Here is a 144,179-nt window from a genome sequence, read left to right as displayed (position 1 = left end):
CTGTATGTATCAGTGTCAATTTCTCCACTTTACATCTACTTCCGACCTGAGGACAGGTACTTGCTGCAATATGCTTCAATAAATAGTGAAATAGGTGGTAAAACCTATGTTCCTTTTGCCACTTATTCTACATATTTGATTATCTAAAATAGATGGGCCCATAAATTCTGCTGGGATACTTCTAGTCTCTCCTATTTCCCTTGGGTTTTGCCAGTCTTCCACTGGAGTTATGGTAGGAGAATCCCTGTGGAGTTTCAGGGCCATTATGTATTACTAGAAAAAGTGGAGCTAGGCAGATAGATGACTTCTGAAGTGTTGCTTGATCATTGGGTATCGTGGAGAATTTATGGAGAACATTTCTTTGGGAGATTAAATGGATTGGGGTAGAGTCCATATTAGGGTGGATTGTATTGTGGAAGGAACTAGCTTGATGTATGGTATGGACTTTCCTAATTCCATGCTTTTTAAAGTTATCCTGCGCTTATTTTAAACTTTTCATGTCTTAGTTAGGTGTGAAAATATTAAGGAAAATTAAAAATTTCCACCTAAAATATATTTTTTTAAAAATCAATTTGATTCTCTAGACTGCTGTTACTCTTTGTAAAATGAGGGTTGCTTATGCGATCTGGTGCACTGGGAGTCTTGGTGCTGATCAGTTGAGGAGGGATATCATCAGTTTGGCAGGATTTAGGATTATTTCTTGCCTGAAGCACATAGAGCACCAATCTACGGAGGGGCCATGATTTTGGAGCCTTTGCGATATATGCTAATTGAGTCTGGGGGCGACAAATGGATGAATAAGGGTTTCAGCTGCAGTGGGGTAAGGTGGGGTGGAAGCAGGCAGTGTTGTGGAGGTGGAAGTAAGCTGTCTTCGTGATGGTTAAGATATGGAGTTTGAAGCTTCACTCTGAGTCAAGCAGGGCACCAAGTTTGCAGACCACCTGGTGCAGCCTGAGTGGGCAGTCGGGAAGGGGAATGAAATTAATGGTATGAAGTTTTGGGTTGGGGTTAAATATGATGGCATCAGTTTTCCCAATATTCAATTGGAGGAAATTCACTTACAACTTGATCTGAGACAGGCAGTCTGGCAGCATGGAGGTAGTTGTGACGTCAAGGCAAATGATGGAAAGGTAGCACTTGGGAATTGTCAGCACACATGTAGAAAGCAGCCCTTTGCCTACTGATGACATCACAAAGGGACAACATGTAAATAAGGAAAAGGGATTAGCCGAGGGCGGAACTTTGAGGTAAATCAGAGATGACCATGTGGCAGTGGGAGGTGAGGCCAATGCTGGAGGTTCACTGGATGTGTTGGGACAGGTAGCAGTGGAACCATACAAGGGGCACTCCAGTCACTGGGAGCTGGAAGTCTCTTCAAACCAATGATCTAAAGGGTAGGACAAGCAGCAGAAAGTGTATTGGTATTATATGCTGGTAGGTGGTGAAGTTTTAGTTGGTTAGACTTTAGCAATGCACACTTGAGGTCCCTAAGCCTTAGTTCTTGGCAACTTGTGTTTAAGCTCTCTGGACTTGGGTAAATGTGACGTATCCCCACAGGGACAGAATGTCCACTCCAAACTAGGCAAACTTGTGTGGATTTCTTAGTAGCTTGGATTGTTTTTTAAAAATGGTGATGAGTTTCCTTGTGTGTCAGACTCCGGGTTATCAAAAAAAATCTGCTTTTCTCCTGCTATTTCTTTCTTTGCTTCTCTTAGTCAACCATTCTTTCTTCATTGGGAAAATTCAGCAAGGCTGTCCTTTGGCACCTTGTTAGTTGGAGCATGTGTCAGAGAATCGGGGCTATATAGGCCTAACTTCAACATGCTCCGCTCTGAGAACAGTTTCTCACTGAATTTGCCTTATATCTAATCTCTCTCTTATACTCCCACCTGATATTATCTCACCTTCTACCAGCATGAACTGATTCCATAAATGCTTGCTTGCTTCTACTATCACAGCCAGAGTCAGGGAATACTACTGGGAGGCAGAGCTATCCCAGCACTGTGAAAATCACGTTGACACCAGCCATTTATGGAGGTAGATTGGATGGGAGGACAGTTGTAGTGACACTGACTGACTAAACAAATGATAAGGAAGTCTCTCTGGCAGCTGTTGCGGGTTCTACATGAAGTGAGTTTGGCAGTCTCATTTCTGAGTGATTTGATATGTTCATCTTTCTATACAGACGACCAATTGGTGTGCTACATGGACACAATTCACCCATCATCTTCCTCATTATTGCTGCAGGAGACAGCAGGATATTTTCTATCTCCGTAGACAAGACAATTAAGGTCTGAAAAGTGACATTGTCTTCATCTTTTTTTTAATAAATATATAATTTCATTTAACCCTTCCTGAAAGCATCCTATAAAAATATAGAAAGTATACATGTAACATATTTGTCACCGGGAGGGAGAAGAGCTGGAGTCTTTCTGCATCATTTTCATCATGATGTCATATGCCAGTGATGTGATGACATTTTCATTATGTAATGAAAAGCTATAATATGATTTATCAAGTTGTGTATTTGGCAAACAAAACAAGAAGTTTGTCAAACATTCTTTTTGTGAAAATGGTTTGTTTTGAAACCTGCTCCATTCTTCTGTGAAAGTTCTGATGACTCCTTTGCAGCACTAAATAAAAGACTAGGTCTTGATGTTTACCTCTGGGCGGGAATGCAACAAAGCGAGCAGCGTGCCCGTCAGCGAGTGGGCAGGCTCGACTAATTTTAATGGCTGGGCCTCATTTGCATGTCAATTGCCGGGAAGTCAGCGAGAAGCAGCTGCCAAAAGATGGGCCTAGAGGAGCTTCTGGACTCATGATTGATTCAATAACTTTAGATCATAACCACTACTCCCATTTTTTCAGACAGCAGGTGCTGGAAATGGCTCTGATGTTGCCATTTACAGCTCCTCTAGACCCATCTTTTGTTTCTTTACTTGTCCCATTGCCACCCTTTTTGCCTTGGACCATCATCCCTTTTGTCATTTAATCATTCCTGCCCTCCACCCTATCACAGACCCTCCCTTTTGTTCTTTCCTCTCCTACCCTTCCTCCCCCCCCCCCCCCCCGCACTCCATTCCCTGGCTCTGTAGTTGCTTAAAAACTGTTTAATCTTTAACTTCTTCCAGTTCTAACAAAGGGTCATTGACCTGAAACAATAACTCTGTTTCTTTCTCCACAGATATTGCCTGACTTGCTGAGTATTTCCAGCATTTTCTGTTTTTATTTCAGATTTCCAGCATCCGCAACATTTTGCTTTTGTTTGTGACATAATGGTGGTTCAGCCATGTCAATTAATGATATTGTGACAGACTACAGTAAATGTACTTCATCCAGGCAGCTTCTTACACCTCAGATTAAAGGCAGACATCAGAATGGGCAAATCACTTTGAAGAAACCCAAACACTTACTGAGCAGCCAGGAATCAAGAATTTTTTCTATCATTCCTGATGATGAGGATGTGAAAGACAGTCTCATTGCTTTCTGATTATTTGTTTATTATATCAAAGACAAGATAAAGCCCATTGTAATTTTATATGGGGATAAATTGGGCTGGCTCAGATATAAAGGTGTTTGCTGAAACTGGATTGAAAAAATCTTCTGAACAGTTTGGTTGTTTTTCTAATATTTACTGGTTACTGATTGGTAGCTGAAGACATGATTTTAGATATATATGTGAGTCTGTTTGGTTGCAAAAGGATGATGCCATTATATTCAATATTTATGTTCTTCCTATCAGACAACAACTTAAACAACTAACGGGAGGAGGTGGCACTGTAAACATCCCCATCCTCAATGATGGTGGAGTCCAGCACGTGAGTGCAAGAGACAAGGCTGAAGCGTTTGCAACCATCTTCAGCCAGAAGTGACGAGTGGATGATCCATCTCGGCCTCCTCCCGATATCCCCACTATCACAGAAGCCAGTCTTCAGCCAATTCGATTCACTCCACATGATATCAAGAAATGGCTGCGTGCACTGGATACAGCAAAGGCTATGAGCCCCGACAACATCTCGGCTGTAGTGCTGAAGACTTGTGCTCCAGAACTAGCCGTGCCTCTAGCCAAACTGTTCCAGTACAGCTACAATACTGGCATCTACCTGACAATGTGGAAAATTGCCCAGAAATGTCCTGTCCACAAAAAGCAGGACAAATCCGATCCGGCCAATTACCGCCCCATCAGTCTATTCTCAATCATCAGCAAAGTGATGGAAGGTGTCGTTGACAAGCTACACTTACTCACCAATAACCTGCTCACCGATGCTCAGTTTGGGTTCCGCCAGGACCACTTGGCTCCAGACCTCATTCCAGCCTGGGTTCAAACATGGACAAAAGAGTTGAATTCCAGAGGTGAGGTGAGAGTGACTGCCCTTGACATCAAGGCAGCATTTGACCAAGTGTGGCACCAAGGAGCTCTAGTAAAATTGAAGTCAATGGGAATCAGGGGGAAAACTCTTCAGTGGCTGGAGTCATACCTAGCGCAAAGGAAGATGGTCGTGGTTGTTGGAGGCCAATCATCTCAGCCCCAGGACATTGCTGCAGGAGTTCCTCAGGGCAGTGTCCTCGGCCCAACCATCTTCAGCTGCTTCATCAATGACCTTCCCTCCATCATAAGGTCAGAAATGGGGATGTTCGCTGATGATTGAACAGTGTTCCGTTCCATTCGCAACACCTCAGATAATGAAGCAGTCCGTGCCTGCATGCAACAAGACCTGGACAACATCCAGGCTTGGGCTGATAAGTGGCAAGTAACATTTGCGCCAGACAGGTGCCAGGCAATGACCATCTCCAACAAGAGAGAGTCGAACCACCTCCCCTTGACAATCAACAGCATTGCCATCGCCAAACCCCCCACTATCAATATCCTGGGGGTCACCATTGACCAAAAACTTAACTGGACCAGTCATATAAATACAGTGGCTACAAAAGCAGGTCAGAGGCTGGGTATTCTGCGGCGAGTGACTCACCTCCTGACTCCCCAAAGCCTTTCCACCATCTACAAGGTACAAGTCAGGAGTGTGATGGAATACTCTCCACTTGCCTGGATGAGTGCAGCTCCAACAACACTCAAGAAGCTCGACACCATCCAGGACAAAGCAGCCCGCTCGATTGCCACCCCATCCACCACCCTAAACATTCACTCCCTTCATCATCGGTGCACTGTGGCTGCAGTGTGTACCATCCACAGGATGCACTTCAGCAATTCACCAAAGCTTCTTCGACAGCACCTCCCAAACCCATGATCCCTACCACCTGGAAGGACAAGAGCATTTAGTATTATATAGATAAAAAAGTACTTTACACTGAAACTATTCTCCTGCATATTGTTCTCTCTTATAAATCGTCATGTCACATGTCTTCACAGCAATCATATTTCATCAGTGTTATCATATCGTTTCATACTGATGACTGTGTTTTAGGTTTGGGATATTGAAGATCAAACATGTCTTATCACTGTGAATCCTAAAGCTAGTCAGATCAATGGAGATTTGGCTGCTTGTTATTATTCTCAGGAACTGAGGGCACTCTGCATTGCAACTGATTCACTGGCACTGCTACAGCTTCAGGGCAGGTAAGCAGTGAAAAGTCTCCTGGTGAACTAGTGTGGACATTATTAAGGGCACCAATTACAGCCACATGAAATTTATGGATGTAAGAAACTGAAATAGATTTATCTAAGTGATACTAAGAAGAAGTATAATAAAACTTCTGAAAGTGTCATGTGAGGGGTTGGAACAGAATATTTTTGTAAGATCTAGCATATTGATTTTGGTGATTTGGGACAATGGCCCAGAAATTGCTTCTAAAATGGTGAGCTCAACAGTGCTCACCGTTGTTAGTGGGGAAATTGAAGAGCAAGCGTCCGCACATGAGCAGTTAAACTAGGAAATCTGGAACTTACTCTTTCTGGTTCGCCAGCGCTATGACAAACTCATGTTAAAGGGATATCGCCGGCTGGAATCTCTGGAATCAATGGACTAGCGCCAACTTGCTCTCCTGCCCAGCTGGAAACTAAGTAATATCGCCTCATAAATATCAACTCTAAATAAAGATTTAACGGCATGGTAATTCTTAATGACTGCCAAACAACCTCTCTGGCACTGAAAATTAAATTTAAAAAATGTGATTTTAAGAGTTGGACATTTAAAAAAAAAATTTTTTTACTTTTTCTTTTTATCTGTTTTACCTCAATCTTTTAATTCGATATTTCTTACCCTATCTTTATTTCACTGTCTCTAACTGTTTTTACAAGGTTTTTTATTTTTTACCTTTCACTTCCTGGTTTTAATTCACTGACTCTTCGTGGCGTCAAAAATGCTGCAATCTGATTTGTCAAGGTAGGAGAGCGCTCTTCTTGTCACTCGCATGGTCCTAGCTCTACTGGAGTTACCACGGGACTCTTCAGCTTTGAATTAGAGGAACTTCACGCAGTAAAGACCATGGTAAGTTTGTGGGTGAGTGTAAATCTATTGAGTGGCGAGTGCCGTTCATTCGCTACTCAGCAATTTCTGGGCCATTGTGTTTTTCTATAATTTTACCAGAAAAGCATAAATATGTTTTATGTTTGAAGTAAGATTGGGTCAGGTAATATTGATTAAAGTTAATTAATCCAATGGCATTTTATCTACAGAGAGGAGCTGAATAAAAGTATGTCACACAAGGAACCTGTTCTGTGCTGTCAATACAATAAGTTAATGAGACAAGTCATTACTTGCTGCGAAGGATCTGTAAGTAAACAAACTGTTTAAAGAAGAAATGTTTTGTTGGGAATGTGGTGATCCAACAGAGCTTGTAATTAGAAATAGATTCAAGGGCTTTTTGTTTTTTTTAAGTATTTATTATTATTAGTTTTCCCTATTGCTTCATTCCTTATCCCAGTCATGACTGTACTTCCCACATTTATGTGATCTCCCCCATCAGGAGTATTGAGCAGTTTGGCCTTCTCATTAGTCTTGGCAGTGCTACTTTTGCTCCTGCTACTAGGATGCCCTTTGTCAGTGCATGAGGTCCCTCCTTTGTGATTTTCCCACTCCTTGTTTGCCCTGATGGCTTATCTTCACTTGATCCTGCGCTTGATGATCTGACCAAGATTGACTGAGAGCAGGATTAAAAATGGATCTCCTACACCTTCAACCACAGATTCTAGTATGCTCTTGATCACTTGTTTTTCCTTGACAGTAATTTCTGTGATGCCGTTTGATTTTGGATAAAGTACTTCTGATGAGTAACATCGTTGTTTAAATTTAATTTCTTTTTGAGTGGGGTGTGGGGGCTGATGGGATGCTCCAGCCCCGCAATTGCAGGTAGAGATTCAGGTCCAGGTCTAAGATTCCTCAAATGGTGAATTCCTGATCTTGACCTTGTCATCAAGAGAGGAGACGTGCCCAGTGACAAAAAAAGGTGAAGAATGAGATAAGAATTGTACCCAGGACTGGAGGGTGGCAGGTGTTCCACATCTCTTCAAAAAAGTAGTCTCATCTTGGTTATGGGTAAACCTCTACGTTCATAATATGGAATGAAATTAGTGAACACTTAGAAAGTGGGCTAATCAGACATGGTTTTGTAAAGATCAGGTCATAGTTGACTAGGAAATCATAGACAGTATAAATAAAGAGAGTGCAGTGGATATTGTGTCTATATAGATACAACATAAGAGACTTGTTATGAAAATTAAAGCATATGGTATTTAAGGGAATAAAGTTGCATGGAAAAAGGGGTAGCTAAGGGATACAAAACAAAGAGTAGAGGTAAGTGGATGTCTTTCAGATTGGTTGGCTGTAGATAGTTGTGTTTTTAAAAATTCATTCTCGGGATGTGGGCATCGCTGGCAAGGCCAGCATTTATTGCCCATCCTTAGTTGCCCTTCAGAAGATTGTGGTGAGCCACCTTCTTGAATCGCTGTCCCTGAAGGTACTCCCACAATGTAGTTAGGTAGGGAGTTTCAGGATTTTGACCCAGCGACGATGAAGGAATGACGATATATGTCCACATGGTGATGGTGTACGACTTGGAGGAGAACCTGGAGGTGATGGTGTTCCCATGCACCCGCTGCCCCTGTCCTTTTAGGTGATTGAGGCTGTAGGTTTGGAAGGTGCTGTCGAAGAAGCCTTGGTGAGTTGTTGCAGTGTGTCCTATAGGTAGTACATACTGCAGCCATGGTGCACCAATGATGGAGAGGGTGGATGTTTGAGGTGGTGAATGGGCTGCCAATCAAGAGGACTGCTTTTTCCTGGATGGTGTCTAGCTTCTTGAGTGTTGTTGCAGCTGTACCTATCTAGAGAAGCAGAGAGTATTCCATCAAACTCCTGACTTGTGCTTTGCAGGTTAGGGAGTCAGGAGGTGAGTCATTCACCAAAGGATACCCAGCCTCTGGTGTGCCCCAGGGATCTATGCAACGTCCTGTCTTGACAGACTAACTGTGAGGTAGAATGCAGGAGATTGAAGAGCCACATGGACAGGTGAACAGGTTACTGGAATGTACAGATAGATGGCAGATGCAGTTAAATGTAGAGGAATGTGAAGTCGTTCATTTTGAGGAAAAAGAACAGTGAAAGAGTGTATACTCTGAGCAGTGAAGCTGGTAACCAAGTTGAGGAAGAAAGAGATCTAGGGATGCAGAAATATAACCTTTAAAGGTTTAAGTGCAGATAAAAAAAGCAAATGAGATTCTGTGTTTTGTACATATGGACATTGAATATAAAATCAAGGAAGTAATGTTGAATTTGTGTAAGATATTGCTTAGGCAACAGTTGGAATATTGTGTGCAGTTCTGGGAATCCCAATATAGGAAAGACATTAAACCTATGGAATCAGAAAGGCAAATATTCATTAGGATGATATCCAGGAATGAGGGGTTATAGTTATTAAGAAAGGCTTGAAAAATTGGGACTTTTTCACTGGGACAGAGAAGATTAAAAGGGGATCTAATAGAAGATTTCAAAATTATGAAAAGTTTTAAGAGGGTAACTAGTGATAGATTATTTTCACTGGTTAGTGATTTGATAACAACGGGGCACTGATTTAGGACTATCACTAGAAGAACAAAGGAGGAAATGTTTTCCCACAAAGGGTTATATTTCTTAAATTAAACCTGCCATTCATTTTGAAAGATGGTTTCACTGAACATCAGTAGTTCAAGCCACTTCACCCATCTTGCTTCATCCATCCAGAGATATCCTAAAGTTACCACATTTCAGCACAAATTTTTCCCTAAAAGGATCCTGGGTTTTCACCTCCATTGCTGTTCCTGGAAGTCTATTCCATATGTTGATCACTTTTTGTGTAAAGTTTCCTGACATCAATCCTAAATTTACCTTTCACCAGTTTGAACCTGTGACCCTTGTCCTAATCTCGCAATTTAATTTAAAGTAATATTCTGGATTACCTTTTCCATTCCCTTAACTATCTTGTATATCTCAATAAGATCACCTCTCAGATTACTCCTTTGCAGACCTAAAAGCCCAGGTTTCACCATTTTTTCCTCCTAACTCAGCCCTTTGACAGAAGATCAGCCTTGTGGCTGTCTTGAATGTCTCCCTTGTGTCTCGGCAACTAATACTGGACATAGTATTCAAGATGTCGTCTGACCAGAGCACTGTACTACCTTGTATTCTACTGTTTTGGCTATGTCATTCAATATTCTATTGGTTTTGTTGATTTGTTTTTCTGATTCTAAATCTGAGATTGATAGATTTCTGTGAACCAAGGGTATTAAGGGATATGGGGCTAAGGCCGGTATATGGAATGAGGCCACAAGTCCACCATGATCTCATTGAATGGCGGAACAGGCTCAAGGGGCTAAATGCCACTGCCACTTGCTGCCTCCTAATATGTGCCACCTTCTCCTGCAAGAAAGCGGGATGTGTGTCTGGGTGATGTGCCTGTCATGGTTGAATAGCTGCCAGTGTGTGTGGTCTGTGAGTTGTGGGTGGGCGGCTTGCAACAGTGGTAATGTGTAAGGGTGAGAGGAAGCATCTGATTGGAAGAGTTGAGTACTGATGGAAAGAGTTTGTTGGTATGTGGGGGAGTATGTGGAGCAGTGGATGCGGCTAGTGGTGTAGTTGGTAAGAGATGCCACTTGACAGTTGACCTCACTCACCTTGACCACTCATGTCAAAGCATTGAACTTCTTCCTGCACTGCATCCGTGTTCGTGGTGCTATGTACCTGGCATTGACTCCATCCGCCGCTGCCTCACACTGCCTTTTGGGTATATGTCTGGAGGGCCTCTTGCCCCCCCCCCCCCCACCCCGTGGATATAGGATGTTCCTCCTTCTGTCCACCTCTTGCACCAAGGCCTCTAGTGCATCAGCAGAGAATCTTGGTGCACTCACTCTCGCAGGCCTGGTACAAACTCAGATCGGCAGATTGGTGAGGTCTGGCATGCAGATGTGGGATTTAGTAGTGCGCAACCTTTATTCAACGTTTTAACATAACTCATCAGTTTGTAAACATAGGGACGGGAGCTTTTCTGTGTGCGATGTCTGATCTCCGTTCAGTCTCCGTGTAGGCAGCAGACTGTTATTTTCATCAAATAATAGGTAACAGCTACCTTTAAGAGATTTTTTAAGAGACAGCCTGCCTTTAAGAGATTGGGGCTCTCCCTGCTGGTGGAAAGTGCAAATTGCATTGAATCCTTGTATCAGCGCTGATTCGGAACGCTGCTTGTAGGTAAGTCCTCAGGCCTCATGAAAGTCTCGTCCTGCCTGTGCAGTGACCAATGGGCATCGGGTAATAGCGGACCACGCCATCCGGGCCCAATAATAGGCCCTACCGAATTTTTTTTTCCCCCTTTATGTTTTGGAAGTCTAGGTACACCATTCCTGTAGGATTTTCCACAGTCCACTTATAATCAAGTTTACTTGTGATAATCAATTCCATTTTTTACACAGAATGGACATAAGACTAATTGGTCTGTAGCTGCCTATGTCTGTTTAGTCACCTTTTATTGAATATGGGTACCACATTACTCTGTTTCCAATCTATGGTACCTCTCCAGTGTCCAGTGACTCCCTCATAATGATTGTCAGTGGCTCTGTAGTGTCTTCAGCACTGTGAAATAAATACTGCTTGTCTCTGGGCATTTATTTGTTTTGAGCCCTTTAAGCCCGTCCAGGACTTCATATAGTAGTTGCAGCACAGGAGCTGGCCATCAATCCAGTTACTAGACAAGTTACAATTAATTGCTCCTCAAAGTGCTCCTTGTAATATATTAATATTCTGCACCTAACTGGAACCCCTGTAATTATTTTTTTAAAAGAATAACCCAGAATTCATGGATTGCAATGCCTTTTTAAAAAACATTTTTAAAATCAGGACTCAAATTAATCATAGAATCATAGAATGGTACAGCACAGAAGGAGGTCATTCGGCCCATCATGAAAGAGCTACCCAATTAGCCCCACTCCCCTGCTCTTTCCCCCTGTAATTTTTTCCCCTTCCAAGTATTTATCTAATTTCATTTTGAAAGTAACTATTGCATCTGTTTCCACCACCCTTTCAGGCAGTGCAATCCATATCATTACAACTCACTGCGTAAAAAAATGTTTCCTCATGTGCCTCTGGCCCTTTTGCCGATCAGCTTAAATCTGTGTCCTCTGGTTATCGACCCTTCTGTCACAGGAAACAGTTTCTCTTTATTTACTCTATCAAAACTGTTCAAAATTGAACACCTCTATTAAATCTCCCCTTAACATTCTCTATTCTAAGGAGAACGACCCCAGCTTCTCCAGTCTCTCCACATAATTTAAGTCCCTCATCCCTGGTAGCATTCTAGTAAATCTCTTCTGCACCCTCTCTATGACCTTGACATCCTTCCTAAAGTTTGATGCCCAGAATTGAACACAATACTCCAGCTGAGGCCTAACCAGTGTTTTATAAAGATTTAGCATAACACAGGAACATAGGAACAGGAGTAGGCCATTTAGCCCCTCGAGCCTGTTCTGCCGTTCAATGCGATTTTAGCTGATCTGTGACCTAACCCGCCTTAGTCCCATATTCCTTGATACCTTTGGTTAACAAAAATCTATCAATCTCAGATTTAAAATTAGCAATTGAGCTAGCATCAACTGCCATTTGCAGAGGAGAGCTCCAAACTTCTACCACCCTTTGTGTGTAGAAGTGTTTCCTAATGTCACTCCTGAAAGTCCTGGCTCTAGTTTTTATGCTATCCTCTAGGACTAGGGGACATCAGCGGAAATAGTTCCTCTCTATCTACCCAATTAAATCTTGAAAACTTCGATCAAATCACCCCTTATTCTTCTAAATTCCAGGGAATACAACCCGAGTTTGTGTAATCTCTCCTTGTAATTTATCCCTTGGAGTCCAGATATCATTCTAGTAAATCTAAGCTGCACTCCCTCCAAGGCCAATATATCCTTCCTAAGGTACGGTGCCCAAACTGAACACAGTACTCCAGGTATGGTCCAACCAGGGCATTGTATAGCTGTGGCATAACTTCCAACCCCTTGTATTCTCGTCCTCTAGTTGTAAAGGCCAGCATTCCACTAGCCTTTTTGATTATTTTCTGTACCTGTCCATGACATTTTGGGATCCTAAGTCTCTTTGGACCTCCACTGTTTCGAGCTTTTCACCATTTAGAAAGTACTCTGATCTATCCTTTTTAGGTCCAAAGTGGATGATCTCACACTTGCTTACATTGAAATTCATTTGCCACAGTTTTGCCCATTCACTTAATCTATTAATATCCCTCTGTAATTTTAGGCTTCCACATATACTGCTTACAATGCTGCTATCTTTGTGTCATCGGCAAACTTGGATATGTAGCTCTCTATTCGGTCATCTAAGTCTTTAATAAATACAGTGAATAGTTGAGGCCCCAACACAGACCCGTGTGGGACATCACTAGTCACATCCTGCTAATTTGAATACCTGTCTATTATCCCTACTCTTTGTCTCCTGCAGCTTGTCCAATTTCCTAACCAGGTCAATAATTTGCCCTCAATTCCATGAGCTTCAACTTTAGCTAACAGTCTCTTATGAGAGACTTTACTGGATGCCTTCTGGAAGTCCATATAAACAAAATCCAATAGACATCCCCCTGTCCACTACTTTAGTTAGCTCTTCAAAAAATTCTATCTGGTTTGTTAGGCATGATCTACCCTTTACAAATCCATGCTGGCTCTCTCTGATCAGCTGAAAATTTTCAAGATGTTCAGTCACTCTATGCTTAATTATAGACTCTAGTAATTTCCCAACAACAGATGTTAGGCTAACTGGTCTATAATTCCTTGGTTTCTCTCTCTCACCTTTCTTAAACAGCAGAGTGACATGAGCAATTTTCCAATCTAAAGGAATGGTTCCTGAATTGAGAGAACTTTGGAAGATTATAGTTAGGGCATCTGCAATGTTCTCACCTACTTCCTTTAAATCCCTGGGATGGAAACCATCTGGTCTTGGGGGTTTGTTACTTTTTAGTGCCATTATTTTCTTCATTACTGTTAATTTGCTTACATTAATTATGGTGAGTCCCCATCCCTGAATCAAAATTAATTTCCTTGGGCTTCCTGTACTGTAAATACTGATGCAAAGTAAATATTTAACATGTCTGCCATTTCCCTACTTTCATTTACAATATCATCATTATCAGTTTTTAAGGGGCCCACATTGTTCTTGACCACCCTCTTTTTCCTAATATAATTGTAAAAAAAATTTGAGTTGATTTTGATATCCCTTGCAAGTTTCTTTTCATACTCCCTTTTTGTAACTCTTACCATCTGTTTTGTCACCCTTTTCTGTTCTTTGTATCTCTCCCGGTCACCTGGATCTGTGCTATTTTTTGCATTTTTGTATGCTTTTTCTTTTAGTTTTATGTTGTCCCTTACCTCTTGTTGTCCATGGCTTTTTTTGGGCAAGTAGAGCTCTTGCCACTTAGTGGTATAAACTGGTTCTGTATCAACGATAAATTCTTTTTTGAACGTCTCTCACTGATTTTCTGTCATTTTACCCATTAACAGATTTGCCCAGTTTACTGTGGACAGTATCTGTCTCAACCCTTGAAGTCAGCCTTACCTAAATTTAGAATCTTAGTAGCTGTTATCAGTTTCTCCCTTTCAAATACAACATTGAACTTGATCATATTATAATCGCTATTAGATAAATGTTCACGCACTGTTAGGCTGTTAACTAAATCTGGCTCTTTACTCATTATTAAATCTAATATGGCTGGCCCCCTTGTTTGTTCTAGGACATATTGTTGCAGAAAGCTGTCCTGGACACACTCAAGAAATTCACTACCTTTCTGACATGAGCTTGTCTGCTTATCCCAATCTATATGAAAGTTAAAATCCCCCACTAAAATCACTCTGCATTTGTTACATGCTTGTCTAATCCCTGCATTTATACATTCTGCCATTTCACAGCTGCTACCAGGGGGCATATACACAATTCCCCCTACAGTCTTAAATCCTTTTCTATTTCTTAATTCTACCCATAAAGTTTCCACAGCCTGTTTACCTCTCGTTATATCCTCTCTTATAATTGAAGTAATTTAATCCTTAATCACTAAGGCTACTCCTTTCCTTCTACTAGTTTCCCTATCCTCCCTGTAGACCTTATAATCTGGTATATTCAGTTCCCATCCCTGACCGTCTTGCAGTCATGTCTCAGTAATGGCACCCATGTCGTGCCTTCTAAGTCGAATTTAGAATAGAAATCATAGAAAGGTTACAGCACGGAAAGAGGCCATTTGGCTCATTGAGTCCGCTCCGGCTCTACGCAAGAGCAATCCAGCCGATCCCATTCCTGCACCCTTTCCCTGTAGCTCTGCAAATATTTTCCTTTCAAGTACTTATCCAGTTCCCTTTTGAAGGCCATAATTGAATCTGCCTCCACCACCCCCTCGGGTAGTGCATTGCAGATCCTAACCACTCGCTGTGTAAAAAAGTTTTTCCTCATGTCACCTTTGGTTCTTTTGCCAATCACCTTAAATCTATGTCTTCTGGTTCTGGACCCTTCCGCCAATGGGAACAGTTTCTCTCTATCTACTCTGTCTAGACCCTTCATGATTTTGAATACCTCTATCAAATCTCCTCGCAACCATCTCTGTTCCAAGGAGAACAACCCCAGCTTCTCCAGTCTATCCACTTAACTAAAGTCCCTCATCCCTGGAATCATTCTAGTAAATCTCTTCTGCACCCTCTCTAAGGCCTTCACATCTTTCCTGAAGTGCGGTGCCCAGAACCGGACACAATACTCCAGTTAACTCAGTGATAAAAGGAGGAGCGAGAGAGGAGAGAGAGAGAGAGAGTGGAGCACGGGATCAGCGATAAAAGGAGGAGCAGTCCATATCGGTACCAACGACATAGGTAGAAAGAGGGATGAGGTCCTGCAGGCAGAGTTTAAGGAGTTAGGAAAGGGATTAACAAGCAGGACCTCAAGGGTAGTAATCTCCGGATTACTCCCAGCACCACCTGCTAGTGAGTATAGAAATAGGAGGATAGAGCAGATGAATGCGTGGCTGGAGAGATGGTGCAGGAGGGAGAGCTTTAGATTCTTGGGGCATTGGGACCGGTTCTGGGTGAGGTGGGACTTGTACAAGCCGGACGGGTTGCAATTCAACAGGGCCGGGACCAATATCCTTGCAGGGAGGTTTGCTAGTGCTGTTGGGGAGGGTTTAAATTAACTTGGCAGGGGAATCTCCTCTTAGGATGGGAACCTGAGAGGAGATTCAGAAGAGAAAGTAACAAAGCTGGAAGTGGAAGGCAGAAAAGTAGTAAGTGTAATTGGAAGGCAGCAGATAGGAAGGCCAGCAGCAAATAAGGTCAAAATAGGAAAAAATGTTAAAAAGCAAAATTAAAGGCACTTTATCTGAATGCATGCAGCATTCGCAACAAGTTAGATGAATTGATGGTACAAATAGAAGTAAATGGGTATGATCTAATTGCCATTTCGGAGACGTGGCTGCAGGGTGACAAGGCTGGGAACTGAATATTCAAGGATATTCGACATTTAGGAAGGACAGGCAAAAAGGAAAAGAAGGTGGGGTAGCGCTGTTAATAAAGGATGAGATCAGTACAATAGTGAGAAAGGATCTTGGCTCAGAAGATCAAGATGTAGAATACGTTTGGGTGGAGCTAAGAAACAGCAAGGGGCAGAAAACATTGGTGGGAGTTGTTTATAGGCCACCAAACAGTAGTGGTAATGTAGTGCATGTAACAAGGGTAATACGGTAATCATGGGGGACTTTAATCTACATATAGATTGGGCAAACCAAATCAGCACTAATATTGTGGAGGACGAATTCCTGGAATGTATACGAGATGGTTTTCTAGATCAGTATGTTGAGGAACCAACTAGGGAACAGGCTATTTTAGATCTAGTATTGTGCAATGAGAAAGGGTTAATTAATAATCTTGTTGTAAAGGAGCCCTTAGGGAAGAGTGACCATAACATGATAGAATTCTTCATTAAGTTTGAAAGTGATGTAGTCCAATCTGGAACTAAGGTCTTAAATCTAAACAAAGGAAACAACGAAGGTATGAGGCGCAAGTTGGCTGTGGTTGATTGGGGAACTACATTAAAAGGTATGATGGTTGACAGGCAATGGCTAGCATTTAAAGAATTAATACATAATTTGCAACAATTACATATTCCTTTAAGGCACAAAAACCCAACAGGAAAAGTGGTCCAACCGTGGCTAAAAAGAGGAATTATAGATAATATAAGGAAGAGGCATATAAAGTTGCCAGAAAAAGCAGTGAGCCTCAGGATTGGGAGCATTTTAGAATTCAGCAAAGGGGGATCAAGAACATGGATTTATGAATGGGAAATCATGTTTGACAAACCTATTGGAGTTCTTTGAGGATGTAACTAGTAGAATAGATAAGGGGGAACCAGTGGATGTGGTGTATTTGGATTTTCAAAAGGCTTTCGATAAGGCCCCACACAGGAGGTTAGTGAACAAAGTTAGAGCACATGGAATTGGGGGTAATATACTGGCATGGGGGATTGAGAATTGGTTAACAGACAGAAAACAGAGAGTAGGAATAAACTGGTCTTTTTCAGGTTGGCAGACTGTGACTGGTGGGGTCAGTACTTGGGCCCCAGCTATTCACAATCTATATCAATGATTTGGATGAGGGGACCAAATGTAATATTTCCAAGTTTGCTGATGACACATAACTAGGTGGGAATGTGAGTTGTGAGGAGGATGCAAAGAGGCTTCAAGGGGATTATAGACAGGCTAAGTGAGTGGGCAAGAGCTTGGCAGATGGAATATAATGTGGAAAAATGTGAACTTATCCACTTTAGTAGGAAAAACAGAAATGCACAGTATTTTTTAAATGGTAAGAGATTGGGAAATGTTGATGTTCAAAGGGACCTGGGTGTCCTTGTACATGAGTCACTGAAAGCTAACATGCAGGTGCAGGAAGGCAAATAGTATGTTGGCCTTTATTACAAGAGGATTTGAGTACGGGAGTAAAGAGGTCTTCCTGCAATTATATAGGGCCTGGGTGAGACCGCACCCGGAGTATTGTGTACAATTTTGGTCTCCTTACCTAAGAAAGGAAATACTTGCTATAGAGGGAGTGCAACGAAGGTTCACCAGACTGATTCCTGGGATGGCGGGATTGTTGTATGAGAAGAGATTGAGTAGACCTGACCTGTATTCTCTAGAGTTTAGAAGAATGAGAGGTGATCTCATTGAAACATAGAAAATTCTTACAGGGCTCGACAGGGTAGATGCAGGGAGGATGTTTCCCCTGGCTGGGGAGTCTTGAACCAAGGGTCACAGCCTCAGATTAAGGGGTAGGCCATTTAGGACTGAGATGAGGAGAAATTTCTTCACTCAGAGGGTGGTGAATCTTTGGAATTCTCTACGCCAAAGGGCTGTGGAGGCTCAGTCATTGAGTACATTCAAAACCGAGATGAATAGATTTCTAGATAGTAAAGGCATCAAGGGATATGGGGATAGTGCAGGAAAATGAAGTTGAGGTAGAAGATCAGCCATGATCTTGTTGAATGGCAGAGCAGGCTTGAGGGACGGGATGGCCTACTCCTGCTCCTATTTCTTATGTTCTTATGTTGTGGCCGAACCAGTGTTTTGTAAAGGTTCATCATGATTTCCATATCTGTGTACTCTATGCCTCTATTTATAAAGCCCAGGATCCCGAATGCTTTTTTAACCGCTTTCTCAACCTGCCCTGCCACCTTCAACGATTTGTGCACATATACCCCCAGATCTCTCTGTTCCTGTACCCCTTTTAGAATTGTGCCCTCTAGTTTATATTGCCTCTCCTCGTTCTTCCTACCAAAATGTATCATTTAGGATTTTTCTGCGTTAAATTTCATCTGTCATGTGTCCGCCCATGCCACCAGCCTATCTATATCCTCACTGTTTACTACCCTTCCAAGTTTTGTGTCATCTGAAAATTTTGAAATTGTGCCCTGTACACCCAAGTCCAAGTCATTAATATATATCAAGAAAAGCAGTGGTCCCAGCACTTACCCCTGGGGAACACCACTGTACACCTCCCTCCAGTCCAACAAACAACTGTCTGCTGTCTGTCCCTTAGCCAATTCTGTATCCATGTTGCTACTGCCCCCTTTATTCCATGGGCCACAATCTTGATGTTAAGCCTACCATGCGGCACTTTATCAAACACCTTTTGAAAGTCCACATACACCACATCAACTGCATTGCCCTCATCTACCCTCTCAGTTACCCCATCAAAAAACTCTATCAGGTTAGTTAAACACGATTTGCCTTTAACAAATCCATGCTGGTTTTCCCTAATCAATCCACCCTCGTCCAAGCGACTGTTAATTCTGTCCTGGATTATCATTTCTAAAAGTTTCCCCACCACTGAGGTTAAACTGACTGGCCTATAGTTGCTGGGTTTATCCTTACACCCTTTTTTGAACAAGGGTGTAACATTTGCAGTTCTCCAGTCCTCTGGCACCACCCCTGTATCTACGGATTGCACCTGCAATTCATTCAATTTGTTCCTTATACTTTGTGCGTTTGTATAAAGAACGCTTATTTGGGCCACACACCCTAACTTGTCCTTCTACCCTAATATTGTTTTTCTTGCACATTTCCTATTTCTCTCTCCTGATTTACTTTACATCTTTTAATTTTGCCTTTACCTGTAGTGCCTTGCTTTTGTACTCTATGCTTCTATTAAAGCCCAGGATCCCATATGCTTTTTTAAAAGCCTTCTCAACTTGTCCTGCCACCTTCAAAGATTTGTGTATGTGCACCTCCAGGTCTCTCTGTTCCTGTACCCCCTTTAAAATTGTGGGGGTGACTTCCATTTCATTTATATTGAAGTAATTGATTTTATTTAAGTTATTTCTGTTTAGGCAGGTTGCGTGACTCATCTCTTCCCATGTGAATACTGGAGGAAATAATCATTCAGAATATTAACTCTCTTGTGTTTGTCTTCTGTTTCAAGTCCATTTATACCATTTTGGGTTCTCACTGCTTCTCTGACTGCCCTCTTACTGTTGTAGTACTGAACAGAATTTTTTAGTTTTGTGTTTAGCCTCTGCTGCTGTTTTTTCTAGGCCCCTCTTCATCCCTCTGAACACCTTTTTAATGTGCTTCTGCAATTTCCTTATATTCATCCCAACGAACTCCTTCTTAAAGGTCATTTTTCCTCATTATTTCACTTTTAATCTGTTGGTCAACCCACGTAGGATCACATTGGTTTAGTCTAAGCTTATTGGTTTTTGGAATCCTGTTTAGTATCAGACTGGATTATTATTACTACAGTGTGGTTAAAAAAGTGTACGGGGTCCTCGGCTTTATAAATAGAGGCATAGAGTACAAAAGCAAGGACATCATGGTGAACATTTATAAAACATTGGATCTACCACAACTGGAGTATTGTGTCCAGTTCTGGATACCGCACTTTAGGAAGGATGTGAAGGCCTTAGAGAGGGTGCAGAGGAAATTTACTAGAATGATTCCAGGGATGAGGGACTTAAATTACGTGGATAGACTGGAGAAGCTGGGATTGTTCTCCATGGAACAGTGAAGGTTGAGAGGAGATTTGAAAGAGGTATTCAAAATCATGAAGGGTCTAGACAGAGTAGATAGAGAGAAACTGTTCCCATTGGCGGAAGGGTCAAGAACCAGAGGTGTTAGGTGATTGGTTCTTTTGCCAAAGGTGACATGAGGAAAAACCTTTTTTATGCAGCAAGTGGTTGGGATCTGGAATGCACTGCCCGAGGGAGTGATGGAGGTAGATTCAATCATGGCCTTCAAAAGGGAACTGGATAAGTACTTGAAACGAAAAAATGTGCAGGGCTATGGGGCTAGGGCAGGGGAGTGGCACTAGCTGGATTGCTCATGCATAGAGCCGGCATGGACTCGATGGGTCGAATAGCTGCCTTCCGTGCTGTAACCGTTCTATGATTCTATAAACTGCTTCAAATAAAGCTGCTGTAGTCAAGGACATCAATCCATAATAAGCAGTTTTCGTCATTTCAGGTTTTGGTATTTTGACTGCTATAAACCATCTAAGCAATACTACTGCCTTAACTTATTTACCCAATGTTCCTATATCTCCCCACCCATCCACTTACATCCCTAATGTAGAGGAAGTTATCATTAACCAGCTGATGTACATAAAAAACACTAAATGTTAAGTAGAGTGCATGTTTAATATATAATATTTAGTTATTGTCCCAGCTGATAACTTCGTGTGGGCCTGTGGGGAAAGTAGTTGTACCTGATCAGTGAGTTAGAGGCAGAAAATTGGGTAGCAGTCCCACATTGCTTGATTATAAGAGGTTTTCTTGGTAAAGCAACAGATAAAAACTTTATATATTAAGCCAACGTTGATATAACAGATTGTAAGTTATTTGTTTTATAAATGGCTTTTACTGTACAATAAACAGATTAACTAATATTTAATGAATGCTGAAGTACTTTCCAAATTCCTATGATTTAAAATTTCCTCTATTTGTTCAATGAGGTTGTAAAAGTGTGGGATCTGGACACTGGCCGCCTTGTATTTGAATTCACCAGAGCTCATGGAGATGCTGCTATAACTTGCATGACCTTTGACACCAGTGAAAGAAGGTACAGTACCACAGATCTAAATGCCACAATAGTTGGACTTACTTATTATAAATTTGAGTACAGTGCAATTACATTTATATGAGAATTCTCATTGTAGCGATTCACTTATAACTGATGTGAATTGAATAACACTTTCGCTATAATTAAATTGCTGCCTATTTATAGAAAACTGGTCCATCTGGAAGAAGAATGCTTGTTCCTGAATTTTCTTGCTCTCTTTGGCCAGCTTCAGATTTTGTTTTTCTTTCCAAAATCAGTTCAATCTTTTATCAATTGTTCACTGGAGCTTTTCTTGAAGCATGGCATTTCCTGGATGATGTTCACTTGACTGTTCACAAAGTGTATTTAATCTATTCTGCTTTTCTCTTCAGCCGGCTTGAACAGCAAGTTGTCTTCACTCTGTAAATATTGACCCAGCTCTTCCTTTACTGTCTCTTTCTCTACTACCACCTTTATGTTCATAGATAGAATTTGGGTATAAGCATGCAGAGGCACTGCTCTTGTCGGTGAAATCATCTCGTTTATACTGTGGAGCGGTTTCAGCATAGAAAGAGAAAAAGATAATTATTTCAAATAGATATTAATGTGGAGAAGAAGGGAAACATGACAATGAATCCTGCTGAGAGCAAGGGCCAGTCAGTGGTGAGAGGGCTGGAGACAGCCTAGGTTTGCCAACCCTCCAGGATTGTCTTGAACTCTCCAGGAATTAAAGATTAATCTCCTGGACACTGCTGTAATCAACCCAGGAGAAAAATAATATGGGCCTTAAAAAAAAAAGTGTGTTTTTATGATTTTTTTTGAACACTTTAGTTTATTAGTTATCAAAATATTGGAGATAGGATAAAAGGCTCTTTGACTGGGCGGGGTGGTTGGAGTTGGGAGGTCATGTGATGAAACCACCAGGAATATGTCCAAACAGAGTTAGTAGCCCTAAGGCAGCCGAGTTTTTACACTGCCATAAATTCTTTTGTGTAATGCTGAAAGGCTTGGAATGCTCCAACCTCCCGTGAAAGTAGGAGTGAACAGCACTTTTTAATACAGAGACATGCTATAGCTGGGAAGATTGGGAAGTCGATTGAGCAAGAGTAGAACTCTTAATCCAGTATTATATTATCACAAAAGGAGGTGGGGAGCATAATTTTTTTTCATCCATTAAACCGATTACAAGTAAGGGAATTGTTATGCAGTTGGGAGGTGCCCTCATATCTATTAATCTCACCTGTCTACATCTATACACAATCTTTCAAATCAAGATTTCCAAAACTCAAAATTGTTCTTTATTTGTTTTTATTTGCAACCTTGCCCGTTTAGTACTTTGTGAGGTTAACTTTCATTTCAGTTTTCAGTATACGATTTTTGTTTAATTTTTGCTGTTAACCCTAACCCTAAGCTTTTTAAACAGGATTACATAACAGAACAAATTTATTTTTAACTGATTCTGAGGCCAGGGAGAGGGGTCACCTCGAGTGGTAATCAAAGCACTTATTTTACCTTCCAATTTAATTCTGATCATACTAATATATTTTGGGCCGGATTTTGCTGTGAACATAACAGTGAGGCTAATGGCGCTCACCATTATTAATTTGCAAATCGGATGGCAACTTCCAGCGAGTGCACATGCGCAGTTAAATGCAAAAATCCGGAAGTTGTTGCCCGAGATGCGCTGCCCCTTCGTAAGCTGCGTGAAAACGACATCTCACCGTCTGGCGCCCTAATCAAATGTATTGAATGGCATGAAGTTCCTGTACTGATGTAGAAACGGACTAAACTCACCACAAAAGGTTAGGGCTTGTCCATTCCAGTCTAAGTACCCTTTTAACGGCGTGGTAAGTCTTAATTACTGCCAAACAACCTCTCTGGCACTGAAAATTAGCTTTTACAAATGTGGAGTCTCATTCCTTCAGCTTTTAATTATTAAACATAGAAACATAGAAAATAGGAGCAGGAGTAGGCCATTCGACCCTTCGAGCCTGCTCTGCCATTTAATATGATCATGGCTGATCCTGTATCTCAATACCCATATTCCCGCTCTCTCCCCATACCCCTTGATGCCTTCTGTGTCTAGAAATCTATCTATCTGTCCTTCTTAAATATATTCAGTGACTTGGCCTCCACAGCCTTCTGTGGTAGAGAATTCCACAGGTTCACCACCCTCTGAGTGAAGAAATTTCTCCTCATCTCAATCCTAAATGTCCTACCCCCTATCCTGAGACTGTGACCCCTTATTCTAGACCCCCCAGCCAGGGGAAACATCCTCCCTGCATCCAGTCTGTCTAGCCCCTATTGTTGGCTGATTAAAAAAAAATTAAATACATTTTTAAAAAACTTTTTCTTTCTATCTCTCTCTTTTAATACAATCTTTCTTTCCCTCTCTTTATTTAGTTTTCTGTACCTGATTTGACATTGAATTCACTATTCTAACTTACACTTCCTGGTTCAGACTCTGTGCTACGCATTAATGATTCTTCAATCTGATTGGTTAAGGAGATACACAATTGCTTGCCCTGTTCACACAGGTCCCAGAAGCCCTGTAGAGGGCACCACGCCATTTGGCAGTCTCGTTGACAGCAACTTGCCATGCAAAACCCCATAGAAAATCTATGGGTAAGTGAAAGTCTAACGAACGGCGCTGCTCACAGCAAAATCCGGCCCATTAATACCAAAACCAAAGAGAGCAGGCCTAATCATTTCTGGCATTTGTGCTACTCAACCTTTCCTGAATATAATACATACAATCATTTAACTCATTCTAGGAGAAAACAGCGTGGTATTGCAGTTAATTGCTGGGATCCTGCTCTTCAGAGAGCTATACCTGAATGGCTGGTTCAGAGCTTGAGACACTGATCTTGCCATGTCTTCTCCCTAGCTCCCTAACATATGCAACAGCTCCTAATACAGTGAAACTTTTGATACTGTGAACATGTTTCATGCCATCAATATGTCACATGACCTCTTTTAACACACAAGGTTTTCAATTCCTGTTTAGATTTAATTGATTCCAGGGGAATTGTACAGAAAAATGTATATTGTTGGAAAATCATAAAACACAGTCCTTATCTAAAAACAATGTACAATAGATACCATCAAACATTATACACAGTACATGATTTTGATATGATCTGATAGAATCTTGTGAAATAGAAATGGCAATTCCTGTGGGATATTGCTAGGTACTGCAGTCACTTTCAAGTAATCTATTAAATCTTTCACTCACTGTTTGTACCTTGTTTGATGACTGGCTTCTAGGCTGATAACGGGTAGCAGAGATGGATGTGTGAAGAAGTGGAACTATCAGAATGGACAATGTATACAAACCCTGAAACAAGGTAAAGGCTAATGAGTGCTGGATTTCTTTATTTAATTTTACACATCAGGAAACCATGGAACTGATTTAATAACCTGACCTTTCAGCTGGGGACACAACTGAAGAAGTTAGTGACTGCATTTATGCTGAAATATATAAAAATGGGTAAGTGCATTATATATATATATTTAAGTTTGTTTGAGAAACATTGTGGGAAGTCAGCTTTTCCTAACTAGTATATCTCCCCTTCTCTCTCTCTCCCTGATTTTCAAAGATTTATCATATCTGTTGGCTGGGACAGAAGGATCAACATTTTCCCGGTGCGTGCAAACAAGAGTTGAAATTGTGTTTGTTAAAAAAATGTGTCTATACATTTGTACAGACAAGTCATATAAGAAAAATAAATTGTATGGTCAAGTAAAAAAGGAGACTGCAGCAGGATTGATATAAGCTTTATCATGCCTTCTGTTTACAAAGTTGTTTGAACCTTTTCTATTCTGACCCAATTGATGCTTTCTTTACAGGACATTCAGGATGACCTTTGTGATACTCAATACCCATCACTCCACTGGGCAGATGATGCAGTAAGAACTGGCTGAATGATTGCTCCATAAAACCCACTGCTTGTTACAGTGTTAACAGTTTTAATTTATTTTTGTCTTCTTGCACCAGTACTTGTAAAAGGTTTTGCAATATTAACAGGAATTTGTCCAGAAGCCAACATTGTGTAGCCAAATAAACTTCATTTAACTTGAGTTGTGATGCCAAATTTACAAAATAAACAATGCAACATATTCTGAGATACAGCACATCACTGCAATATTCTCTAAAATACCTGGTAATAAAATTTTATTACATATCACATTGACAGTCAAATTCTAAATCTCTGACACTAGGCTACAACAACCATGTTATAAATGTCTGACTAATACTACAATTCCAAAAATCTGCTATTGCATGCAACAGTCACATTATAAATCTCTATATGCTATACTAACAGTTACTTATAAATCATCTGTCACATTTTAAGATTTTTGATCATTTATTCTTCAGGGAAAGAATTTTGATATTGAATTATGCTTAAGTGTTGTCTTTTAGAAAACAAAATTAATTTGTACAAATTTAAAAAAATAAAACCACAGGCAGCAGACATTGAACATGTGTAGTAAAGGCATAGAATCATATAGAATGTATAGCACAGAAACAGGCTATTCGACCAAACAGGTCTCCTCCCTCCCTACTTCATCTAACCCTATCAGCATATCCTTCTATTCCTTTCTCAAGTGTTTATCTAGCTTCCCCTTAAATGCATCTATGCTAGTGACCTCAACTACTCCTTGTGGCAGCGAGTTCCACATTCTAACCATTCTCTGGATAAAGAAGTTTCTCCTGAATTCCCTATTGCATTTATTATTGACTGTCCTATATTTATGGCTCCTAGTTCTGGTCTCCCCTGCAAGTGGAAACATCTTTTCCACGTCTACCCTACCCTTTCATAATCTTAAAGACATCTATCAGTTCACCCCTCAGTTAAGTCTTTTCTAAGGAATAAAGCCCCAGCCTGTTCAATCTTTCCTGATAGGTATAACCTCTCAGTTCTGGTATCATTCTAGGCAATCTTTTTTGCACCTTCTCCAGTGCCTTTATATCCTTTTTATAATATGGAGACCAGAACTGTTCACAGTACTCCAAGTGTGTTGTGGTCTAACTAAGGTACTATACAAGTTTAACATATCTCCTTCTGCTTTTTAATTCTATCCCTCTAGAAATGAACCCCAGTGCTTATTTGCTTTTTTATAGCCTTATTAACCTGCATCACTACTTTTAGTGCTTTGTGTATCTGTACCCCAGATCCCTCTGCTCCTCTACCCCATTTAGACTCTTATTTTCCAAGGAGTAGGTGGCCTCCTTATTCGCCCTACCAAAGTGTACCACCTCACACTTACCTATATTGAAATTCATTTGCCAATTACATGTCCATTCTTCAAGTTTATTGATGTCTTCCTGTATTTTGTCGCAGTCCTCCTCAGTATTAACTATACCCCCCAATTTGGTGTCGTCTGCAAATTTGAAATTGTACTTCTGATTCCCGAGTCCAAATCATTAATGTAAATGGTGAACAACAGTGGTCTCAGCACCGATTCTTGTGGAACACCACTTCCCACCTTTGCCAGTCTGAGTAACTACCTTTTAGCCCCACTCTCCGTTTTCTGTTTTGTAGCCAGCTTGCTATCCATTCTGCTACTTGTCCCCCACTCCACATGCTCTGACCGTAGTCATGAATCTACTTATTGAAGGCCTTTTGAAAATCCAAATATATATACTATTGGATTACCCTTGTCTACTCTGTTACTTCTTCAAAGAATTTGATAAAGTTGGTCAAGCATGACCTTCCCTTTTGAAATCCATGCTAACTATTATATTTTTGGTTTCTAGTTGTTTTTCTATTACATTTTTGAGTAAAGGTTCCATTATCTTTCCTACCACCAACGTTAAGCTAATTGGTCTATAGTTCCTTGGACTTGTTCTATCTCCCTTTTTTAAATATAGGAATCACATTAGCTGCCTGCCAGTCCTCTGGTACTATTCCCTTTTCTAATGAATTTTTAGATGTATGTAATTGTGCCTCTGCTATCTTTTCCCTAACTTCTTTTAATATGCGCGAATGCAATCCATCTGGACCAGGGGTTTTATCCTCTCTAAGTTTGATTAGTTTATCAATTATCTCCCCCTTTCTATCTTAAATGTCTTTATATCTTTTTTGATCTCTTCTTTTAATGTCTTGCCCATGATGTTAGCCTCCCTGATAAATACTGAGGCAAAGTAATTATTTAATATTTCTGCCATTTCGCTGTCATTATGTGTGAGTTTATCCTATAGAGATAGGGCCCTTAGTGGCCCTATCTCTATCCTGATTTTTCTTTTGTTATTTATGTGTCTGTAGAATACTTTACTATTTATTTTTATATTCCTTGATAATTTAATTTCATAGTTTCTCTTTGTCTTCTTAATAGTTTTTTTGACATATTTTCTAACCTTTTCATATTCCCTTTTGTCATCCTCTTTGTTTACTTAGTGTATGCCTTAATTTTGCCCTTATTTCTTTATTCATCCATGGTGTGTCATTACTGGCCAGTTTGTTCTTGCTTTTTAGTGGGATATATTTCTCCTGGACTCTCCTGGTCACCATTTTAAATGTTTCTCACTGCTGTTCTATTTCTTTGTTTGTCAGTAAATTTTTCCAGTTTATTTTCCCTAGTTCCTTTCTCATCCCCTTAAAATCACCTTTTTTTCTATTTTATTACTTTGGTCTTTATCTTACTTATGTTCCTCTCAATCTTTATCTTAAACCTTATTATGTTGTGATTGCTATTGCCTAGATTTTCCCCTATGCTTACTTCTTTTATCTGTTCTGGTTAATTTCCCATTACTAGATCCAGCAGTGCTTCCTCTCTTGTTGGGCTTTTTACATACTGGGTAAGAAGGGAGTCCTGCGCACATTATAAAACTCTATTCCCTATATCCCTATACCTACCTCTTCTTGCCAGTTTATTTAGGGATAGTTAAAATCTCCCATGATTATTATTCTATGTCCTTTTCTCATTTTTCATAATTGCTTACACATTTCTTCCTCCACCTTCTTTTCACTGTTAGGTGGTCTGTAATAAAGCACCATTAGTGTGATTGATTCCTTGTCTTTTATTTCAATCCATACGGATTCTGTTTTTATCTTTTTATTAGCTATGTCCCTTTTTTATACTGCCATTATGTTATCTCTAATAAGTACAGCTATTCCACCTCCTTCTCTATCCTTTCTGATTATGTTATAACCTGCAATATTTAGTTGCCAGTCCTGTACTTTATGTAACCATGTTTAAGTTATTCCTACTGCACCTCGTTCCTTGCTATGGATTATTGTCTCCAGTCCCCTGTTTTATTTTGGACGCTATGTACATTGCTGCACAGGCAGTTTAATTCATCTTTAATAGTTGTTCCTTTTTCTTTATTTTAAAATCCTTTTATACTTCTGTTTTATAACTATATTTGTTCCTTGGCCATTTATGTTATCTTTATTCCTTACCTTGGTCTGATCTTTACACTCATCTCCTGTTTCTTTTATCTTTAGGCTTTTGTTATTGCTACCAGATCCCTCCCCCTATCTGGCTGGTTTAAAGCCATATGCACCTCCCTCTTTATCCTTTCTGCTAGGACTCTGGTCCCATTTCTGTTCAGGTGGAGCCTGTATCAACGTTACAGCTCCTTCCTGTCTCAGTACTGGTGCTAGTATCCTATGAAATGGAACCCTTCCTTCCACACATTCAACTTTCAGCCACACATTCACCTTTCTGATCTGCCTGTCCCTATGCCAATTAGCACATGGCTCCTGAGATTACTACCCATGAGGTCCTGCTTTTTAATTTAGTTCCTAGCTTCCGATATTCCCTTAGGAGGGCCTCCTCCTTGTTCTTCCTTATGTCATTGGCGCCGACATGGACCACGACAACTGTATCCTCCCCCTCCCTTTCCAAGTTCCTCTACAGTTGCTCCGCGATGTCCTTAACCCTTGCGTTAGGCAGGACACACCCTCCTGGACTCTAGGTTGCAACTGCAAAGGATACTATCTATTCCCCTGGTATAGACTCCCCTTTGACTACAACCTTTCTATTCTGATCCTCCCTCCCCGTGTTAACTCATCTCTTTTTTCTTTTATCTTTAGGCTTTTGTTATTGTTGACCTGATGCTCCAAGGTGCCATGGTTAGCATTCTGGGCATCCTCCCTGCGGCCTTCACCCTTATCCTCACAGATTTCATGTCCTACCCAACAGCTACGAGGTACCAGTGTCTGTGGGACCTCCTTCTCTACCTCCCCCTACCTTATATCTCTAACTCGCACTCCAGCTCAAAGTTTCTGAACCTGAGTGTCTCAAGCCAGGGACATTTATTGCAGGTGTGGCAATCCGAGATAGTCTCACTGTCCACAAACTCCCACATATTACAGTCCTGACACACAGCCTGCACTGCCATTTCTAGTTTTTATTTATTTATTTATCAGTGGTTTATTACGAGGACTAATAGAACCGCATAACATCTAGATTATATTTAGTAGATGGATTTAGCTTGATTTTGAAATAATTAGTAATTATTTAGTCTTATTTTTTTTTTAATTTAAGTTTTAAATGTTGATAGATTAGTTTATAGTCCCTTGGTTTAATTCACTTAGTATCTCCTTCCCCCTCGGCACCTAATTCCCACACTCACCATATTCCCAGTTGAAAGTCCTCAATCTGTTAGCACTTCACTCTGTTAGAAGTTCACTCTCTGTCTTTACCAACCTCTGTCCTCAAGCTCTCCAGATGGGCTAGTTTGTGGAATGTCATGAGGGGGTAATTGTCTCACCGAGGCCCTATTGCCTGGATGGCTCCCATTCATTTTTAGAGTAGTAGTTGTTCTTTTTAGAGTCACACGCCCAGGGGGAGGAAAGCTATCTGGTTTTATTGACGGCCTTCTGGTGAATTACTTACCGGGGAGAAGGTCAGCGACGCAGCCTTCCCCTTGACGGGACACACACAGGGACAAAGTGATACACTGGGGAGTTAGATTTTAAACAAGGGACTGCAAGGTGGAGGCCTGAGGTCCAGAGCTGAGAGCTAAAAATGCAGCAGTCAGTGTGTTGCAGTTAGAAGTAATCTGAAAGAAAGTTAGCATCAAAACTGAGTAAATAAGCCCACGCAAGGGACAGGGTACATGAATTATTATTTTTTTGAGGAGAGAAGTGGAATTTGCTTTGATCGTTACTCTGTATGCTCACTTCCAGCCTGTGGAATAAAGCAGCTTAATGATTCCTATCTGGCGCCTTCTCTAGTGCTTCTGAGTCTGCCTTTGAACAGATTGGAGAAGTGCATGTGCAAAAGACACAATATCCAGTTCACATCACAGGGGGGTGCTATTGTTACATCCCTGGGTTATGCTGTTGTATCATTAGATATTAAAAAATACTCCTGAGCATTAGATGCTCAGACCACTTATGGAGTAACCAGTATAACTTTACCCGAGAGAATATCTAAGCCAGACCCAAAATTTGAAACAATCACACTGCAATGGTCATATTCTTGTTAACAGTCACATTATAAATCTCTGATGTAATGCACTATAATGGTAACGTTATAAATACCTGATATACCACACTAAGTCACCGTAGCAGATTTTGACGCCACACTATATAAAGTCTTTGATAAACCATACTATAAATAGCCACATTATAAGTCCCTGATGTACTGCATTATAATTATTGGATATACAATACCTGTAATACACTGATACAACATAGTGTAGCACATGCAGTAATTTTTAATTTAATACTTTGTTTATGGCTCATTCAGTAATAGAGAAACCAAATGAACATCCTTTTAGTGGCATGGCTTATGCTGTAACACAATCTTGTTTGACAGCATATGAAGAGGGTCTCCTTTAGTGATTTATCATTAGTTTTATGTGGCTTTAATCTGCCTGTTTTAAATATGAAAAGCTGTAATTATGCTGCGCACAGTGATTAAATCTACCAAATATTTTCAACGAGGTATGAATTTGCTGCGAATTATACAGCTATAGGGAGTTATTGACTATCACTGGTGCTCCCTAAGATATTAGGATTTGAATTGTATTGAAATATATGATTTTTCAAAGTTACAACAATTACAATATATCCTATAGTTTATACAAGGTGGGACAAAATATTACACAAATGGAAATTTCATTCTGTCTAAATGTTTTTATGAATTGCCTGTCACTGGACAACCCACCTTTCGACTGCATGTGTTTGGGAAATATTGGCTCAAAGGCTAAACGGCTGCCATTTGTGCAGTATGTTAGAGCACCAACTTGCAATGCTGATGTGGAATGGTATGTTGTATTTTACTGTGTGGGTTAATATACCATTAGTGGTAATTAGCCTGTGGTAAATATGGATAATTTTTTTATGGTAACAATGGCAACACACTAACTACATTTGCCAAAAGGACCTTTACAATCCCACATTGGACAATTCAGCCTTAATGCAATAGATTTTTAACTGCTGTCATCATTTTTCCAGTCTGAGTATTTTAAATGGTTTTAATTTTTTGTTCAAATTTTTAAATAATTACAGAAAAATGGCCACAAGGATGACATTTTGTCCATAGACCTGTGCGCCCCTAATTTGCTGGCCACCTCAAGTTATGATGGTGAAATTATTATCTGGAACTTCATTTCGGGTTTCATCTTCTGTCACCTTCATTCTCTGACCAATGCAGAGCTTCAGGAATTGTCAGGTGCAGTATTGGTGGTGTTTGAATTACTTTATAATAATTTGGTAGGTCAGGTTTGGGTTTCTGGTTTGCTTTAATTTGTGAGAGGTGGGTATTTTACTCTTGTTTGGGCAGTCCAAAGGGTATTGACCTATTGGGGGAGTTAGACACAACTCCTTGAAAAGTTAGAAAAAATTATGCTTTGGAAAACACAAATATTTCCCCCCCCAAATTAATAAGAAATGTAAACATATGCAACCCATATGTTTCCAGAATGAACTGAAGAGAATAATAAACTCTTAATCTTGTTTTATTTGTGGATATGGTGCAAAAATACTACTTGTAAAGGAATGTAGCATTTTAGTTTAAGGCGCCACAGAAGATGGAGGCCATTTGGTCCATTGTGTCTGTGCTGGCTCTTTACCATAGCGAACCAAAACTAATCACACTGCTGACTTTCTCCCATATCTTCCTTCTTCTGCTTCAAATAGTTATTCAATTTTCCCTAAAAAGATACAATTGGACCAGAAATTGCTGCTATGTGTCCGTCCCAACCATCTCTTCTATCAACCCTGCATATAAAGAGATTTCTCCTAACTTATTTCCTCTTTTAGTTAGTGATAATTTTAATTATTAATTTTAATTGACGATCCCTCATCACTGACTTCATGACCAGAGAAAATAGACTTTCCACATTTAATCTACTAAAGATCTTCATAATTTTAAAACCTTTTATTAAACCTCCTCTTAGTCTTCTCTGCTCCCATGAAAAGTCTCTCCTCAAAACTGTAGCTTTCCATTCTTTGCCTCATCCTGGTGAATCTACACTGTATGTTCTCTATGGCTTTATTGTCCTTTTTATAACGAGGTGCCCAAAACTCTACCCAGTACTCTAACTGTGGACGAACCAATGTTTTATATAAATTCACATTACTTTTTTACTCTCTTACTCTATGGGCTCAATTTGAAATGGTGGTGGGCTGGCAGCGGCGGGGGGCAGGGGGGTGTGGCGACGAAGGTGCGCGTGGCAAACCCAAATAACAGAAACTTACCTTTTCCGATGTGATTGCGATGTAATTGATGGTGATTAAAGATCTTTCCGGGTTTCGTGCCCAGCAGCAGGCTGGCTGCCGACAGGAGTTGCAACACCGAGGCGGGGTGGGGTGGGGGGGGGCGGGGGAGAGAGAGAGAGACGTCATCCGGCGCTGGAACAGAGAGTGGAGGATGCTGAAGATCGGTGGGGGGAGAGTGGAAGATTCGGAGGGGGGAAGAGGGGAAGATCTGGGGGGGAGGGGAGGGGGGAGATCGGAGGGGGAGAGGGGGAGATCGGAGGGGGAGAGGGGGAGATCGGAGAGGGACATCTGGGGGGGGGGAGAGGGAGACATTGGGGGCGGAGAGGGAGACATCGGAGCAGGGTGGAAAGGTAGGTTTATTTTTTTTTAACTTTGTGCAGTTGTTTTTAATTTAACTTATTTTGTTTATTTTTGCCTGATGCGACCCTTCACACCTGGGGGTCAATTTTTGGATGGCCGAGTGGGTGTGTTCATGGCGGGGGGGCTCCTAAAATTGGGGATTCCCGGAGCGGGTCCAGAGCCCGGCTCCAACCCGCCCACATCCGGGTTCCCCAATGACGCGCATTGGTGCGCACGCAGCCCCCGCACGCGGGACTCCCACCGGCAATCAAAGCCGGCGGGATCCCACGTAAGATCATTACCTGGGTACTTGAGGTCGTTTACAGACCTCATTAGTTGGAGATTTTAGGAGGATTCGGATTTTGGACTACCCAGAGCATGTTTCCCATGCTGGGGAAAACACTCCCTGTTTAAACCTGTTGCAGCCAGTAGTCAGTGGCAGCTGCAAAGGTCCATTTAACAGGTGGGGGTAAACCCTCATTCATTACAGCAGGGCACTCTGTCACCTCAGACAAAGTTTTGCCTGCCACACCATTGTCTCCACACTCCAAATTATTAAATCATACCCCAAACTCTGCTGTCCAAACACATTTACCTACTTTGTGGACCCCCTCACACTCAGACCATCAGGATGGGGTGGGGGGGGGTTTCCATTGCTGCATTCATCACTCCAATGGAGGACGAGCAACATCACCAGCCTCCCCAGGCATGCCGTCCACCTCCGCCACGTGGAGCTACACAACACAGTGCTGCGCAACAGGCACCTGCACAAAGTAGTCGTACAAATACACATACACCCACAGTAGGGTGACCCAATGGGTGGCATCAAGGTTCATGGAGAACCTCGTGAAAGGGCATTACTGCACAAGCCAGTCAAGAATGGCCAAGACATAGCAGTAGTGGTGACAATATAATATGTAATGTGAGTTGATTAGAAATCAAATATAAGTAAAAACCACGACAAACCCTCAAACACCCTTGTGCATCCCCTTCATGCTCAGGACATGTTTGCCTTAAGCTTCCTATTACACACACGTGATGCTTGCTTTTGGCTGCAGCACAGGTAGTGGCAGGTTGGGTAAGGCTGACCGTGAAAGAGATGCATCAGAGGGTGAGTATGAGATAGAGCCATGAGATTGTATGAGGATTGGGTTGAGTGGTAGTGGTGGGATGAGTAGTGGCGAGGTGAGTAAGTGCAGGTAAGATGAGGATGAGTTTTGAGTGGGTGTGAGGAGTGATGTGACATAGTAGTGTTGGCAGTGCAGAAGGAGGTGTGGGGTGGGGGCGGTGATGTGACAGAGTGTAGGGGAATGAGTAAGTGTACTCACTTCGGCTGACCTACTTAGGTCATTGAAGCGCCTCCTGCACAGTATGCAGGTGCGTGATATGTTGGTGGTGCTGGTGACCTCCTCTGCCACCTCGAGCCAGGCCTTCGTGGTGGCAGAGGCAGGCCACTTCCTCCCATCCGCTGGAGAGAAGATCTCTATCCTCCCCCCTCCTCCTCAGCCCATCCAGTAGGACCTGGAGTGAGGCATCATTAAACCTGGGAGCAGCCTTTCCCCTGGGCTGCTCCATGCTGTAATTTTGGCTCCTTTCTGCAGCATCAGTCAGTGGAGGACTGCCCCTTTAAATAGGGCCCCTCCAGCTCACAGTCTACGATGCGGGTGCGCAGTCTGCCCGCTGCGTAGCTTTCCAGCGTGAAACCCGGAAGCCAAGGTAAGTGGCTTCAATTTACTTGCGATCGCGTGGGGAACCCACCAATTTTATCGGGCGGGTTACTCACGCGCCCAGTCGACCACCCGCTGGCAGCCCGCCTCCCTCCTAATATCGGGCCCCTGGTTTCACCAGGCGTGAATCGGATGCCATGGGAAAGCCACCCAGGTAGTTTTAAAATCGTTTTAACTATCTGCTACGTCAGAAATAAAGTACCTTAAGTACCTCAATGAGGTACATTTGGTTCTTTAACTATCATCCCGCCAACTTTAATTGCCGGCGGGACTTCCGGATTCGTGAAGAGCGCGCGCGTCTGTGGGGAACCCGGAAGTTGTGGGTTGGAGCCGGCTTCCGAAGCCGCTCGCGATTTTCACCATTTTCGCAGCCTTGCAGCCCCCCCACCCCTGACCCGCAATTTGATATTTAAAATTGAGTCCTATGCCTCTATTTATAAAACCCAAAATGTATTAGATTTTTATGGCTTTATCTGTCTGTTCTTGCATTTTCAAGGAATTATGTATTTGAACCTCTAGGGGTCTCTATTCATCCACACTTTTCATTCAGTGTATACTCCCATTTCTTTTTTTCTCCTAAAATGCATCATCTCACATGTAGTCACATCTGTTACCTTTCCATGTCTTCCTAAAGTCTTTTACAGTCCTCTGCACTATTTGCCAAACCTCCTACTTTTGTGTAATCAATATATTTTGAGATTGTGCAGCCTATACTCGAGTCCAATGCATCTGTATATACTGAGAACAAAAGTGGGCCCAGCACTGACTGCTATGGTACGTCACTTCCAACCCTTCTGCAATCTGAGCAACACCCAACACTTTGGCCTTGATATTAACCACTCCATGACGGGCGGGAGTGTGTCAGGGTGGGGGGGCGGGTTAAAGAGTTAAATACGGGGAACACATCCCCAACACGCCGTGCAGCATCCGCTGCCTCTTTTATGGCTCTCCTCCCTCCCAATTGCGACCGCTCTTCCCTCTCCCGATCACAGCTGCTCCCCCCCCCCCCCCCCCCCCCCCCGATCGCCGGGGACCCAAGGGTCTCCGGCTGCGGCCTCCTGTCACTACTTTTTTCTCCTGGTCACCGGCCAGGCTGTCCATTTCACCGGCTGCTGGGCGGGAAAGGGATCTAAAAAATGTTAATGAGGTCCTGCCATTAAGTTCGGCAGGACCTCTGCGTCCCTGGCCTTGCTGGTTTCTTTGGCCGTTTTTGACCTCCCGGCACCCTCCCCACCTCCCCATAAATATCGGGGCCTTTCTTTCCTCTCAGTCAACCAACTTTCTATGCCTGCTGCTACATTTCCTCTTATGCCATATGTATGAATTTTTCTAACATGCATCTTATGGGACACCTTATGAAATGCCTTCTGAAAAACCATATCCACCACATCTGCTACAATCGTTTTATCTATCCATGTAGTCACTTCTTCAAAAAACCCTATTAAATTTGTCAAACATAAATCGTCTTTAACAAATCTGTGCAGACAGCTCTTGATTAACCCATGCATTTCTAAATGCATACTAATTTTGTCTTGAATTATGGATTCTAAGAGTTTGCCCACAACTAATTTTAGAGTAACTGGTCTATAGTTATCCAATTTATCTTTGTCTCCCTTCTTGAACAGAGGTATTACATTAGCTACTGTCCAGTCCCATAGCACAATTTGCACATTAGAAAAATTGTGACCAGAGCCTCTGCTATTTCTTTTTTGACTTCTTTTAAGGAGTTAGGAGATAAATTAAAAAGCAGGACTTCAAAGGTAGTGATCTCAGGATTACTACCGGTGCCACGTGCTAGTGAGTATAGGAACAGGAGAATAGACAGGATGAATGCGTGGCTGCAGGGATGGTTTTGGAGGGAGGGATTTAGATTCCTGGGACATTGGGACCGGTTCTGGGGAAGGTGGGACCTGTACAAGCGTGACGGGTTACACCCGAGCAGGACCGGGACCAATGTCCTTGCGGGGGTGTTTGCTAGTGCTGCTGGGGAAGGTTTAAACTAGAGTGGCAGGGGGATGGGAACCTGAGCGGGGAGTCAGAAGAGAATAAAGTTGAGAGCAGCAAGAGAGGGGAAGACCCAGGGGAAATCTACAATACAAATAGTACAAACAGTTGTTCAAGAACAAGTGAAAGGGAAAAGCGTAGAGCAGCGGAAAGAAAGTGTACTTTAGGCACGACAGATAAAATAAAAACTAGAAGGCGTAAGGCGATTAACCCAGCATCAAAGCTGTGGCAGGGGATTGGGAACCTGAGCAGGGAGACAGAGGAAAGCGTGTCAGGAAGGACAGAAGGTATGGAGTAAAAGGTAAAGTGTTAAAAAAGGAAAAAGCAGGAACTAAGTGTCACAAAACATATTTGAAAGTTCTTTATCTGAATGCACGTAGCATTCGTAACAAAATGGACGAGTTAACGGCACAAATAACTACGTATGGGTATGATCTTGTGGCCATTACAGAAACATGGCTGCAGGGTGACAACGACTGGGAATTAAATATGCCTGGGTATTTAACAATCAGGAAGGACAGGCAGGAAGGAAGGGGAGGTGGGGTGGCTATGTTAATAAAGGAAGGAATCACTGTAATACAGAGAAATGATATTGGGACAAAGGATCAGGACAATGAAACAGTTTGGATAGAGATAAGGAATAATAAGGGGAAAAAAGCACGAGTCGGCGTAATATATAGGCCTCCTAATAGTTGCAACTCTGCTGGAAGAAGTATTAATCAGGAAATAGTCGGGGCATGTAATAAGGGAACAGCTATAATTATGGGGGATTTTAACTATCATATTAACTGGACAAATCAAATTGGGCAGGGCAGCCTTGAGGAAGAGTTTATTGAGTGTATTAGGGATGGATTTCTTGAGCAGTATGTAACTGATCCTACAAGGGGGCAGGCAGCCTTGGACCTGGTCCTGTGTAATGAGCCAGGATTAATTAATAATGTCCTAGTTAAGGATCCCCTTGGAATGAGTGACCATAACATGGTTACATTCCGTATCCAATTAGAGGGTGAGAAGGTTGGTTCTCAAACAAGCGTACTGAGCTTGAATAAAGGAGACTATGATGGTATGAGAGCGGAATTGATTAAAGTGGACTGGGAAAATAGATTAAAGGGTAAGATGGTACATGAGCAGTGGTGTTCATTTAAGGAGTTATTTTACAACTTCCAAAAAATATATATTCCACTGAGGAAAAAAGGGTGTAAAAGAAATGACAGCCATCCGTAGCTAAGTAAAGAAATTGAGGATAGTATCCGACTAAAAACAAGGACAGATAAGGTAGCCAAACTTAGTGGGAGGATAGAAGATTGGGAAGTCTTCAAAAGACAGCAAAAAGTAACTAAAGGATTGATTAAGAAAGGGAAGATAGATTATGAAAATAAATTAGCAAAAAATATAAAAACAGATAGCAAGAGTTTCTATAGTTATATAAAAAGAAAAAGGGTGGCTAAGGCAAACATAGGTCCCTTAGAGGATGAGACCGGGAAATTAATGGTGGGAAACATGGAGATGGCAAAAATGCTGAACAAATATTTTGTTTCAGTCTTTACGGTAGAGGACACTAAGAATATTCCAACACTGGACAAACAGGGGGCTGTGGGGGTCGGGAGGAGGAGCTAAATACGATTAAAATCACTAAGGAATTGGTACTCAGTAAATTAATGGGACTCAAGGCGGATAAATCCCCTGGACCTGATGGCTTACATCCTAGGGTATTGAGGGAAGTGGCAGTAGGGATTGTGGATGCTTTGGTAATAATTTTCCAAAATTCTCTGGACTCGGCAAAGGTCCTGGCAGATTGGAAAACTGCTAATGTAACACCTTTATTTAAAAAGGGTAGTAGGCAGAAGGCTGGAAATTATAGACCAGTTAGCTTAACATCTGTGGTGGGTAAAATTTGGGAGTCTATTATTAAGGAGACAGTAGCGGAACATTTGGATAAACATAATTTAATAGGACAAAGTCAGCATGGCTTTATGAAGGGGAAGTCATGTCTGACAAATTTGCTTGAGTTCTTTGAGGACATAACGTACAGGGTGGATAAAGGGGAACCAGTGGACGTAGTGTATTTAGACTTCCAGAAGGCATTCGACAAGGTGCCACATAAAAGATTATTGCTCAAGATAAAGAATCACTGGATTGGGGGTAATATTTTGCCATGGGTGGAGGATTGGTTATCTAACAGGAAGCAGAGAGTTGGGATAAATGGTTCATTCTCAGACTGGCAACCAGTAGCCAGTGGTGTTCCACAGGGGTCGGTGCTGGGTCCCCAACTCTTTACAATCTATATTAACGATTTGGAGGAGGGGACCGAGTGTAACATATCAAAGTTTGCAGATGATACAAAGATGGGAGGGAAAGTAGAGAGTGAGGAGGACATAAAAAACCTACAAGGGGATATAGACAGGCTGGGTGAGTGGACGGAGATTTGGCAGATGCAATACAATATTGGAAAATGTGAGGTTATGCACTTTGGCAGGAAAAATCAGAGAGCAAGTTATTATCTTAATGGCGAGAAACTGGAAAGTACTGCAGTACAAAGGGATCTGGGGGTCCTAGTGCAAGAAAATCAAAAAGTTAGTATGCAGGTGCAGCAGGTGATCGAGAAGGCCAACGGAATGTTGGCTTTTATTGCTAGGGGGATAGAATATAAAAACAGGGAGGTATTGCTGCAGTTATGTAAGGTATTGATGAGACCGCACCTGGAATACTGCATACAGTTTTGGTGTCCATACTTAAGAAAAGACATACTTGCTCTCGAGGCAGTACAAAGAAGGTTCACTCGGTTAATCCCGGGGATGAGGGGGCGGACATATGAGGAGAGGTTGAGTAGATTGGGACTCTACTCATTGGAGTTCAGAAGAATGAGAGGCGATCTTATTGAAACATATAAGATTGTGAAGGGGCTTGATCGGGTGGATGCGGTAAGGATGTTCCCAAGGATGGGTGAAACTAGAACTAGGGGGCATAATCTTAGAATGAGGGGCTGCTCTTTCAAAACTGAGATGAGGAGAAACTTCTTCACTCAGAGGGTAGTAGGTCTGTGGAATTTGCTGCCCCAGGAAGCTGTGGAAGCTACATCATTAAATAAATTTAAAACCGAAATAGACGGTTTCCTAGAAGTAAAGGGAATTAGGGGTTACGGGGAGCGGGCAGGAAATTGGACATGAATTTAAATTTGAGGTTAAGATCAGATCAGCCATGATCTTATTGAATGGCAGAGCAGGCTCGAGGGGCCGATTGGCCTACTCCTGCTCCTATTTCTTATGTTCTTATGTTCTTCCCACAGCTGAAAGGGCATACCGTAGGGCCTGGTGACTTCTTCACCTTGAGTTATGTTAATTTTTTCAGGACCAATTCCTTTACTACAGTTAATTATATCAATTTTCCATATTGTCCTGCAGGACACCTATATTCTCACTTCCACCACCATTTGTAAAAACTGATGCAAAATATTTATTTAATATCTCAGCCATACCTCCATAATTGGACTGCTTCCTTCGTACCTGAGTGGTCCTACCCTCTCTCTAAATATTATTTTACATTTAATACATGTAAAAGCCCTATTTCCTTTTATATTATCTGCTGGTCTTTTCTCATATACCCCTTTAGCTCTTCTAACTTCCCTTTTCACCTTCCTATCATACTTCTGTATTCTTCATCATTATCATTAGCCCTAATTTTATCATATGCCTCCCTTTTGAGTTTCAGTTTAGTTTTAACCTGTCTATTTATCCACAGAACTCTACATTTTGATGCACCCTCTTTTCGCCTAATGGGAATATATTTATTTTCTACTCTATGCATCTCATATTTCTCACTGCTGATCTTTCAATCCATTTGTTAACTTTTAAGTCCACTTAATTTGGGCCAGTTGACTTTTCATCTTACTGAACTTTTTCCAGTATGCTTATTTTTGACTCATCTTAATCCTTTTCTATTTTTACATTGAACCTAACCATGTTGTGGTCACTATTTCCTAATTATTGTCCTGCTCTCACATCAGTTATTTGCCCCATTTTATTTCCCAGAACTAAACCAAGAAATGCTTTTTCCCTTGTTGAACTAGAAACCTACTGATCTAGGAAGCTGTCCTGGAGGCATTCTAAAAAGCATTCCCCACTTTGACCACCTTTATTCCAGCCCATCTTTGGATATTGTTGCCATGATGTTCTAACATATCATGCTGAATTGTCGACAGATCTCCACCTTTATCCCATCTTCATTGTTTGATAGCCTATAATGCACACCAAGAATTGTACCATTCTCCGACTTATTTCTTAATTCTATCCATATGGATTTTATTTTAATGGAAGGCCAAGGATATCCTTACACTGCAATAGAATCCTTCACCAACACTGCCACCCCTCTCCCAATCTCTTCACTTCCTATCTCTCCTGAAAATATTAAGGAATATTAAGTTCCCAAACTTAAGCCACATCTCTGTTATAGCTACTATATCATAGTCATGAATGCTTCTAAGAAAGCTGAAAACAATTAAGAAGTAGAAAATGGACAATCACATAATGCATTGAATGAGAAGTGAAGTTCCCTTTACTGATCCATTTAATGTCATACTATTCTAAGACTCTCATTGTTCTTTCCCCTCCCCTTACCAAAATACATTGGCCTAAATGTTCAAGTGCAGAGTGATGTTTTCAGAAAAATAAATATTCCTGGTTTCTGCAACTAATAAAATCTTCATTTCAGCAAAGCAACCAAAAGTCAGACTTAACCATATCTTCAGATATTTAGGGGCTACTCTGAGAAGCAAGATACAGGGCTATGGGGAGAGCAGGGCTGTTGGATTAGTTTTACATTGCTCTAGCAAATAGCTGGCACAGACATGACGGGCCAAATTATCACTTTTAGTGCTTTAAACTTTGATGGTTCTACGAGTACCATTAAAGAGTAGTTACTAACAGCAACGAGTGGAATTGGCCAAATAATGATGACTGCTATTATTGCTATTTTGGAAATATAGCTAAATGCTGTGGAACCTTGCATAAACGATCAAGACAGCTTAAATGACACCGTGAAGAAGAAGGTTAAAGCCCCGAGGCCAGCAATCAAGAAGCAATGATACATGCAAATATTTTCATGTTTAGTTAAAACAATCCAGTTGAGGGATCTTCTGGATGTTATTACAAAATTCTGCCTTCAGAATCATTGAAAGTCAAGTCTTATTCCGTCTAAGCTCTAAATATCCTCAGTGTTAAAACTTGACTGCAAAACCTCCTATTCTAATATTCTTTCCCAGAACCTCAAAACTCCTTGGGCTCGATTTTACCGTCGGGTTTCCTGTGGGTTTCCAGCGGGGGGGCCCCGAAAATCCCGATATCCAGTCACGTGACCGGATCGCGCCACGATCCCGCCCACTTCCGAGTTCCCCGATGACGTGCGGGGGTGCGTGCGTGGCCCCTGCTGGTGGGAATCCCGCAGGCAATTAAAGCCAGCGGGATGCCACTTGAGGTTATTTATTTTGCTTGTTTAGGTCATTAACTGACCTGATTAAGGGACTGTGTGTGATTTTGGAGAAACATGGGACTGTTTCACACACTGGGGGAAACAGTCCTAGTTGAACTGGACGTGTTGCAGCCGTCAGCCTGTGGCAGCTGCAAAGGTCCATTTGACAGGTGGTGGGGGGGAGACCCTCACCCATTGCAGGAGGCCGCTCTGCCACTTGGGACAAAGTGTGGCCTCCACCACCCCCCTCCGGACGGTCACAATCACCAACCTGCACACTCACCCCGGGGTCCGGAGAGATGTGCCTACCTTGTGGACTCCCTCAGATGTACATATTGCGGATGGGGGCCGCCGTAGCTGCAGTCATGACCCCCTCGGAGGGCGAACAGCATCACCTGCCTCGCCATCCACGCCGTCCACCTCTGACACGTGGAGCTCCACAACAGAGTGCTGTGACACATCCACCTGTACAGCAGGAGGGAGGGCTACCGCAGAGAGAGACGCGTCGCAGAGGGCACTACCCTCGCCACAGGGTCCACAGACCGAGGCGCAGCTCCCCGGACCTCTCCGAGCAGCAGTGCACACGGAGGCGCAGATTCACTCGACATGTAGTCGTGGACATCTGCAGCCTCTTTCATGCCGAGCTGCTCCTGGCTGGCCCCAGCACCATCTGCTTACCTGTCGCTGTCAAAGTCACCAAGTCACCACTGCCCTCCACAACTTCTCCTCCGCATCCTTCCAGGGTGCAGCCGGGTACACCGCCGATGTCTCTCAGTCGTCTGCGCGGAAGAGCCCTGCAAATACACCTGCACCTACTCTGCAGTAACACAATGGGTGGCATCAGTGGTGGGTCCTCATAGTGATACCCAGGAGCGGGCATTATTGCACACAACAGACAGGATTCGGGGAGACATGGCAGTGGTGGTGCCGATATTATGTGTGATGTTTGTTGCTCCGAAATTCAATATAGGTAACACCCATGGCAATCCCTCAGACACCCTTGTGCATCCCCTTCATGCTCACGACACGTTTGCCGTACGCTGCCTACTGCACATATGCGATGCATGCCCTGTGGCTGCAGCACAGGTGGTGGCAGGTTGAGTGAGGCTGGCCGTGAGGGAGATGCACGAGAGGGTGAGTATGGGATAGAGCCATGAGATTGTATGAGGATTGGGTTGTGTGTTAGTGGCGGGTGAGTACTGGCGAGGTGAGTAGGTGCAGGTAAGATGAGGATAGGGTTTGAGTGGGTATGAGGGGTGATGTGACAGAGTAGTGTTGGCGGTGCCGAAGGAGATGTGGGGTGGGGGCAGTGTTGTGGCAGACGGAGTGTAGGGGAAAGACTACGTGTTCTCACTGTGGCTGACCTACTGCGGTCATTGGAGCGCCTCCTGCACTGTATGCAGGTGGGCGATATGTTGGTGGTGCAGGTGACCCCCTCTGCCACCTCAAGCCAGTCCTTCTTGGTGGCAGAGGCAGGCCGCTTCCTCCCGCCCGCCGGGGGGAAGATCTCTGTCCTCCCCCTCCTCCTCACCCCATCTGATGATACCTGGGGTGAGGCATCATTAAACTGGGAGCAGCCTTCCTCCTGGGCTGTAATTTGTTCCATTGGTTGCAGCATCTGTCAGTGGAGGACTGCCCCTTTAACTAGAGAGCCTCCAGATGACAGATCGTACTGCGCATGCGCAGCCCGCCCGACGCGCAGACCAGCAGCGCGGACCCCGGAGGAGCAGGTAAGTGATTCCAATTAGTGGATTGCCTGCTACGATCGCGCGGGCAACCCACAAATTTCACCGGGCGCGGAGGCCACGCACCCGAAACCCAACCCGCCGGAAACCCGCAGGCCTGCTAAAATTAGGCCCCTTATGTCCCTCAGTCTGTCTTTCCTCCTACATTTTTTAACTTCTTAAAACCCGAGTTTGGTGTCACCTAATAATTGCTTCCTGATTTTACCACCTCCTCTCCCCATTCATTTCTTCTTCAAACCTTGGTGTTGTCTCATGATGGGCTTGGCCCTTTATCTTGATTTTTCAATAATATATATGAAAAAACTGTGTGTAATCAATTTTCCTGTCTCCTGGCAGGTGAAGATTTGAGTATCAATAAAGTACTATGCATCAGATCCCGCGTTTCTTGTGAGAGAACATCAGCAACAGTAGTTGCTAGTGGACCTAGAGGTATAGTACATATTCTTCACAAAACTGCCGTGGCTATTCATTACTATTTCCTGTAATTAATTATTTCAGATGATGAAATCTCTATTTTTAATTCTATTAATTGAACATTATAATGTTTGTTTAAACAGTCATGGTTTATGATCCCTTAAAGAAATACTCCAGTTAAGGCCTTAACTGAAAATATCATTTTGAAAAATACAAGCCCATGGCCATTTAAATTTTTTTTATTTAGAACTGAAATTTTATTTTTAAAATCATGAAGTGAATGCTTTCCTGATAGTTGCCATCTTTATGTTTCTGAGGTTGAGAGCTGAAATGTGACATTTCTTTTCTCATACTTAATTCCAGCACCACCTACCCTTTCTCATTAAAAGTCATTTGCAGCAGAGACGAGATGGGAGATGAGGAAAATTGAACATAAAACAGCACTTTGCTCTGCAGCCTCAGAAATATGGTCAACTCAGATACCTCCAATTTTATTTCTTTCAAAATTTCATAGAATCATAAAATTTTACATCACAAAGGGAGGTCACTTGGGCCCATTACCCTTTGCCAACTCTCTGAAAGAGCTATTCACATAATCCCATTTCCCTGACCTTTCTCCTTGTCCTTTAACATTTTTATTTGAAAAAAAAGTTTCCACTTCCCTTTAAATGCTATTATGCATTCTGTTTTCGTCACTGAGCATTCCATGTTTGAACATCACTCCACATTAAAAAGAATTCTCTTAAACCCTCCCTTTGTTCTATGGGTGATAATTTTAAATTTATAGGGCCCGATTTTACCAGGGGTGCGGGTTGGCAGCGGGTGGTCGGGCGGGCTCGAGGAAAACGCGCCGGCCAAATTGAGTGCGTTGCGCACGCGATCGCGGGATGATTGATGTGATTCGCCGGCAGTTACGGGTTCCGCGCTTCTCAGCTGCGTGCCGGCGGCCTGCGCATGCGCATTGACGTCTGAGCGATGGTTGCGCTCTATTTAAAGGGGCAGTCCACCAAAGCCCCTCCAGCCACAAACTACACTCCATCAAGGATGGAGGAGCACAGGGGTAAGGCTGCTCCCCGTTTCACGGACCACGCCCTCCAGGTGCTGCTGGACGGGGTCCGCATGAGGAGGGAGACGCTGTTCCCCACGGATGGAAGGAGGTGCCCTGCCAGCGCCACCAAGAGGGCATGGGAGGAGGTGGCCGCGGAGGTCACAAGCAGGGGAAACACCACCCGCACTTGGATTCAGTGCCGCAAGAGATTCAATGACCTCACCAGGTCCGGAAAAGTGAGTACACTAACGCATTCTGCATCACTCCGTCTTCCACATCACCTCAAACACCTCACAACCCCATCTCCACTGACAGTACTGCGCTCCCGCACCAATCCTCACAGCCACCCAACTATCATCCTCACAGTGCCTGCACGTACCCACCGTCCCTGTCCCCACTCGACCACTACCACACACCCCAATGCCCATACAATGGGATGGCCATGTGGCACACGCATCCTCCCATCCATCTGGCACACGTTCAACCCAATCACACCAATGCTTGAAGCGTCTCACATTGTAATCATCACTCAATAACGTTTTTGTGTTTTGCCCTCACAGGAGAAGAGGGCCAGGAACGCACGCGATAGGGCATGCACCGGAGGGGGCCCGCCACACGAGATGGCCCTGACAGACGCCGAGGTCGAGGCACTGGAGATCAGCCGCACGCTGCATTGCCTGTCGATGGCGGATGGCGAGTCTGGTTCTGGCGAAACGGCCGGTAAGGGAAAGCTGGCACTCATCACTCATGATCGTGAATGATCGTAGCATCACATGGCATATGCCGCACCGCCACATTTGGTCACATGCCTGATATTTCCCTCTGTTCTCTTCCAGGACCGTCTGCGATCGACGTCTCGGTTGAGGGCGATTCCTCAGAGGACATGCCCGTCTCTGAGGGTGCATCGTCACACATGAGCCTTGCATCCACCAGCGCAGATACACACACCTCGGTGGGTCCCCCCCCTCAGCTAGTTGGGATTGCACATGGTGAGTCACCGCACACACATGAGCATGAGCAGACCCTGGTGGCAGGGTCAGCCGCGGAGGGTCCGCGTCGGTGGGAGCACTCTTCTCCAGGCTTTGCTCAGCCGGACCCAGATGCTGAACCCAGGGGGCCACCTGTCAAAAGGAGAGTCGTCGAGGGGCACCAGAACATTGCTGAGGTACTGGGAGAGGTGCCACGCGCACTCTCCACAATCGCACGGAGGATGGAGGAGTCCAACTCCTGCATGAGGGGAATGGTGGCTCAGGTGCAGGAGGGTATCGCCGAGATAGTGTCGCAGGGACGTGAAGGCATCTCTGAGATAGTGTCGCGGGTAGGTGTGGGAACGTCTGCGGTGGAGGACAGGCTAGCCTCCCTCGAGCGTCACGCACAGCTCACCAATGAGTCCATCCAGGCCCTCACAACGGCTGTTCGGATTCAGGGTGAACAACATTCTGCCGCCATCAACAGGTTGACAGATACATTGGAGGTGGCCTTGCAAGGTCTCACCCACGTCATCCAAACTGCCGTCCAGCAGGGTGGAAGGGGTGATGTGGGCCTTGGCCATGAGAGGGAAGATGGTGAACGGGGAAATGGAAGTGTGGACGCTACTCAAGGCGCCCCCAAGTCTCACCCGTTGCCCCCCTCTCAACCAGTGCCCGCAATAGTCCATCCTCTCCAGGTGGCCGAGTCTGCCCCTGCACAGGTGCAGGAGGAGCAGTCTGTGGAGGTGCCCTCACGGGCACCGAAACCCAGGGGGCGTCGGGCCAAAGCATCTACCCGGTCAGGGCACGAACAGGAGCAACCTGCCACCACCTCTGCTGGAGCCACAGGGGTAGCACCACGTAGGGGGTCCCGAAAACGAACGCCTAAAGTTCCGTGAGCACACAGGGATTGCAACAGGGTGTTTGTCGTTTTTTTTAAATTTTCTACTCTTTGAATGTCACCACAAAATAAACTCACTTTTTCTCACCAATGCTGCCACCTCTTGTCCATAATTCTGCGGCTTGTGCAATATGTCCCTTCCCTGCGCCTCATCATGACGACGACCACCCCGTCCCACCCATTGAGCATAATCCAGTGGGTGCAGGTGTACAGGCACCACTCTTCTGTGGAGGGAGCCTGTATGGACCCTCGTCTGTGCACGTTATGACATGTGAACGCCTCACACAGTGTGATGTTAGGAGAACCGTTGGCATATGAGTGCCTCCCTGGCCTGACGAGCACGCAGGTGAGCCGGTGTTCGGCGCATGGGTCGTTCCTCCTCCTCTCCCTCTTCCTCCTCCTCCTCTTCCTCCTCCACCTCCTCCTCATTGTCGTCCTCAATGTGGGTGGCGGGTGTGCATGGGGCCTCCTCCAGCGGCACCCCTCTCTGTAGTGCCATGTTATGCAGGGCACAGCAGACAACTATAATTCGTCCCACTCTGAATGGCGTGTATTGGAGCGCTCCCCCGGAACGATCAAGGCACCTGAAGCGCATCTTGAGCAGCCCTATAGCCTGCTCAATTGTAGACCTGGTAGCAATGTGGCTGTCATTATACCGACGCTGTGGCTCGGTAATGGGGTTCCTCAGAGGTGTCATAAGCCACGTGTGCAGGGGATATCCCTTGTCGCCGAGGAGCCAGCCGTTGCCGGCGTTGGGTGCGTGGAAGAGGGGCGGGACGGTGGACTCCCTGAGGACGAAGGCATCGTGGCAGCTGCCAGGGTATCTGGCGCACACGTGTAGGAATCTCTGGCGGTGGTCACAAATGAGCTGGGCGTTCATGGAGTGATACCCTTTCCTGTTGATAAACAGCCCTGGCTCATGTGGAGGTGCCCGTATTGCTATGTGGGTGCAATCGATTACACCCTGCACCCGTGGGAAGCCAGCCACAGCATGGAATCCAACCGCCCTCTCCGTCTGGCTGCGCTCATCCATGGCGAAGTTGATGTAGGTCGAGGCCCTGCGGAACAACCCATCGGTGACCTGCCTTATGCACTTGTGTGCAGACGACTGACAGACCCCGGTGATGTCCCCCGTGGCACCCTGGAAGGATCCGGAGGCGAAGAAGTTGAGGGCAGTGGTGACTTTGACGGCGACGGGTAAGAAGATGCTGCTTGGTCCATCCGGGAGCAGCTCGTCATTGAGGAGGCTGCAGATGTCGGCGACTACCTGGCGAGTGACTCTGAGCCTCCGTATGCACTGCTGCTCAGAGAGGTCCATGAAGCTGAGCCTCGGTCTGTAGACCCTGTGCGGAGGGTAGTGCCTCCTGCGACGCATCTCTCTCTGCGGATGCCCTCCATCCTGCTGTGCAGGTGGATGTGCCGCAGCACCGTGTTGTGGGGATGCATGTCTCTGAGGCGGACAGCGTGGACTGCGAGGCTGCTGAGGCTGGTCATCCTGTTCGTCCTCCGAGGATGTCAACGCAGCACCCATCTGGCAGGTTTAGGTTTGCGGGGTTGTGCACGCTAGAAAAGTGTGTCCTCGCACAGGGGTTGGACTTCCACGCCGGTGAATCTTCTTGCTTGGAGGAGGGTGGTGGAGGGCAGGCGTTGCCCAATGTTACGGAGTGTCCTCCTGCGTTGGTGAAGGCTCTCCCCCCCCCCACCTGTGGAATGCACCTTGGCAGCTGCCACAGGCTGCTGGCTGCAACACGTCCGTTGAGAGTGTGAGTGTTTCCCCCAGTATGGGAAACAGTCTCATTTCACTGTAAAATCCGACACCTGTTAAATAAACAGCTCAATCAGGTCATTTAATGACCTGAAATACCAAGATAAATACACTCAAGTGGAACCCCGCTGGCTTTAATTGCCTGCGGGATTCCCACCAGCGGGGCCAACGCACGCACCCCCGCACGTCATCGCGCAACCAGGAAGTGGGCGGGATCGAGGCGCGATCCGGTCCCGCTCCTCGAAACCGGGATTTTAGAGGCCCCCCCGCCGAGAACGCACCCGGAACCGGGTGCTAAAATCGGGCCCATACTCTCTAGCTACTGATTCAATGACCAGTGGAAATATTTTTTCCTGATTTATCTCATCAAAACCTTTAATAACTTTGGACACCTTTATCACATCTTCTCTTAACCTTTTCTACTCTAATGAAAAGAGCCCCAGTTTTTCTCATTTCTTCTCATAACTAAAGACTCCCATCCCTGGAACCTCTTCTGTACCCTTTTCATGGCTTAAAACTGGGCACAATATTGTAACTACAACCTAACCAATGATTTGTATAGGTTTAGCATTATCTCTTTGCTTTTGGAGTCTATGCTGATATTTATAAAATTTAGGGTACCAAACGCTATTTGTTTACAGCATTATTAACTTGTCCTCCTACTTTTAAAGATCTGTGTATCTGAACCCCTAAGTCTCTCTGCTCTTCTTTTCCTTTTAAAGTTTTACCATATTACTGTCTGTTTCCTCTTATTTTTTCTCCAAATATGTATCACCTCACATTGTTCTGTATTGAATTTCATCTGACATCTATTTGCCAAATCTGCTAATCTTTCTATGTTCTCTTGAAGTCACATAGATTCCCCTTCAGGTTTACATGCTTAAATTATTGTATTTTCTACAAACCTTGCTATTGTGTCACTTATATCCAGGCTCACGTCATATAGAAGTTTAGTGGGATTGGGATCGAGGTCTCATGGATGAGATGAGGTGGAAGAAGGTAAGGGAAGATAGGTTACAGAGAGAAACAGGGGTTTCAGGAGTGGGGACAGGACTGGGAGGAGATTTGGTTTAGTGGGCAAGGAAAAGGGGCAACACAGCACAGGCAACTGGTCTTTATCTCGAAGGCAAAGAAATTAATGAGCTCTTCGCATTTGTTGTTAGAGGTGAGGGTGGCAGGGACAGTGGAGTGGAATTTATAGCGATTGTTGGCAGTAGAAAAAAAGAGTCTTTGTTCTACAGCATGATCCTAGGTAGTGGACTATTTTAGCAAAGGAGATCATGGCACAGTAGAGCTTGATGTGATCACACCAGATCTGGCAATGGATGCGTAAGCCAGTTGTGCGATGGGTACCCTCAAATTTGTGCACCTTCGACTAAAGGGAGTGAAGATAGGGACTTTACCAAGGGAACAATTGTGATGGGAGATTATGAAGACTTTGCTGAGGGCAAGGTGGATGTGAGAGAGTGGTTGGACAAATCAACAGCTGCAGAGGTATTGTGGCAAATGGAAGGCCAGAGACTAGGCAGTTTGTCCACTGTCTTATCTGCCAATTTTCCCCCCAATTTTTCTTTCCAGTTTATCTGGGCTCATTCCCTTTTAATCTCATTGAAATTTGTTTTTTTCCAGTCAAGTACCTTTATCTTTGACTTTCTCTCTCTTCAGTTTTTACATTGAACCTAATTATTTATAATCTCTGTTTCCGAGATGTTCCTCTACCTTACATTACCTACTTACCCCACTTCATTTCCTAGAACTACTTCTTTCCATAGGGATGAGGTGCCTGTTATGTAGTGTGCTTAAAGGGAAGGGAGAAGAGTTGAAACAGCCCTGTGTCATTTTCATTGACATGATATCACATGCAAGCAATGCAGTGCTGAATTTGTGCTACAATAGTGTGCTTTGATGCAAATTGCATTGTTATATTTCCCACTCTTTAATTTAACGTAGCTTGACCATTGGCCTATAAATGCATTTTCTGATTATGGTGATATGTCTGTATCTTAGGTTACATTCATTTTTGGAACATATTTAATGGTGGAAAGCTACTGGCTCACTTTCTTTGTGTAAGTTTTTCTGAATTTATATTTATATTATCTGATTGTTCAGCTCTCTCCTGCTCTGATTTTCTACTTGGGAAAGCAGAAGGTGGGGGCTGGGGCTGGGGGCTGGGGGCTGCAGAGGTCTGACACACTGCAGATAGAATTTCTGTAGGGGTTCTACAAATCTCCCGATGTAACTTCAGCGGAAGGTCAGTAGAAACCCCGGAGAAATAGTATAGATGGCCATTTATGCCGTTTCTCCAGGGTTTCCGCCAAAGTTACGGCAGGAGATCAGGAGAACGCCACAGAAATTCTCCTCCACTGACTGCTGCTTCCAGAGCTTAGCAATTGGAGGCACACATTCAGCCCAAAGACAGACACATTTTTGTTACTATAGTTTTGAAGGTGTCAAAACCAACTTCTAAACACTACAGTTTTAATGTTATAACCTGGCTATCCTAGTGGTAAATCTCAGGTACCCTGTGCATTGCACACACACTTTAATGCTTAATAATTAGTGACAGAATAATTGGGGGCAACAGGTGTTGATGACTTAGTTGACAGATCGCTACTATGGGATTCTCAATGTTGGGATGCCTACACAGTTGACCTTTGGTGTTTAGGTTATTTCAAAGTACAAAGTTTTGTTAGCACAGTGCTCTTTCTCAGAGCTTTGTGGCATTCATTAGTATTTGCACTCTTCCCTCATTAGGACTTTCATTTGAGCCCACTATCTTCTGGTACCAAGCCAATAAAAATGTGTCAGGGATAAACCCATGTGTGTGTTCTGGGGATGCCCCTGCCAGTAGTATAGCTGAGATCCGATAACATTTCACATCTTGTATTGCAGGTGAGTCAGAACATTGATTGTCCCAAAAACTGAAACCTATAATCCTGCCTGTATTCATTTAGTAAGGGTTACAGTTGTGTTTATAAAATTCAGATGGATGTTTAATAGTCAAACTCTGTCACTAAACTAATTCTACAGTTTAATACATAGACGGAACCTCACTCACAGTGCATTCACATTGTAGGAAGAAAGCTGAGAGGTAATTACTCCCGAGTTTGCTTTGGGTTTATACTGGCTCTTCCAAAACCTGATCTTACTTCCTGGGTTTTATGGCTGTCGGGACTATTGACATTTTTGCTTCGGGCCACGTGTCTGATGATGTCACAATGCCTGTGTATAGGGCAATTAAATTTGTGAACAAGTAAAAAGATTTTCTGCATCATTCCTAGGAGGGACAACAAATTCTTCAAAACTTTTTCATTAAATTTCCACTTTTTTTCCTGCCTTGTTGGCAAAGTTTCAGCCATATCCTTGCTCAACTCTGCACTTTTGAACTTGAACTGCAGAAGAACTTGTTTATACAGCAGTCAGTGGTCAGCAGTTCAGGTGCTGGGAGTTGCAATTCTGGGTGTGTGGAGTTCAATGCAATCTCTAATATTGCTATTAGATTCCTGGGGCTTTGGGACAGGTTTGGGGGAGGTGGGACTTGTACAGGCCAGATGGGTTACACCTCAACAGAGCTGGGACCAATGTCCTTGCGGGGAGGTTCGCTAGTGCTGTGGGGGAGAGTTTAAACTAATTTGGTAGGGGGGGGTGGGCACGAGGATGTAGAATTGGAAAGGAGAAACAAGGCGCACAAAGAATTGGGAGAGACACACAGCACTAGAGTAAGAAATAGTACAGTATTAGGTGGGATCAGTCTAAGAGAGAATACAAGAAGGTCTATGCATGAAGCATAGTAAACAAGGTCAGTGAGCTGCAGGCACAAATAGCTACATGGGAACATGTTGTTGTGGCAATAACGGAGACCTGGCTCAAAAAATGGCAGGATTGGGTACTAAATATTCCTGGATACAAGGTGTTCAGGAAAGATAGGGAAGGAAAGAAAGGAGTGGGGGGGGGGGGCAGTGGCAGTATTGATTAAGGAGAATGTTGCAGTGCTGGAGAGAGAGGATGCCCTGGAGGGGTCAAGGGTAGAATCTATTTGGTTAGAGTTAAGAAACAATAGAGGTGCCATTACACTACTGGCTGTATTCTATAGGTCACCAACTAATGGGAAGGATATAGAGTTGCAAATTTGCAGGGAAATTACAAAGAGGTGCAAGAGCCATTGAGTGGTGATAATGGGGGACTTCAACTATCCTAATATAGACTGGGATAGTAATAATGTAAAGGGCAAAGAGGGGGAGGAATTTTTGAAGTGTGTTCAGGAGAACTTTCTTGACCAGTACATTTCCAGCCCAACGAGAAAGGAGGCATTGCTGGATTTAGTTCTGGGGAATGAAGGTGGGTCAAGTGGAGCAAGTGTCAGTGGGGAAACATTTAGGGAACAGTGATCGTAGTATCATAAGGTTTAGATTAGCTATGGAAAAGGACAAGGAGCAACCTAGAGTAAAAATACTCAATTGGAGGAGGGACAATTTCAGCAGGTTGAGAATGGATCTGGTCCGGGTAAATTGGAATCAAAGATTGGCAGGCAAAACTGTAATTGATCAATGGGCGGCCCTTAAAGAAAGTGATGGTTCAGGTACAGTCTAGGTACATTCCCACGAGGGGGAAAGGTAGAGCAACTAAAGCCAGAGTTCCCTGAATAATGAGAGAGATAGAGAGTAAGATGAAGCAGAAAAAAGGGGCGTATGACAGATGTCAGGTTGATAATACAAGTGTGAATCAGGCTGAATATAGAAAGTTCAGAGGGGAAGTGAAAAGGGAAATAAGAGTTGCAAAGAGAGAGTATGAGAATAGACTGGCGGCTAACGTAGAAAGGAATCTGAAAGTCTTCTATAGGCATGTAAATAGTAAATGGATAGTAAGAGGAGGAATGGGACTGATTAGGATCCAAAAAGGAGATCTACGCATGGAGGCAAAAGACATGGCTGAGGTACTAAATGAGTACTTTTCATCTGTCTTTACCAAGGAAGAAGATGCTGCCAAAATCACAGTAAAAGAAAAGATAGTTGAGATACTGGATGGGCTAAAAATTGATAAAGAGGAGATATTAGAAAGACTGACTGTACTTAAAGTAGATAAGTCACCCGGACCGGATGGGGCATCCTAGGTTGCTGAGGGAAGTAAGGGTGGAAATTGCAGAGGTGCTGGCCATAACCTTGCAATCCTCCTTAGATACGGGGGTGATGCCAGAGGACTGGAGAATTGCAAATGTTACACCCTTGTTCAAAAAAGCGTGTGAGGATAAACCCGGCAACTACAGGCCAGTCAGTTTAACCTCGGTGGTGGGGAAACTTTTAGAAACGATAATCCGGGACAAAGTTAATAGTCGCTTGGACAAGTGTGGATTAATTGAGGAAAGCCAGCACAGATTTGTTAAAGGCATATCGTGTTTAATGAACTTGATTCAGTTTTTTGATGACAGAGACGGTCGATGAGGGCAATGCGGTTGATGTGGACTATCTGGACTTCTAAAAGGCGTTTGATAAAGTGCCGCATAATCGGCTTGTCATCAAAGTTGAAGCCCATGGAATAAAAGGGGCAGTGGCAGCATAGATACGAAATCGTCTAAGTGACAGGAAACAGAGAGTAGTGGTAAACGGTTGTTTTTAGGACTGGAGGGCGGTACGCATTGGTGCTCCCCGGGGGTCGGTACTAGGACCACTGCTTTTCTTGATATATATTAATGACTTGGACTTGGGTGTACAGGACACAATTTCAAAATTTGCAGATGGCACAAAACTTGGAAGTGTAGTGAACAGTGAGTAGGATTGTGATAGACTTCAAGAGGACATGGACAGGCTGATGGAATGGGCAGACATCTGGCAAATGAAATTTAATGCATAAAAGTGCAAAGTGATACATTTTGGTAGGAAGAACGAGGAGAGGCAATATAAACTAAAGGGTACAATTCTAAAAGAGGTACAGTAACAGAGAAATCTGGGGGTATATGTGCACAAATCTTTGAAAGTGGCAGGTCAGGTTGAGAAAGCGGTTAAAAAAGCAAATGGGATCCTGGTCTTTATAAATAGAGGCATAGAGTACAAATGCAACAAAGTTATGATGAACCTTTATAAAACACTGGTTCGGCCACAACTGGAGTAGTGTGTCCAGTTCTGGGCACCGCACTTTCAGAAGGATGTGAAGACCTCAGAGAGGGTGCAGAAGAGATTTACTAGAATGGTTCCATGGATGAAAGACTTCAGTTACATGGATAGACTGGGGTTGTTCTCCTTAGGGCAGAGAAGGTTGAGAGGAGATTTTTTGGAGGTATTTAAAATCATGAAGGGTCTAGACAGAGTAGATAAAGAGAAACTGTTCCCATTGGTGGAAGGATCAAGAACCAGAGGACACAGATTTAAGGTGATTGGCAAAAGGACCAAAGGCGATATGAGGAAAAACTTTTTTACTCAGCGAGTGGTTGTGATCTGGAATGCACTGCCTGATGGGGTGGTGGAGGCAGATTCAATTGTGGCTTTCAAAAGGGAATTGGATAAGTACTTGAAGGGAAAAAAATTGCAGGACTACGGGGAAAGGGTGGCGGAATGGGACCAGCTCGATTGCTCTTGCAAAGAGTCGCCACGGACTTGACGGGCTGAATGGCCTCCTTCCGTGCTATAACCATTCTATGATTCTATGATTCTCGTCCCTGTTCACACAACTTTGGTGTCCAATGAAGTGCAAATCGCTTTACTGCAACATTAAAGTTGGTGTATGAGTGCACCCTTAATAGCATTTCTATCAAATGTTACATTTAATAATATTGCTAGTTGCTCAATGGGTAAATGCATGAACTGGTGCAGCACCAAGCCATACAAATCAGAAGGTTCTAGGCTCAATCACTGGTTTGTTAGTCTCAGCCAGTTAATGGTAAAGGTGCTGCAGATGGCATCAGCATTGCTAGGCTAGGGAGGTGGAAGTGAGCCAGGATCCCTCCAGCTGATCATTATGCAGCAACCATGCTAAAAATTAACATCTATAAGGATAGAGTCAGGGCCAAAAGTGATGGCCTTTGGGATAGCTCACAAACATTTATTGTCCAAGCTCACACACGAAGGATGGCTACTTGGGGTGAGAAATTGGTGGGTTCTTAATACCCATGCAATCATATCAATGCAGTTCAGTGGAAGGGATAAGTGGAGCGAATTGGGGGGCATAGAAAGAATCAAAACTACGATAGTTACTGGAATCTGGCATTTTATTTGTAATCTTTACTTAGTGCAAGATACATTCAAAATATTTTAACATATTGTATATTTTGATCAGTCTGCCTATAAAGCTACAGTAAATTGCATGACAATTAGTGAGGACTGCTCGCTGCTTTGTGCTGCTGACCACCGTGGGCACATCTACATCTTTCACATTCTTCAATATGCACTTTACGGACCTGAAACACACCCTCCAGAAAGTAAGGATGAAATTTAATCAGATATTTGCTGCATTTTGAACAAATTGCTGAAACTGAACGTGCTCTAACTAATCTTTTGAATAAATTAATTTTCTTGCAAAGCGTTGGAATGTTGGAGAGCTCACGAGTGCAGTGTTACGAGGTAAGATGGATGTATCAGAAGTGTCTTGTGATAATGAATGTACTGAAAATTGCACATGTTGTGCTTTCCCTAAAAGGAAATATTTTGTTTACTTCATAGCCTTTCTAAGTACCTGGATATATCACCAGAATCCTGATATAAACACCCATAACCTTGTTCATCATTTTTTGTGGCAATGTTTTCAGAAACAAAAAATGTTGTCTTCCATTTATTCCTCTTCTCTCCTGAGGGCATTGACTATTGCTGGGATAAGCTTCCTTGGGTGCTCTCCAATCTCGCACCCATATGACCAGTCTTCATGTCAGTCAGCTATTCAACGATGACAGTTAAACCCAATCTTGTTCTCGCCTGATATTCACACACTTGGGCTTTCTAGCAGGAGTTACTGAATAGGAATCATCAGCTCATTTTTTCCTTTTCTAGTTCAGGGGCACTGAGGTCAATTGTAATCCCCCAAATGCTATCTTTGCTGAACCCAAGTAACTCTTCACAGATGATGGATTGAATCTGGGATTTCCTGGTCTGCAGGGCACAGAATACTGCACCAGGTGCTGTATTTACCCAATAAACTATAGGAGAGCTCCACTCATGTGTTGTACTTCATAATTCAACTAAAAGATTGCAGCTGTTCATCTTGCAAAAATGATGTGTTAAACATTTTTAAAATTTCAAATGTTGCAAATTAAACTCTATTACAGAAGTCCTTGTGAGGGAAGATACAATTAGAAAGGTACCTAATTATGCAGTAGTACAAGAATGCTCTCAAAACTCAAGGTGCCACAATAATTATACTTTTCTACACACACAAATAGTATACAGGGAATAAACAAATACTAAATATGATGAAATACATCCTTTAAAATAATGTTGACATTCACTGTGGAGGAAGGATTCATGGAAGAAAGAAAATGAAAAGGATTTTACACAAGGTTAGAAGATGGAGGGAATATACTTTTGTATTTCATGTCCTTTTCTGCTCGATAAAAACTTTAAGCAAGCACTTAAATAACTCCTTGTGGTACTGTTCCCTGGCCTCCGACTCCATCCTTCTCCCTGGCCACTGTCTGAGGCTGAACCAGACCATTAGCAACCTTGGTGTCCTACTTGACCCCGAGATGAGCGTCTGACCACATATCCGTTCCATCACCAAGACAGCTGACTTCCATCTCCGTCACGTCGCCTGTATCCGCCCCTGCCTCAGCTCATCTGCTGCTGAAACCCTTTTGTACCTCTAGACTCGACTATTCCAGTGCTCTCCTGGCTGGCCTCCCATCTTCCACTCTCCATAAACTTAAGCTCATCCAAAACTCTGCTGCCCGTCTCCTTTTTTTCAAATCCCTCCATGGCCTTGTCCCTCCCTATCTCTGTAACCTGCTCCAGCCCTACAATCCTCCGAGATCTCTGTGCACCTCCAATTCTGGCTTCTCAGTGTCAAATTTTGTTTGATAATGCTCCTGTGAAACGCCTTGGGACGTTTTACTACATTAAAGGCTCTGTATGAATGCAAGTTGTTGTTGTTCCCGATTGACGCTCCTACCATTTTATGACTTTAAAGAAACACCAAACACTGAAAATGTGAGTATAGCAATTCCTTTTATTTGCTTCAGGAATGTTTCCCATACTCATTTGTTTTGTGGGATTTTGTGGATTTATTCAAAAGTGGGCTCTGACCAGATATTTTCTGAAAGAGGGTTAGTCATGTAGACTGTTCCTGTTCATTTCCTGGCACAACACCAGGAGATGATGCCCAACAGCTCTCTGCCACAGCATGCCTAGTGGTGTAGATGGTAAATATATTTCAACCCACCACACTCAACTTTTCTCTCTCATCGTGTTTACAGTATTAGGCTGGTGGAAGAGCATCAATTGCTGCTTACATCTTCTGTGGATTGTACTGTAAAACTTTGGAGTGTCAAAGGAGAGTTTATAGGTAGGTACCAGAATATCAGATGAACTGGATCTATTTTGCAGTACGCAGTAGTCCTTGCTTAACTTTTGTTGCATAGATGACACGTGTACTATCACCAAGACTGTCTACTTCTACCTCTGTAACATCTCTGCCCCTGCCTCAGCTCATCTGCTGCTGAAACACTCATCCATGCCTTCACCTCTAGACTCGACTATTCCAATGCTCTCCTGGCTGGCCTCCCACCTTGCACCCTCCGTAAACTTAAGCGCATCCAAAACTCTGCTGCCCATATCCTAACTTGCACCAAGTCCTGTTCACCCATCATTCCTGTGCTCGCTGACCTACATTGGCTCCTGGTCTGACAACGCCTTGATTTTAAAATTCTCATCCTGTATTCAAATCCCTCCATGGCCTCACCCCTCCATATCTCTGCAACCTCCTCCAGCCCTAAAATCCTCAGAGAACTCTGCGTTCCTCCAATTCCGGCCTCTTGCACATCCCCGATTTTCACTGCTGCACCATTGGTGGCTGTGCCTTCAGCTGCCTAGGCCCTAAGCTCTGGAATTCCCTCTCTAAACCACTCCACCTCTCTCTCCTTTAAGACACTCCTTATAACCTATCTCTTTGACCACGTTTTTGGTCATCTGCCCAATACCTCCTTATGTGGCTCGGTGTCAAATTTTGTTTGATAATGCTCCTGTGAAGCGCCGTGAGATGTTTTACTATGTTAAAGGTGCTATATACATGCAAGTCATTATACTGTTCCATGTAACATGGTGATGAACGGAGTGTGGAGGGCCAGTAGTTTGGATTTATCATATTTAAAGTGCAATTATTTGGTCAATTAACTGCATTTCCCACCCATATTTGGGTGTAACAGAAAAGTATTCATAAGTGTTTTGTTGTGCAGAGATCTATTTCATTTCATAAAACTTTATAATTTTAATATTTCTTTATGGGAGTTTGTCAGTGATCACTTTAATTTGGTTCCTTCTCCGACTCAGCATAGGTTGGTGTAACTCATTGCTATGCCTCTATGTGTTTATATCCAATAGGGTGTTTTTGTGTTCCTTTTCTGATGTCATTAATTTCTTGAGGAAATTTGTATGCAGGATCCCGCTTAACTAGATGGTGAAGAGCTCATACTTTGTGCTAACGGTGACAGATGGCCTGAGGTTGACACCTGGGCAGTTTCCTTTATGGATGTGAAATGTAATTTGAGAGGTTTTCTACTCAAGAATTATTTTACAGTCAGTTAGCTTTGATTAATTGTAAGCAATATTTATGTCTTCTTTTGCCTTAGTTTTTGACTAATTGTGAAAGAGACTTTTGATATCAAAGCAAAGATGGGGGTATACTGTTATCTTGTAACTTGGTCCTCCATAAATCTCCACATACACCAGGCACTTGAATGAGCACGGGTTGCAAAAAACACTCCATGAATGTCTGGTTTCACATACAAGTTTTTCCAGAGATATGTGTTCCAAGTAATGAGAATTGAAGCTGTGCAACATTTTTTTGAGAGGCATTTAAAGTTCTGTTGCAAAATCAAATATCAGAGTGAGTTTGAGTTTCCACTTTGGGCACAATTGGAAAATAGGCTTCAAGTTTCTGCTAAAATTTATTTGCATAATCAAACATAAAATCTTCCACAAACCAGCACAATTGGGTGGTGCAATAGAACATAATAGTTTCTTTTTTAAAATTTCCATTAAGTAGTATTTCTTGATGTATTTAAGAGTGGTAACCTGGTGCAGTTTTATTAATACAGCTGAAAATGGGTTTATCAGCAAAAATGAACATTTTTAATATGGGTGTCTAGTCCTCCACCTGTGAGTAACCTGATTTTAAAAATCACTGAAAATGACTTTACTGAACCATTTAATAGTTTCATTAGTATACACTAGTCAGTTTCTTAGTAAATTAAATGGGGTTGGGTTTCTGCTAATATCAGCACAATCCGGATGGAATCGGCCAGAGCAGCGCAAAAAAGATAGGGAAATTTTAAAAGAGAGTTATGCCCAAAGTTAGTGTTTTCCACAATCTTTTCCAACATTTAGTTTGCCCGAATCAGGTCCTGCCCACAAAACTGGCCACACCGCTAGGACAAAATTGCAAGATTCCGCTGATTCTTAGGCACACGATTTAAACATTTTTTCGTATCAAAAGATATTTAATTTAGTAAGGAATATTTTATTACATTAAAGGCACCACTTCTTATGGGACCCAAGACAAAATTGCCCAAAATGACAATTAATTGTCACTTAGAAAGGCCCATAAAAATGGGTGGTATTAGAAATGAAAATATTACTTTGTAGGGAGTAAAGGGAAATAATTCTTTGGAGAGAGAAGAAATACTAAAAAAAAACAATCTTTGAAGTTTATTTCACTTACCTGCAAGAAGAAATTGCAACATTTCAGAAACTGTCAACTAATCCCAGGCATACATCACCATTAAATGAAATCCAGTGCAGAGTGGCATCGTTCATACAGTGACAACGCTCATTGTGTTTTCACCAAAAGTATGTAATGGATTGAATGAGAGTTGGGGGTTTGGTAATACAACATATGCCAAGACAGTAGTTACATATTTATTTCTAGTTTATATTTTGTTGTATAAGCTATTTGCAAGTTCCATATTTGTATTCATCCACAGACAGCCTCATGTTCAGGGGTTCAAGTCCTCAATCTGCCAACTCATTTGTAATGATGAACAAAGGAAAAACTTGCATTTATGTAGTGGCTCTACACAATAAACTTAAGTGAAGTGATTGTTGTGACGTAAGTAAAACAGACAAGTGTGCAGAGTAAGAAACCATAAATAGCAATGAACTGACTGATGAGTGAATTTATTTTTGGTGGTGGGTGTTGAGGGAGGAGTTTTGGCCAGGCCACAAGAACTCTATTATTCAAAATAGTGCCATGAAATCTTAAATGTTCATCCAAACAGGACCTAAGTTTAAGCCAAAAGACAGTACTACACTAATGTCTACCTACATTATTTGTTTAAGTTATGATTCTAACTCAGAGGGCTACCAAGTGAGTTAAGCTGACACTTGCGGCTAGTAGGTTGTTAGACTGGCTTCTAAGCAGGAGACCTTACAATCATGGTGCATCACACATCCATATGAAGAAAAAGACCAATTTGTACACCTGCTGCTACCTGGACAGCAATGTCCACAACCCAATGAGGCCATAGCTTGGATTATGCTATCCTGGAAAATAAAAGTTGTATTTTTCTTGTAGGCATTTTTGGCCAAAGTGAACCATGGAATATTCACAGCATAAAATCAGAAAAAGATCAGGAACAGTCAGAAAAACAGCTTCCAGCTGTAGTAATCAACAGGGAGTCAAAGCAGAGTCTGCAATATGACATTGGAACAAATGAAAAGGTAAGTGTGAATGTTTTGAACAAAGTGATCAGATTTGCTGGCCCAGTAGCTACAGCAATAATATGGGCCTGAAAATTCATACCCTTTCTTCAAATTAGGGGAATGGTTCAGAAGTCATGGTCAGGTAGATGGGGAACAAAAGAAACAGGGTTTGATAAAAGGTAGAGAAAGAAGGGACATTCTGTTCAACTCAAATAAGGTACCTTGAAGTGAGCCATCACATGATCTTGATTGCAGCCTGGACCATTTTAGATCTAATATATTCTCTTGAGTAATTAAATGTAGCTTAAATATTACCCCTTCACATAATTAGAATGAGTACATGAAATAGAAAATGCCATAGGATGTTATCAAATATGACATCTACAATATACAATTGAAGCAGACCACATAACTTGTAAGTGGTGGAAAGAAGACAGCAAGATAATTCACTCATCAAACCAGTGAGCTTGGTGTGAAGGACTGAAGGAGTCTATTTGAGAAGGAACCAGGACAGTGAGGATCAGATGGTCATGCCATTTACTGGTACTGAACTATTTTGATTTTCTTATCTTTTCCTCTCCACCCCCCAATTCATTGTGTATATAGGTCAGTTTTGTTTTTAAAAAAGCAGGGTTGGTATGGGTTCTACAAAAAAAATTCTTTCTACAATATTGATAAATGTAGGAAATGTTGATACAACTACCAACATGATTCAATAATAAATTTTATATACAAATACCAAATTGTAAAAGTATGCTGAAACATACTGTAGGATAAAACAGCAACAAAATCACTCATCCATAATGAGATTTATCCAGCCCACAAAACATGCAAGTTAGGAGGTAATGTTGTCCCTGCAACTAAGCAACTTAAGTCTGGACCTCAGCCACTCAAACTGTTTATGTAGTGCATCCTTCACTTGCTCTGGAAATGTACCCCCCCCCCCCCCCACCCACAATGTGGCTAAGAAGAGCAACTTAAAGAGGAAGGTCAAATTAAACTTGCATCCAATGATTAAAATCTGATTGTGCATCAGTTAGTTGGAGGTATGTGTGAAGGTACAATTTATGGTACGCTGCCAAGTGTAGAAGTCTTTAATTTGATTTCAACATTTTAAAAAATCTAATCTAGGTTAAAAGTGAATCTGAAGATGCACTGTTCCTACTCAAAATGAAATATCAAGAAGTTGCAAGGGAATTAAAACAAGTGGATTCAGTTGTGAGAAGGAGGTAATTGTATACAAAACACTTTCTCTTCCTAGATGTAACACTAGAAATGTGGCCAATGTGGACCTCCTCCAGCATTAAAAAAATAGAAAAAGTGTGACCTTATCAATAACTGATTTTTCTGTCAGATTACATGAACAAAGGCTGAAGCACATTGAAAAACAAAAGATTTATGGAAGACTGACTGCTTATCAATCACTGTACTGTCATGACTTGGCTGACATCTCCATGAACATCCACAAGCCTGATCCAGCAGCAGAGCTCAACGACCCATTTGATAACAGCATTTAAGAGCTCTGAAACACCAAAACAAAAATGGGACATGCCAGCATTTATAAAATGCAAAAGTCCTCAATAGTAATTTTAAATAAAGTCCAACTGTAGTTAGGTTTCAAAGTTTACTGCTTGAATCATTTGGGTTTCCAGATGGAGTCTTATAAATCATTACAGATAAAACAAGGCAAAATTAATTCATCATTTTAAATCTTTTATAACAGTTGGGATTGTGACCAAATGCCAAGATAGTCATAATCACTTTAATGCTCACTGAAAGCAACTTGTACAACTTTAGACCAAATCAGAGTTTTAGCTTTAATGGTTTATCATTCCAAAATATCTTAACCTTTCCCTAGTTTGTAGTTTGACAAAATATTCATACTAAGTGTTACAAATTTCAGGGCTGTGCTAAATATTCTATCAAGTTCAGCATCACTAGTCACTCCTTTAAGCATACATTGCATTTCCTATGATCTAGAGTACCTTTACTGCCCAATATCTAGTTAAACAGTAGCATAATGAAGCAGTCCATGCCTGCATGCAGCAACACCTGGACAACATCCAGGCATGGGCTGATAAGTAGCAAGTAACATTTGTGCCAGACAAGTGCCAGGCAATGACCATTTCCAACAAGAGCTTAGAGTCTAACCACCTCCCCTTGACATTCAACAGCATTACCATCGCCAAATTCCCCACCATCATCATCCTGAGGGGGGGGGGGGGGTCACCATTGACCAGAAACTTAACTGGACCAGCCACATAATACTGTAGCTACAAGAGCAGGTCACAGGCTGGGTATTCTGTGGCAAGTGACTCACCTAACTCCCCCAAAGCCTTTCCACCATCTACAAGGCACAAGTCAGGAGTGTGATGGAATACTCTCCACTTGCATGGATAAGTGCAGCTCCAACAACACAAGCTCGACACCATCCAGGACAAAGCAGCCCGCCCGATTGGCACCCCAACCACCACCCTAAACATTCACTCCCTTCACCACCGGCTGCACTGCAGCAACTCACCAATGCTTCTTCGACAGCACCTCCCAAACTCGTGACCTTTACCACCTAGAAGGACAAGGTCAGCAGGCACACGGGAACAGCACCTGCACGTTCCTCAAGTCACACACCATCCCGACTTGGAAATATATCACCGTTCCTTCATCGTCGCTGGGTCAAAATCCTGGAAATCCCTAACAGCACTGTGGGAGAACCTTCACCACATGGACTGCAGCGGTTCAAGGTGGCGGCTCACCACCACCTTCTCAAGGGCAATTAGGGATGGATAATAAATGTGGGCCTTGCCAGCAACGCCCACAGCCCATGACCAAATTAAAAAAGTACCATAATAGATCCCTTGTTGTTTCTACTGGAAACTAATTTTGCATGGAACACCCCAGTGAGTCACCCAGTCTTCTCAAAAGGCAGACTGAAAAGCACAAGATGAAGCACAACTGCAATCCAATAAACTGGTATTATTTTACATGAAGCTGACTTTCTCTCTCCCCCCAGGGAGGGACAACTAACACCTCCCTTACAACTGGGATTTCTGTTCAAATCCCTCCTTGGCTTGGCCTTGTCCCTCCCTCTCTGACCATACAACCCTGCAAGATCATTGCAGACTTCCAATTCTGTGCATCCCTGATTTTCATACCTCTGTCATTGGTGGCTATGCCTTCAGCTGCCTAGGCTCTAAGCTCTGGAACGTCATCCCTAAACCTCTCCTTTAAGTCGCTCCTTAAAACCCTTGACCAAGCTTTTGGTCACCTGTCCTAATATCTTTATGTGGTTCGGTGTCAGATTTTGTCATAACGCTCCTGTGAAGTGCCTTGACGTTGTTTTTGCTAATTAAAGCTAACACCTAATTAAGAAATCTCCCCGAGGAGCTATGGCAACTACATTGTCTGTTTAACTAAACTCGCCCATCCCCACTGGGCATACTGAATGAAGATTCTTCTAACATTAAAAAAAGTGCAAATAGCTCAAATATGCTCAACTTTAATTCACTGTCTGAAAACTAATGTGGATAAGCGTTTTAATGGCAAATCCATGTTCAGCATCTACAGTGTTTTTAAATCAAGTTATAAAAGCATTCTGGAACTCTTGGCATCAATACCTATTCAAATCCAAACCTGACTATATCAAACACAACCTAAATTAAATCAAAAATCTCAATGTTAGACTTCAAATGGCACATACATCAAATCCACTCAGTAAAATTTTGCTTTTGTCCAAATTGAGATTTCAAATGTGTATTTTAAAAATACATGTTTAAATATCCATGCAACTCCCAGCAAGAGTTTTTGCATGTTTTTTTGTATATAATTTTTGAAGGCATCTCTGTTCTCACAGCAAGAAAATGATCTAACATGCGCCCAGGCCTCTGCTACAGTCATCACCATTTATCCCAGCAGCCACCTATAATCAGGCAAATATTTTAGGCTGCTCGCACCTTTTTAAAAGTGCGCTGCGTAGTTCAGAGTCCTTCAGCTTTCCCACAGGTGTAACTGACCAGATGGCTGTGTATTTCAGCTCCGTTCAGCTCTCCAACACCACAGGTGAAACTCTCCTGTTTGGATCATAATTGGGGCATTTAGACAGAAAAGGCAGTGCAGAGACAAAGGCTGACTATTCCTTCACTGCTTTAAAAAAAAATCTGGTTTACACAAGCCATCACATATAGCAGGCAAATTTCATTGACACCCATATGCCTGATATAAGTGTGTGTGTGTGGGGGGGGGGGTGAAAACAGAGACTCGCTATTACTGACTTGTGGCCATCAATAGGAAACATGCAAGAGCAGCTCTTCCTTGTGGAGTGCAACTCATGGGAATCGATTAGTTTTGCCACCCCTGTGGTACTGCCCTAATCAGGTTGCATTACCTCCCCTTGCATAAATGGCCTTAGCACCAGAGATTTAACAGATTTTACTCCTACTCTGTTTTAAAAAAAAAATCACACCCAAGTCCAAATCCTCTTGAGCTTCTACTATTTTAGGTCCTACTGTTCCACCCACCATTTCCCAGTGTGTCAGTTCCTAACCTAGTCCTTTGGTGATTGAGGTTATCCCATCTTCATTCATTTTTCCTCAACACTTCTAGTTAACAAAAATCACCAGCAAGAAGCAACATACCACAAATAAATTTCCACAACACCCACTTATACCTTTTTAATGTTAGTACTTTAAAGTTCTCCCTTGTTAGACCTGTGAAATACAAGAGAAGCTAATGGGTTTGTACCAGTTCCTTTCTTGGCTCTGCATTTTATACCAGCAAAATATGTAGAACATTCCTTTTTAAAAAAGGAGAATTTGGGTAATTTTCCACCATTATTTATGCATGACCTACAACACTGATGGTCTCTAGAGCTAGCCAGACTACCAGGCATGATATTTTATTTTCCCTGCCCACAGCCCTGCTTTGAGATGTTCCCCCCCCCCCCCCAATCACTTCAGATCAGACTGGAAAGTGAGGCAAGAAAACATTTAATTTTTTAAAAAACATATCCTTTATAGATTAAAACTTCTAGCTGAGTTTTAGTGCATATCATCCAAACAACAGTGTAAGTTTGGAAAAAATACCATGGTTAAATAGGAGAGATTGAACCAAAAATTCTCAGCCCTCACTACAATTACATGGATCTAATATGACTAATGCACCAAGCACTACTTTGCTGTGGTGTACATATTGAAATCCTTAAGTATTTACTGTATATTTTCTACTTTATCCCTTGTCTGTTAGTAGAAGGGGTCAGGATCTGGTTTGTGGCTATCCACCCCAGAATGCTGCTCCTTCACTACTTTACAGAACGTATGCTTCCTTGGTTCTCACTTCTACCCCTCCTGCAGTAGAGTCCAGCAGCTTTAGTGATTGAACATGTAGGGAGGAAAGGGAGGAAAAACGTTTAAACTATAAACCAAAATTATCTAGTGAAATTTCACTGTACAAGTACCAAATGGATTAAGTTGAACTTGTTTACTATGAGTAAATCATATGTTGATCAGATACAGAAACGAAAAGCTGGTCAAATAACTTTTTCCTCTAACAAACACTAAGTTTGTGTATAGTGTTTGTCTAGCACTTTTGCATTACAGACCAATAACACAGAAGTGCTGGACAAGAATGTGAAAATGCTGCAGACATACTCTATTGCATCCATCTTGCACTTTTACTATGTCTGTGATCATTTCAGAAAATATAGCTGTTCATTGCTTGCAAGATTAAATTAATGGGTTACATCTGCACACAAGCCCAATACAACTTGCATAGAATCAGCATGAACCCAATTGAACTAATTGATTGAAATGAACCACAAGGCTTTTGAGTTTTCAAAATAGATGTGCTTATACGAAACTAAAAACAAGCAAGCATTCTGCACATTTCTAAAATGAGATTATTATTCCATAGTATTCTGGGGACCCATTTAAAACTAGATTAAGTTAACTCTCAAGACAACAGCTGCATTCCTACTTAGTTGTCGAAGCTTGGATGCCACATCTATCTGTGCTCACTTCACAAAACAAGACCAACACAATTCAGTACATCGTTCTAAATCTTTAATACTCCATAGGTATTTCATTTTCATACCTGCTGAACTGAATTGTGGAATCTGAGGAATTCGTTTGGAGTGCTGTGGTTCCCGTCTTGGACACTGTCCATTAACATTACTTAATTATGCAGCCAGCCACATACACAGGATTAGCAAAACCAATCAATGCTTACCACATAGAATGGGCCTCACCTAGGATTTACATTCATGGGTAAATATTTGAACAGAACAATTACATTCCAGCAGAAGTGCTAAAGTATGACACAAACCTCAAAGCACAACCAATTTGCCGATAGTATCAAGCTTGTTAATAGATCAGGTCAATGTTTTCAGTCTGTTTGAAATTAACATCTACCAGTAAATTTCAAGGAGCAAAATATAATGTACAAAAGGTAACTTGTAAGCATCAACCCATGTCCTGAGCACAAGCAGCTTTTTTTTGTATCGTCTCTGCAGTTAATATACACATTTTACAACAGCATCATTTGAAAGAATGTTTGACCTCAATATCATCCTGCCTTTATCATTTGATAACCATTTGTTTGACAGAAGGTAAGGCTTTATACTAATCATCATTTAAAATGCTCCTGTTAATCTGCAATGTGATTTTCTGCCCATTTTAAACAGTATTGCTAACATCAGCTGGATATGACTCAGCTACATGTATCTTTCTTTACTACAGCTCAATATTTTATAGTTTTCAGGGGTGGGGGGGTATGGTTGTCCCAGTAGCTCTTCAGAAACACACTGACTTGTACATGAATATGTCGACTGGAGGATATAAAATAAAATTCAGACAGGATGATTGGTTGTATATTTACCTACATGTTGGATGGGGTGAGGTTATTAAATGAAACAATTCAAGTCATAGACCCATTTCAAAGTCCATTAGTGTTTTTGTAATATAAAAGAGCTATGGTCAAACACTACAACTGTCTTGGCTATATTTTTATTTTTAAACACTGTGCACATGACCTTGCATAAGAAGACAGCCAATTCAAAGAGGAAATAATTTAAGGCATGAAGTGGAGGGTCGCAGAAGAGCCAGTGACTGTTCAAGTGCTTGTAAATTGGATACAAAAACACCCTCCCCAGAAAGATTATAGAATATAGATCTGCAGCCAACAGCACCATTACATTTAAATCAATCTTGTAGGGTTCTTGTTTCCACATTTTAATACTAATGACACAACTAGGTACATTTGAGAATAACTGAATATGTGCCATGTAAGCTAGACATACAACAGAAACTGTAGTGTCAGAGACGATGGACACAAAAGGACTTTAATATAAAAGGAAAGAGGCTGTATTTAATCCACTTCCATTTCTGTGGCCTGGTTTTCTGCTGGCTTTTGCTGCTTGGTTTGTTTGGTATTGTCGCCAGCTGCAGCATTAGATTCAGACTTTGGATCAGTCCCACTTTCCCCATTAAATGGTCCATTGGCTTTCTCCTCCTTTTCTGGAAGTGGCTCCACTTTGGGCTTTGGTTGGTTAATGATAGGGTCACAAGTTGTCTCCAGTTCCTGGATGAATGATTAAATTGGGAATTTAAAAACAATTAAAACCCCTCAATCCAGTTACTGGACAAGTTACAATTAACTGCTCCTCAAAGTGCTCATTGTAATATTCTGTGCCTAGCTGGAACTCTTGTAATGATTTTTTTTTTAAAAATCAGAATTCATGGATTTCTATGCCTTTTTGAAGAAAATTTTGTAAATCAGGCCTCAAATTAACCATAGAATGATATAGCACAGAACATGGTCATTCAGCCCAAAGTGCCTGTGCTGGCTCTTCAAAAGCTATTCAGTTAGTCCCATTCCCATGCTCTTTCCCCATAGCCCTGCAAAATTTTACCCTAAGTATTTAACCAATTCTCTTTTGAAAGTTATCATTGAATCTGCTTCCATCACCCTTTCAGGTAGTGCATTCCAGATTATAACTCGCTGCACAAAAAAAATTCTCCTAGTCTCACCTCTGGTTCTTTTGCCAATTACCTTAAATATGTGTCCACTAATTACCAACCCTTCTGTCACTGGAAACAGTTTCTCCTTATTTACTCTATCAAAACCTTTCATGATTTTGAGCACCTCTATTAAATCTCCCCTTAACCTTCTCTGCTCTAAAAGGAAAACCACCCCAGCTTTTCTAGTCTCTCCACGTAACTGAGGTCCCACATCCCTGAAATTCTCCTCTGCACCTTCTCCAAGGCCTTAACCTCCTTCCTAAAAAAAGTGTGGTGCCTAGAATAGGACAATACTCCTGCTGGGGCCTAACTAGTGATTTATATACGTTACAGCATAATATCCTTGCTTTTGTACTCTATGCCTCGGTTTATAAAGCCAAGGATCCTGTATACTTTAACAGCCTTCTCAACTTGTCCTGCCACCTTCAAAGATTTGTGTACATACACCCTTGGGTGTCTCTGTTCCTGCTCCCCCTTTAAAATTGTACCATTTCATTTATATTGACTCCTCATTCTTCCTACCAAAATGAATCACTTCACACTTCTCTGCATTAAATTTCATCTGCCTTGTGTCTGCCCATTTCACCAGTTTGTCTTCGTCCTCCTGAGGTCCATCACTATCCCCCTCGCTGTTTACTACATTTCCGAGTTTTGTGTCATCTGGAAACTTTGAAATGATGCCCTGTACACCCAAGTCCAGGTCATTAATATATAATCAAAAAGAGAGCGGTTCTAATACCGACCCCTGGGGGATACCATTACATATTTTGCTCCAGTCTGAAAAACAACTGTTCACCACAATTCTCTGCTTTTTGTTGCTTAGCCAATTTCATATGCACATTCCCATTGCCTCTTTAATCCCATGGGCTTCAATTTTGCCTACAAGTCTATTATATGGTAATTCAATAAACGTCTTTAAAAAAATCCATATACACAACAACCTTCATCAACCCTCTCCATTACTTCTTCAAAGAACTTAATCCAGTTAGTCAAATACAATTTGCCTTTAACAAATCTGTGCTGGCTGTCATTTATTAACCTATATTTTAATTTTGTCTGATTATTGTCTCAAAGTTTCCCCACCAGCGTTAGGCTGACTGGCCTGTAGTTGGGTTTATCCCGCTCCCCTTTTTTGAACAGGGGTGTATAACATTTTCAGTCCTCTGGCACCATTCCCATAACAAAGGAGGATTGGAAGATTGTGGGCCAACCGTTCGCTATCTCCACCTTTACTTCCCTCAGCAATCTAGGATGCATCCTATCCCATCTGGATCAGGTGACTTTTTTTTTTTACTTTGAGGGCTGCCAACCTTTTAAGTACCTCTATTTTTAATCTTATCCAATTTCTCTACTACCACCTCCTTTACTGGTAACATTGGCAGCATCCTCCTCTTTAGTGAAGACAGATGCAAAGTACTGATTTAGTACCTCAGTCCTCTGCTTCCACAAGATGATCTCCTTTTTGGTTCCTTAATTGGCCCCATCCTTTGACTGCCCTTTTACTATTTATATGCTTATAAAAAGGACTTTTGGGTTCCCTTTTATGTTACCCACTAATCTATTCTCATACACTTTGCCCCTTTTATTTCCTTTTTCCTTCTCCTCTGTACTTTCTGTATTCTGCTTCATTCTGTATTGTATTATGAGCCTGACATCATAAGCCTCCTTTTTCTGTTTCATTTTAATCTCTAACTTTAGTCATCCAGGGAGCTCTAGCTTTGGATGCCCTTCTTTTCCCCCTCATGGGAGTGTGTCTGGCCTGTACCCACATTAGCTCCTCTTTGAAGGCCTCATTGCTCATTTAATGCCAATCTTTGGGCACCTGGGCAAGATCCCCTTTCAACTCACTGAAATTAGCCCTCCACCAGTTGAGTATTTGATTGTTCCTTGTCCTTTTCCATAACTACTCTAAACTTGATATTGTGATCACTGCTGCCCAAATGCTCTGCCACTGAAACATGCTCCATTTCATTCCCCTAGAACCAGATCCAGCACTGCTTCCTTCCTCATTGGGCTGGAAACGCACTGATCAAGAAAGTTCTCTTGTACACATTTCAGGAATTCCTCCCTCTCTCTGCCCTTTATACTGTTATTTTCCCAGTCTATATTCTGATAATTGAAATCCGCCATTATCACTACTCTACAGGTCTTGCACCTTTCTGAAATTTGCTCCGCTATCTCCTTCCACTATTTGGTGGCCTATAGTATACAACTAGCAGCGCAGTAGCTCCTCTATTGTTCCTAAATTCTAACCAAAAAGATTGTTTTTGAACCCTCATCCCTTTCCAGTTCTGTAACAGTATCTTTGATCAATACCGTCCATCCCCCTACTCCTTTTTTTCCTTCCTTATCTTTCCAGAATACTTGTAGCCAGGAATATTAAGTTCCCAATCCTCCACTTGTTTGAGCCAGGTTTCCATTATTGCCACAATATCATAATTTCATGTCTCAATTTGTGCCTGCAGCTCATCAACCTTATTTACCACAAACAAACACTGATTACAATCACTTCCTAAAATGATAAACTGGGCTCCTAAGCTAAAAGTCACATATGATCCCATGGAAAGTTAAACATGAAAGGATCCAAGTATTAGCAAGACACAATTTGATCAAAAGTAGATTATTTCTTTCTGCATACCTTAACTTTGTTCCTTATCTCAGCTGCCTTCACAACAGGGTCCTGGAATAGCACCTGCTTATTTTGCGCAATCATTCTACTGTTCATCCAATCCATGGCACTATTGACACTTTTTTCAACTTTCACCATCTCTGCTGCATCAATGTGCTCGTAGTTTTCATCCTAACATTAAAAAAAACATCTTTATGCCTCAAAAGGAACCAGATAGTTTCAGGACGTTGGAAGTAAAATCTACTCTTAATTCAAATTACCTGATAATTCAATTTATTCTGAGTAGTACATTTCCACTGATGTATTATTTGTGCTGCTTAAATCCAATTATTGGACAATTCAAATGTCAAGCACAAAAACAGCTGAATTATTACTAGAATATTGTTATACACAACTGCTTGGGAACATTACTGTACAAATTTCCCATTGGAGTGTATTTGCTTTATACCATAATATTTAAGATTCCTTATGTAGGAGTACAATTTCACCATTCTGCAGAGGTTATTGCTTTTAGTGGCAGAAAGTGGGTTCTATAACTTATTCAGTCCATCAGACTTGAGGAAAGTTCATCTTTAAAAGAAAAACTTTCCTAAGTCATCCAAGGAATCTTAAATTTCTAAATATTTATGCATTTCGTGAGCAAATATTGCTAGACAAAATGCAATATTCTTCTCCAATGTTTTAAAAAAGTTAATTACAGTATCACATTTAGTAAGTGACAAAATGCCACTTCTAAGTATGGTCAATACCTTAATTTTATATGCTTCTACAGTCTTCATGAAGAGCTGGATCTTCTTGCCCAACTCATCAAATGCTTTTGGTCTCTCCTCATGCTCCTTGTATCGGTCCTGAACTGGTTGGCCAAGTTTCTATGGAAAAGGAATCCAGCTTTTATTCTTTGATGTGGGCAGATTCATCACTTCTGTCCTCATCCAGCTCCACTGCCCCAATGAAATCAACTTCAAAATCAAAATCTTTGCCCTCTGACACCCTACATGGCCTTGTACCATCCCACCTCATTTAGGAAATCTTCACCAAGCAAACCACTCCTGTGCATTGCTACCTTTCCTTCCTCCCAACACTGACACTATGCTTTCAACCTCTGCACAGTTGGAAATTTCCATACCTCCTGCTCAGCGTCGACATCTCCCCCTGAACACCGGTATATAGATCACCAATGCTACAAAGGTCTGACTTCAAAATAAGTATAACCTAAAACCAACATGCTTTCTTTTCAATAGAAAAGTGAACATGGCACCATACAATAGACCTTCACACAAGTAATTAAGGAGTTCTCCAAATAAATAAACTATTTTGGATGAATTTTTGATTTAAGGCTACACATATTACTGCTGAGGAAAAGAATGCTTTTTAGAACCTAGTGAGAAGTACCATCATGAATAGCACGGCCAGATGTGCAGCAAAGCAAAGCTTCCTTTCGTCTGCCCAAAAATGCACCTTACCCCCAACCTTAGGAGAGTGTCTCCAACTACACCAATGTGAACTTTTGCATTTCCAAACTTCACAGGCAATATTGTAATCCTACACATCAGAGCACCTTAGACTGGCAGCTGAGCAGGCTTGTGTAACTTATTCTGTGCAGGGAAGTGAGGAAAAACAAGGGCATTCTCCTTGGGCTGAAAATTGATTACCATTGGCAGTGCTCCAGGAGCAGTCCATCTCCCCATCCCATCAATGCCAGTTGGCTTGACCAGCAGATAAACATGAAAACACTACAGCAATTCCACTTGGATTGCCCAAGACTTGCAATGCCAAGGATGCTGATCTCTATATAATTGTTATTTCACAAGATTAGACAAGTTTGAGTTATGATTTATTCAATCAAGATTCATTGTAAGCATCTTACAAACATTCAGAATTACTTTGTATAGAAGGTCAGTAGCTGTACCTTTAGGTCATTCAGTTTATCAAGATATATTTGTTTAGGCTGGTCTTCTCCATCTTCATACAGCCAGTTTTCTGTATCCTCTAACAACAGTGTGAACTTATTTTTGTCCTGAAAGGCAAAGATGCATTGAACTTCACATTATTTTTCCCCGTGTGCAGGTTGTTCAAGAAAATTTATTTTGCCTTGCTCTTTTAGATGTTGGGCACAACATGTATAAGTAATATTTCTACAAAAATGTTACATGAAATAGGACTATTTCATGGGCCTGATGGGAAAGTTATTAAAAACTTTTACATTTCCTAGAGATGTCATTACATTCAAATAAACTTTTTTGTCTGAAATCCTTGGAGAATACTCAGTGTAAACAAAATCTAAATATACACCACACAACTGTATTCTAAGTCAGTACTTGTACTGCCCCCCCCCCCCCCCCATAGCACTGGAGAGAATCCACTAATGAACATTCTGCATCTTTAAAGTTCTCCTGGTATGCTGGCCGACATTTATCCCTCAACCAGCACCAAAAACAGATGATTTGGTCATTTATCATTTCATTGCTTTTTTTTTTAAAAAAAGGACCTTGCTGTGCACAAATTGGCTGCCACATTTCCTACATTACGACAGTGACTACATTTCAAAATTACTTTATTTGCTATAAAGCGCTTTGGGACATAATGAGGTTGTTAAAGACGCTATACAAATGCAAGTTCTTTAGAATCATACAGCACAGAAGGAGGCTGTTCAGCCCATCTTTGAAAGAGATGTCCAATTAGTACCACACCCTGCTCTTTCTCCATAGCCCTGCACATTTTTCCCCCTTCAAGTATTTATCCAATTCCCTTTTGAAAGTTATTATTGAATCTGCTTCCACTACCCTTTCAGGCAGTGCATTCCAGATCATAACTCGCTGTGTAAAAACTTATTTCCCCCTGTCACCTCTGGTTCTTTTGCTAATTACCTTAAATCTGTGTCCTCTGGTTACAGGTCCTTCTGCCACTGGAAACAGTTTATCCTTATTTACTCAACAAAACCCTTCATGATTTTGAACGCTTCTATCAAATTTCCTCTTAACCTTCTCTGCTCTAAGGAGAACCACCCCAGATTATCTAGTGTCTCTGCATAACTGAAATTTTTCATCCCTGGTACCATTCTAGTAAATCTCCTCTGCACCCTCTCCAATGCCTTGACATCCTTCCTAAAGTATGGTGCCCAGAATTAGACACTATATCCTCTTTGAAAGCCTCCCATCGCTCATTTGTTGAGGGAAGGTAGGCCTAGGCCAATAGACCTTGTGGACGAAAGATAATAGAATCTTTAAAAACATCTAGAAAACAAAAATATTATAAAGAGTAGTCAGCACGGATTTCAGAAGGGAAAGTCATGCTTGACCAACCTTACTGACTTCTTTGAAATAGTAACAAAAAGAGTAGACAAGGGTAATGCAGATGTAATAGATTTGGATTTTCATCAAAAGGCTTTTGATAAGGTACCAGAATGTCGACTCATGACTAAGGTCAGAGCATGTAAAGTCTAGGGACAAGTAGCAGAATGGATAGCAAGCTGGCTACAAAACAGAAACGAGTAGAGGTTAAGGGTAGCTACTCAGACTGGCAAAAGGTGTTCCAAAGGGATCGGTGCTGGGATTACTGTTATTCACAATTTACATTAACGATTTGGACTCGGGAATCGGAAGTACAATTTCTAAATTTGCGGATGACACCAAATTGGGTTGTGTAGTTAATACAAAGGAAGAATGTCAAAATGCAAGACATTAATAAATTTGCAGAAGAAGCATGTAATTGGCAAATTAATATCAATAGAGAAGTGTGAGGTGGTGTATTTTGGTAGTAGGAATTATAAGGAGGCCACATACTGCTTGGATAATAAGAGTCTAAATGGGGTAGAGGAACAAAAGGATCTCAGGGTACAGATACACAAATCACAAAGTAGTGACAGGTTAATAAGGCCGTAAAAAAGGCAAACCAAACACTGGGGTTCATTTCTAGAGGGATAGAATTGAAAAGCAGAGAAGTTACCTTAAACTTGTATAGAACCTTGGTTCGACCATACTTGGGAGTACTGTGCAGAGTTCTGGTCTCCATTTTATAAAAAGGATAGAGGCATTGGAGAAGGTGCAAAAAAGATTCACAAGGCTGATGCCAGAACAGAGAGGTTATACGTATCAAGAAAGGCTGAGGCTCTTTTCTCTAGAAAAGGCTGAGGGGAGACCTGATGGAGGTCTTTTAAGATAATGAAAGGGTTTGATAGGGTAGATGTAGAGAAATGTTTCCACTTGTGGGGGAGATGAAAACGAGAGGTCACAAATATAAAAGATTGTCACTAATAAATCCAATAGGGAATTCAGAAAAAATGTGTTTATACAAAGAATGGCAAGAATGTGGAACATACTACACAGTGGGTAGTTGAGGCAAATAGCATAGAGGTATTTACGGGAAAACTAGACAAAGACATGAGGGAGAAAGGAATAGAAGGGTATGCTGATAGGGTTGGATGAAGTAGGGAGGGAGGCAGCTCATGTGGAGCATAAATGCCAGCATAGACCAGTTGGGCCGAATGGCCTGTTTCTGTGCTGTAGACTTGATGTAACTCAATGTAAGAAAGCCAACCAGGCCCAGAACAAGTTTCATAAGTTTGTGAAACAGAGTACTGGTGCAGCCATCACTGACCAAACTTTAGGAAGCAGCACACAACACTGGAAAGAATGCAAGGGAAGACTATTCGCTGCATCAGGTCCCTAATTATTCCACAGACCAAATAAAATCTACCCTACTAAAGACTCTAGATTACCCATTTACTTTCATACATGAAAGTTCGGCAAAACTCTAATGACTCCATTACTCAGTCCTGGCCTACTACCCTCAAAATATTTCAACTCCCTCCTCACCTCATCCCTGTATTCAGTAGGGAGCATCATATCTTTAGAACATTCTATATTGACTTTTTTTTTCATTGATCAATTCTACAATTTGCAATTCTATAATGTGCCTCACATATAAGCAAATACACCAAAAGGCCTTACATGAATGAAACCATAGGCACAATTTTAAATCTCTAATTTTTACCCCTCAGTAACAGAGCTGGAGCTACAAGTAAAATATCCACATAAAATATGAACTTGCATATATATAGTGTTATGTCCTCACGATGTCACAAAGTCTATCATAACCAATTGATTACTTTTGAAGTGTAGTCACCATTACGTAGGCAAATGTGACAGCCAATTTGCACGCAAAGTATCACAGACAGCAATAAGATCACCAGTCCATCTGTTTTGGTTGTAGGATAAATTGATAGGTCAGAGAACTTTCCTGCTACTCTTCCAATAATACCAAGGGATCTTTTATGTCCACATGAACAGCTAGACAATAACAACTTATATTTATATTGCTCCTTCAACATAGAAAAACATCCAAAGACACTTCCTTCACAGAGGTATAGTTAAAAAAGAGCTAAGGGGGGGGGGGGGGCGGGGGGTGGAAAGATATTAGGATGGTGACCAAAAACTTGGTAAGAGGAGCCAGGACCTCTTCTGAAAGAGGTCACCTCTAACAATGCAGCACCTCCTCAGTATAGCACTGGTTATGTGCTCAAGTCTTGCAGTTGGACTTGAACCCACAACCTTCCGACTCAGAGGCAAGAATGTTATTCACCAAGTCAAACTGACATTAAAATGTTGTAATAATTTGCAGAACTTCTGTATGCACCAATTTACAAAAGCATTTTCAAAAACAATCTAAATGTATGATTTTTAGTAACATACTTTTGAGAGTGGGAAAGGTGAGGAGGGGGAAGAGAACAAATATTTGAATTTTACACTCAGGGATGAGTAATGCCCTGGAGCAAAAGTGTAGTATTTTGTATCACCCTCTACCAGTTCCAGGTAGCTATAGCAGTTGTTAGATAAGATTCTCTCTTGCAATGTGCTTTTCAACAGTCTTAGAAAGCACCATCTACTTACAAATCCATTTCCCATCTCAGCCATCAAAACCACCAGTAAAGTGGCAACGCTGCTTGATGCTTTCCTGAGTGAAGTAAGGAACTCCCATGTGGGAAATTACAAGGAAGAATATGTATCTTACAAATCCACAGTGTGGCAGTCAGTGGCATTACTAGGCAATCAAAGGAACACTTAGAAAAGTCAGCTGAGCTACCCTGATGGCTCAGCGATTTCACCAAGCGAGTACCAAAGGAAGTGGCCCTGGAAATAGTGGATGCATCTTCCAAAATTCTATAGACTCTGGAACAGTTCCTACAGATTGGAGAGTGGCAAATGTAACCCCACTATTTAAAAAAGGGAGAAAAAAAAACAGGGAATTACAGACCAGTTAGCCTAACATCAGTAGTGGGGAAAATGCAAGAGTCTATTATAAAAGATGTGATAATAGAACACTTGGAGGGCATTAACGGGATTGGACAAAGTTAGCATGGGTTTATGAAAGGAAAATCATGCTTAACAAATCTACAGGAGTTCTTTTTTTGAGGATGTAACTAGTAGGATAGGGGAAAACCAGTGGATGTGGTGTATTTGGATTTTCAGAAGGCTTTTGATGAGGTCCCACACAGGTTAGTGTGCAAAATTAAAGCACATGGGATTGGGGGGAATATACTGGCATGGATTGAGAATTGGTTGACAGACAGGAAACAGTAGGAATAAACGGGTCTTTTTCCGGGTGGCAGGCAGTGACTAGTGGGGTACCGCAGGGATCGGTGCTTGGGCCCCAGCTAGTCACAATATATCAATGATTTGGATGAGGGAATGGAATGTAACATTTCCAAGTTTGCAGACGACAAAGCTGGGGTGGAATGCAAGCTGTGAGGAGGGTGCAAAGAGGCTCCGATGTGATTTAGACAAGTTGGGTGAGTGGGCAAGAACATGGCAGATGCAGTATAACGTGGATAAATGTGAGGTTCTCCACTTTGGTCGTAAAAACAGAAAGGCAGATTATCTGAATGGTGATAGATTGGGAAAAGGGGAGGTGCAACGAGACCTGGGTGGCCTTGTATACTAGTTGCTGGAAGCGAGCATTCAGGTGCAGCAAGCAGTTAGGAAGGCGAATAGTATGTTGGCCTTCATTGCAAGAGGATTTGAGTACAGGAGCAGGGATGTCTTACTGCAGTTATACAGGGCCTTGGAAAGACCACATATGTAGTATTGTGTGCAGTTTTGGTCTCCTTATCTGAGGAAGGATGTCCTTGCCATGGAGGGAGTGCAACGAAGGTTTACCAGACTGATTCCTGGGATGGCAGGACTGACGTATGAGGGGAGATTGGGTTGACTAGGCCTATATTCACTAGAGTTTAGAAGAATGAGAGGTGATCTCATCGAAACAAATAAAATTCTAACAGGACTAGACAGATTAGATGCAGGGAGGATGTTCCTGATGGCTGGGGAGTTCAGAACCGGGGCTTACAGTCTCAGGATACTGGGTATGCCATTTAGAACAGAGATGAGGAGAAATTTCTTCTCTCAGAGGGTGGTGAACCTGTGGAATTCTCTACCACAGAAGGCAGTGGAGGCCAAGTCATTGGATGTATTCAAGAAGGAGATAGATATATTTCTTAATGCTAAAGGGATCAAGCGATATGGGGAAAAACAAAAATCAGGAATAGGGTACTGAGTTAGCCATGATCATTTTGAAATGGCAGAGCAGGCCCGAAGGGCCGAATGGCCTATTCTTGCTCCTATGTTTCTATGTAAAAAGCTACAGACTAGGAAGGCCTCAGGCTTAACCCCCAAATCAGTGCTCAGTTAGCTGACCTCAGTCATCCTGGCTGGGGTGGGGAAAAGTGGCCTGATTCCTGCTCTCAACCAATATCCAATGATCGTGGCTGGAAGTGGAAGTGTGAATGTTATGCAAGGACAGAACTGACTTCACTAAGATGCCCCTTGCATCACATGAATAATGACCACTTGAGTGAGGTACTGTTATGAGTGAGGATGCTGTTATTTCTTTTTTGGAAGCTGCTTCCAAAAAGGAAATAATGCCTTCAGAAGGGAAGCAGGAAATTGGCAGAAAGAAAAAAATCCAGTTCTTTATGTACCTACCCAAAATATTTTGCATTTCAATTTTGCCCTTTTGATTTAGGCCACCACTTTACTATGCATTAACACCCAGTAGAGAAAGCGCAGAGGCAACCTGTTTCTAGATATGGCAGTATTGCTCCAAGAGGCCACTTGTATGCATGCTTGTGGGATTGGCAGACTACTTTTCAGCTTCTCGTTTGCCAGGCCAAGATTAGGAGCTCTGTGCAAAATAACACATGAACCACCAATTTCTGCCACTCTGGTGCACTACATCAGCATCTCAATGCTGCATATCACCTTACTGACTAGCTTATGAAATATACTACTTACTGCCTCACTGATGAATTTTTCATAAATTCCACAAAGCTTGTCTCTGATCTCATACACATATTCTTCAACTGTATTTTTGGCATCATTTCTCTCTTTTTCCAGTTTGTCCTGCATAATCATCTTCCCCTGAGAAATGTAACACAATGTTAGGATTCACACGCTTTGGTACTAGTTAAAAAAGTATATTCTGTACACAAGTGTTCCCCAAAATGTCAAGCCAGTCTAGTATACTGGACTGGTTTTCTTCACTCTCCATTCCCTGCCTGGTACAGACTTGGTAGTAGTTTGGCTGCCTGCCATTTCAATGACATGTCATCAGCTGCTGCGTGGTTGAGAGCGCTTCAAAAGCACATTACCCAGAGGTCTTTCTTCCCCCTGCTTGATACTATTTGTTGTTAGGAATGCTGAGTTCAGGAATTTGTTGTGTGGGAAATCATTCACCAATTACAACCCCCCAAATTAAGATTTACTTCCATTCAGTTTGCAATATTTCTAGATTAATACTATATTACCCTTCTAAAAGTGGGAATGAGAGTGCGCGCTGAGCTGGACAGTGACCACGAAGCTGTCGGACTGTCATAAAAACTCAACTGCTTCGCTGGTGTCCTTTAGGAAGGAAAGCTGCATTTCTTACCCGGTCTGGCCTATATGTATCTCCAGTCCCACACCAACATGGTTGACTCTTAATTGGCCTAGCAAGCTGGTCAGTTGCATCAAACCTACCATGGTTCAAGAAAGTGCCCCACCACCTTTTCAGGGCAACTAGAGATGAAGAATAATTAATGGCCTTGTCTACATCCCAAGAATGAATTTTAATAAAACAGTACTATGCCAGACTATAACCCACATGCAGCAGTTATTAAGCAGTAAAAAGGTTAATGTCGGATTCTGGATAACCTATTTCTTAATGATGGTGAAACACAGAACAGAGCACATACCTCATTTTCAACATAGTTGTTGAGAAGGTCCTGATCAAGCTGTTGGGGCAGATCACTTTGAATCAGCAAATCCACACTCTTCACCTTTATTTTGGGTTTTGTGCTATTGTCTTGTTTATTTTCTACAGCTGGATCATTCTGTAGAGAATTAAAGTTATGAAATACAAATCACAGAAACTGCAAGTTGTTTTGTGAAATATGTATGGTTTTACCAACTTTTTCTTCAGAGTCAGTGCTCGGTGGCTGAGAAACTTCATTCTGCTCTTCAGCTTGGGCTTTTTGCTGCGGATGCACTTCCTCCTGATCAACTTGCATATTACCCTTAATGTAAAATATATATCAATTTAATAAAAATAAAGCAAACAAAAATACATGCATATACAAGTTGCCCTCTACACCAATGCTACAATGGTTTTGAGGGGCATTGGTAAAAAAGTCCCTCCATTGAAGGGGACAACTTTTCATTGCTGGGAGCTAGCTTGAATAAATCTAATTTGAACCAAAATGAGATGTCAATGTTATTACCCAACACATGAACTATAACACTCGAATGTTAAACCCAATATATATATATATATATATATATATATATATATATATATATAAAAAATATATATTTTTTTAAAACATCTTTTGGAAAAACCTTCAGTGTCACAAAAAACAAATAGAAAGCACTTACTGCGATCACCTTGAGGAATTTTAATTTGGATTATACCAACTAAATGATCCCATAGTGCCTGTTTTGTTTCCTAAAATGGTTTATTTGCTGTACTATATATTTTAGTTTTGCAGGTTAAATGTGAAGCGAAAGAGGGTAAAGGAGCACAATGAGTTAGAATACGGTCCTTTCATCTCGGTTCAAATTCTGATGGGATAAAGTCCTCTGTTAGCAGCAAGGATTGAATGTGAAATAAGTATAGATAATTTAAATTCAGTTAACTTGCTCATCACCCATTGCAAATTTTAGCTTATGTACTGTAACACAAACAAATGCTGCTATTGCAATCAGGGTACTCAATTGTGAGGATTAGCTTTATTATTGTAGAAATACTTTCTTCTCTGTTTCTTACTTTCTAACTTCTATTGTTTTTCTACCTAATCTTTTCAAAACTATTCCTAACTTTAAAATCTTTTTTGTCTTTTTCAAAGTTGCTTCCATTTGCACAAGGGATGGTGGAAATTTGAAAAAGTGGTGATCTCCTTATTTAAAAACTGGCTTTTAAAGTCTAAGCCAGAAAAAAGCCCTGAATGTAAAGATCAAAATGTAGTTGTGACATGGTGCATCATGGATACAAAAAATATCGACAAACAAGTCAAACACAGATGGAGCACTGCTGAATAAGCATGGTAAGCTTAGGGATCTGTACTGGGGCCTCAACTTTTCACTATATTTATAAGTGACTTAGATGAAGGAATAGAGAACCATTTATCCAAGTTTGCTGATGACACCAAGTTAGGTGCACAGTAAGTAGTGTAGATGGGAGCAGAAAATTGCAAAGGGACATTGAACTCCATTTGCCACAGTTTTGCCTACTCACTTAATCTATCAATGTGAGGAAGTGTGAGGTGATCCACTTTGGACCCAAGATAGATAGATCAATCAGAGTATTTTCTAAATGGTAAGAAGCTAGGAACTGTGGAGGAGCAGAGAGATTTAGGGGTCCATGAACAGAAGTCACTAAAAGCTAGTGGATAGGTACAAAAATTAATTACAAAGGTTAATGGAACGTTAGCCTTCATCTCAAGGGAACAGAAATTATGCTACAGTTGTATAAAGCTCTGGTTAGACCACATCTGGAGTACCGCGGAGAGTTCTGAGCACTGCACCTCAGTAAGGCCTTGGAGAGGGCCGGGGCTAAAAGGGTTAAATTACGAGGTTGTATCGACGAGGCTTGTATTCCATCAGAGTGTGCACTGTCTCCTAAAACTAAAAGGGTGCACATTGGTGCATTTAATACTTTAAATTTATTCCAGACATCCAGAAAACCAATAGAACTGTATAACTTATCAAACCTCTGAATGCTGGCTGTTTGTCTTCACTCACAGGGTTGTGAATCTTTGGAATTCTCTACCCAGAGGGCTGTGGATGCTGAGTCGTTGAGTATATTCAAGGCGGAGATAGACAGATTCCTGGACTCTAGGGGAATCAAGGGATATGGAGGATTGGGCAGGGGAAAGTGGAGTTGAGGTCGAAGATCAGCCATGATTTGACTGAATGGCGGAGCAGGCTCTAAGGGCTATGTGGCCTACTCCTATTTCTTATATTCCCTTCAGTATAGAAGATTAAGGGGTGGTATAATTGAGCTGTTTAAGATGATTAAAGAATTTGATAGAGAAAAACAATTTTGTCTGGTGGGGGAGTCCAGAACAAGGGGGCATAACCTTAAAATTAGAGTTAGGCAGTTCAGGGATGATGTCAGGAAGCACAAAGGGTGCTGGAAATCTGGAAAACTCTTCCTCCAAAAAGCTGTTGCAACCAGGTTAATTGAAAATTTTAGAACAGAGATTGATAGATTTTTGTTAGGCAAGGGTTTTAATGGTTATGGAACCAAGGCAGGTAAAGAGAGTTAAGATACAGATCAGCAATAATCTAATTTAACAGGCTCGAGGGGCTGAATGACCTACTCCTGTTCCTATGAAACACAGTAGCCAATTTGCGCAGAGCAAGGTCCTGCAAACAATGAGATTAATTATAATCTGTTTCAGTTATGTTGGTTGAGATATAAATATTGGCCTGGGGATCTTATGTCCACCTGAGGAGGCAGATGACTTAACGTCTCATCCAAAAGTCTGCATTTCCAACATTACAGCACTCTCTTAGTACAACACTGAAGCATCAACCCAGACTGTGTGTTCAAGTTGCTGGAGTGGGGCTTGAACCCATGACCTTCTGACTCAGAAGGGAGAGTGCTACCACTGAGCCAAGAATCAATTGACTGAAGTTTGATAAGTTATACTGTTCTATTGGTTTCCTGGACGTCTGGAATAGATTTGAAGTATTAAATGCACCAATGTGCATCTTTAGTTTTAACATATATAACCATAATTAGGAGACAAAACACATCAAGGATACTTAATTAATAGTCTTTGAAGTCTCAAAACAAAAAAAAGTGAAAGAAATCTATACACTGTACATTATATGCTTAAACCAAATCAGAATAAACAGCCTCCTATTAACTGTCATAAGCATGTACACACCTACAGGGCCACAGGCAAACACAGGCAAAGTAATGCATTACAGGGTAGTACTATGGATTAAATTTATGGCACAGGAATGTTTATTGTCCAATTGGGGATTTGCTGAAGCGTATGAGTTAATATTATTCACCGGAGGCAGCAATTGTAGCAGATGAGGTTGTCACCTTAAAATCAGAAACTTGAGATGCTAAAATTGTACAGAGTAGGTAATCATAGGTAACTAAGAAGGCATCAAGCCTCAATGTTATATGATCAACACAAACCTCCTCCAAACTAAAGATGTCATCTTCTATTAGAGAAGAGCAAGGCTGGCGTACAGCAAGAACGGAAACACAAAATTAATGGAAATTTAAAAAAAGTTAGTACAATATTCTAGAAAAGCAGAAAAATCAAACCTGAAACTAGTCATCTTGCAGCTCAGTTGCAACTGTTAATTAATTTTGCCATGAATTGCTGGTTTTTATATAACACGGTCACTGCAACTAATTGTTTCTATTAAAATAGGGTTGGTTCTTCAACACTAGTTCAAACTGATGCTACTGTTTGATTCACAATATAGTATGAGATATCCCAATGTCTCAGCTTAGAACCGTATAAAGACTAGGTCCATTCCCTTGTCTGTGCTATGTTAGCTCATCTTTGATGGAGGTAGGGGTGCTATAATTACATACAAATCAAGATGCGGAGATGCCGGTGATGGACAAATGTAAGGAATCTTACAACACCAGGTTATAGTCAACAGTTTTATTTGAAGGAGAAAGCCTCCGAAAGCTTGGTGATTTTCAAATAAAACTGTTGGACTATAACCTGGTGTTGTAAGATTCCTTACATTTACAAGAGCAGGAGTAGGCCATTTGTCCCCTCGAGCCTGCTCTGCCATTTGATAAGATCATGGCTGATCTGATTGTGACTTCAACCCTACTTTCCCGTCTACTTACTATAACCTTTGACTCCCTAGTTAATCAGGAATCTATTGGCCTCAGTAGTTCTGAATTAGGGAAAGGGGAAAATCACAGTCAGAGTTCTCACTCCCAAATCGCTATCCAATGACCCCTGCTAGATCAGCACATCATGTGATAACACAACAGAATAGGATTGAGTCAGCTATGATTCCCCCACTGGGAATACCCTGCTGACACATTTGCCAAGTGACTGGAGCATACCCTAGAGAGGCAGAGATTCAAAAGGAGACCGAATAATCTATTCATGCCAGATAATTTTAACTTTAATTGTGTAATACTAAAAAGAAAAACTGCAGGGAATAAAGCACCAAATGAATGCAAAAAAAGTGAGCATCAGAATTTTAAAAAATGTATTTAAAGCTTCCAAAAAAGACACAGCTTTGGACTTGACACATGCTAAGTAAGTTGCATACTATACCTGGTCATCCATTTTTGCATTCACTGTGCCTTGGGAGGGTTGGTTTGTTTCCATTGGAACATCTTCAACTTGACCACCCTCTGGTCTCTGTTTTTCAATCAGTGATGCACTGGACACATTGAAAATACCATGGATATTGACTCGAACTTTGACTTTGACTTTGGAACTGTCACCATCAATTTGAGGAGTAACATTCTGGATGGTAAAGCGACCTGATTCAAAGCATAAAAGTTATATTGTAAGGATTACAATAAAGCACCAGCAGAGCGCTTATTTATAAGACACACTATTTTTTGTTCTTTAATGCCCCAAAATGCTTGCATTATGGTTTTCAGCCAGTTTTGGGACATAATTTGACAATTGGAAAAGCTACAAGTGGCCATAGTACAAAGAGCCACATAAAATGAAAATCACATTTGTGCATTTGAAACAGCAGCCTCTAATATCTATACAAAAAAATGCAGAGATTCATAATTTGTGCTGGGGAGGAATAATTTCAATTGGCAGCATTTTAATAGTGGTTTGCTACAAATCACTAGTAGCAATGCTTAAATATCTGTATATGTTGTATTTGTTAATTATCTACTACAGACCTATGGTCTGTCCCGCATTCTGAGAGAATTTCATACTTCACCTACAAGGCAACCCCATGTTCTAATCCACAGAGTTTCTACTCCAGGAGACATGCTTCAGTACAAGAATGTGCAACTTAATACCATACTCATGATAACACAGGATAGAGAAGGTTATTTCAATTGAAATCCTTTTCCAAGATGCTAGTGGCAAATAGGGTTGCACAGAACAAAGTCAATTTTGGGATATTTATAATTTTAAAATTCTAATTGACAATTACCATTGATGTTTCAAGTATTAATATAGTTCAAATACCCCTAATCTTTAAAAAAAGCTCAGATGGCTTAGTGGGTAAATGCACTGCAGGGTGTGCAGTGGACTGTACAGTTCAAGGAAGTCCCAGGTTGAATCCTTGGGTCAACTAAAGTGGTGGACAGAGCACTAGAACTAGGAACATAGGAACAGGAAGTAGGCCATTCAGCCCCTCGTGCCTGCTCCGCCATTTGATAAGATCATGGCTGATCTGTGATCTAACTCCATATACCTGCCTTTGGCCCATATCCCTTAATACCTTTGGTTGCCAAAAAGCTATCTATCTCACATTTAAATGTAGCAATTGAGCTAATATCAATTGCCGTTTGCGGAAGAGAGTTCCAAACTTCTACTACCCTTGTGTAGAAATGTTTTCTAATCTCACTCCTGAAAGGTCTGGCTCTAATTTTTAGACTGTGCCCCCCCTACTCCTAGAATCCACAACCAGCAGAAATAGTTTCTCTCTATCCACCCTATCCGTTCCCCTTAATATCTTATAAACTTCGATCAGATCACCCCTTAACCTTCGAAACTCCAGAGAATACAACCCCAATTTGTGTAATCTCTCCTCGTAACTTAACCCTTGAAGTCCGGGTATCATTCTAGTAAACCTACGCTGCACTCCCTCCAAGGCCAATATGTCCTTCCGAAGGTGTGGTGCCCAGAACTGCTCACAGTACTCCAGGTGCGGTCTAACCAGGGTTTTGTATAGCTGCAGCATAACTTCTGCCCCCTGTACTCTAGCCCTCTAGATATAAAGGCCAACATTCCATTTGCCTTCTTGATTATTTTCTGCACCTGTTCATGACACTTCAATGATCTATGTACCTGAACCCCTAAGTCCCTTTGGACATCCACTGTTTTTAAACTTTTTAACCATTTAGAAAGTACCCTGTTCTATCCTTTTTTGATCCAAAGTGGATGACCTCACATTTGTCACAATTTTGCCCATTCACCTAATCTATCAATATCGCTTTGTAATTTTATGTTTCCATCTACACTGCTTACAATGCCACCAATCTTTGTGTCCTATCTAAGTTTGCCGATGAGACTTACTATGCCTTCATCTAAGTCGTTAATAAATATTGTGAATAATTGAGGCCCCAAGACAGATCCCTGTGGGACTCCACTAGTCACATCCTGCCAATGTGAATACTTACCCATTATCCCTACTCTCTGTCGCCTTTCGCTCAGCCAATTTCCTAACCAAGTCCGTACTTTTCCCTTAGATTCCATGGGCTTCTATCTTAGCTAACAGTCTCTTATGTGGGACCTTATCAAATGCCTTCTGGAAGTCCATATAAATAACATCCATTGACATTCCCCAGTCCACTACTTTAGTCACCTCTTCAAAAAATTCAATCAGGTTTGTCAGGCACGACCTACCGTTCACAAATCCATGCTGGCTCTCCCTGATAAACTGAAAATTCGAGGTGTTCAGTCACCCTATCCTTAATTATAGACTCCAGCAATTTCCCCACAACAGATGTCAGGCTAACTGGTCTATAATTCCCCGGTTATCCTCTCTCTCCTTTCTTAAAAAGCAGAGTGACATGTGCAATTTTCCAATCTAGAGGGACAGTTCCTGAATCTAGAGAACTTTGAAAGATTATAGTTAGGGCATCTGCAATCTGCTCACCTACTTCCTTTAAAAACCTGGGATGGAAACCATCTGGGTCCTGGGGATGTCACTCTTTAGTGCTATTATTTTCTTCATTACTGTTGCTTTACTTATATTAATTTTATCGAGTCCCTGTCCCCGATTCAATATTAGTTTTCTTGGGATTTCTGGCATGCTATCCTCTTTTTCTACTGTAAATACTGGCGCAAAGTAATTATTCAACATGTCCGCCATTTCCCCACTTTCAGTTTTTAAGGGGCCAACACTGCTCCTGACCACCCTCTTTTTCCTAATAAAACTATAAAAGTTCTTTGTATTGGTTTTGATATCCCTTGCAAGTTTCTTTTCATACTCTCTTTTTGTAGCTCTTACTATCTGTTTTGTGACCCTTTGTTGATCTTTGTATCTTTCCCATTCACCAGGATCTGTGCTATTTTTTGCCTTTTTGTATGCCCTTTCCTTACGTCTTATACTGTCCCTTACCTCTTTAGTTGTCCATGGCTTTTTTTTTGGCAAGTAGAGTTCTTGCCCCTCAGGGGTATAAACCAGTTCTGTATCTCGTTAAATGATCAGTCGTTTTACCCATTAACAGATTTGCCCAGTTTACTGTGGACAGTCTCTGTCTCATCCCATTGACGTCGGCCTTACCCAAGTCTAGAATCTTGGCAGCTGACTCGCTTTTTTCCCTTTCAAACACTACGTTGAACTCGATCATGTTATGATCGCTATTGGATAGATGTTCACGCACAGTTAAGCTGTTAACTAGATCTGGTTCATTACTCATTACTAAATCTAGTATGGCTTGCCCCCTTGTTGCCTCTAGGACATACTGCTGTAGAAAACTATCCCGGACACACTCAAGAAATTTACTACCTTTCTGACAGTTGCTAGTCTGCTTTTCCCAATCTATGTGAAGGTTAAAGTCCCCCATTAAGACCACTATGCCTTTCTTACACACTTGTCTAATCTCTGCATTTATAGCATTTCAGAGCTGCTGCCAGGGCTCCTATATACAACTCCCACTATAGTCTTAGATCCTTTCCTATTTCTCAATTCAACCCATAAGGTCTCTGTTGGCTGCTTACCTCTCGTTATATCCTCCTTTATCATTGAATTGATTTAATCTCTAATCACTAAGGCTACTCCTCCCCCTCTTCCATTTTCCCCATCTCTCCTGTAGACCTTATAACCCGGTATATTTAGTTCCCAATCCTGACCATCCTGCAGCCATGTCTCAGTAATAGCTATCATGTCATACCCTCCAATTTGAATTTGAACCTGTAGTTCATTTAATTTATTCCTTATACTCCGTGCATTTGTATATAGAACTTTTAGTCTGACCTTCAGCTTTGATGCTGGGATAATTGCCTTACACCTTCTAGTTTTCACTTGATCTGTAGTGCCTAAAGTACACTTTCTTTCCACTGCTCTACGCTTCTCCCTTTCACTTGTTCTTGAGTAACTGTTTGTACTATTTGTATTGTAAATTTCCCCTGGGTCTTCCCCTCTCTTGCTGCTCTCAACTTTACTCCCTTCTGACTCCCCGCTCAGGTTCCCATCCCCCTGCCACCCTAGTTTAAACCTTCCCCCACAGCACTAGCAAACACCCCCACGAGGACATCGGTCCCGGTCCTGCTCGGGTGTAACCCGTCTCGCTTATACAGGTCCCACCTTCCCCAGGAATCTAAATCCCTCCCTCCTACATCATCCCTGCAGCCACGCATTCATCCCGTCTGTTCTCCTATTCCTATACTCACTAGCACGTGGCACTGGTAGTAATCCTGAGATCACTACCTTTGAGGTCCTGCTTTTTAATTTATCTCCTAACTCCTTGAATTCACCTTGCAGGACCTTATCCTTTTTTTTTTAAAAACCTGTGTCGTTGGTACCAATATGGACCACGACTACTGGCTGTTCACCCTCCCCCTCCAGAATGTCTTGCAGCCGTTCCGTGACATCCTTGACCCTAGCACCAGGGAGGCAACATACCATCCTGGAGTCACGTTTGCGGCCGCAGAAACGCCTATCTGTTCCCCTTACAATCGAATCCCTATCACTATAGCCCTGCCACCCGTGGTCTGGCCTCAGCATTCGAGGGGGAAGGGATGGAAGGACTTGGTTCTTACTCCCAATCACCAGTGACCCTGCTAGCAATTGTAGGCTCAGGATCTGCTATGGCCAGTCAAGAAGCTCACCAACTGTCTAGACAATCAAAAATCGGTAACAACCAGTGAAACTGTACCATGGAGTTGCCACCTCCAATGGGGGTTTGGGGAGGGGGGGGTGGTGGGGGAAGACGAATGAGCACGTCAAGATAAGAATTTTGTTTTTTTGTTAAAAGGATAATTTTGGGCAATTATACTAGTCCTAACATTTCAATTTGTGCAACTTCCACACAGTGCATTGTGCAGCAACTTGACATGTTGGGTGATGTTTTCCAAGCAATCTGAAACCCAAATAAGTGTCTTGCTGCAAAATGGGAATGAAACCAGTGTAACATGTTGGTTTTGTTCCAGTCTTGGCCAGTTCAGGAAAACTACACTGTACAGTGAATTTAGTACTGTATATTTCCCAAAGATGTTCTGCTCCCTAATGTTCAGTACAAGTGGAAAATACAACCTCAAACACGGAACATGATTCCTCTATACTTGCACACAAAGCAATATTGTTTCTTACGGCTGCCCGGTACTGGAAAAACTCATGAACAATGTTCAAATCCTGGTGGTGGAACTGATTGAAAAATTTGAGAGAAAATCATCAACTGAATATGAACACCAAGATGAAAGCGACTGGAAAAGGGGAATTTTCCTCAAGTGCAGCTAATGTTGAACAAGGAGGATTCCACTCAACAGGTGGTGTGTGAATCAACACGAAGGAACCGTACTCTACCTTGTCCTCACCAATCTACCTGTTGCAGATGCATCTGTCCACAACAGCATTGTAGGAGTGACCACTGCACAGTCCTCATGGAGACCAAGTCTTGTCTTCACACTGAGGACACCCTACATCATGTCGTGTGGCACTATCGTGCTAAGTGGGATAGATTAGGAACAGATCTAGCAGCTCAAAACAGGGCATCCATGCGGCGCTGTGGGCCATCAGCAGCAGAATTGTATTTCACCACAATCTGTAACCTCATGGCTGGGCATATGCTATATTCCTCCATCATCGAGCCAGATGATAAACGCTGGGTCAAGAGCATAGAAGAGCATACGGGAGCAGCACCAGGCATACCTGAAAATGAGATGCCAACCTGGTGAAGCTACAACACAAGACATCATTCATACTAAACAGTGGAAGCAGCATGTTTTAGACAGAGCTAAACGATCCCGCAACCAATGGATCAGGTCGAAGCTCTGCAGTCCTGCCACATCCAGTTGCAAAAGGTGGAGGACAATTAAGCAACTAACGGGAGGAGGCTCCACGAACATCTCTATCCTCAATGATGGCAGAGTCCAGCACGAGTGCAAAAAAGACAAGGCTGAAGGGCTTGCAACAATCTTCAGCCAGAAGCGTCGAGTGGACAATCCTTCTCAGCCTCTTCCTGAGGTCCCTACCATCACAGATACCGGTCGTCAGCCAACTCAATTCATTCCACATGACAAATACTCAGCTCCAGACCTCATTACAGCCTTGGTCCAAACATGGACACAAGCTGAATTCCAGGTGAGGCAGGAATGACTGACCTGGACATCAATTTGATCGACTGCAGCACCAAGCAGCTCCATTCCCAACTCCTCAGATAATGAAGCAGTCCATGCCTGTATGTGCAAGACTTGGACAACATTCAGACGTGGGCTGATAAGTGGAAAGTAACATTCATGCCACAAGTGCTGGGCAATCACCATCTCCAACACAGCGCCTGACCATCACCCAATGACATTACCATCATCCTCCTGGGGGTGCCAGTGACCAGAAACTCACTGGACTATCCGCATAAATGCTGTGGACACTAGAGCGAGTCAGAGGCAGGGTATTCTGTAGTGAGCAGCTCACTTCCTGAGTCCCCAAAACCTCAACCACATACAAGGCACTAGTCAGAACTGTGATTGATTATTCTACACTTGCCGAGATGGGTGCAGCTGTAAAAACACTCGAAGTTTAACACCATCCAGGACAAAGCAGTCTGATTGATCTGCACCTCATCTACCAGCTTAAACATGCAATCATTCCACCACCAGCATACGGTGGTTGCAGTGTGTACTATCAACAGGATGTAATGCAGCAATTCGCCAAGCTTTTTTCTGCAGGACCCCCCGCCACCTTCAAGTTCCCCACTAAGTCACACACCAACCTGACTTGGATACATATCGCGGTTCCTTCATTGTCGCTGGGTCAAAATCCTGCAGCTTCCTACCTAACAGCACCATGGGAGCAACTTTATCCCACGGACTGCAATGGTTCAAGAAGGCGGCCCACCACCACCTTCCCAAGGACAACTAGGGATAGGCAATAAATGCCAGCCTTGCCAGCAACACCCACATCTTTAGATTGAACTACATTTTTTTTTCTTTTAAAAATAGATTTAAGAAACTTTCCTTGCACATCAAGAACATTACTGCCAATGAAAGAAGAACAACCAAGGCATAATGAATTCATTGGTATATCCATGGAGTTGGAAAAACACTGTATATGTTGTATGAATCGAACAGCATCCTAAGATCACTTCCATGTAGTAAAATGGGGACGAATCAATCAAATTGGAATGTGGAGGGTAGATGGACATCGTAGATTTTTTACTCAATTGTGTTTTGCATCAGGAAAATTCAAATTTTACATTTATACCTGCTTGCTGAAATTCATGATAGATATACACCAAACCTCAGAACATTATCTTTCAAATGCCAAATGTAAGGAATCTTACAACACCAGGTTATAGTCCAACAGTTTTATTTGAAAATCACAAGCTTTCGGAGCTTTACCTCCTTAGTCAGGTGAGTGAGAGAGAGGTTCTAAAATCGCACAGCATATATTAGGCTGGGAGACAATCACAGCAATCAAAGGTGTCGTTGGTGTTCAGACAGGTTAGCCACGGAAAACATTACATCCCAGTATACTGAATACACAATGGGTCAGATTACACAGAGACAGAGACAGAGACAATGTCCAATTGTATTAAAAACAGACAACTTTTTTTCCCCCGCTGGTGGGGTTATGTGGAGCGTGACATGAACCCAAGATCCCGGTTGAGGCCGTCCTCATGGGTGCGGAACTTGGCTATCAGTTTCTGCTCGACGATTTTGTGTTGTCGTGTCTCGAAGGCCACCTTGGAGACACACAACGCAAAATCGTCGAGCAGAAACTGATAGCCAAGTTCCGCACCCATGAGGACGGCCTCAACCGGGATCTTGGGTTCATGTCACGCTACATGTAAACCCACCAGCGGAGAAAAAAATTGTCTTTTAATTCTCGCCCTCTCTCTCTCTGTAATCTGACCCATTGTGTATTCAGTATACTGGGATGTAATGTTTTCCGTGGCTAACCTGTCTGAACACCAACGACACCTTTGATTGCTGTGATTGTCTCCCAGCCTAATATATGATATTCGATTTTAGAACCTCTCACTCACTCACCTGAAGGAGGTAAGCTCCGAAAGATTGTGATTTTCAAATAAAACTGTTGGACTATAACCTGGTGTTGTAAGATTCCTTACATTTGTTCACCCCAGTCCATCACCGGCATCTCCACATCATTTCAAATGCCAAGCAGCTTTCAGAATACTTCGTAGATGAAATAATGTTTGCAGCATATACCAAAACAAAGGCATCAATCCCCATGAAGTCAGCCCAAGACCTATACTTTCTGGAGCACATTTACCTGTCATAAAAAGGAGAACTATGGGACACCAAGTTAAAATCTTACACTTCTAGTTTGTTCATTAAAATATAAATAAATAATGGAAAATAGTGCAACTAGAAAAAACAATTAAAAGTTTAACCAATACATAAACTAAATGGGATGTTATTTTCTATTCTATTCTCCAACCCACATCCTTATTCTCCCCTTCCCCAAAGCAACAAGTTAATTTTATAGCACAACTTTGAACCACACGACAGCTTTATGGACATTTAAATTTGATTAGGGTGCTATATAGCTACAGATAGATATATAATATGTAATCTTGATCACGGTTGAACGTGCTCAATACATTTAACAAATTAAAAGCATGGGAAGACTTCTTTAAAAAATGTTTTCTTGGTTTAATTTTTTTAAGAAGTTACCTCACCTATTCTGGAATCTGCATATAAAAGTTCCCGTGGATTACTGTAATATGCGTCCAGGTCAAAAGGCTCTTTTTTGTAGAAAGTGATGACTTTGGAGAATGGTGCTGGATGGTTTTTGCTGAAAACTTCACACTCTCTGAAACAATTCAGACGTTCAGAAACAATTACAAAATACTTAATGATTTAATGCTCACTATTCTGTTTTTGCAAAATGTTACCTAGCTTGTGTTACTACATTTTTAAATAGTTCATTCTGATATTGATTTGGTATGTCCCAGCAAAGAAGTAAACTACCTCTAGGCAGTGGCATACATATGTGTAAGTGCTTTTCTAGTCTGTCATTTAGTACAAAACCCCAAACCCCAAAAATGTTGTACTCTTCCATTGCACAAATAATCTCCAGCATAGTCACCTTATTCAATCATCCTTGTTGGGGGTTGGGGAAGCATGGGGAGATAACATATGATGGAGGAGGACAGGAAAAGATTAGCTAGTCCATTGAGCCTGTCCCTACCCTACTATACCCAAATCAGTATCAACCTTCAGCCCCCTCCTCATGCCCCCAAGTTATGCAATCACCTGGGGAGAAACAAAAAAAGGAAAAAAAAAGGCCAATTTAGGAAAAACTCAGGGAAATTCTTCTCTGACCGATGAAGACAATCAAGCTAGCTCTAGGAGATCAGTGACTGGTGACACTAGCTCCCAATGACCCACGTACCATTCCATCCGTTGAAACTTGTCTGTTCTTTTTCAATGTTTTCCAAAAAGTCCGCACTCACTGCACGCATTGGGAAGAGGTCAACAACTCTCTGCATCTAACCTAATTCTATGCTTTCATAACTTGTACTTGCGTCCCAGAATCCACCCTAAACTATTTAGCTCAAAATAGCCCATCCACAAGTGGACTAGTAAAAGAAAGATGTGCATTTATATAGCACCTTTCATGATCTCAGGATGTCCCAAAGCAGTTTACAGTCACTGAAGTACTTTTGAAGTGTAGTCACTGTTGCAATGTAGGAAACGCAGCAGCCAATTTGCACGCAGCAAGGTCCCACAAACAGCAATGTGATAATGACCAGACAATCTGTTTCAGTGATGTTGGTTGAGGGACAAATATCAGCCAGGACACCAGGGAGAACTCCCCTGCTCCTCTTCGAATAGTGCCATGGGATCTTTTATGTCCACCTGAGAGGGCAGACAGGGCCTTGGTTTAATGTCTCATCCCTCAGTACTGCACTGGAGTGTCAGCCTGGATTATGTGCTCAAGCCTCTGGAGTGGGACGTGAACCCATAACCTTCTGACTCAGAGGCAAGAGTGCTACCAACTGAGGCACAGCTGACACTGTGTATTTGTGATCTTTATTTTTGTAATAGTACGCAAACAGAAGTTGAATGGATTGTACAAAGTGTTTTAATTACTATGGAATTATGCAGCTTATGAAATGAAACAAAAAAGACAGCTCACCTAGTGTTAATTCTGTCTGCCTTTGGAGAGATTAAAGGAGAATGTGCATCAGACACAGATCCGGTCCAGATCATAAGTTTCATTGTTACACTTCCAAGTCCTGCTACCAGATACAGGACAGTGGGAGTTAACTTTCGTGTAAAAGCAGAATAGACTGCTTAAGGGAGCAACTGACACCAATGAACCCAGCGTTTTGGGAGGGGGGGGGGGACTAAGAGAAAGGTCTCTGCATTAATGCCATTTCAGCAATTGGGTTTAATTTGAGAAAGGTGTTATTGTGTGCAGGAGTTAAATGTTTAGTGACAAGATTGTTAGACATGCCAGTCTTCCATACATCCCAAGCCCACAAGGACTGTTGCAATGAGGAGTCTGCATTTGGTCCTCGAAGATGCAGCAACCAACAATTATGCTGTTTCAGTCAATATTGTATTCTTGTTCTATATTAGTGCCAAATGATGGTGGTTTGTTTACATTGGCCCGGACCTTGTTAAAAATGGGCTGCAAGTATGCAGCCATGAGGAAACCTGTGGAAAACACAGTAGTCTACACAAGATCCCTGGAATGGAAACCATAAATGATTTGGATTCGGGAACCGGAAGTACGATATCAACATTTGAGTATAGTTCATATTGAGGAAGACTGAGAAAATTAACAAACTTGCAGAATGAGTGCATAAATGGCAAATGAATTTCAATATAAATAAGTGTGAGGTGGTGCATTTCAGAGGGAGGCCACCTACTCCAGTAGAAAATAAAAGTTTAAACGGGCTAGAGGTGCAATGGGGTCTAGGGGTACAGATTCACAAATTAAAAAGCAGCAACACAGGGTAACAAAGGTTTAAAAAGTGCAAACTAAGCACTGGGGTTCATTTCTAGAGTTATAGTATTCAAAAGCAAAGAAGTTATGTTAAACATTATATAGAATCTTAGTTAGACCACACTTAGAGCAGTGTGCACAGTTCTGGTCTCCATATTACAAAAAGGATATAAAAGCACTGGAGAAAGTGCAAAAAAAGATTTACAAGGATGATACCAGAACTAAGAGTACAACTATCAGAAAAGACTGATCAGGCTGGGGCTCTTTTCCCCTAGAAAAAAAAGAGAAGGCAGAGGTGACCTGACAGCTATATACAAGATAGTCAGTAATAAATCCAATAAGGAACTCAGGGGAAATTTCTTTACTCAGTGGTGAGAATGTGGAACTTGCTACCATATGGAGTGGTTGAGGCGATTAGCATAAATGCATTTAAGGGGAAACTTAGTTAAGAACATGAGGGAGAAAGGAATAGAAGAATATGTTGATAAGATAAGACAAAGTAAAGAGTGGAGGTTTGTGTGGAACATAAACACCAGGACAGACGTGTTGGGCAGAATGGCCCGTTTCTGTGCTGTAAAATTCTTTTGGTTCCACTCTAATGTAGGGGATGCGCTAGCTGGGGGGGGTGGGGGGGCGGTGTCTAGTGTGACCTTTTGTTCAGGGAGTCTAGATTGGACATAACAATATGCTCAATGATTCCCCGCTATATTGTCTGCATTTCCTTGAATCCTTCTCGCCCCAGAGACTTTGTGGATGTTTGAGGGAAGAGGCTCCAATGAAAATAGTGTGGCCAGGACCAAACCCATACAGGTAGAGGTGACCCATCGGCAATGGGATGGGGTAGGGGTGTTGGAATGCAAAAGGTTGAGTGGTCTGCAAGATATTTTCTCAGGTTATGGTTGGGAAGCTTCCATATTTTCCTCAGAAGATATTTGTACTTTGTTTTAAGTTTGAAGGCCAACTGACTCTGACCAGAACCAGGGTTGATTCACCAATACCAGGATTGTGCTGAGATCTCGGAGTGGAGATGTCCCCACTTGGAGAGTCCCTTGTCACTAGACAGATAAGGTACATTTTAGAAACAGTGGCTGTACTGTGCCCTCTGATTTTGATGCAAGTCAGTGTAGTGGATATCTCAGTACCAGTCGATGTTTACGTTCCCTTGGAAATGAGAAACAACATATCCCCAGCAATATCTTCCTGGTGTGAGTAGACATCTTGGGCTTACTGTGCTCATCTAGCTTATCACTGTGGGAAACATGGCACAGTTGTGTCTTACAGATGTATTCTGTGCACCTGAGAAAAACTACAGGACACTTTCAGGAAACGTATTACATTGGTCAGTGCTGAAGATCATATTGTATGATCACAGCACAACTGGGACATGCTTTCTGGACCAAGTGTAAAATTCAAAATGTTCACGCATGCTAATACCATCTGTTTTTGCCCACTTTATCTGTTCTCAACATAGCAGTTTAGAGGTCATAGGACTAGACACTGGTATTATCTTATGATCTAAAACTAACTTTTTTTGTATGCCTAGTCTATTTTCTGGGGATTTACCAGCCAGAACTAATCAATGCTTCCTGGGAAACTTGAACAAGAAACAAAAATTCATACTAAGATAACAGAGATATTGTTTGTCTAATCTACTCCAGTGGAGAAGTTGGAGACTCCGCCCCATACTTTGACAAGAGGTCTGATTCAAGAACTCAAGAACCTTTAGTAGAGAAAAGCAAACTGATGCAAGTCCTAGGCCTTTATTCAAAAAGTGAGGGTCGACTACATGGCACTATATGCAATACCTTGACAGTTAATATGCATATTCAATAAACTCTTTCTCTAGAACTTAATTAAACTAGGCAACTATGGTACGTGGATGAGAAAGTAAGTTAGTGGGCTGTTGTAAAGTGGTGACATCAGCACAAAATCACTGGGAAGAGATTTCGTACCTCCTAATATGAGGGAAATGAATAACAGTGGAATTATTAAACTAGGACTTTAGCTTTAATTAAGCTCTCATAATGCTAGGCATACTAATGCCAAGCCAGTCCCTCCCAATACTATCAGCTCAGTTTAAATATTCCTTCTTCCTCTTTCCCTCCACCCAAGAAAAGGATGCAATGTTTACAACAATTGTTTACAATAGGAGCATTGACAATGATATCAACATGCAGGTACTTAAGATTTTTTTTTAAACTCACCCCAACCCTTCTTCAGTTGTAGATTTCCATTTCAAAGTGATTGGAAAAGGAACTACATCGGTGATGGAAAACTCACGCACTTTAAACGCTGGTGAAAGGATAGCACACTAGGTGGGGGGAAATAAACATCTTTTGGTAGTATAATTTTCAATACCTATTATAGCTTCATATTTTATAGTATATTAAATATCTTATTTTATAAGGTAACGCTTGTAAAAAAAAAAGTAAAAAACATGCAATTTGAACTAGAGACAGAACCTTAAAATTTGTGTCCATATTATGGAAGTTAAATGCAAAAAAAAAAATCAGGCTTTTAACATTTTTACCAGTAGCCATTATATCTTAGCGTATACAGAAAAACCATGGGAGATAACAAAATAGCAAGTTGGATTTGTTTTCCAGTGAGTGTAATTAACTAAATTTGACTTAGTATGTCAGACCACTCCCTCCCCTTCCCCACCCAATAGTTGATATTGGTTTAGTAACATTTAAAAGTTGAGATTCATGTCCCTTATTTCTATTGGTCATTAAGGTTTGATCTAACAGATTAGACTTTTTCCTAATATAAATTTAGACCTATCAAGAGAAAGGCTCAATGCAAACTGGACTGATTACAGAAAGCCCAAGTAGGTACAGCACTGAAAACTACTGATGAATGCTCCTATATTAACTCAGAACACAAAGACCACCAATAGGAACTGCTTACCTAATTCTTCTGAAGAGGATTTTCAAACCATGGAACTGATGAAGTACTTAAATAATCATATCCTAGCTGAGCACTAAGCTCAGACTGTAAAAGCTTAACAATTTGTAATATTTCCTCATTTTTCTGCTTTTGTGAACAGGTCATTCAACTTAGAATGGATTTCTAAACATCAATTTTAAAAGAATGTGCTCAGTTTGACAAGTCTGTTATTCACCATTACTGTTGGGTGGATCATTCCATTTCTCCCATTACCAACACAATGAACATACGGAAGACAAGCATGATACAGTAAAAATGAAAAGGGTGCCAAACTCAAAGCAGTTACATATTCAAGAGACAAAGGAAAAAAAAAAATCCTCTGATATAAATTGATTCAAAAAGATCAATCACTAGCCAGAAAGTTACCTGCAGTGCACAACCTCGTGCTACAGCTTCATCTGCATTGAGTGTTGTGCTTACATCTTTGTGAAAGAATTTTGCAATTCTCTCTTTCACAGCTGGAATTCTTGTTGCCCCACCCAAAATTTCAACAGAGTAGATATCTTCAAACTGCAATTCTGCAATTAAAATACATGAATTACTACTATACAAGAACATATTTCACAATGTATAAACTCGGTTCAACTGTTTTTGCATTCTAATCCATTTGCGTAAATTACATTTACTTTTGCTCTGACCTGGTGATTAACAATTATTCAAGTTGTAGTAATACTAATAGATTAAGCATGGATTTGTTATTCTCTCACTTTTAAATAGGCATTACACACAGATCTGAGATTCAACAGGCTAATACAACTAACTAAAATTTACAAAATACAGACATGTAGACTAATTTTGTCTCAAGCTATATTACTCAGGTTAGGAATTTCATATGTAAGCTGTACATTTATGGATATCTTTAGCCTGAAATGCCTTCAAAATCTGAAAAAGGTATACTTATGTCCCAATCCATTGCACAAAGCACAATATTTGCATCTTTGGATTGTTTAACCAGACAAAACCATCAGTGCTTAAAACACTGATATTCTATAGCTTATGAATCTTTTAGAAATACAATACACCCATAACAACTGTGACACTAGCTTGATTTGAAACATATCTGGCCATTTTCACAAATTATGGCCAGCTGCTTTTGATAACACATTGAAAATACTTATCCAACTGCCTGTCCAAATGGCATGCGTTTTAATTTCCTCTAGCTTAATGTCAATAAAACCAAAGCCATCCTCTTTAGCTCCTCTGTGCCACTGTCTTAGATTCCACCGGTTTCCTAGGCTTGAGGTATGACGCCTTGGTGTCCCATTTGATAGAAATCAACTTCCCTCTCCACAACTAATCCATCAAGACCATTTTCTTCTGCTTCTGCTCCTGTGTCTCCTCCATGCTTTCATCTCTGAACCTTCATTTGTCAAATGCTCTTGATTTGTACATAATGTTGGAGCCTATGCAAAGTTTCACTCCTTCATTACCCCTTGCCAAGCTACACTGGTATATTGTAACACAATGGAAAGATGGTCATCAGGTTCAAATCCCTTCCTGGCCTCACTCCGTCCTACCTCTATGATCTCCTTCTGTTGTTCTTTATGAGGAGTGCTAAATAAATGCAACTTACTTTTTACACAATGACAATTTATATAAACAATTACCAATTCTGAACTGAACAGCTACATCCCAAAAGGCAATACCTCATGTACACTTAACACTAACTAAGGTAGTTTCCCCTAGAACAAAAGCAAACAATGAAAATACACAATTGGCATTTCATCTTTTGTTTGGTATAATGCTAGTTTTAAGCTTGACTAATAGCCTTTTCCATAGAACTTCATCAGATATCTTTTGGAAATCTAGGTACACATCATTGGGCTTACCACAGTTCCCAAGTATTATCATTTCCTCAAAAGTCTATTTACTAGATTATTGTTGTACAGATAAGCTTTGAGTTTACTCCCAATAATAGATTCCATTATTTTACACAGGACTGAAGCAAGACTAACGTGTCCGTAGTGCCCTTATCTTTTTCTCACCCCTTTTGAATAAGGGGTGAGAAAAAGATAAGGTGAATAAGCCTATTTCCAGTCTACTGGTACCTCCCTAGAATCTAAAGGTTCCACACAGTCAATGGAGTTCTTTTAGCCGATTTAAAGCTTTCACCTTGTTTATAATCAGTCACTAATATGGCTCTGGATACCTCTGGTTGTGTAAGACATATTGCTCACTCTTTCCTAGTGACTACTTGGGGGAAGTAATCATTCAGAATATTAACTATTTTGTGCTAATCTTCAGTTTTGAGCCCATATACATCCAAAAGTTCTCACCTTTTCTCTGACAGACCTTTTTTTTATTGTGGTACTGAAATAATATTTTTACTGTTATGTTTTGCCTTGTAGATGTGCTTTTTCCACATTATAACTTGTTTTTGTGTGGTCCAATATTCATCCCAGTGACTCCCTTCCCCCATCGCTGCAGGATTTGTAGAGGGCATTTTACCCTCTCTTTCACTTTTAATCCATTTAAGGACATTAGTGTATATGAGCTTGCAGATTCTAAATATGCATTTATTTGGCATTCTCAGCATTTATTCCTTTAAAGGCTTTCTACTTTTTCTCCAGTCAATATTGAATATCTTGTTCCAATTCACTTGTTTTAGTTGTTTCCATATTTCACTGAATTTAACTCAATGTTATAAACCTAGCTCCTGGTCGTAGGTATATCTGAATTTCAGATTATGCTAAATTTGTGCATGCTGTCCCCCATGCACAACACAACTTCCATTTCCTGTATAATGTCAGGGTCATTAACAAATAGTAGGTAATGACTATAAATTACTCATTGAATTTAGTCAAACTATTCCAAAGCAAAAGTGACAAGCCACCACAGTAGTTTTCAAATGAGTCTATTAAGGATTCCTAGGGGTCCCTAAGGTCAATCTACTACAGGTGTATGGGTGTGGCAGTGCAGCAAGAGTGGAGACAGCGAGGCACGAAGAAATTAAGAGCTGCATCTCAAGCACACTATCGAGATTAATGAGGAAAGTCCACGAGAGCTGCACAATAAAGTAGATTTCAAAGAATGTTTGAAGGGCTCGCTGGGGTTCAGGTAGGTCATTGTCCCTTATGTGATTCTTTGCCTCTGGTGTAGAAAATAATCTTCTCAAAGAGGAGCCTGCAACCACCTTACCTGCCTTTACAATCCACTGCTAGACTCTGATGAAGCAAAGGGATATGAATATGATGGTCCTATCAACTACTAAAACAACCCAAATCTATTTAGGAATAATTCTAAATACAACATATGAGGCTTCAGAAGGATATTGGGAACTGATTGTAAGCAGCTTCCTTTTCCAGTAAAGCTACAACACTGGCATCTACCAGACAATGTGGAAAATTGCCCAGGTATGTCCTGTCCACAAAAAGCAGGACAAATTCAATCCGGCCAACTACCGCCCCATCAGTCTACTCTCAATCATCAGCAAAGTGATGAAGGTGTCGTTGACAGTGCTATCAAGCGGCACTTACTCACCAATAACCTGCTCACCGATGCTCAGTTTGGGTTCCGCCAGGACCACTCAGCTCCAGACCTCATTACAGCCTTGGTCCAAATATGGACAAAAGAGCTGAATTCCAGTGAGGCGAGTGTAACGTCCCTTGACATCAAGGCAGCATTTGACCAAGTGTGGCACCAAGGAGCCCTAGTAAAATTGAAGTCAATGGGAATCAGGGGGAAAACTCTCCAGTGGCTGGAGTCATACCTAGCACAAAGGAAGATGGTAGTAGTTGTGGGAGGCCAATCATCTCAGCCCCAGGGCATTGCTGCAGGAGATCCTCCTGACTCCCCAAAGCCTTTCCACCATCTACAAGGCACAAATCAAGAGTGTGATGGAATACTCTCTACTTGCCTGGATGAGTGCAGCTCCAACACTCAAGAAGCTCGACATCATCTAGGACAAAGCAGCCCGCTTGATTGGCACCCCATCCACCACCCTAAACATTCACTCCCTTCACCACCGGTGCACCGTGGCTGCAGTGTGTACCATCCACAGGATGCACTGCAGCAACTCGCCAAGGCTTCTTCGACAGCACCTCCCAAACCTGCGACCTCTACCACCTCGAAGGACAAGGGCATCAGGCACATGGGAACACCACCTGCACGTTCCCCTCCAAGTCACACCATCCCGACTTGGAAATATATCGCCGTTCCTTCATCGTCGCTGGGTCAAAATCCTGACAGTAAGGTGGGAGAACCTTCACCTCACAGACTGCAGCGGTTCAAGACGACGGCAGTATGGGCAATAAATGCTGGCCTTACCAGCAACACCCAAACCAATGAACGAATAAAAAAAAGTTTACCTTCAAATAATTACTGATGTTACATAATTTTTAGTCTTAGGATCAAATATAAAATGCACTGAAGAGCAATAATGTAAGGAAATAGTTTTCACTATTGCCTAATGATAATCAGTTGACAGTAGCAAGTTGCATCTTTAAACAACATGGGAGAACATTGGCCACTGATGTCAGGCTACAGCATAGGACTATTTAAATATATTAGGATAGTAATATTTGCCTAATTGCTCACCTACAAGCTGGTTGTAACTGGTTATAAAATCCAGAGCTCAGTTTCCATCCTCTGATTAGATCTGTTGAGATCTACCACAAAAGCTCAAAGGAATGCTAACACCATGAATGCAAACACCCAACGTACAGAAAACTGAAAACCAAAGTGTAATGTAGATTTAAAAGTTTAGTTTTTTTGAATGATTACAGCACAGAAGGCAGCCATTTGGCCTGTCGAGTGTGTGCCGGCTCTCTGCAAGAGCAATCCTGTTAGTCCCACTCCCCTGCTCTTTCCCTGTAGCCCTGCAAATTTTTTCCCTCCCTTCATGTACTTATCCAATTCCCTTTTGAAAACCACAACTGAATCTGCCTCCACCACCCTTTCAGGCAGTACATTCCAGATCATAACTACTCGCTGTGTAAAAGTTTTTCCTCACGTCACCTTTGATTCTTTTGCCAATCACCTTAAATCTGCGTCCTCTGGCTCTCGCCCCTTCCACTAATGGGAACAGTTTCTCTATCTACTCTGTCTAGACCCCTTATGATTTTGAACACCAATCAAAACTGCTCTCAACCTTCTCTGCTCCAAGGAGAACAACCCTAGCTTCTCCAGTCTATCCATGTAACTAACATCCCTCATCTCGGGAATCATTCTAGTAAATCGCTTCTGCACCCTCTCTAAGGCCTTCACATCCTTCCTAAAGTGCAGTGCCCAGAATTGGACACAATACTCCAGCTGTGGCCAAACCAGTGTTTTAAAAGTTCAACATAACTTCCTTGCTTTTGTACTCTATGCCTCTATTTATAAAGCCCAGGATCCTGTATCCTTTTTTAAACTGCTTTCTCAACCTACTCTGCCACCTTAAATGACCTGTGTACACATACCCCCAGATCTCTGTTCCTGCACCCCCTTTAGAATTGCACCCTTTAGTTTATATTGCCTCTCCTCGTTCTTCTTACCAAAACGTATCACTTTGCACTTCTCGGCATTAAATTTCATCTGCCATGTGTCCGCCCATTCCACCAGTCTGTCTACGTCCTCTTGAAGTCTATCACTATCCTCCTCACGGTCCACTACACTTCCAAGTTTTGTGTCATCTGCAAATTTTGAAATTGTGCCCTGTACACCCAAGATGTGTCAAGAAAAACAGTGGTCCTAGTACCGACCCCTGGGGAGCACCACTGTATAGTTGCAAATTAACAAGGTTATGGCTAATAAGTTAGCAAATTATACCGAATGGTCAAAGAATAAAACACAGATGAAGATAAATAGAAAGGCAGTAAGCTGTAAGAATATTTTGGCAAAAATACAGTAGAATGGGAGGCAGGGAGAAAACATTTTACACTTTTAATGAATTTTTTGTGCTTAAGGAAAGGGACATTAGTGCTAAAAAAATTGGACACTATTTCAGGCACCAAGTGTCAGATAAAGTATAGCAGAGTAAAATAGCCTGGAAAAAAATCAAGTTTGGAGTGTACTACACAATATCAACTGGGCAACAAGCTCCAAACCATTGATCCCTCTGGTTACTAAGCCAGGCATGCAATAATGACCTTGTCCTTCAGACATAAATCTCGTAAAGTAGTTAGCACTTCCAAAGTTCCATTCATAATATGCAATCATATGCATCCAATTAAAGAATATTGCAAATGTGTGAATTTGCTTGCTAATTTAAAATAAAAAAAAAGTCAGATGGTATGTTGCTGTTTCCTCTGGTGGGGAAATCCAGAACAAGAGGCATAATCTTCAAAAATTAAAGCCAGGCCAGGTAGGAATGAAATCAGGAAGAACTTTTCCCCACAGAAAAGGGTAGTGGAAATCTGGAATTCTCTTCCCCCCCCCCCCCCCCCCCCCACAAAAGGCTGTGGATGCTGGGTCAATTGAAATTTTCAAGACTGTTAACATTGTTGGGCAAAGGATATGGAGCAAAGGTGGGTAAATGGAGTTGAGGTACAGATCAGCCATGAATGACAGAACAGGCTGGAAGGGCTGAATGGCCTCCTCCTGTTTTTTAAAAAAAATTAATTCATGGGATGTGGGCATCGCTGGCAAGGCCAGCATTTATTGCCCATCCCTAATTGCCCTTGAGAAGCTGGTGGTGAGCTGCCTTCCTGAACCGCTGCAGTCCGTGTTCCTATGGTTGTCCTTTATTTTCATTAGATTCATGTGCAGATTTAAATAAGGCATAAACAATGTTATAACAAAGGACATCAATTTTAAACATCCTGTTTCAAATTGTAGTTCTAATGTAATAAGTGCAATTGAATGGTGAAATGTTGTTCTTTGTACAGTAACCAGTTGGTGTTGAGTATAACAATGCATTCCACTGACTACAATGCAGGAATCCTGTAATCTATGCAGAAGGAGTTTGAGATTTAACAGGTGGAATCTTGGATTTAAGATTTGAATTTGGTGAGGGTACTTGTCTTTTTTGACCTAGTTTTATGTCCAGTGGCTCCACTCACCACCTCATTGGTCTTAATTCTCTAACACCTGGATTCAAATGGAACATTGGCAGTGAATTTAACCAAAGAATGTGCTTTTAAGCAGGCTTTACTGTAGAATGTTTAATCCAGTATGCAGATGACAGCTAAGAGGGTACTCAATAACCCTACAGGTCACATAACCCTACAAGGGAAGATTAATGAAAAGGTAGTATTTCTGGATTGTAGGGAACAAGATATTTTTGAGAGAATCATGAAACTGTTGAGACAAACATTCTACAAAATACCTAAAATTGTATGGGTAAATAATTTTTGTCCCCCCATTATAAATTCCCATGTTGGAAACTGCTTATGTAAATTAGTCACCCTATAATTACATAGGCGATGTGGCAGTGCCAGTACTGTCAAGACAGTGTAATTACAGCATAACAAGTTTACATAAGAAACTTCCATTATAAAAAAATGAGACAGTATGACTAAAATGGACACCGAATTACATTCGCACATTCTGGTTGAATTATTGTCCCCACTTCACCTGCAAAGTATGGGTGTATATATAATTTTCTTTTTAAAAAAGTTGTAGAGTTACAAGATAATCAAGTTTAAGGAGGCTACTTACTGGCTTGTTCCATGATGCTTTTTAAGGGGGTCTCCACTTTGGTTAAAAAAGAGGCACAAAGTTCTTCAAACTGTGTTCTAGGAAGGAAAAACAAAATATTTCCAAAGATCATATTGCTGCTAAGAGACTAAGTTATCCAAACAGATGGAACATTTTTAATTTTGAGTAAAAAAGTTTGAGAAAAGATAACTCTCTTCAAAAAGGTAGCCATGTTGCTTCTATAGACATCCTGTTTCAGCAAGATTATAAAAAGGGTAGGAAGATACTAAAGTAAAATATTAAATCTGAATTGCAACTAGTTGAAATTTTAAGCAATACCACCATCTTTACATAGCTTCACTTAATGTACTTTTCTTGAATTGGTTAATTTAGTTATAGTACATTTCCACTATACATTCAGTACAGCCATCAGTTTTTGTTAACAATGCGGCAAGTCTTAAATCTGCACAATGAAACCTGTAAATTAGGGACACCCAAGGGACTTTTTTTGCATGTGTCCTTATTTTCAAAATGGTCATTGTTTGTACAGTTAAATAGCCAAATATCCTGGGATTGGCTGTATCTCCTGCAGCGGTCCTTTTTCTCTACCCCCACCCCCCCACCTTCACCTGGGATCATGCTTAATCCTGGAGCCCTGCCAGCAGGATGCGATTTCAATTAATTTTCTATTCATTGGGGTTACCCAGTTCATTGCCTTCATCGCAGGGTCCTTTTCCATTGAGGGAAGGATGTCCGGATCCTGGGATCTGCTACGTTGGCAGCCTGAACAGGGCAAGGAGGCTGCTGTAGGGCCAGAATGCCTGGGAGATCCCAGCCAAATTTGTGGGGGGGGGTGGGGGTGAGAGAATTTAATATCCTGCAGATCCATGTTCAGGACCTCCTCCCACCATGTGCTGCAGCTGCTAATGTTTGAAGTGTTGGGGGGTGGGTACGGGGCTGTTAACAGCTCCAGTACGTGATGTACTGGTGGAGTAGGGTTGCCAACTTTGCTTGGAGGCATTGATGGTGGTCTGATCACATGACATCGACAAATGTTTTTGGCTTTACCTTCTAAAAAGGTTGGGTCCCCTGTAGTTGAGAATCTTTATTGTGGTTTCACGCCAGCAGCTATTGTGTCACAAGTTTAAGGTGACTGGCAAAAGAACCAAAGGTGACATGAGGAAAGACTTGTTTTTTTAAAACTCAGTGAGCGGTTAGGATCTGGAATGCACTGCCCGAGGGGATGGTGGAGGCAAATTCAATCATGGCCTTCAAAAGGGAACTGGACAAGTACTTGAAAGGAAAAAAAATTGCAGGGCAACGGGGATAGGGCGGGGGAGTGGGACTAGCTGGATTGCTCTTGCATAGAACCGGCGTGGACTCTATGGGCCGAATGGCTTCCTTCCATGCCGCAACCTTTCTATGATTATAAGTTCCAAGAACTAGGAGGTCACCCGTGAGCAGGTGGAGGGGAAACAGAGGGAAGGGAAAAGGAGAAACCATTCTCTCCATCTCCCTCCAAATCCTCAGTCTCCCTTCCCCAAGCCTCCATTCCCTAGTCTCCCTCTCCGAACTCAAGACCTTGCCATTTCAGGATTCCTGATTCCCCTCCAGTTGGCAGTTCCCGGCTTTTGTGCAATGGGGAGTTCTTTACCCAGCATCCAGTGGCTGGAGGAAACTGCTCTATCCCTGGAATGGAGCCGTACAAGCCTTCAATCCCAGAGGTAGAGCTTCTCTGCTACTATGGATGCTGGGAAAAGAACACTCCATTCCACAAAAGTCGTGCCTTTCACCAGCTGCCGCCTCGTACTTACCTGCGTCTCCCGTGTTTTAAGTTTTAAATGGACTTGGTGCATTGAAGGCTGCCCGTAGTTTCAGAGTGTCTGTGGTTTCAAAGTGCAGTGTGTATTTATTACAATGCAAGTTATTTGGGATGATCAATAAGTGTCTGTTTTTTTTGGGGGTGTCCATTTGTACAGGTTTCACAGTGGTAGAAACTGCTCAAGACCTCACCACAGTAATCTACTCCATCTTTCCCGGCAGAGTATGACTTTCGTGTGGAATGTGGTCTAGTGTTAGGTTAACCTGAACATAGCCACTCATAACTATGACTGCCGATCTAAATTCCTCATCAAGGTTAATGTTACAAATTGTCTTCAGGTAGTTTTCTCCCGCCCCCCTTCACTTTAGCAAAGTAGAAAATAACAAAACTTGAGATGGAATGAAAAGGCACAACAAAATACATTTACCTGTTCATTCTACCAGATACATCAATATCATTCATGAAGCACTCTATGTTCATTGGGAGATCAGAGGCATTCGCACTCATTAGCTTCTTCAATTTCTCACACTCCTGGTGCAGACGCAGCAAAGCTCTACCATTAGCTTTCACGTTTAGTTTATATTTGATCTTAAATTCTTCACAGAAGTAATCTACCAAGACCTGATCAAAATTCTTTCCACCCAGGTAGGGATCAAATGCAGTTCCCAGAACCTATGATTTGTAGAAAAAAAGTCAAAATCACTGCAAGGAAAAGATAGTATTCTAAATTTATTAATGCATAGTTTTCTGCAATAACTAACAGCTTTACATACATACTGCAATATTCAAAATCATTTAGAATGTTGACATGTTCATATACCACAAATTACACAGAGTGCAATGTAGGTTCAGCCAGAAACCGCTGTACTGCCATTAGCAGCTTATCTGGAAACGGCATCCAGGGAAAAAAAAGAGCTTGACCAGCACCAGATTTCAGATGTACTAATACAATGGGAGAGTTTGCACTAGAGATAGCCATTAGTGCATTTTGACCAAAAATCAATTTTTTAAGTAAGATGAGCAATATTCTCAAATCCCTGCATAAAGTGTTATAGAAATAATCTGAAAATCTTTTTAGATGAGTTATGAGAGGACAAACATAAATCTCACTGTCAATCTTCAAGGAGCTAATTTTCAAAAATGTAATACCAATGTAAAATAAGTTGGCCCTGGGCAATTTCAGGTTTCTGTACTATTTTAAATGTGTTTTGAGCAGACAATAAACACCTGGACAATACTGGCTTCATGCAAGTTTAGCCCAATACTTAGTAAGTTAAGTTGGAATCATAGCTCCACGATTGCTCAGAGAACTTATCCAGTGAGTAGCTGAGCCATGCTAATCAGGAAGGTCCAATGCTTAATCCCCAGTCTGTGTTAAGTTAGCTGATCTTGCTCTGGGCAGTTGGGAGCTACCATTAGCTTCAGTATCCCGAGGTAGGTAAGGAGAAAGAAACAGGAGCCAGGGTTATCGCTCCTGATTGCTATCCAGTGACCCCTCCTGGAAAGCACATAAGGAGAACAGGACTGGGCTCAATTTCAACACCACCACCACCCACATGGTCAAATAACCTGCTGACACTCACTGTCAAGTCTTAAACATGAATAATGGCCACTTGGGCAAGATACTGGACAGTGACTAGTGTCCATGGAACTATATCCCAGCAATGCCTTGAGGAGAGGAGAGCAGAGGAGAAAACTGGTATTGTCCAAAGCAGAGTGGGACTACAATGCTTCATGTGATTTGATTTAAAAAGTAAAACTTCAAAACAAAATCATTCATGCATAAAACAGAAAAACTGCCAAGCTAATTATGCTTACAAATTCACTTTCTGATGACTAAGTCATTTATAAAATATTAAAGTCTAATTAAATCAGATTTATGTAAAAGGTTTTGGGTCTATTAAAGTATACAAGTAGTCTCCAGTTTACCTAATGTCACTGAACTAAGAGCCCACTGAAAAATTATTTTATCAAGCTTAGTGAATATACAAGATGATCTTATCTTAGCAAGATAACATTCAGCTTGTCACCCAGCTTCTAGCCCTGAGAGGTGGTTCTTCTACATTAAAGATAGTGAGCACAAGGAAAAATGAGGCATGGTCTGATAACTGACATCTTTTATTGAAAGTTGACCCCCTCATGGACAAAACCTTTTTGGGAAAAAATTGTGCGTTACTCTTCCTGCAACTGACACGCTACTGTTCTCCTACTCTAATTCTGTCTCACTGTGTCTTCTATTCGCCATCTCTCTTTATGCTTCACATACTTTTTTTTTACATCTTCGAATGATTTTCTGTGACTAACTTCTATTTTCGGTTTGTTGTGTTCCATCTCCTTTTTGTAGCTCATTTCTTTGTATGGCTTTTGCACAATTTCCATTTTTTTGTTCACTTTGTATGTTCCTCTCACATTTCCTTTTTCCTTTCATTAGTTATGGAGACCTGGAGGTAGACTTGGGGTTTAAACTCAAATTCACAGAAGTTATCAGGTCTCTCAGACTGGGGGAGGGGGTCATGGGCCTTGTAGTCTTCATGCAAAGTAGTGGAAGTCAGAGCCTAGGGCTCAAAGAGCAAGGAAGTCAGAGCTCAGTAATAGTTGGGGCAAAGAGCACAGGGATAAGACTGTCCCAGAGAAAGTATGGAGAGTGGAACTAGAATATAATCTTTAACACTCCGAGAGGCATTTCTGATAGCAACCATGGTCAGTGAGAAACTAGGAAATAAATTTTAAACATAATACAAAAACAGGATCCTGTTGGTTTTCATATTTATGCAATGGACAGACCCAAACACCACAAGCTATTTTGCTTATGCAATATGTCAAATCATCTTGTTGTAAAAAATGTCCGAACAGACCATTCAGTTGACACTTGGGTCTTTGTAACCACTATGTATGTTCTGCATTTTTCCAGTTTTAAGTTTCTAACTCAACCAAAACTTAAATTCAATTAAAATTCATCTACATTCAACAAAGCAGGATTAGATTTCTAATCTTTACAAAAAGATTTAAAAAAGCAAAGCTTTTATGCTACTAACCTTAAGTTTTCCCTTGTTAAATGCACAAACAGAAGTCTGATAGGCTGAATGTCCCATATCTACAAAGACCACATTCCTTGGTTTCTCTTCTGGGGCTGGTAGGTCTTGTTTGTAAATACCATATGCAAGAGCAACTGGAAAATAGAAAACAGATTAACAGCTAAGAATCCTATCCATGTGGCTGGGTTTGTACAATGTTTGTCAAGACTACTGCTAAATCGAGACACGGGAAATCGGCACTGCAGTGGCACTGAGCGTTAGCTCATCAACATTCAGTGCTGCAGAGCAGGCACACAGTCCTGTGCTCATCTATTACTGATTAGAGGTACATCTAGCAGCAGTGCTCAGCAAAGGCCATGGCATCGCCCATGGTGAAGAGGAAAGAAAATAAAAAGAAAGGCCACCCTTGGCAGTCCATGGAGCTCCCGCGCTGTAATTTCTACATGAAATTGTCCATAAAATAAGCCTGGGAGTAGGTATCAGCAGTAGAGGTATCAACTCATTTGGACAAAGGAAAAGAGATAAAAAGTTACAGAAAAAAGGGAAAGGCCATATGAATGGGATTACATAGCTTCAGTCAAAGAGCTGGCACAGGCATAGGAGTGATGGACTGAATGGCCACCTCCTATGCTGTAATTTCTATGAAAACTTGTCCAGAAAATAAGAAAAATGTCTGTTGCATTTTTTAAAAACTCAGCTTGCTTTCTAAAATAGGGAGGGCTATGGTTAATAAAATTTTAAAGAAGTGCAGTTCAAAGCTGGGCAACAATTCAAATTTTGTTGTTTCGTCTCCAAGGGGTTAACTTTCGTTGCTGAAGCCCAACTATTAGCTTTATTACTAAATAAATTGTAATATTGAATATAAACATGCACAATACTACACATTAGCTCACTATCAAAAGTTCAGTTTAAAAAAAACACATAATAACTAGCCTGCATAGAATTTATCATTTGTATTCCCAATATCCTTCCAGGCTGTTCATCTCCAAACAGTTCACTTCAATTATGGGAACTAGGTGCTTCAGGTAGTAGATCTGCAGCGCAGAAAGAGAACTACAGCTATCGCCCTCCCTCCCCCCCCCCCCCCCAGCAGAGCTAGAGTAGAATGCTCTATATGGATTGTATCTAACAAACTGATCCAGTAGTAAAGACATATGTCAAAGCTGGAACTTGAGTGACAAGCAGCTATGGAACTCAAACCCCAAATTACCTAATTAAGAGGCAGAAGTCTCTACCTCCACTACTCAGGCACAACTGCTGCTCATATTCAAAGTTGTATTTTTACTAAAGGGTACACACAATAAGCCACCCAAACAAGGAGGGGGAAAATCTCCAGGTGTTTTCAGTAGTTAATAAGAGCATTATGGGAAAGGAGAATACAAAAGTTAAAGTTGTTGCATTCAATAAGAGAATAGAATAGGTAAACTGGCAATGGGATCCAATTTGCAGTATATCTCCTTTCTAACACCAATCTAAAACATGCATATCAGACATTCATATCTAAGTTTTTTTTTAAAAAAGCAATATAAATGTTAACCAGAAAAAACCTAACTCAGACACATTGCATACAATGTAGAGCACAAACAGGCCATTCATCCCAACTGGTCCATGCTGGTGTTATGCTCCACACCAGCTTCCTCCCACCACTCTTCATCTAACCCTATCAGCATAACCTTCTATTCCTTTCCCCCTCGTGTCATCTAGCTTCCCCTTAAATGCATCTATGCTATTCGCCTCAACTACCCCTTGTGGTAATGAGTTCCACATTCTAACCATTCTCTGGGTAATGAAGTTTCTCCTGAGTTCCCTATTGGAACTATTAGTGACTCATTTATGGCCCCTAGTTTTGGTCGCCCCCATAAGTCTCCCTTCTCTACCATACCAAACTCTTCCATAGTCTTAAAGACCTCTATCAGGTCGCCCCTCAACCTTCTCTAGAGAAAAGAGCCACATCCCGTTCATTCTTTCCTGATAGGTATAACCTTCAGTTCTGGTATCATCCTTGTAAATCTTTATTGCACCTTCTCCAGTGCCTCTATATCCTTTTAATAATATGGAGACCAGAACTGTGCACAGTATTCCAAGTGTGGTCCAACCAAGGTTCTATACAAGTTTAACAACTTCCCTGCTTTTCAATTCTATCACTAGAAATGAACCCCAGTGCTTTGTTTGCTTTTAATTAAAAATGGCCATATAAACCTACATCGCTACCTAGATTCTTTTGCGCCTCAACCCTGTTTAGACTCATTTTCCAAGCAGTATGTGGTCTCTTTATTCTTCCTACCAAAATTGAAATTTATTTGCCAATTACACACCCATTCTGCAGGTTTATTAACGCCGTCTTGTATTAACTATACCCCCAATTTGGTGTCGTCCGCAAATCCGATTCCAGCATCCAAATCCTTTATGTAAATGGTGAACAGTGGTCCCAGCACCGATCCTTGTGGAATACCACATCCCACCATTTGCCAGTCTGAGTAACTACCCTCTACTCCTACTTTGTTTTCTGTTTTCTAGCCAGCGTGCTATCCATTCGCGCGCGCACGCACGTTGGTCAAGCATGAACTTCCCTTTTGAAATCCATGCTGACTATTATATTTTCGGTTTCTAGATGTTTTTCTATTACATATTTGAGTAAAGATTCCATTTATAGTTCCCTGGACGTGTTCTATCTCCCTTTTTAAAATATAGGAATCACATTAGCTGTCTGCCAGTCCTCTGGCATTGTTCCCCATGTAATAGTGCCTCTGCTAGCTCTTCCCTAACTTAGAATCATAGAATCATAGAAGTTACAACATGGAAACAGGCCCTTCGGCCCAACATGTCCATGTCGCCCAGTTTATACCACTAAGCTAGTCCCAATTGCCTGCACTTGGCCCATATCCCTCGATACCCATCTTCCCCATGTAACTGTCCAAATGCTTTTTAAAAGACAAAATTGTACCCGCCTCTACTACTGCCTCTGGCAGCTCGTTCCAGACACTCACCACCCTTTGAGTGAAAAAATTGCCCCTCTGGATCCTTTTGTATCTCTCCCCTCTCACCTTAAATCTGTGCCCCCTCGTTATAGACTCCCCTACCTTTGGGAAAATAGAAAGAAAGCAATCTTCCCTGACCGGGAATCGAACCCGGGCCGCGGCGGTGAGAGCGCCGAATCCTAACCACTAGACCACCATGGAACTTCTTTTAATATGCATGGATGCAATCCATCCGGACCAGGGTTTTTTTTAATCCTAAGTTTGATTAGTTTATCAATTATCTCCCCCTTTATCTTAAATATCTTTATATCTTTGATATCTCTTCTAATGTCATGCCCACCATGTTAGTCTTCCTGGCAAACACTGAGGCAAAGTAATTATTCAACATTTGTCATTTCAATGTCATTATCTGCAAGTTTATTTTGTGCATCCCTTAGTGGCCCTATCCCTATCATGATTTTAATTTGGTTATTTATGAGTCTGTAGAATACTTCTCTACTACTTTTTATATTACTTCTGGAGGTTAAGTATTTTACTTGAGTTTTTCTCCTTTAAAAAGAAAGCATTAAACTTTGATTGGAGTATCTAAAAATCTGGCAATTAACTGAGACAAATCTCCTAAGCTGCAGTTATTGTAGTACTGTCGGAAAGCACTACCTTTGGAAGTAGAGAGAGTGTGCTGAGTTTGCACTGTCAAATTGGAAAAGTAGATCACAATGCATAGTTAAAGCATGCAAATGCCCTGCTAACTAGTGTAAACAAAAAGGGCAGTGAAACAGCTAGTGGAAAAATGACTGTTTACTAATCTAGGCTCCTTCATTATCTGAATTAGCTAATTTCAATTGGGGGAGCAATAAGACCTAACATTTGGCCTCACCACCAATGCATTGTAGGAGAAAACTGGCTAGTGTTTGTGCTCCTGATTGCTAACCCACTGGAAGTGTGCATGTGCAGACACTGGGTGTGAACAGAGTTGGCTCAGCTATAAATGCTCCATGCCATCAAATAGCCTGTCAACATAATGTTAAAGCTCACACTTGGAAAATGACCCCTTGGGTAAGGCAGCAAAAGTGCCCATAGAACCAAATCTGTAGTAGAGCTCCTTGAAGTGATCTCACCAAAATTCATACCGGCTTGGCTGCAGTTATTTTGCAATGCTGTGAAGACAAAGTTGCTTTATCATGATGCAAAATGTTCCATATAACTGCACCATTAGAATTGTTTGAGCTAAAGCAAGATGTCCCAGAGTGATCAAAAATTTGAATTCACTCTAGTTTGTACCTCAAATGGAAGTGATGCTGGGTCAACATTACATTGTTTTAAAAAGCAAAAACTGCAGCGTACTGTCCCAGTTCTATACTGACTAATATTTTCACTGTCATTTGTATGGCAGTTAATGCCGTGCATTTGCATGTGCAATGCTTGGCTTCTCCCAATGTGACAATATGCTGAATCTGCACTGTCTCCATTCACCTCTTTGAAGTGTTCCTGACAAGCTCGTGCCTCTTTATTAAAGTTTTATTAAAGAATTACACACTTGTGGTTGTTCAGACAACTAACAGAAATGTTTAAGTCTAGGAATGCTTACATCCATCTCAGCAACAGGCAAATATATATTGCCTTTTCTTTTACCTGCAGTGGTGTCGTTCATCAGCCGCAGACAATTAAGTCCTGCGATCTCAGCAGCAGCAATCACAGACCTTCTCTCTATATCGGTGAAAAAACTAGGGACCTGCCAACAGAGTCAGAAAATTCTGGTTGTAAAATATTTTAATATATAAGCCAGGATCGAATACTGACATACTACCAATGTGACATACAATCCTCAGATCATGTAACAGCAGCCACATTCTACAAATGAAGGAAAATAAAAGCCGTAACAAATCAAAATAGAAATATATACCCCCACCATTTTACAGTAACTTGAAAATAAAAATTAGTTACAACTCTTACTAATTTCAGGATGTGACAACCTATTTGCTTCTAATCATAATTCCAAAACAAAAGCCTTCATTGGATTAGGTATAAATCAGAGCAGTGAAACAAGATTCGAAAAACAAACTCGTGTTCAAAGTGAAAAACGCAAACCTGCATGATCAAGGCAATGACCCAGAATTTGCTGGAAAAAAGGAGAGTTCATGGTGCACAGTTATTAGTATGTAAAAAACCCAGCAATGAGAGTCAAGGAAGAGATATGGTGAGTTTCGAATCGCCACAAATTGCTGGACGACTTGCGCTGCTCCGCTGTTAGCCTCCCGAGTGCCAAGAAATTGCTGCATTTGTGCCTTAAATATGAATTAAGTTTGTCGCAGAAAGTTAAGGCTGCTATTTCACGGTGCAAGGACACTGTTAATGGGTGATTTATGCTCCTAACATACCACTCAAAACTTGGAGGCCCAAAAAGGGAACAATTGAAACTATGGAGCCTGCAGGTAGCAAATTGTTCCTACAGGTTTCTAAAAATCTTACTTTTCCTTTGTCTTTCTTCTCTCAATCCAACCTTTCCCTCTCTATCTAATTTGGCTCTAATTCACCATATTTCCTTCTCTATCGTTCGCTCTGTTTCTTGCTCTATCCTTAAGTTTAATTGGTTTCTGGAGATAGACCATTCGTCCTGTCGTTCACCAAGGTCCTAGATACCCAGTTGACCTCGACACGCCACTAACAACTCGCACCTCCACAACCCAGCAATTTACAGCTCAAAAATAATTGGCAGCTGAAGGGTGACTCACGGCACCTGCCACAAGATGCTCTGCTGCAGCCAATTCTGGGCCATTGAAGTTTTAGTGCTTATGGTGAAATGAGTGATTTCAGTACAAATGAATGCAAAATATTTCAATTTTTAAAAATAAATAAAATAAAATGGCCAGATACAGAGCAAGGTACTTGAATTATTCTTATTTTCTGCATTATCAATCTTTATACCTGGAGGACCAGTCTGTGCCAAATTGTAGACCCTCACCCGCAACAAATTGGGTGGAGACTGCCCAAACTAATTTCATGACAATTCTACATCCAGGGAGGACATTTTCATGTCATTAATTTGGACCAGTATCCAGAATGAACAGATGGATAACCACACAGCCATATGAAACCTGTTCGGTAGCCAATTAGAATCATTGCCAGAAAAATGCCGAAGCACAGCACACTAGCAATTTGCCAAGAAAGATTTGGGCCAGTGATTTTGGGACAGGGTGGATTTTTGCACTCTCTGGCTAAACTAACAAATTACTGTTACAAACTTAGCTGCCCAAAAAGTTGATTTACCATAAACAGTAAATGGACACCTAATGGCTGGATTTGCATTTTAAAAAATTCTCAGGTTGTGGGCAATGGCAAGGAAGCATTTATTAGCCATCCCTAGTTGCCTCCAGGTGGTGGTAATGGTCCTTCTTGAACTGTTGCAGGCCTAGTGGTGATGGCTGTACAATGGTGTTAGGTAGGGAATTCTAGGTCTTTGATTCAGCAATAATGCAGAAACAGTGATATATATCCAAGTCAGAATGATGTGTGACATGGAGGCAATGGTGTTCCATGATGTTACTGCTCTGGTCCTTCTTTTTGGTAGAGGTCGCAGGACTGGGAGGTATTGTTGAAGCAAGCTTGGTGAACCACTGCAGCGTATCCACTCGATAGCACGTATCGCGGCTACAGTGCGCAGATGGAGGAGAGTGGATATTGAGCTCAGTGGTGGGGTGCCAATCAAATGGTCTGCTTTGTCCTCAATAGTTTTAACCTTCTTGAGTATTGTTCTAGTGTATATTCAAACACTCCTGACTTGAACTTTTGTAAAAAGTGGAAAGGGTTTGAGGGGTCAGGAGGTGAACCACCCAGCCTCTGCCCTTCATTTGTAGCCAATATTTATATGGTTGGTCCAGTTAAGCTTCTGGTTGACAGTAACCCCAAGATGTTGATGGTGGGGCACTCAGCCATGATGGTACTGAAAGTGGTCAGAGCGAGGTGGTTAGGCCTTCTTTTGTTCATTGTTGAGCACTTTGTTGTGAATGTTACCTGCCTCTTGTTAACCCAAGTATGGACGACGTCCAGGTCTCGCTGTAGCCTGGCATGGACCACTTCATTATCAGAGTCGTCATGAACAGAGCTGAACACTGAAATTATCAGCTAATTGCCCCAATCCTGACCTTATGGAAGAAGTCATTGATGAAGCACCTGAAGACATAACCTTGAGGAACTCCAGCAGTGATGCCTTGGATCTGAGATGGTTGACCTCCAACAATTATAACCATATTCCTGTGCATCAGGCATGACTGCCACTGGAGGGTTTTCTCATTTACCTCATTTTTTTCTAGGGCTCCTTGGGATCATATTTGGTTGAATGTGGTCTTGAAGTCAAGGGCAGCTACTTGCAACTCTCCTCTGGCATTCAGCTGCTGCATCCATGTCTGGATTAATGCTGTGACTAGGTCTGGAGCAGAGCGGTTCTGGCAAAACCGAAACGGAGTATCCATGAGGTTATTGGTGAGTAGGTACCACTTGATGGCACTATTGATTACTTCTTCCATCAGGTCACTGATGATTGGAAGGAGGCTAATAGGGCAGTAATAAGCTGGATTAGGTTTGTCCTGCTTTTTGTGGCTAGGACATACATGGGCAATTTTCTACACAGTCAGGTAAATACCAGTATCAAGTGTATTGGAACAGCTTGGCTAAGGAACTGGCTAGTTCTGGTGTGCAGGTCTTCAACACCATAGCTGGAATGTCATCAGGACCCATAGCCATCGCTGTGTCTAGTGTACTCAGCTGTTTCTTAATGTCACACGGAGTGAACCAAATTGGCTGGATATCGGTATCAATGATGGTAGAGACTATAATGGGAGCAGGCAGAGTAGGATTGCCCGCAAGCACTTTTGGTTGAAGGTACTCCCAAACACTTCAGCCGTGCCTCTTTACTCACATTCTGGGCTCTGCCATAGTTAAGGATGGGGATGTTCATTAAGTCCCCCCTCCCTTTAGTTGCCCAATTGTCTACCATCATTCCTGACTGGTAGGACTGCAGAGGTTTGCTCTGATCAATTGGCTGTGGGGCTGCTTAACTGTGTATACAATCTGCTACCTTTGGTGTTTATCATGCAAGTAGCCTCATTCCAAGGAATGTCTGGTGCTGTTCCTGGCATGGCATTTTACACTCCTCAGTGAAACCGGTATTGACCTACTGGCTTGACTGTGTTGGAAAAGTGTGGTACATACCAGGTCATGGAGGTTACAGATTGTGGTAGTGTACAATTCTGCTGCTGATGGCTCAACACCATGAACACTCAGTTCTAAATGCCAGATCCATCCTGTGTTTGTCCTACTTAGCACGGTGGTTGTCCTCACTGAAAATAAGACTGACTTCATGGGGACTTTCATGGACAGATGCGTCTGCCACAGGTAGGTTATTTTCTTGTATTGATTCCCTCATCATCTGAGATAATGGTGGTACCGCAGTGCAATCCTCCACCCAGAATACATGTTGTGCTCTCAGTGCTTCCCCCAAGTGATGTCCAACATGGACAACGTACTGTTGTGTGGGGTGGTGGGGGAGGGAGGAAAAAAAGTGGGGAATTTAACAGGCTTCTTTAGCCTTGTCTGATCCAAAACCATGAGGACACCGCAAGGCCACACCCACCCAAATTATATCCCTGCCTCTGGTGGGTCCATCCTGCCAATGGGTGAGGATATACCAAACAATCTTGGGATAGTGGCTGACAGATAAGATTGCGAGAACAACTGCCTGACTAGTCTGTTAGATAGCTCTCAACATGGGCTCGGTGAGGTGGACTTTGCAGGGTTGACTGGGCTGTGTCTCGTCTGATCCAATGTATGGGTTTTTGCCGATCAGGTTCTACATTTCTCGTTTTACAACTGGAATAGCTTGGCATACCACTTCAGGAGCAATAAGAATCCTTCAGCTATTGTGGGACAGGAGTCATATAGGCCAAACTAGGTAGAGTCAACCAGTTGGGCATTTACAATCCAGCAGCTTTCATGGTCAATTTTCTGTTGCTAGCTCACAAATTACCAGATTTACTGAATTCAATTTCTAGCAACTAGCCCTGGGAAGATTTGAATTCATGACCTTGGGTCGCTAGTCTAGTACTATAACCACTGTGCTACCATAATTGCAATAAATAGAACAAATTTTGCACTAATGGTAGATTGTCTTACATTTGTAAGAAGTGTTCTCATTTTTTGAGCATATAAATAGGCTACTAAGAGTAAAAAAGGAACTGCATACTGTGATTTCAGCCTTGACATCTTTGGAATAGCATACAAAGCAGGAATCACATGCAAGGGTCAGGTCTGGGATTGCACTTCAATACTTTGACAGGAAATGCAAAAAGTTTCAATTGATCAACACATGTACCTTCAAATAACGAGGACCATACGGGAGGGAGGTACCCAACATTTTTCCTCAACTATGTTGAAGTGCACTATCGCAAATTATACAGAGATCATCTTGAATTTCATCTTGGAATAAAGTCAAAATGCTCACCATCTTGAGTGGTTACATTAGGCAACAGTTCTTTACAAAAGGATGCATATCACCAAGGAAGCTACTTTTGAAGAATTATTCACTTCAGGCGGTAAATAATTTCTTGACAGTTAACTGGCTGAACAATCTTAGGAATTAAATCTAGGATAGCGTTGAGATTTTGCTGGCGTTACTTCAATCCAACCTACCGAAATTACACAGTCCGTCACAGGTTTCTTCAGGGCATTTTCTGAAGTTTCTTTGAGTTTAGTCAGTAACATCCCCAGAATTTGTTCAATAGCAAAAATTCGTTCTTCGTTCATGTAATGCACCTACAAGAAAATTAAGCTACATTACTCAACCAATTAAAAAAAATAAACTGGAGGGAAATGGAGGGAAGAATAGGCAACATAGTTTGCCATAGTTTTATTATTCATTTTCATGACTGTAGTTCAGAGGTCAAGATATTGTTAGTCATACATTTGTCTGTAGAGATGGAACAGAACAGAAGGATCGATCATACAAGATGCATACTTACTAAATTTAGTTAAATTGAACATTTTCAGTGCAGATTTAAAAATTACAATCTCTAGACACATTCTAAATGAAGTCTTCCTCAAAACGTCCACTGTGGAGCAGGTTGGCAAATTTTGAAGGTTTTTGTTCTCTATTAAGAATCTATTACTTTTATTTAAAGGGGGATAGGAAATAATTCCTGCAAAACAGTAACCACTTCAAAAGTAATGCATTGGTTGTGAAGCACTTTGGGATATCCTAAAAACATGAAAGGCACTATATAAACCCAAGATTTTTTTGTGATTCTTGAACAAGATGAAGGTCAACATTATAAAGCTTCTAACCACCAAATTTCTCACCATGATGGCTGATATTTACAAATACATTTTCTTTGTCTTCTCATTTCAACCAGCAGTTAATTTTCTCCTTCAACAATCGTAATACTTGGAATAGCGACTGTCAATCATAACTTCCATCCTTGCTCTTGCTACTGATTTAAATCTCCTCTCCATATATCTTTTTGCTTGGCTATCTGATTTTAAATGGGCAGCAGCATGGACTGAAGCCAGGAATTTGGGGTGGGTGGGGGAAATTAAGATTTAAATAAATACCACAGATTTGAAGTAGTGGAGCTCAACAACAGCTAACGAGATTGTGCTGGTATGGTGCAGATGCTAGGTCTATCATCTTTGGCAGAGCTGCTTTGCTACTACAGAAACCAGAGGATATGACTCAAGATCAATTCTCCCCTCCCTAAATCTATTACAAGTGAAACTCATTAACAAGGCCCAATGGTTGCAGCAGCTCATTACTAACATTTATTTTATTGCTGGATTATATTATAGATGTGGAAGCAAAATTTAGACCTGTGGCCGTGAGGAGCCTTTTTATTTACATTTTGTTCATGAGAGCCTAAAGGGAAAATGAGTCAGATTAAAAAGGACAGCGACAGCTGAAACTACCATCTTTGGTGCAATGAAACAATCAATTAATCATAGTATCACAGTGTTGTACAGCACAGGAGGCAGCCATTCGGCTCATCGTGTCAGTGCTGGCTCTTTGAAAGAGCTATCCAATTAGTCCCATTTCCCTGCTCTTCCCCATAGCCATGTAATTTTTTTCCCCTTCAAATATTTATCTAATTCACTTTTGAAAGTTACTAATGAACCTATTTCCACCACCCTTTTAGGTGGTGCATTCCTGATCATAATTTGCTGCATAAAAACATGTTTCCTCATGTCACCTCTGGTTCTTTGGAAAATCACCTTAAATCTATGTCCTCTAGTTACTGAACTTTCTGCCACAGGGAACAGTTTTTCCTCATCAAAACTGTTCATGATTTTGAACACCTATCAAATCTCCTCTTAACCTTCTCTGCTCTAAAGAAGACTCCAAGGAGAGCAACCCCAGCTTCTCCAGTCTACCCACATAACTGAAGTCCTTCATCCCTGAAACCATTCCAGGAAATCTTTTGTGAACCCTCTTGGAGGCCTTGACATCCTTCCTAAAAAGTGTGGTGCCCAGAATTGAACACAGCTAAGGCCTAACCAGTGAATTATAAAGGTTCAGCATAACTGCCTTACTTTTCTACTCTATGCCTCTATTTATAAAGTCAAGGATCCCATGTGCTTCCTTTTAAAAAAAAAAGCCTTCTCAACTTGTCCTGCCACCTTCAAAGATTTGTATACATACACCCCCAGGTATGTATTCCTATACTTCCTTTAAAATTGTACCATTTAGCTTATATTGCCTCTTTTTTTTTTAAAAAAAAGACTTCTCTGCATTACATTTCATCTACGAACATACAAACTAAAAGCAGGAGTAGGTCATTTGGCCCCTCGAGCCTGCTGTGCCATTTGATAAGATCATGGCTGATCTGATTGTGACCTCAACCTACTTTCCAGTCTACCTACTATAACCTTTGACTCCCTTGTTAATCAGGAATCTATCTAACTCAGCCTTAAAAATACTCAATGACCCTGCCTCCACCGCTCTCTGGGAAAGGGAGTTCCACAGACTCACGACCCTCAAAAAATTTCTCATCTGACTTAAATGGGAGACCCCTTATTTTTAAACTGTGGCCCCTAGTTCTAGTCTCTCCCACAAGGGGAAACATCCCCTCAGCATCTACCCCTTCTAGTTCCCTTCGGATCTTATACATTTCAATAAGATCACCTCTCATTCTTCTAAACTCCAGCCTATACAGGTGCAACTTGTCCAACCTTTCCTCATAAGATAACCCCCTCATCCCAGGAATCAGTCAAGTGAACCTTCTCTGAACCACCTCAAACAATTATGTCCTTTCTTAAATAAGACGACCAAAACAGCACATAGAATTCTGGATGTGGTCTCACCAATGGCCTGTACAACTGTAGCAAAACATCTCTACTTTTATATTCCATTCCCCTTGCAATAAATGATAACATTCCATTTACCTTCCTAATCACTTGCTGTACCTGCATACTAACTTTTTGTGATTCATGTACCAAGACACACAGATCCCTCTGTACCTCAGAGTTCTGCAATCTCTCTCCATTTAAACAATGTGCTTTTCTATTCCTCCTGCCAAAGTGGACAAGTTCACATTTTCCCACATTATACTCCATCTGCCAAATTTTTACCCTCACTTAACCTATCTATATCCCTTGGCAGACTCCTTATGTCCTCTTCACAACTTACTTTCCTACCTATCTTTGTGTCATCAGCAAATTTAGCAACCATACATTCAGTCCCTTCATCCAAGTCATTGATATAGATTGTAAATAGTGCTGATCCCTGTGGCACTCCACTGGTTACATCTTGCCAACCTGAAAGTGACCCATTTATGCCTACTGTTAGCTAACCAATCCTTTATCCATGCTAATATGTTACCCCCTACACCATGAGCTCTTATTTTGTGTAATAGCCTTTGATGTGGCACCTTGTCAAAAGCGTTCTGGAAATCCAAGTACATCACATCCACAGGATCCCCTTTATCCATGTTGCTTGTTACTTCCTCAAAGAACTCTAATAAATTAGTCAAACACTATTTCCCTGTCACAAAGCTTTGTTGACTCTGCCTGATTGCACTGAGATTTTCTAAGTGCCCTGCTATAACCTCCTTAATAATGAATTCCAGCATTTTCCCTATGACAGAGGTTCATCTAACTGGCCTGTAGTTTCCCACTTTCTGTCTCTCCTTTCTTGAATAGAGGAAATCTGCCATGTGTCTGCCTACATCCTCCTGAAGTCTGTTACTATCCTCCACATTGTTTACCACATTTCCAAGTGTTGTGTCATCTGCAAACTTTTAAATTATACCCAAGTCCAGGTCATTAATGTATATCAAAAAGAGCAGTGGTATTAATACTGACCCCTGGGGAACACCACTGTATACTTCCCTCCTGTCTGAAAAATAACCAGTCACCACTACTCTGGTTTCTGTCCCTCAGCCAATTTTGTATCCCGCTGCCACTATCCCTTTAATCTTGCTAACAAGTCTATTATGTGGTACTTTATCAAATGCCTTTCTGAAAGTCCATATGCACATCAACTGCACTACCCTCATCAACCCTCTCAGTTACTTCAAAGAACTCAGATTAGTCAAACACGATTTTCCTTTAACAAATCCATGCTGACTTTCATTTATTAGCCCATACTTTTCCAAGTGCCAATTAATTTTGTCCTGGATTATTGTCTCAAAGCTCCCCCACCACTGATCTTAGGCTAACTGGCCTGTAATTGCCAGTTTATCCCTCACCCCTTTTTTGAACAGGGGTGTAAAATTTGCAATCCTCCAGTCCTCTGGCACTGCCCCCATATATAAAAGGATTGTAAGATTGTGGCCAGAGCCTCCGCAATTTCCACCCATACTTCCCTCGGTAACCTAGGATGCATCTCATCTGGACCAGGTGACTTTTCTACTTTGAGTACTGACAATCTTTTATGTACCTTCTCTATCTATTTTTATCTTCTCCAAAATCGCTACTACCTCCTCCTTTCCTGCTACATTGGCACCATTCTCTTCTCTAATGAAGACGGATGCGAAGTATTCATTTAGTAACTCAGCCATACCCTCTGCCTCTACAAGATCTCCTTTTTTCCCCTATTCGGTTCTACCCTTTTACTATTTGTACATTTATAGAAGACTTTTGGGTTTACTTTTATATTTGCTGCTAATAAGAACATAAGAAATAGGAGCAGGAGTAGGCCATATGGCCCCTTGAGACTGCTGTGCCATTCAATCAGATTAAGGCTGATCTTTCGACCTCAACTCCACTTTCTTGTGTTTGATCCCCATATCCCTAGATTCCCCTAGAGTCCAAAAATCTATCTTAGCCTTGAATATATTCAACGACTCAGCAGCCACAGCCTTATGGGGTAGGGAATTCTGAAGATTCACAACCCTCTGAATGAAGAAATTCCGCCTCATCTCAGTCTTAAATGGCCGAGCCCTTATCCTGAGACTATGCCCTTTAGTTCTAGGCTCTCCAGCCAAGGGAAACCACCTCAGCATCTACCCTGTCAAGCCCTCTCGATCTTATGTTTCAATGAGATCGCCTCTCATTCTTCTAAACTAATGTATTCTCATATGCTCTCTTTGCACCTCTTATTTCCTTTAAATCTCCTCTGTACTTTCTGTATTCAGCTTGGTTCTCTACTCTATTATGAATCTTACATCTATCATACCCTTCCTTTTTCTGTTTCATTTTAATCCCCCACACCTTTAGTCATCCAGGGAGCTGTGCTTTGGATGCCCTTCCTTTCCCTTTCGTGGGAATGTGCGTACTCTGTACCTGAACCATTTGCTCCTTGAAGGCCTCCCGTTGTTCAGTTATCCCAATATAGACAATAGTGTAATTGAAGTCCCCGATGAACACCTAATTCATTCAAGCATCCTCAGCCAGTAACAGAACAAGTGTTCAAGGATCAGCTCATATTTCAAAGCACTCATACAATCTTCTGAATGCAATTCATCATCCTCACCAGCATACAGTGTTAATAACTGCTTCATTAGTTAACAGCAGTGACAATTTGGCACGGGGAGGAGTATCCTGGCAATATCACTATACTTTAAAATCCTCATTTAAATTCTTTTATTCTAATTAGTATATTTCCAGTATTAAAAAAACTTACTTTGATTCCAACACTACCACTGGGCATCTTCTGAAGCTCATAAACAAGTTTGCTTTTTTCAGCTTGCACAAATGGGTCATCAAAAGCCCTTCCATGCAGTCGTTTAAAGCCTTGTATGGTATTCTTTGCATTGGTTACAATCTATGGATAGAAACATTCTAGTTACAGCAATCCACAATGCAACACCCCATCATACAAGTGCCGCAGGTGCACTACTTTATAACATGGGAACGTCCAATGGTTAAGCCATTTGGGGGAAGACTGAAATTAGTTACTTCCATAATTTAGCTCAAGAGGCAGGTTTATATTTATAATTAGTGCCCTATTGAGTCAATTACCAGAATGGCTCTTCTCTTCCCTCAGGCGGCGGAGCAGAGGAGCGACCCATAAAAAGGCGGGAGTCAGGAGCACAGGATCAGCTGAGGCGGCGGAGCAGCCCATAAAAAGGCGGGAGTCAGGAGCACAGGATCAGCTGAGGCGGCGGAGCAGAGGAGCGGCCCATAAAAAGGCGGGAGTCAGGAGCACATGATCAGCTGAGGCGGCGGAGCAGAGGAGCGGCCGAGCGCGAGGGTTAGGGAGAGAGAAAAAAACCCCAAAGTGACGTCAGCAGAAGGGAAGGAGCTGATTGGTGAGTAGCTGATTGTTTAGGAGGAGGATCGAGCTACTGCAGCTGCTGGAGGCACAAAGTCACAGCCAACAGGTATGCGATTGGCTGGTGACTGGCAAGTAGTTTTTCTTTCCTTTTTTTTGGTCTTGACATTGTAGTTGTGTTAAGCTAACTCAAGGGTTAAGTCATGGCAGGAGATCCCAGAGCGGTGTATGTTCCTCTTGTGGGATGTGGGAATTCAGGGATCCTTCCTGTGTCCTGGTTCCTTCACCTGCGGGAAGTGTGTCCAGCTGCAGCTACTGTTTGATCGCTTGACGGCTCTGGAGCTGCGGATGGACTCACTTTGGAGCATCCGCGATGCTGAGGAAGTCGTGGATAGCACGTTCAGTGAGTTGGTCACACCACAGATGAAAAATTAGAGGGAGATAGTGAATGGGTGACCAACAGACAGAGGAAGAGTAGGAAGGCAGTGCAGGGGTCCCCTGCGGTCATCTCCCTCCAAAACAAGTATACCGTTTTGGATACTGTTGGGGGAGATGGCTCACCAGGGGAAGGTGACAGCTGCCAGGTTCATGGCACCGTGGCTGGCTCTGCTGCACAGGAGGGCAGGAAAAAGACTGGCAGAGCTATAGTGATAGGGGACTCGATTGTAAGGGGAATAGACAGGCGTTTCTGCGGACGCAACCGAGACTCCAGGATGGTATGTTGCCTCCCTGGTGCAAGGGTCAGGGATGTCTCGGAGCAGCTGCAGGACATTCTGGAGGGGGAGGGTGAACAGCCAGTTGTCATGGTACATATAGGTACCAACGATATAGGTAAAAAAATGGGATGAGGTCCTACAAGCTGAATTTAGGGAGTTAGGAGTTAAACTAAAAAGTAGGACCTCAAAGGTAGTAATCTCAGGATTGCTACCAGTGCCACGGGCTAGTCAGAGTAGGAATGACAGGATAGCTAGGATGAATATGTGGCTTGAGAGATGGTGCAAGAGGGAGGGATTCAAATTCCTGGGCCATTGGAACCGGTTCTGGGGGAGGTGGGACCAGTACAAATTGGACAGTCTGCATCTGGGCAGGACTGGAACCAATGTCCGAGGGGGAATGTTTGCTAGTGCTGTTGGGGAGGGTTTAAACTAATGTGGCAGGGGGGTGGAAACCGATGCAGGAAGTCAGTGGGAAGTAAAGTGGTGATAGAAACAAAAGGCAGTAAGGGAGAGTGTACAAAACATGACCGGACAGATGGTCTGAGAAAGCAGGGCAAAGACCAAGGGAAGTCTAGATTAAACTGCATTTATTTCAATGCAAGAAGTCTGATGGGCAAGGCAGATGAACTCAGGGCATGGATGGGTACATGGGACTGGGATGTTATAGCTATTACTGAAACATGGCTAAGGGAGGGGCAGGACTGGCAGCTCAATGTTCCAGGGTACAGATGCTATAGGAAAGATAGAGCAAGAGGTAAGAGAGGCGGGGGAGTTGCATTCTTGATTAGGGAGAACATCACAGCAGTAGTGAGAGGGGATACATCTGAGGGTTCGCCCACTGAGTCTATATGGGTAGAACTGAAAAATAAGAAGGGAGAGATCACTTTGATAGGATTGTACTACAGACCCCCAAATAGTCAATGGGAAATTGAGGAGCAAATATGTAAGGAGATTACAGACAGCTGCAAGAAAAATAGGGTGGTAATAGTAGGGGACTTTAACTTTCCCAACATTGACTGGGACAGCCATAGCATTAGGGGCTTGGATGGGGAGAAATTTGTTGAGTGTATTCAGGAGGAATTTCTCATTCAGTATGTGGATGGCCCGACTAGAGAGGGGGCAAAACTTGACCTCCTCTTGGGAAATAAGGAAGGGCAGGTGACAGAAGTGTTAGTGAGGGATCACTTTGGGACCAGTGATCATAATTCCATTAGTTTTAAGATAGCTATGGAGAATGATAGGTCTGGCCCAAAAGTTAAAATTCTAAATTGGGGAAAGGACAATTTTGATGGTATTAGACAGGAACTTTCAGAAGTTGATTGGGAGAGTCTGTTGGCAGGCAAAGGGACGTCTGGTAAGTGGGAGGCTTTCAAAAGTGTGCTAACCAGGGTTCAGGGTAAGCACATTTCTTATAAAGTGAAGGGCAAGGCTGGTAGAAGTAGGGAACCTTGGATGACTTGGGAGATTGAGGCCCTAGTCAAAAAGAAGAAGGAGGCATATGACATGCATAGACAGCTGGGATCAAGTGGATCCCTTGAAGAGTATAGAGATTGCCGGAGTAGAGTTAAGAGAGAAATCAGGAGGGCAAAAAGGGGACATGAGATTGCTTTGGCAGATAAGGCAAAGGAGAATCCAAAGAGCTTCTACAAATACATAAAGGGCAAAAGAGTAACTAGGGAGAGTGTAGGGCCTCTTAAGGATCAACAAGGTCATCTATGTGCGGAACCACATGAGATGTGTGAGATCCTAAATGAATATTTCACATCGGTATTTACGGTTGAGAAAGGCATGGATGTTAGGGAACTTGGGGAAATAAATAGTGATGTCTTGAGGAGTGTACATATTACAGAGAGGGAGGTGCTGGAAGTCTTAACGCGCATCAAGGTAGATAAATCTCCAGGACCTGATGAAATGTATCCCAGGACGTTATGGGAGGTTAGGGAGGAAATTGCGGGTCCCCTAGCAGAGATATTTGAATCATCGACAGCTACAGGTGAGGTGCCTGAAGATTGGAGGGTAGCAAATATTGTGCCTTTGTTTAAGAAGGGCAGCAGGGAAAAGCCTGGGAACTACAGACCGGTGAGCCTGACATCTGTAGTGGGTAAGTTGTTAGAGGGTATTCTGAGAGACAGGATCTACAGGCATTTGGAGAGGCAGGGACTGATTAGGAACAGTCAGCATGGTTTTGTGAGAGGAAAATCATGTCTCACAAACTTGATTGAGTTTTTTGAAGGGGTAACCGAGAAGATAGATGAGGGCCGTGCAGTAGACGTGGTCTACATGGACTTTAGCAAAGCCTTTGACAAGGTACCGCTTGGTAGGTTGTTACATAAGGTTAAATCTCACGGGATCCAAGGTGAGGTAGCCAATTGGATACAAAATTGGATTGACGACAGAAGACAGAGGGTGGTTATAGAGGGTTGTGTTTCAAACTGGAGGCCTGTGACCAGCGGTGTGCCTCAGGGATCGGTGCTGGGTCCGCTGTTATTTGTTATTTATATTAATGATTTGGATGAGAATTTAGGAGGCAGTTAGTAAGTTTGCAGATGACACCAAGATTGGTAGCATTGTGGACAGTGAAGAAGGTTATCTCGGATTGCAACGGGATCTTGATAAATTGGGCCAGTGGGCCGATGAATGGCAGATGGAGTTTAATTTAGATAAATGTGAGGTGATGCATTTTGGTAGATCGAATCGGGCCAGGACCTACTCCGTTAATGGTAGGGCGTTGGGGAGAGTTATAGAACAAAGAGATCTAGGAGTACAGGTTCATAGCTCCTTGAAAGTGGAGTCACAGGTGGATAGGGTGGTGAAGGCAGCATTCAGCATGCTTGGTTTCATTGGTCAGAACATTGAATGCAGGAGTTGGGATGTCTTGTTGAAGTTGTACAAGACATTAGTAAGGCCACACTTGGAATACTGTGTACAGTTCTGGTCACCCTATTATAGAAAGGATATTATTAAACTAGAAAGAGTGCAGAAAAGATTTACTAGGATGCTACCGGGACTTGATGGTTTGACTTATAGGGAGAGGTTGGATAGACTGAGACTTTTTTCCCTGGAGAGTAGGAGGTTTAGGGGTGATCTTATAGAAGTCTATAAGATAATGAGGGGCATAGATAAGGTAGTTAGTCAAAATCTTTTCCCAAAGGTAGGGGAGTCTATAACGAGGGGGCATAGATTGAAGGTGAGAGGGGAGAGATACAAAAGGGTCCAGAGGGGCAATTTTTTCACTCAAAGGGTGGCGAGTGTCTGGAACGAGCTGACAGAGGCAGTAGTAGAGGCGGGTACAATTTTGTCTTTTAAAAAGCTTTTGTACAGTTACATGGGTAAGATGGGTATAGAGGGATATGGTCCAAGTGCAGGCAATTGGGACTAGCTTTGTGGTATAAACTGGGCGACATGGACATGTTGGGCCGAAGGGCCTGTTTCCATGTTGTAAACTTCTATGATTCTATGTAGAAGATCTAAAATAGAAGACTGATCTCATGCGGGACTGAGTGCAAGTGTCTCAAATTCCAGGTCTCAACACTTGGAAGCTTGTCATCACCCAATCATATTGTTGACAAGGTTTTGTAGGTGTTTTCTTTTCATTTAGGGTTGTGGGTGGGAGGGAAATGACAAATTGTTCTGTACTTGCTTCCCAAGCTGTTCAGCGAAGGTAATCATATGGATCTTTGCCAGGCAATCATTAATATTTCAAGGCAAATCATGAAAGTTATGGCTTTCATCACACATACAATAGAATGCAATATAGCCATGGTCTGGGACTTAAAAGTAAAATATAATCAAGAGAAGTTGTATCTTTATTTTGCTTTTTTCCATTAAATTATGTCCAGGAGAAAAACAGACAGGTGTGTACATGATCTTTTTGCATTAAATATATGTATTTTAAGGCACTATATCTCTTCCTCTTAAGCACTCTAGAATTTTCACAGACCTGTATTTGAGTTAAGTTTATTAAATGATGTGTTGCAAGGGGAGGAGGTTCATAGAATCATAGAATTGTTACAGCTCAGGAGGCCATTCGGCCCATCCCAGCTCTTTGTAAGAGCAATCCAGTTAGTCCCATTCCCCCGTAGCCCTGCAAATTTTTTCCCCTTCAAGTATTTATCCAATTCTTTTTTGAAAGCCATAGTAGCACAATTCTACTGAAATGTTAAAACATTTAAAGTTGACCCTAAGTAACAGCTGAATCAATGTAATCTAAGGCACTGTACACCAGATAGAACATACAAACTGCTGAGCTGTATCGACACAGTAAATTGTCTACTCCAACTGAAATTCAGCATTACTATACCTGGGTCTTGGCAGCAGCTCCAACTGCCCGGTTCTTGGAACCCAGTGATATACAGGCCCTGCAGCAAAACACAAATTTAGCAGACATTAAGCTATTGTATTGCACTGGTTAAACAGAATACAAAATTTTAAAATCCATATTCTAAAGCTGACAATTTAAATAGGAGAATGGCAGTTTAGGATAGCCCACTACCCCTTCATAGAAATGTTCTCAACTTTTCATGGACTTCGCTTAGTTTTCTTTACTGCTGACAACATAGGAACATATTGTAAGAAACTGCATGAAAATTATGGTTTATTCTGTTGGTGCTAGCGATGTTTTACATGTGTAGGTCTGCTATTTCACTGCACCCACTACAGTAAAATATCATGACATGTCATCCTTGGGCTCAGTGTAGCAATAGTTGCTTTCAACAGCCAAGAGCTCAAATCCAGATTATCTTTACCCTTAGATAACTTGTAACACCTCTTGCACCAATAAGGTGTCCAATCCCATCCTACATTAAAATTACTTGAAGTTTTCAGTTGAATGTTCATTTGGGGAGGGGAAAAAGAATAAAGGCAAAAAAGTGCTCAACCTTCAAGTCAGAAGGTCATGTGTTTAAAAACACCATTCCAGAATCTAAGTTGACACTTCAGTGCAGTACTGAAGCAGTCTTTTGTATGAGATGTTAAACCCAAGTCTCCCCTCTTAAGGTGGGCATAAAAGATCCCATGGCACGACTTGAAGAGCAGGGGAGTTCTCCCAATGTCCTGTGCAACAAAACTCAGCTTCTCCCAAAAAGTTGCTCATTTCTTAATTTCAATAACCCTCAATACACTATTCAGCTAAGCTCCAACTATAAAAAGTTATGATGAGGGGTAATTTTGCAAAGTTCCACCACCAGCACAGAGACTTACAAGATGTATGCATGGGTCAAAGATAGGGGTATAATACTACAGTCCAGATTCTCCAACCTCCATTTGCTCAAAAAATTACTCCTTGGTGTTGGTCTTCCACTCTGCTTTCTTTATAAAACTTAAAGCTAGATTAGAAAGTCTCAAAAGAAACTTTCAGATTACTATCAACACTTGACTATGTTACAGTAAAGGAGGATGGGGTAGAGAAATTGGATAGGATAAGGATAGATAAAGAGATAGTTAAATGGTTGGCAGTGCTCAAAGTAGAAAAGTTATCGGATAGGATGCATCTCAGATTGCTGAAGGAAGTACGGGTGGAAATAGCAGAGGCTTTGGCCACAATCTTTCAATCCTTCTTGGATATGGAGCAGTGCTAGAGGACTGGAGTGTTGCTAAAATTACACCCCTGTTCAAAAAAGGGAGAGATAAAAAACAGGTGATTACAAGCCAGTCAGCCTAACATCAGTGGTGGTGAAACTTTGAGACCATAATCTGCGACAAAATTAATTGTCATTTAGAAGAACAAATGTTATAAATAACAGCCAATACGGATGGATTTGTTAAAAGCAAATCATTACTGACTAACTTGATTGAGTTCTTCGATAAAATAACGAAGAGGGTTGACGAAGGTAGTTGAAAAGGCATTTGATAACGTGTCACATAATAGACTTGTTAGCAAAATTGAAGCCCATGGGATTAAAAGGGGCCGTGGCAGGGTGAATACAAAATTGGCTGCGAAACAGAAATCAAAGAATAGTAGTGAACGATCGTTTTTTGGAATGGAGAGAAGTATACCGTGAGAGTTCCCCCAGAGGTCAGTATTGGGACCACTGCTCTTTGATATATATTAATGACGTGGACGTAGGTAAATTACTGGTTAGACCTCAGCTAGAGAATTCTGGGCACCACACTTTAGGAAGGACGTCAAAGCCTTGGATGGGTGCAGAGGATACTAGAACAGTACCAGGGATGCAGGGTTTCAGTTATCTGGAGAGACTAGAGAAGCTGGGATTGTTCTCCTTAGAGCAGAGAAGGTTAAGAGGAAATTTAACAGGTGTTCAAAATTATGAGGGGTTTTGATAGGGAGAAACTGCTTACACTGGCAGAAGGGTCGCTATTCAAGAAAGGAGGGAGAAAGAAAACAGGGAGCTACAGGCCAGTTAGCCTGACAGCAATCGTCAGGAAAATGCTGGAATCCATTATTAGGAAGTGGTAACAGGGCACTTAGAAAATCATATATGATTAGGCAGAGTCAACGTGGTTTTATCAATGGAAATAGTGTTTGACAAATTTATTAGAGTTTTTTGAGGAAGTAACTAGCAGGGTAGATAAAGGAGAACCAGTGGATGTAGTATATTTGGATTGTCAAAAAGGCATTCGATAAAGGTGCCACATAAAAGGCTGTTACACAAGGTAAGGGCTCATGGGGTTGGGGGTATTAGCATGGATAGAGGACTGGTTATCAAACAGAAAACAGCAGGGATAAACTGGTCATTTTCAGGTTGGCAGGCTGTAACTAGTGGAGTGCCACAATAGATGAAGGGACCAAGTGCAATGTATCCAAGTTTGCTGATGATACAAAGCTAGGTGGGACAGCAAGCTGTGAGGAGGACACAGTCTGCAAAGGGATATAGACAGGTTAGGTGAGTGGGCAAGGTGGCAGATGGAGTATAATGTGGGGCAATGTTATTCACTTTGGTAGGAAGAATAGAAACAATATTTTTTAAAATGGTGAGAAACTATTAAATGTTGGTGTTGAGAGAGATTTGGGTGTCCTTGTACAAGAAACACAAAAGGTCAGCATGCAGGTACAGCAAGCAATAAGGAAGGCAAATGGCACGTTGGCCTTTATTGCAAGGGGGTTGGAGTACAAGAGAATGAAGTCTTACTACAATTGTACAGGGCTTTGGTGAAACCTCACCTGGAGTGCTGTGAATAGTTTTGGTCTCCTTATCTAAGGCAAGTATATCCTTCCTTAGGAGGTAGTGCATTGAAGGTTCACTAGATTGATTCCTGGGATGAGAGGGTTGTCCTATGAGGAGAAATTGAGTAGAATGGGCCCATACTCTCTGGAGTTTAGAAGAATGAGAGGTGATCTCATTGAAACACAAGATTCTGAAGGGGCTTGACAGGTAGATGTGGAGAGGTTGTTTCCCATGGTTGGAGAGTCTAGAACTAGGGGGCATAGTTGCAGGATAAGGGGTCAGCCATTTGAGACTGAGACGAGGAGGAATTTCTTCAGAGGGTTGTGAATCCTTGGAATTCTCTACCCCAGAGGGCTGTGGATGCTGAGTTGTTAATATGTTCAAGGCTGAGATATAGATTTTTGGACTCTAGGGGAAATCAAGGGATTAGGCAAGAAAGTGTAGGTAAGGTTGAAGATCAGCCTTGATCTTATTGAACGGTGGAGCAGGCTTGAGGGGCCGCACGGCTTACTCTTGCTCCTATTTCTTATGTAATAAGAGAACACATTTAAAATAAATTGGCAAAAAAGTCAGAGGGGAGAATTTTTTTACTCTGTTATGATCTGGAATGCATTGCCTGAAAGGGTGGTGGAAGCAGATTCAATAGGGAATTGGATATATACTTGAAGGGGAATAATTTGCAGGGCCGTCTCCTGATTTCACAGGCACTTCCAGATTATCATTCGCAAACTTGACCAATTTGCATTGGGTTTCACTGCACAAGTCGCTGATGTAAATTAAAAACAGTAGTGGTCTCACCACTGATCTGAGGCACATCACTCAGTACTTCTGCCCCCTTCCCCGAATATCCCCTCTAACAAGTACCTATTGTATTCTACCTCCAGCCAATTTCTTCTCCATGCTATGAAATTTGCTATGAAACCCTACAGCTTTGAGTTAAGTTAATAGCTGAACATGTGCAAACTTGTTAAATGCCCTCTGGAAGTCTAGGTACGACACAGTATAGGGCTTACCACAGTCCACTTGGGATGTCACCTCAAGAAGTTGAGGAAGGTGGTCAGGCAGGGTCTTTCTCCTCTGAATTCATTTTGATAATGGATTGCATTATGTTACATAGGATTTAATGGGTTTGCCATTGCCAGAGTCTGATTGGTCACCCGTCTTTGAATATGGGCACCAGATTAGCCAGTTTACAATTTGCTGGTTACTCCCCAGTTTTCAGTACTCCTTATAATGATAGTCAATGCCATACAAATTTCCTCCCTAGTTTCCTTTAGCACTCTGGGATAAATATTGTCTATCCCTGGGGATTTGTTGTTTGAACCTTTTTGGCCCATCCAGGACTTTCACTTCAGTTAGTTCAAAGTTATTAACTGGGATAACTGGGGAGAACATGCTGTTTGTGTCCTCCTATTTGGAGGAGGAAGTCATTCTGCATGTTTCCTACTCTGTGCTCTTCCTGTTTTGAACCTGGTGGCATCTTTTACACCTCTCTTCTAACTGTCTCCTTAATGAAACAAATTTTCTGCAGCTATGCTTTTTTCTAGGTCTTACTTTTCCCTCTGATCACCCTTTTAACACATTTCTGCATATTTATAAATACTGCAAGAAGAAATGTACAAAGATAATTGTTTTTCTTTATTTGGCTTTTGATTTAGACAGCCATCTCGGGTCATGCCTATTAAGTCTGCACTTGCTGATTTTAAGTATGTATTTGTCCTGCATACTCACCCATATGCCTTTAAAAAGTGTTTCAGTTGTTCCCTAGAGTTGAACAGTATCCCCAATCAATTTCATTAAGTTGTGCCCTCATTTCTTTGAAATTAGCTCTTTTAAAGTATATACCTGCTTCCTGGAGGTATTTCTGAATTCCAGACCATGTTGAAGTTAATCATTCTCTGGTCACTGTCCTCAGGGATGCCACAACTTCCATTTTTTGTAGGTTGTCTGGTTCATTTACAAATACTAGGTTCAGATGAGCACTGACTCTCATGGCTTCTTTGATGCATTGGGTCATGAAACAGTCAAGCATTACATTTACCTGATCTGACTCCAAACCACTTGGGTTGTTTGTTTCTATAGATCAGTATTTGAGATATGGGCATTGCTGGCAGAGCCAGCATTTATTGTTCATCCTTAGTTGCCCTCGAGAAGGTGGTGGTAGACATTCTTCTTGAACTGCTGCAAGTGATGGGAGCCCCATGTGGTGATGGGGCTCCTACAATGCTGTTAGGTAGGGAGTTCCAGGATTTTGACCCAGTGACAATGAAGGAACAGTGATATATGTCCAAGTCGGGATGGTGCGCGACTTGGAGGGAATCATGAAGGCGATTGTATGCCCATGCACCTGCATCCCTTGTCCTTCTAGGTGGTGGATTGCAGATTTGGAAGGTGCTGCCAATCAGAATGATACAGCACAGGAGGCCGCCATTTGGCCCATCATGCCTGTGCCAGGTTAAGTACTTTTGAAGTGCAACCACCATGTAACGTAGGAAACGTGGCAGCCAAATTGCACACAGCAAGATTCCACAAACAATGTGATAATGATCAGAGAGCCTGTTTTAGTGGTGTTGGTTGAGGGATAAAAATTGGCCAGGACAACAGGGTGAACTCCCCTGATGTTCTTCAAAATAGTGCAATGGGATCTTTTACGTACAGCTGAGGGGACAGACAGGGCCTCAGTTTAACCTCTAATCTTGAAGACGGCACCTTTGACAGTGCAGCACTAGCCTAGATTTTGTGTTCAAATCTTACAACCCACAACCTTCTGACAGAGCCGAAAGAGCTCTCAATTGTGCCACGGCTGACACCTATGCCAGAATACCAAGCCTCTGACCTGCTCTAGTAGGCACAGAATTTACGACTGGATCAGTTCTGATACTAGTCACTCCCAGAATGTTGATGGAGGAGGATTCAACAATGGTTATGCCATTGAATGTCATGGGGAGGTGGTTTGGCTCTCTTGTTGGCAGTGGTCATTGTCTGGCATTCATGTGGCACAAACGTACTTACCACTTATGAGCCCAAGCCTGCATGTTGACCAGGTCTTTCAGCATGCAGGAATGGACTGCTTCATTATCTGAGGTATTTACATTAGGTTGATTAAAATAACAAACATAGAAAGTAGGAGCAGGAGTAGGCCATTCAGCCCTTCGAGCCTGCTCTGCCATTCAATATGATCATGGCTGATCCTCTATCTCAATACCATATTCCCGCTCTCTCCCCATACCTCTTAATGCCTTTTGTGTCTAGAAATCTACCTAGCTCCTTCTTAAATATATTCAGTGACTTGGCCTCCACAACCTTCTGTGGTAGAGAATTCCACAGGTTCACCACCCTCTAACTGAAGAAATTTCTCCTCATCTCAGTCCTAAATGTCCTACCCCGTATCCTAAGACTGTGACCCACCCATTCTAGATCCCCCAGCCAGGGGAAACATCCTCCGTGAATCCAGTCTGTCTAGCCCGGTCAGAATTTTATGTTTCAATGAGAGCCCCTCTCATTCTTCTAAACTCGAGTGAATAAAGGCCAAGTCGACCCAATCTCTTCATACGACAGCCCCGCCATCCCAAGAATCAGTCTGGCGAACCTTTGCTGCACTCTCTATGGTAAGTATATCCTTTCTTAGGTAAGGAGACCAAAACTGCACACAATACTCCAGGTGTGGTCTCATCAAGGCCCTGTATAACTGCAGAAAGACATCCTTGCTCCTGTACTCAAATCCTCTTGCAATGAAGGCCAACATACCATTTGCCTTCCTAACTGCTTGCTGCACCTGCATGTTTGCTTTCAGTGACAGGTGTACAAGGACACCCAGGTCCCTTTGCACATCAACATTCCCCAATCTATCACCATTTAAATAATACTCTACCTTTGTTTTTCCCTCTGAAATGGATAACTTCACATTTATCCACATTATACTGCATCTGCCATGTACTTGCCCACTCACTCAACTTGTCTAAATCGCCTTGAAGACTCTTTGCATCCTCCTCACAACTCACGATCCCACCTAGTTTTGTGTCATCAGCAAGCTTGGAAATATTACATTTGGTTCCCTCATCCAAATCATTGATATATATTGTGAATAGCTGGGGCTCAAGCACTGATCCCTGCAGCACCCCACTAGTCACTGTCTGCCACCCCAAAAAAGACCCATTTATTCCAACTCTTTCCTGTCTGTTACCCAATTTTCAATCCAATCCTGTTGTTACATATCCTTTCTATCTCTACAAATCCTTTTTGTCCTCACCTGGAGGACTACACCATCCCCCTCATGTTAGCTTGGAATTCAGAGATGTTTATTCAAAATAGTTGTGAAGTTTTCTACCTCCCACTGGAAGAACTGCTTGTCCTTCAAAGCTAGTATTTCTTCTTAATATCTATTTTTAAAAAAGGACTCAGTGGTAAATCACAATAACCTTTGAACAGAAGTATCCAGGCATTCAGGATGCCTCTTTGCATAGTTTGTTCAATATTGTGAAGCAATATTGCAAGTCTTTACAACATTTCCAAAGTGGCAAGCCATGACAGGAAGCAAAGTCGTACTTGAGCATGGCTCATTAGTATGCAACTCTGTTCTGAAATAAATGTCAATTTGAAAAGACAATCTGGAGACAATCCTTTGAGTATAGAAGATTGAGGAATACAAGCCTAGTCTAGCAACCGGTCTTCATAATTTAACCCTTTTTGCCCCAGTATCATTCTGGTGAATGTGCACTACACCCCCATCAAGGCCAATTTATTCTTCCTGAGATGCAGTGCCTAGAACTGAATGCAGTACTCCAGATAACTAGAGCTTTATACAATTGAAGTATAACTTCCACCCCGAGATAAAGGCTTACATCCCATTAGCTTTAAAAGTTATTTATTGGACATGTACAGAAATCACAAGTAGTGGACATGGACCCCATAATCTCTCTGCTCCTCCACAGTTCCTCGCTTCTCACCATTTAGAAAATACTCATCCATCTTTCTTCTTCGGTCCAAAGTGGATGACCTCAACTTTCCCCACACTGAACTTCAGCCACCACAGTTTTGCCTGAGCCCCAATCTCCCTACTCCTTGTCCCCACACCCGCAAGGCGAGTCCCAATCTCCTAACTCCCCAAACCCCCACCCCAGGCAAATCCCTATCCCCTGATGGTGCACCCCCCCCCCAAACCACAGAAGGTGGTACAGCACTGCCGTGAACCCGATCTAAGTCATTGATAAATATAGTGAAAACCTGATCCCTGGGGGACACCACTAGTCACATCCTGCCAATTGGAGTACATACCCAGTATCCCTACTCTGTCTCCTACTTCCTAACCAATTCCTTACCCATGTCAATAGATTGCCTCCAATTCCATGCACTTTCATTTTTTCCAAAGTCTTGTGTGGAATCTTATTGAAGTCCATATAAATAACATCCATAGACATGCCCTTATCTACATTAGTGATCTCAAAAATTAATCTAGGTTAAACAGACATGACTTACTTGTTACAAATTCAAGCTGGCTCTGATCAGTTTATATTTGTCTAAGTGATGCATGCATACATTGGCCCCAACATTACTCTATCAGATGAGCAGCTGGTACAGTATAGGCTTCTCTGATTTAAAAGCTCCATAGTTGGATTTGCTGCTGCATTTGTCAGTTCCCTTGTAAATGCAACACAAAATCCTTGGTGTAACAAGAGCATAAATTTCAAGTGTTGCAATTCTGATTATTTGTTGATGCTTCAGTTGCAAAGAGCCTTGGTCAGACCCCATCTGAATGGAGTACTGTGTTCAGTTTTGGGCACCAAACTCAGGAAAGATATACCGGCCTTGGAAGGGGTACAGTGCAAGTCCACTAGAATGATACCAGAGCTCAAAAGGGTTAAATTATGAAGACAGGCTGCATAAGCTTGGCTTGAATTCCTGTGTAGAAAGTTGAGGGGTGATCCAAATTAGGTATTTAAAATAAGGGAGGGATTCGATAGGGTAGATACAAAGAAACTGTCCTCTGGTTGGGGGGGGGGGGGGGGATCTCGAACAAGAGGGCATAATCTTACAATTAGAGGTAGGCTACTTAAGAGTGAAATCAGGCAGCACTTTTTCCACACAAAACAATGTGGAAGTCAGGAACTTGCTCCACAAAAGGCTGAAAATGCTAGGACATTTGAATTTTTTCAAGACAGAGAGCAATAGATTTTTTTTTGTTAAGCAAGGGTATTAAAGGATGTGGATGACAGGCAGGTAAATGGAGTTGAGGTACAGATCACCAATTAACTGAATGCCAGAACAAGCTTGAGGGGCTGAACAGCTTACTCCTGTTCCTATATTCCAGTTTTCAAGCACGTTAGATTAATGGGTTTATAAATGCAAAACACTACTACAAAAGCTAAGAATGAGTAAATTCATTCAGGAAGAAAACATGTTTGATAGCTACCAATCCCCCTACCAGCCAGTGTTCACTGCCTAATTCCAATCAAATAAGCAATTTTCATACTGCTGATAGGCTTTACAATCCCGATTACATACAAATAGTTAAGATGATGATTCTATGAAGGAGGGATCGCCCGACCTTGCGTTGAATGATCAGTATTTAAAAAGTAACTCGGCCTTTAAACTGGACAGGTTAACACAAGGGGGCGGGGCAGAAAGGAAAGAGAGTGACTGCATATGATTAATAGGTTTCGAAACCAAAATTAGATTGAAATACACAGCGTTCAACGGATGGGAATAAGTCACATTCAAATGCGTCAGTTTTAAAAATTAAACAGTTCTCAAATCGCAGTTTAACCACTCAACCGTTAAATGAAATTAAGAAACACGATTAAATAGCGTGTGAACGATGCTCCGCCATGTCATTTCCAGATAACCGCAGGGTGCGTTGGTGGCTGATTGAATGAATGAACAGCTCTCGGTCTTAAGGTCAGGCTCACATCCATCCTGACGTTAAACTCAGCGCGCTGAAGCCAAATACAGAATTAACTAAATTTATAAAACGAACGGTTATCTTCACGAAAACAAAATGGACCAAAAGATTTTTTTTTTAAATTAGCTGAGTCAGAAGTACACCCGGCTTACTTCCTGCAGTAAAACAGCGCGGTCACCGCGAGTGAGCGGCCACTTTCCTCTCTTGGTCACTGGGAAACTGTCTCCCTCCTCTTTCCCCCCAGGAAAGAAAATCTCCACCTCAAGGAATGTCCCGGTCCCGGCGCGGGCTGAGCCCGCCGTTCGTAGCATCAGCCATAGTGATTCAACTAGAAGGGAACAGGCCCAGCCTCAGCAAACAGACGAGAGCCGCCGCCACCACCCTCCTCCCACTAGCTCGGACTTAGCCGATGAAAACCCCTTTTAACCCGCAGGTTAATAACCATCGCTCTCCCACCCACCCACCCCCAAAAATCACCAAGGTAACAGCGCGGGGGAGGGGCAGTCGAGAGCCGTGTCATACAATGGATTCCCCCATTCTCTCCAGGCCAAGGCCGGCGATACTCACGGTGTACACCTGTCGCTATACTCATTGGCGATGGTCTCGATACCTCCGCTTCTCGCCACCGCGATGTAGCAGTTCTGGAAACCGACATCAAAGCCAACCACCGACATTACGGCTTCTCGCTTATAATTTAAATATTACACAACACACCGGTTTCAAAAAAACGAGCAAACGAATGCAGACCGTAGCACTGACAGTAACGCCGCTGCACTGTTCATTAACCGGCCGGTAGAATGCTCTAGAACACCGCAGTCCTGACGCATGACGTCTTTCAAAATCCCCGCCCACTGTTAGCGCTGATTGGTGAACAGGTCCTCGCTGTGGCGGCTGCCGCGGTTTTGGAATACGTCAATCAAATGTGACGTTTAATTGGTATCTACGTCATAAAGAGCGGAGGTGGTGCTGCATAAATAGGAAATGTATTAACAGTTGATTACATTTCACAGCCGTGTATAAATTTGTTAGCTT

General features: G+C 41.9%; 1 protein-coding gene and 1 non-coding gene across 2 annotated transcripts; both read right to left on the bottom strand.

Moving 5' to 3' along the window:
* Positions 1–67,957: 67,957 nt before the first annotated feature.
* On the bottom strand, positions 67,958–143,951 carry hspa4l (heat shock protein 4 like). The gene is made up of 19 exons (XM_067993524.1): positions 143,715–143,951; positions 133,426–133,483; positions 127,819–127,959; positions 122,397–122,519; positions 117,345–117,444; positions 112,735–112,868; positions 110,127–110,371; positions 107,899–107,975; positions 100,687–100,838; positions 99,576–99,682; positions 95,093–95,226; positions 86,361–86,572; positions 81,999–82,103; positions 81,783–81,920; positions 80,845–80,970; positions 74,469–74,576; positions 73,309–73,428; positions 72,569–72,730; positions 67,958–69,490 (listed from the first exon to the last, which is right to left on the bottom strand). The coding sequence occupies exons 1-19, from the start codon at positions 143,819–143,821 to the stop codon at positions 69,278–69,280; spliced, it is 2,562 nt and encodes an 853-aa protein (XP_067849625.1). The 5' UTR covers positions 143,822–143,951; the 3' UTR covers positions 67,958–69,277.
* Positions 115,842–115,913, bottom strand: trnae-cuc (transfer RNA glutamic acid (anticodon CUC)). The gene has a single exon. It is a non-coding gene; the product is annotated as a tRNA-Glu (tRNA).
* Positions 143,952–144,179: the final 228 nt, after the last annotated feature.

Source organism: Heptranchias perlo, chromosome 1 (assembly GCF_035084215.1).
Source record: "Heptranchias perlo isolate sHepPer1 chromosome 1, sHepPer1.hap1, whole genome shotgun sequence".
Lineage (NCBI taxonomy): Eukaryota > Metazoa > Chordata > Chondrichthyes > Hexanchiformes > Hexanchidae > Heptranchias > Heptranchias perlo.
Note: the sequence above shows the minus strand (reverse complement) of the source record. Positions and strands in the feature narration are given on the sequence as shown.

Coding starts and splice junctions, on each gene's coding strand:
- hspa4l (XM_067993524.1), bottom strand. CDS start 143,821: ATGTCGGTGGTTGGCTTTGATGTCGGTTTCCAGAACTGCTACATCGCG. Junction 80,971..81,782: donor ACAACTATGTTGAAAATGAG/GTATGTGCTCTG, acceptor TACATTTCTCAG/GGGAAGATGATTATGCAGGA. Junction 74,577..80,844: donor AAAAATTCATCAGTGAGGCA/GTAAGTAGTATA, acceptor TTTGCCTTTCAG/GACAAAAATAAGTTCACACT.